The sequence below is a fragment of the Fundulus heteroclitus genome, chromosome 9 (genome assembly GCF_011125445.2).
Source record: "Fundulus heteroclitus isolate FHET01 chromosome 9, MU-UCD_Fhet_4.1, whole genome shotgun sequence".
NCBI classification, from domain to species: domain Eukaryota; kingdom Metazoa; phylum Chordata; class Actinopteri; order Cyprinodontiformes; family Fundulidae; genus Fundulus; species Fundulus heteroclitus.
In genome coordinates, this window is record NC_046369.1 from 19,056,236 (window position 1) to 19,157,960 (window position 101,725).

The 101,725-nt window shown below is 39.9% G+C and overlaps 5 protein-coding genes across 7 annotated transcripts in view; 4 read left to right on the top strand and 1 right to left on the bottom strand.

The window, feature by feature from the left end:
* Window positions 1-2,145, top strand: part of LOC105936893 (claudin-19) — a 3,745-nt gene extending 1,600 nt beyond the window's left edge. Inside the window, exons 3-4 of the mRNA XM_036141172.1 lie at window positions 771-849; window positions 1,534-2,145. Coding sequence (XP_035997065.1) covers window positions 771-849; window positions 1,534-1,702 — 248 coding nt within the window. The 3' untranslated portion in view covers window positions 1,703-2,145. The remainder of the gene's footprint in view (window positions 1-770; window positions 850-1,533) is intronic.
* LOC110366385 (claudin-7) overlaps window positions 1-3,269 on the top strand; it is a 13,450-nt gene extending 10,181 nt beyond the window's left edge. The window contains exon 5 of the transcript XR_004931678.1: window positions 3,023-3,269. The gene's annotated coding sequence lies outside the window, so the exon portion shown is untranslated. The remainder of the gene's footprint in view (window positions 1-3,022) is intronic.
* A 5,533-nt stretch (window positions 3,270-8,802) lies between these two features.
* p3h2 (prolyl 3-hydroxylase 2) lies at window positions 8,803-74,906 on the top strand. Its single transcript, XM_012877884.3, has 15 exons — window positions 8,803-9,465; window positions 58,941-59,093; window positions 60,816-61,005; window positions 63,602-63,733; window positions 64,870-64,997; window positions 69,219-69,308; window positions 69,652-69,692; window positions 69,825-69,916; window positions 70,007-70,134; window positions 70,257-70,352; window positions 70,499-70,649; window positions 71,292-71,409; window positions 71,503-71,578; window positions 72,023-72,163; window positions 73,901-74,906. The coding sequence occupies exons 1-15, from the start codon at window positions 9,028-9,030 to the stop codon at window positions 73,991-73,993; spliced, it is 2,067 nt and encodes a 688-aa protein (XP_012733338.2). The 5' UTR covers window positions 8,803-9,027; the 3' UTR covers window positions 73,994-74,906.
* Window positions 74,907-76,694: 1,788 nt separating this feature from the next.
* Window positions 76,695-85,413, bottom strand: ccdc181 (coiled-coil domain containing 181). 3 transcript variants are annotated; one of them, XM_021324176.2, is made up of 6 exons: window positions 85,254-85,413; window positions 84,250-84,357; window positions 81,326-82,291; window positions 81,016-81,198; window positions 78,627-78,784; window positions 76,695-77,964 (listed from the first exon to the last, which is right to left on the bottom strand). In XM_021324176.2, exons 2-6 carry the CDS (start codon window positions 84,352-84,354, stop codon window positions 77,793-77,795), a joined length of 1,584 nt encoding a protein of 527 aa, XP_021179851.2. In that variant the 5' UTR covers window positions 84,355-84,357; window positions 85,254-85,413; the 3' UTR covers window positions 76,695-77,792. The 3 variants fall into 3 exon arrangements, with proteins under 3 accessions (XP_021179851.2, XP_012733393.2, XP_012733394.2); XM_012877939.3 differs by having other exon boundaries at window positions 76,696-77,964; window positions 84,250-84,354; XM_012877940.3 differs by having other exon boundaries at window positions 76,699-77,964; window positions 81,052-81,198; window positions 84,250-84,354; window positions 85,254-85,412.
* A 1,391-nt stretch (window positions 85,414-86,804) lies between these two features.
* cpox (coproporphyrinogen oxidase) lies at window positions 86,805-95,210 on the top strand. Its single transcript, XM_012877919.3, has 7 exons — window positions 86,805-87,505; window positions 88,340-88,483; window positions 88,576-88,686; window positions 88,812-88,953; window positions 89,335-89,553; window positions 94,441-94,545; window positions 94,631-95,210. Exons 1-7 carry the CDS (start codon window positions 86,956-86,958, stop codon window positions 94,713-94,715), a joined length of 1,356 nt encoding a protein of 451 aa, XP_012733373.2. The 5' UTR covers window positions 86,805-86,955; the 3' UTR covers window positions 94,716-95,210.
* The last annotated feature ends 6,515 nt before the right edge of the window (window positions 95,211-101,725 follow it).

A 101,725-nucleotide genomic window follows, 5' to 3' on the forward strand; every position in this document is an offset into this window, starting at 1 on the left:
AGGAGCTTTGAAAATGCTCGACCAAGTCGTGTTCATTACAAATACATATTTCTTACAAAGGCTGGAACTTTAAAGGTCACGTGTTTAGACCATAAAAGGAAAACACAAAAAAAAAACATGTATTCATCTTCAAATAAAACAGTATGTGCCAAGCTTTCATCCTGATAGTGTTTACTTGGTTCTTTTTGAGCCTGAAAGGAACAGCAGAGATGAACATTGTTCTGCCGTCTGCCGGCAGTACCACAGAGCTGTCTGAAAGCAAGATGGCGACGCTGCTAAGAGCCACTGGACCGTCCACAGAAGCACTTTATTTACTAACAAATACAGCAAAAAGTGTAAAACACAGAGTGCGCTACAGGTGTAGAAATTCGTAAAGTCATAGTACATAACTATGCCCCTTTAACGTGCTTGCAATGAATTAATTAACTAGAAATTTATGTAAAAAAATTCTCACATTTTATTGTAACAGGTTGAGACCAGTGTGGTGGCTTTGACGGATGGTTCGCACGCCAACCTTAATAAAGCATTATAAAACTTTAATATTGGGTTTTTTTAAGTGCGTAATCACAAAAAAATAAATCAAAAAGCATCTAATTAATTAGAATTCCTTTCAAACGCATTCCACCAATAATGCTACATATATATACCTGCAAAAGATTCATCTTCTTTATTTTTGTTTTGTTTGTTTTAAACATAAACAAATTCAGCACAGGTATTTTTTTTTTTTTGGTGAATATAATTGTATCGCTATCTTGTATTCCTTAACGCAGGTCTTTTAACCATCATGATCACTTCCTGGTACGTCAGTAGGATAGTTCAGCTCCTCAAGACAGCGCATCATCTGCAAAGGTAAGCACATGGCGAGCAGAGCGGTGGAGCCGCACAGAACGCACGCTCAGATACGCTAACCTACGGTGCCCAGGAGAGCTCACTTTAAGTGATATTTTTTTTTCAGGTCGTGATAATTTGTGAGCACGTTTTCATTTAATTGAGCCCTCGAATTAATAAAACGTGAGCACGTTTTCTTTTAATTGAGTCCTCGAATTAAACTTATTCGAGCACACGTTTTAATTATTCGTCGGTGCGTTTTGGTAGATCGAGATCTCGAATATACTATAATGTGCTCATGTTTACATGTGTCAAGACAATATTGAGTGCACATTTTACATATTGTGGCCACGTTTAAGTAGATCGTGCACACAATGTTCTATGACCATGTTCATTAAATTGTGCTCTCGTTTTAGTAAATCGTGCGCTCGTTTGAGTAAATAGTGCACTCGTTTAATAAATTGCACCCTCGTTTTACTATGCTTGAAATGAGAGCTCAATTTAGTAAAATAAGCTCACACTATAGTAAAACGAGAGCACAATATAGTAAATTGTGCACACGATTTAGTAAAACGAGCGCACAATGTAGTAAAACGAGCGCACATTCTCTCAACATGCAAAACATTTTGCTATGACCCCTCTAGGGCTCCGTACTAACCTGATTGACACTTGCATGCATCTAACTCTGTGTGTGTGTCTTTGCAGCAAGGAATTTGGTCACGCTGTGTTCGTCAGCTGGGCGGGGGGATTGTTTACTGCTCTCGGTGGAGTGCTCCTGAGTCTTCAGGGGTGTTGGGGCTCCAAGAGTTCAACAGAGTCCATAGGCACCAGCCACCTTCTCTCTACTACAAACTCCAAGTCTAATTACGTCTAACAGAGGAGCTTGGATCCCCAAGTCCCACCGTGGGATAACTACCTATGCACAGTGTATTTGTCTCTCATCTTCTGATGTACAAATGTGAAAAATCCGACATTCAATATTTTTCTACAAGTTGATGTATTGATGGTGAACATTTCTAAAACCATATAGATCCTCTTCAGCCTTCTGTTGTGATCTTGCGGCTTTGCAAAGTTAGTTACACGTACTGTTAAGCGTCACACAAGCGTCGTTAAACTGTACATTTCTTAATCGTCTCTTGGTTATAAGCTCCTTTTGTACATAGACTTGTTTCTAATTCTTGCACAGCACATGCCAGTTAATATCAGTCTGAGAGATCGGATTTTTATGTGATTTTTCTTTTTATCTTGCTTTCAGCACAGTGATATCAGTGCTAGGGTATAAATGTTTGTATAATAAAATATACACCAAACTGATAACTAATGTGCTTCTGTATTTTACTCTTATTACCTTGTAATTTTAGATTTTATAGCGAAACAAACATGGTCATGACACTCATGGTTACTTTAGCATTTCATTAAAAAGAAAATGTTTTATTGAGAACATTTTGCATGAATTTAAGGAGGCACATTTTCAAAACTGGTAAATTTCTATGTGACATATCTCATCTCTTTCAGTGAGTGTACTTTAGACCTCAGTTATGTGACGGGAATTGACAGATTCTTAATGGTTTTGTTTCCTTTTGCTTCAGTGTAATTTCTAGTAAATAAGTGACTATCTTGTATTCCATCTTTTTTTTAAAGGGAAAGAAAACTCCTTTATTAAAAGGTATTTTTTTTAAGTTGACTGTGACATTGTGCTGCGGAGGGGCTAATGTAACACGTTTTGGTTGACTAAAATGCAGCAACGATCCAGCAAAAAAAAGAAAAAAATTTACCAGCAATCAGAGCTTTTCCCACACTGTAACGGTTTCCTTCCTGTAATTTGTATTGTTATTTCAACATCTTTATACTTAATGTTATCAACAACCAAATGAGAGTAAGAGCAAGACAGCCTGCATGACCGAGTTTCGCTTCGCCCTCCTAGGAGACTAAACTCTAAAAAGAAAAAAGAAAGTCTAAAAGAGGCAAAATAAACTCTGAAATGTATGATTCTTAGAGAGATGCTGCAAAAGATAAAAGCACCATTGCAATTATCACATTGTTTTAAGATTAGGTAAAGAAAGACACAAAGAGTGAAAACAAAACTTCGATTCAATTCTATTTTATTTATATGGCACCGATTCACAACACATGTCTTCTCAAGGCACTTTACAAGGTCAATTCAACCAAATCATACAGACAGATTGGTCAAAAGGTTTTCTAAGTTTTCAAACACTAGTTGTACTGGAAAGTTAAAAACTACTTAATATGCTCAAACATCAGCTCACTCAACGTGTGATGAGAGGTTCCTGTCTGACTATCTTTGTTTATGTCCTTGTGTTTTTCTGTTTACTTACATTTGTTTTTTTTTTATTAAGAGCCTGAGAGGTGGGCGAAGGGGGTACATATATATTTTTATTTTCCTGTTTTTGTGTTTTTGTTGTATGACTGTTAATGAAAAACTGCACAATAAAGTCTTTAAAAACGTTTTCTAAGGAAACCCAGCAGATTGCATTGAGTCAATGTCTAGTGACATAGCCACAGTGAATAATCGTGTGCATTGTCAATGGCTTTGCAGCAATCCCTCATACCGAGTCTGCATGTGGCGACAGTGGAGAGGAAAACTCCTATTTAACAAGAATAAATCTCCACCAGAACAAGGCTCAGTGTGAACGGCCATCTGACATGACCAACAGGGGGGCTGAAAAGACAGAGCAAAGACGCAAAAAGGACACTGCAGCATTGATCCAGGAATCCTTTCTATGTTATAGGGTAATGGCTGATGATCTGCCCCCTGGATGGTGTCACAGCTAACAGAACGCCAGACCAGGTGTACTTACTATGAAGAGAAGAAGGACAGAAAGCACATGAGAGTGAAGTGCTCTGTTAGGAACATACAGGGTAATCAGAGCTCTGATATATGATGGAGCTTGATTATTAAGGGCTTTATACGTGAGACGGAGAATTTTAAATTATATTCTTGATTTAACAGGAAGCCACTGCAGGGAAGCTAAAATTGAAGAAATATGATCCCTCTTGGTGATTTTCATCAGAACTCTTGCTGCAGCATTTTGGATCAGCTGAAGGCTTAGAACTGTATTTTGTGGACTTCCTGATAGTAAAGAATTATAATAGTCTAGTCTTAGTTGCAAATGGATGGACTAGTCTTACAGTGTCACTTCTGGACAGAATATTTTAAATCTTGACCATGTTCTGGAGATGAAAAGGTGGAACCCTAGAAACGTGTTTAATATGGGATTTAAATTACATGTAAATAACACCAAGGTTTTTTTTTTTTCCTTATAAGAATTTAAGCAACATTGTAAAAACAGTTTTCAGCTTGCAATGAATACTGAGTAGTGTGTGGGATGGATTCCAACACGTGGAAGCTTTCAGTTCAGGGTTTTTAAACTGGCTTCAAAACGCGTTTGCAAGTTACAATCTCTTAGTTGAAAGAAATTATCAAACATCTCTGCCAAAACAGCAGAACTCAGTGCCTTTGTTTAGTGTACTCTCTTTTTCAGGACTGAAACTCTCCTAGACAGAGTGTGATTATGGTCAGCCCTTCCTGATTTCTAAGAACTAGAGGGCACAACAGGAAGAAAATAATGAGCCAAAATGTTGCTTTGCGTGCTATACATGTCATTTCCACTTGGCTGTGTTCTCTTTTTGTTGTTGTTGTTTTAACAAAGTACAATTCCCCAAAAGACAGCTTTCATTTTTTACAATGCTAAAAGTGACAAATTTTAATAAAAACGATCAAAGCCTCTAATACATAAAAAACAAAGCTGTTTAAAAACAACAGTACCTTAATAGATATACAACTCATTATGTTTTGTTTATCTTAGCATTCCAGGCTAACTACTGTTAGCCTGGAATGCTAAGATAACTGCAAATAGTTTGAACAGAAACAAGCAGAACATCTTTAAAGTACAGAACATGCCGGCTCACGGGGGGGAAATTATTTTCTTTCTGTAAACTAGGGGAAACAACAATCATGCCGGAAACCTGTGCGTGAGGACACGCATATGACTTATAATGGCAGCTTTTTTTTTCTAAAATATTTGATTCAGAGTACTCCATCTGCTTGTTGATTGCATTGTGAAAAGTGAATATATGTGCAGGGAATGACATTTTAAAGTGATGTGAGCCATTGCGGTTGCTCCCATTTCCGGGGTCGCCACAGCAAGTCATCATGACTTGCACACAGACGCTTAGCAGAGTTGGGGGGGGCAATTAATCAGCAATTAATCTGATTAAATTAGTGGAATGTACTTATTTATATATTTAATACATTTTAATTTGACAAACATACTGGCAGACAGGCACAAAAAGCAGCATGTGATGTAATTAAAGAATAAGTGATCATTTTTAAGAAGTGCAAAGTTTCGTCAGTAAATCTATGGCCTGTCCTATGGTTTTAATTCAGTTTTATTTATATAGCGCCAATTCATGAAGCATGTCATCTCAAGGCATTTTCCAATGTCAAATTCAATCAGATTATACAGATTGGGTCAGATTATACAGATTGGTCAAAGTATTTCCTATCAAAGGGAACCCAGTTGATTGCATCAATTTCCGTTCCAAGTTTTAATGGCTTTCCTTTTGGGGGGCAGGTCCCCCAGGTTGGGAAACACTGGCCTGGGGTGATGATGGCAAAAAGGCCTTTTACAGACAGGCAGGCAGATGGAACAACTATGTTTTCATTTACAACGAATGAAGGCATTTAGATTTGCATTAAGTTATTGAAAAGGCTATGAAGAACAGCACACCTCACAGGGTTGTGCACCCATTACAGATTGAAGGCCAGTCTTTTCAAAAACTTGTCAGCGTTCCTCCCCTGATTTATGGTAAGTTCTTCCACAATCTGAAATGCTTACCATAAAATAAAATAAAAACATTCTGGGACTCAACTTTAAAATCTGCATTGCTTTACTGCCACCCAGTGGTTAGGTCAAAATCCATGGTAGATTTAAACATCTGCTTCCCATTTATATAATAAAAAAATCTGATTAAGCCCATGTCTCTCATGTAAAATAAAAGAAAATTGTAGTTTCTTTTATTTTATTTTTTGGTTCTGATGCAACATTTTAATCCTAAATATTGTGTTTTGATTATGTAGTGCCAAATCTTCATGATTAACAGAAATAAATCCTGTGTGTAATTAATTTTTCGAGTTACTGAAATAAATAAACAACTGTTGATTTTCCAGTTTATTGAATATAACTGTTTGTCTACTTCAAACAGTCAGTAATTTCACAACACTATACAAACTGTAGGTATTTATGATACAAAAACAGCTAGATTTAAGAATAATATTTCTTGGGCCCTAATGTGTTATTTAGCTGAAAAAAATATTTAATTTATACAGGCTTTATTTTAATTGTTTTTTTTTTTTTGATAATACCAGAATTTGCACATAATTCAATGTTTTTTTTTCTTTCTGGTTGATCATGAAGTCTGAGTCCATATTTGTCTTTAGAAATTACACAATTAGGTATTCATTTGACCAAACACATTTTACTCTTGTTCTACTTTACGTAAAAAGAGAGAGAGAGAATGAAAAATTTTCTGATTCTCATTCTTTTTTGTCTCCCGGATCCATTGTATTTCTGATTCTTCTCTCTCGGTTCATCTCCTCCTTCATCCCTAACTTTGACCTGAGATGTCTCGCCGGCATGGCAGGTCCACCGGGACCCGTGAAGCTGACCAGAGTACTGTAGTTTGTTGCTGATTAATTCAACCAGGACCGCAAGATCACAGTACCTTTACGACAAGAAAGTCCCCTCGCCCTGAGTATTCTTTTCAAATGTCTCTCACTTATGTCTAAACCATGTCTGCAGCCAAGTACAGATTTAATGTATTTACATGTCAGGCCAATACCAAAACAGAAATCAATAAATTTCCAATAAACTGTCTGTTTTACTTCCGGTTTGCTGACATAGGAAAACCTTTTGTGGGATCCACTAATCTCTATTTATTCACTGGATTGCTGATTTACTCGAAAACTGAAGTCACTGGCCGCCATCTTGCTACTCCCTACTCTCACAGAACCCCATAGGATTTGGTTGCAACAACAAGCAGTTTTCTGGCTGTGTAAAAATGTTTCACAGGTAATTTTAAAGTCAGTGGATGTACTAACAGTATCAAGTACTAGGAAATTATGTGCTGAAATATTTTACATGTTATATATATATATATATATATATATAAAACACGCAAAATATTTCAGCACATGACTTTCTGAGCACTTAAAAGTTTTAGTACATAGCATAAAAGTATATAGCATTTGACATTTTAAAATAAGCCACCCCTGAACATGAGAAAATAATCGTGGCGGCTGTTGGCTTCACAGCGATATGTATTATATACGGCCAATGCGCAATCCAGTGAATAAATAGAGATCAGTGGCGGGATCCTGTAAAAAAAATTTGCGAGACCTTGCAAAAGTTTTTTTCTTCTCCATGTAACTTTAGGGGCTCCGTAGAAATCATTTTACTCAAGGTAACAAGACCAAGTAAGAAGTTCTTTCTGGACGTCTGGGCATTTCATGCTTCACAAGAGCTTAAGAGCACAACCAGTGGCGGTTCTAGACAGGGGCCAAGAGGGACCAGTGCCCCTGTAGAAATGGTCCTGGCCCCTGTTATGGCCCCTGTACTGAAGACATGATATTAAATACATTTCTTATGATGATATATGCTGACAAAGAAACCAAAGCTGATAGGTCACTTGGACCAGTTGTATTATTTACCTTTACAGTTTTACTCTAACAATAATTTAAAAATGAAGCTGTTTCACGTTTAGCTCCAACCCTATCGAGATAGGATCAGGGGTCTGCAACCTGCAACTCCAGAGCCACAGTTGGCTCTTTGGCTCACTTAATATATTAAACGATGAAATATTGACCTGTCCACCCCCATAGCTTTTGTTCTGTTCCCCCATGAAAAAAACACTGGCCCCACCGCTAAATTTGATGTAGAACCGGCACTCTTGGGAAGTCTTATAGGACCCTCCCAATGCAGCATGGCCCGCCACGCAGGAAAAAGGGTCTAATCAGATGAGGTGTTCAGAACAAGCTGCAGGAACTGAGTCATATTGTTCTGACAACAAAGGGAGAGAGAATGATCTTCTTTTATTTATTTATATATATTTTTTTAGCAAATATATTCTGACCCACTGCCAGTCTTATCTGAATATACTGCAGTTTCTGACTATTCTGACCACATTTCAACCCAAGTGCATTATTAAACAGGCACTGTTTCATTTGAGTTTTTATATTTTTTTGTGTACAATCTAAATACATTTTGTTGTCATTGAAAGTAACTTCGGAGATTCTGGTGTATTATAATTTAAGACCCAATATCTATACAGGAAGGGGCGTGCTTTCAAATATTGTGACAGAACTGCAGATACTTCTAATTACCGCTAGAGGGAGACATTGTCCTATTATCAGACGTGTCTAAAGCAGGAAAACATGGGCACGCAGTGCAAATGTCCTGGACTTATGTCCAGTGATAAACGTCATACAGCGGAACCATTTGAATGAATTAGATAAAACAGACAAATGAAGAACAGAAAATGTGCTTTCTACTGCAGACATTTATGATAAAAACATTAACATTTTAGAGTTCATTTTCCTTTGGAACGTAGTCTTTCTTGTACCTCTGTGTCTTGTAAATTGTCAAGTGGTGGGTTTTATCATCGTTAAGCATTTTTTTTAAAACATTGGCAGAAATGAGTCTGAGGGGCCTCATTACAGTTCCTTGCGAAACTAAACAATTTCAACATTTTTGCATTGTATCACGCCCCTTAACCACAAACTTCAGTCTAATTTATTGGGATTTAATGACCAAAATAAAAAAAAAGTAGAGCACAGTCGTGGAGCGGAAAGAAAACGATCTGCGGCTTTGACCATTTTTAACAAACAAAGCATGCACATGAAAGACTGATGTGTGCCAGAAAGGCTTGGCATCCATCCCTGCAGAATGCCCCTCTGCCTCCCACCGTCTGGCCTGTTCGTTGGTCAGCAGTCCTGATTATGTGCGGACCATTCATCTCGGAGGGGTGGAGTTTACGGAGCCAATGAGGGGTCTTAACATGTGTGTCCCCCGGTCGAGTGCCAATATTTCCGCCCCTGCTCCTGCGCTGAGCGGCTCTACGAGGAAGCCTGTAAATGGGCTGTGAAACGAGGCTGCGCTGACTTCCTTTGAATGACCCTCCATGGAACCGAAGCGGAGGATGGACGGAAACCTGTGTCCGCTTGTGATCCTGTCTGTGGCCCTGCTGTCCGCCGACCTGTTGCTCTCCTCAGCTGCCTTCCTGGAGCCGTTCGACCTGCTGTATGACAACGCCGTGCGGGCTTTCTACGGCAGCGACTACGAGAGCGTGGTGCGCAACTTGGAAGGAGCGCTCAGCAGCCACAGGGAAGCCCAGCGCACCAGGGTCCGGTGCCGGCTGAGGTGCCAGGACCAGCAGCCGTTTGATGAAACCTTCTCGGACCTGCGCTTCTTCGACGTGGTGCTGCGCAGGGCTGCGTGCATGAAGGCGTGCATTGAGGCGAAACTCGGCACCCAGTCTCTCCATAAGGTCAGCGATGAGGTCATACAGGACTTCAACAGGAGGATCCCCTACAACTACCTCCAGCTGGCTTACCAGAAGGTAAGGGGGAGACGTGAGAGCGGGCTCTGAATGGGACCTTTTGTTGGCCAACCTGCTGGCCGGGTTGTTTTTTGCTCGTCATCAGCTGTGCCTTCAGCTCAGCAAGGTAATAGAGAGATAAGAGCAGAGCATCACTCATCAGTGACTGTCTGTTTCCTAACAGTGATTACATAGAACAACTCTAACATACATACATTAGATTTCTTCCAGTTGTACCTATTTTTTGCCACATATAAATGTTTCAGATCATTGAAAAAAACAAATCAATTTAATAAACAAAATGATAACCCGGGTACTTTTAAATGATCTTATTCATCAAGGGGGACAAAAGCAGGATTTCCCTAAAAATGCTGTTGCCAGAGCGAGGGATTTCTATGGTATCCATCTTGGACCTGTTACCCCATGATCAGATCTTGGAAAAAGCAGAAATGGATGGTTGGACGGATGGGGGAAAAATGATGAACCAATTGATGATCCATCTGTTTTAAATGTGGCCTGTCCAGATTGCTGCAACATCTGTTCCAGTCAAAAATTCACCTTCACAGAACCCGTCTAACAACACGAAGTAGGCTGAAAGCTCTGAAAACGTAACATACCATGCCCTGGTATGAACAAATTTACGAATACATCAGAAACTAAAGTCACTGACAGCTCCAGCATCCCATAATGACAGCCATCATTCTCAAATTAAGAAACTATGCAACAGTGAACTCACCCGCACTGTCCAGAATAGAATATATGCATTTGTATTTATTTATAAAGGGACAATGGATATTATTCAACACAAGGTGAATATGCAAGATTATAGCCCGCGCTAATTTCAATCCCTGGTCCCTTAGGAGGCAGAGCCACTTTCAACAAAACAACACATTGCAATAACAAACAAAACAGTTCAGTACAATACCAGAAATTACTCCAAGAGTGCATCAGCGTCTCAACCAAGAACCCAATGCAACATCTAAAGCACTGCTTTCAGCACCTCAATTTTTCAGTAAGGGTTAGTGTTAATGACAACAATAAGAGGCTGGGCAAAAATTGCAGCTAACAGTAACCTGAGGAGATATCAGTTTTACTCAGACCATTAGGCATAATTTCAAGGTAAAGAGACATGAATGATATACTGGCATTGAAACACAGGAACTTTTAAAAATAATTTTTTGCCACGTCCCTCCAGAAGATCTGGAAGATGAGGCAAGACCAAAAGACACGGGCATGATCAGCAGAAACCTCTCGACATTTTCTCCGGTCACCAAACGAGACATCTTGATGATTACCAGGCTTTATTCATAAATATTCCTGGGACTGATGAAATAAAGGTAAAATTATTTCTGACATAAAACGTAATGTTTCAGAAGAAATAAACAACCCAAATCAGATGAACAGTCAAACACGGTGGTGGTAGCGTGACGGTCAGGGGCTGGTTCGCTGCTTCACGATCCGGACGACTTGCTGTCGTTGATGGAACCGTGAATACTGCTCTCTGTCCAAAAAACCTGAAGAAAACTGTTTAGTAATCAGTTTATGACTTGAGCTCCGTGGTGTGCAGTAATCCCCCTTGTGGCTAAAACCAAAAAACTATAATATATTTTTGGAGTGGCCTGGTCAAAGTCTGGACTTAAATCAGACAAAGGCCCCGGTGCCCCCGACTTTAACCAGGCTGCTCATGTTTCTAAGACTTCCAGTGTGACTGAAATTAAATAATTCAGCAAGTAAGAGTGGGCCGCAATCTCTCCACCGTGATGTAAGACACTCGTTACGAGTTATCAGAGACACCTGAGCGTTGATGCCAAGAGGGGCTCATGCAGTTATGAGGTTTAAATCCTTTTTTTCCACATTGGTTGATTTGGATAGCTTTCTCCCTTCATAAGTTAAATCATTGGGAAACTGTATTTTATTTACTCAGCCTATCTTTGTCTGATACTCTCTTTTAGTTTTTCGAGGAATTAAAACATTTAATTGTGAAGAAAAGCATTTTTTTCTTTTAGAACGCTGCAGCTTCAATTTGTTTTTAACAGCCTGAATACAGTTTTTAATCACAAACAGAACTTTCTTAATTTAGCTCCGTGGATGAATCACAGCGGCTCGACTCGCTATGTTTCCCCCGTTTGGCTCATTTGCTTCGTTACTGTTCCTTCAGTTATTCAGCGCTGTTTTCAAACGCATGTTTGTGGGTGTCTTCCTCTGTTTTCCGTCCGCTCAGTCAGCTGATTGTTCCCGTCTCACACACATGTCCAAAACAAAACTTACCATGAGCCTTTGCTTGGGTTTCTTTTGCGTTTGAGACGTGGGAACGACTCGGGAGAGATGAGACAGGAGCACTGCGATTCAAATACTGCGTTCCCTGCTGTGGGAATATTCTGTGCCCTGTTTGTCCCCTGAGAGTTTGCTGAGAACATGCATAGTTTCACACAAACACCGGCGTCTCTCTTTGTGAATGTGGTATATTTGGATTTTTATTTATTTTAGTTAATTCCAGTTTTAGTTTACACACTTTGTGGGTTAGGGGAAAAAATGTACCTGTAGCATTTCTGTCTTTAAACCAACCTATGACTATGGAGGAGAGCCAAAATATCTGCTTCAGACTTGAGGTCAGCTCCCTCAGAGTTAGACAGTGGAACATTAACACAGCATGTAAGGGATTAACTCAAGCCATTCAAGTGGCATTTTAACCCACTTGGAGCTTGGCCGGACGGCTGGCATTTTCCTCCTCGCATGTGTCTGAGACCCAGACAAGTTCCCCTTCGTACTGGCTGGGGATCATTTTCACACGCCGGGTCGATGACACACAGCTTCCCCCTCTCAGAAAGTGCAACAGGCTCTATCAGTCATGTTGTTGTTTATAGGCAAACCGATTCTGCCCTTTTTGTCTGAAAAGTAACAGAAAGATTAAAAGCAGAGCTGACATAGTCATAAAAGTCCCCTCTCATCATGTCTAGACTTGAGGACAGCCATGTCCAGAGGCCTACTCAGCTGTAACCAAATGACTAATCCTTTGTGAAGGGGATATTATTCCTTTAACATCTGTCTCTTTAATGTTGGGAGAAGATAGTCTTGAGTCCCCCTGTGGGCTGACGTCTTTATAGGCCGTTGGGATGCAAGTATGTTGATGGTTAGGGCACGTGGGTCCCATTAGGGCGACATTCTCCTCCCTTCTGGCTGATCCAAGCGAATAAGCCCAAAAACTAGCCCTGATGCAGATTTTTACTGCATTCCACAGCACACATTTGCGACTAGAACCATCAGTGCTGTTTATGTGGATTTTGTAAGATAGACGAACAACACAAAACGGTAACTCTGGAGGAGCTGCAGAGATCCACAGCTGGTGGGAGAATCTGTCCACAGGATGACTATTAGTCACATTCTCCACAAATGTGTGTGTGTGGGTGTGTGTGTGTGTGTGTGTGTGTGTGGGTGTGTGTGTGTGTGTGTGGTTGTGTGTGTGTGTGGTTGTGTGTGTGTGTGTGTGTGTGTGTGTGGTGAGAGCTGATGGGAATGTGGGTGCAGCTAAAAAAATAAGGGCAGTTATTGAAGAAAACCTGTTAAAAACACTAGATTTAAAATGGGAAAAGTTTAGGGGTGCAAATACTTCTGCAAGGCGCTGTATATATGTTTGTTAGAGGGTAGCTTGGTGTTATTTGTGAAAACAAATAGCCTCCATGGCGTGTTTAACATTCCAGCATCGTACAGCCCCCGCCGGCCGGTTACCATAACGCTGCTATTGGGCTTGTTAGAAGTTGCTACACAGTCATCAACTGTTCTTCCCACTAGTGCTGTCCCACTTGCGTATGTCTCAAAATTGCCCATCATCTGGTTTGGCAGATATGTTATTTCCTAAATGTGGACTGTGTTTGTTTTAGTTATATAAAAAAAAAAAAAAAGGTGCGGGTGCCAGCCGGCACCTTTCACGGGTATTAAAGAGAGATTTCTGTGACTGCTTCCAGATCTGCAGTGGTCCCTGCTGTAGCTGTTCTTGCTGCAGTTCAGCCGCTGAAGGATCAAAGAAGCTGAAGTGCCTTCAGGGGCGAGAGGGCATTGCATAACCAGTGTTTTTATTCCTAATCTGATCGACCTGAGTGGTGCTGTTCCAAGAAGCTGCAAGGTCAATTAATGTTGGTTTTATGTTTACAGCATCTCTGTTTTATTGTGCTGGTGATCGCAGCAGATCTTTCCATAAACCATATTTTTACTTTGCCCAAAAGTACTGCAGACTGTAAAAGTTTGGCCAGCTCAATTTAAAAAAGTCCCCTATGGAACGGCTCTTATGGAATGCTGTTATGTAAACACGCAGAAGTTGAAATACATACACATTTGTTGTAGTAATACACAGAAATGTATTACAAAACAACTAAACATATATATACATCCGCACAGAAACCACTTTTTATGAGCTCCACATTGATATTTTTTAAACTTATTTAAACTGTTTTTAAAACAGTGATGTTATAGTCCAACTTCAGGCTGTCCGGTTTGCATCTGTGTGCAAGCTTCAATATGCACGCACCAAGACCTCTTATGAGCTTTTTGGTGTATTTTCATGGCAGGCACATTTTCCTGCCACACAAATCTCTGCCATGAATACTGTTCCCTTTTGTTAAACATTTTTGGGCTTTTGAGTGATTGAAGACACTCAAAGAACTTAGATTTTAGAGAAAATACTCATCTGGACAAAGCCTCAAAGGAGATGCCTGTGTGTGTTTTTTTTCCAGCTTCCTTCCACAAACAAGAGAGATGCCTTTAATGTTAACTTTTGATGTTAAATTGACCCAAGGAGTGAGTGTGGGCAGCCATAGTTGTTTGTTTGTCGTGATCGGTGGCTTTTGTGTTTAGGTTTGGACTTTTGGTTTTCATGGTTTCTCACGTTCTATTTTGTACCCATTTTGTTCTACTTCTGCTCTCCAACTTCTGACCTGAAACTTTCCAGTTTCCTCAATGCGTGACCACTTGCGTTGTGTTGTCATCCATCAATATAAATACCCCCCCTCGTTTTTCCCATATATTTTGGCTGTGTTCAGTTCTGGCTGCACACAGTTTTTTATCCTCCAGTTTGCCACCTTTCATGTTTGTCTCTGGGTAAAACAACTTTGACCGTGCTGACCCTGTGATGAATCTGCAACCTGTCTACAAGGCATTAGTCTATATGATTGGGCTAAATACATATTTCTGTATATAAATAATACATTATTGTCTTGTAAAGTGTCTGGACATGACAGTAGTTGTTTTCTGACACTATATAAAAATAATAAGTTGAAATTAAACTTCTTGGCTGTTTTTGAGCCTTTCTCATTAAGTTGTGGAGTAATGAGACCGTCCAAGGCTTCCGATGTCTCTTCTATAAAGGTAATGTTTGCACAGCTGTTGCAACAGTAGAGTAGAGCTCCACCACAGCAGAGTATGTGCTATAAAATCCTCTTGTCTTCTTCTTGAGCTTGGTAAATGACCGTACATACCTGTCCATTATAAGCCACTGGAGAAATCTGCTCTTACAAATCACGGTGAAGTAAACTGAGATTTGCACAATGTCACATATTGCTATGCAGCATTTGAATATGAATTTGTGTCTTAATACATTTTGTGTCATATATTCCTCCTATAAGAGTATTTGTCTCAGAGTTCAGTTCACTAGACAATTTTTTCCCCCCCTGTACGTCAGTATGCTCTGAGTCTTGATTAGATCTTTTCAGGCTTTTGTTAAGTAACCCCTTAAAAGTATTTTTCTAGATTTCTTTCTGCACATTGAACATTATTATTGTATTACTGCACAGCAGCAGGCATTATACAGCTATTCTCAACGCAGAGGTTCATGTGGTTAAATAAATTTGGCTGCCTTGGTTGTAGGGGTTCGGTATGCTGCAGATTTCGGGGAGTCATCATTTTCATGTGCAGCTCATAAGGAGAACATGCACAAAAGGTTTTCTCTGACTTTAAAGTGGTTAAAGAGTGAAAAACAAACCCTACTGTTTGGGTAAAGCCATGCAGATCAGCAACTGCCAAGTCAGGTCTATGTGTTACAGAGGGAACCACACAGTTGTTTTGTGGTTATCCTGTTTGGAGCTTGGAGCAATATGCAGCGTGGTAAAGGAGCATATGACTGCTGAGAAGGATGTATTTATTTCAGGCTTGGTGTTTGCAGCACCAAAGCTGTGTTGGAGTTTAAAAGTTTTTTTTGGTTTATTTGTATTTCTTTATCCACAATTCTGAGTTACAGACTTAAATCTGAGATCATTTTATAAATTACCTACTATTTAATGTGCAATCTGACTATAGCAGCCAGAATCAAATAGTGAACCTCAGGTAGATAAGATTAGTTATTTTAAACAGATGTTCATAACACAAGACCCCAGAATGGTTTGTGCAAGTGATCTGATCAGATTTGTGTGATTCACATGCAGGGCTTTGTTCAGTCAATAAGGTTCACTGCGGCGTTCTGGACGTTGTTCCTCAGCAGCAGCTACGTACGTTCTGGGCTATTGTCATGTTGGACGACAAGCCGATGACACTGACCTTACTTTGCTACTGACATTTTTTTGATTTTTTTTTTTTTTCTTCATGATTTATGAAAAGAATTCCCAGTTCCAAATGCACTGGAAGCACCACCATGTTTTACTGTGAGTATGGTTCTTTGTGTTACAGGAACTTCCCTTCTTTCTCCAAACATAAGCTTTTTCTCTGTAGCCATTAAGCTTTAGTTTTGTCTCATATGACCAAAGGACGTGTATTTCTAGCAAGTAGAATCTTTCTCCTGGCTGACCCTAGCACGCTTTAGTTTGAATTGAAGGTCTAACTTCTGCAGAAGGAGAGTGTTTCTTGGTCTGTCACCTCACAGCCCATTTCTGTGCAGAGCTTTTGTGAGTGTCGTCTCAAAAGACTACATTCCTGACTCGGCTCAGTCACTCATTAATATCTTGGCAGTTTGCATCCTTTAGAGACATCTCTCACTAGTTCTCTTTCCAGCATCTTCTAAATCCAGAGGTGGGAAGAGTTGCCAAAAAATTGTATGTAAGTAAGAGTAGGACTACTTCAACATATTTTTACTCAAGTAAAAGTAAAAAGTAGTCAGTAAGAATGCTACTCAAGTACTGTGTAACTAATCATAACAGCTGTTGATTTAATGTTTAAAATTGACGTAATCGGACAGACAGAAATATAAGGTTATGTGCAAATTCATGTATTTTAGAGACAAAAATTAAAAAAATATACAAATAACATAATTGCAAAAATAAATCCAGGTAGAAGAATCACTTTTCTAAAAAAAATGTTAAACATTAAACTTAAAAACAATACTTACAGCATATAATGTGTATATACAGTGTGTTTAGAACAGTGCAAAGTATTTCCAAAGACAATATCTACTGTTTACTGTACGTTCACTTGACCTCCAAGGCGAACGTCCATTTTTGGTTAAAACAAGTTTGTCCTTTATTCGTGAAGTTACTCACAGTAGGTAGAGTAGCCAGAAATCTGACACAAGAGTGAGTAATAATATTTACTCAAGTAAAAATCAAAGTACAGTGCTGTAAAAATATTCCAAAAAGCACATTTTGTTCAAAAAGTTACTAAAGTAAATATAACTGAGTAAATGTAACTAGTTACTACACACATCTGCCTAAATCTTATGCTTGCCCACTTCTGCCAGGCTTTTTCTGCTCACTGTGGCTCTTTTCAACTCCCTGATGAGATTTTTCACTCGTGTGTTTCACACTTGAAAAAGCTGGGATTAATTTATTTCTCCTTCTACCCCTTTTGTGAGTATCAACAAATCTTTGTCTCTAGTCTAAACTGAATTCTTTTCTTTCTTGTTTTGGTACAATGCTTTCTAAGGTCATGTGCTGCATGTAGACTGTGAGAAAACTATCGGTTTTAGCTTGATTTCACAAGATTTAAATGTTAGTAAGTTATCAAAGCGCAACGTAACACTGGTTTGTGCTATTGCTCATTAGAAAGAGGCAGTTCTTAAAGGATGTAAATAGTTTTAACCTTTTTTTGTCGAGTCATTTTACTTCTGTGTGCAAAAGTAAATAACCTAAGCATCTAAAATGGAGCTAGGGTGCTTGAAAATGGTGTGTCAGAAAATCATGTGCGCGATTTGTTAACACTTGGGAAATACTCTTAAAGGAATATCAAGTAATTAGTTACATTTGAAATAAAATTTCAAATATTTTTTTTTTTACATTTTCAAAAGGGGGATTATGATTTTGTACTCAGTTGTATCTCTATAGGTAAAGTTCTTCCAGTGATTCTGCCCACAGACTACTATTCATCATATAAGGATCTCAACTAATAGTGACACAGATCATTGTGTTGTTAGCAGGGAGACAAATATAAGTTTGCTAAATGACTAAATGCAATTCGCTGAGTTTCCTTGGATAGAAACAATTTAACCAATCTGTCTGTATGATTTGATAGAATTGACTTTTTAAGGTGATGACACATGTGAACTGGTGCCATATAAATAAAATGTAATTGAATTTAATTGAAAAATAACACCTGTTTGTTTGGATTTACAGAACAAACTACATAATTAATTTGCCTCTTCAACTGAATCTATATTTTCCAATAAACAAATGACCTTGGAGTCAATTATAATTAATGTACATTTTTTAACATTTGGGTGGTGCAATAATACACAATCAATATGGCTGAAATGGCCCATAGACTTTGCTCCAGTCCCAGTTTAGCGTTTAGCCTTTCACTCGCTGCACTGTCAATAGTTTACTGTCTGGACTTCTCTGAGCAGCGTTTGCCCAAACAATCAGACTTTGTGGCAAGTGGCTTTTACAAAGATCTTCTGCATGACTGGATTTGATTGGATAACGCATCGTAGGAATGCTGGGACATGCTGTGGCACCTTCAGCCGTCTTGCCTAATTAAAAAAGTTGAAACTGCTTCTGGTTAAGCAATGCCTTTAAAAAGAAGAAGAGTGGTTTATGTGCTGGGATATAGGCAACTTTGTCCTGGCATCCTACAAAAAAAGTAATTTGAGTCCAAGTAGAAAATGCCAGAAGAACCTGGGAGTAATCAAAACAGCAGTGATTGAATTATCTTTTTGTTTTGTTTTAAATGTGTACATTTTAAATTAATTTATGTTTATCACAAGACTGCTATGACCAATGTAACCCAGTTTGCTATGACGGCTCAAAAAAGCTCTTATAAAAAAATATAATAGATTTTAATTAAGATTGATATTCATATAACAATGAAAGTGGAGTACACTAATGACTTATAATTTTTTTGCCTATGAATGGGTTTAAAACACTTTATCTCTAATAATGTATTATTTTCGTGTACCTTACAGCGTGGTTGAAAAATCTGGGTTATTTGAGCTTTTTCATAATCATCCCAGCTTCAGTCTCCCAAGCATCTGCGTTGAGAAACCAGGGAGAGGGTGGAAAAAAAATCTCTGATTGCCAGGCATCTGTTCAGCTTCACCAGTGACTTGAACTGTGGTTTGACCGCTGTGGGGCACGAGCAGAGGAAACGCCTCCATCTGCTTGCTATCATTTTATTTAAACACAAGAAAAAAGTTCTTCTCTGTTGGTTGTATGACATCAACAGGGCCAAACTGAGAGCATTTGCCTGACATTTTTGTTGCGCCTAATAAAAAACCTCAAGACAAGATGGCAACAAAAGAGCTGTATCCTTTGTTTAGCAGTGAATATATCTACGATCAGGGACGTGCAGAGGGGGGGGCGGAGGGGGCTTGAGCACCTGCCCCTTTGCTCCTTGGTGCCCAAAGTGCCCTTTTGTCAGTTTTTTTTTTTTATGTGTGCGTGTTTGTTGGTGTGTGTGTGTGCATGGTGCATGTCCAAAAGAATAATAATAATAATAAAAATACATGATCCACATAACGTACCCTCACTCTGGCCTACTTTTTCTCTCGCAGCTCCCAGCTCCGCTGCCTCACGCTGGCCAGTCTGTCCTGCCCTCAGTGGACCTGCCCCTTTAAATCTGCAGCACACTTGACTGTGCTCTGTGCTGTTTAACTCCACTGTCATTGGTTATACTGCTTTAAATCCCGCCTTCCCTCTTTCTGATTGGCTGTTTTCTAGTCTGTCCGTCTGCGTGCTTGCTTGGAGCGGAGATTTCAGTTTTACAGTTATCATACAGGAATACTGTGGTTACCACAATTAATACTAGGCTACAGAACTAGTCCCAGTTAAGAAACTAATTATCTGCAGTAAAATAGGTGAAAGCTGCTGAGTGCAGTTCTGTAAAGAAGCAGGCGAGAGAGTTTTGATTTATGGAACTTGAGAAATGTAAGTAACCAACGTTAGCATCTCAAAATAGCATCTAATTCTGAAGTATAATGCATTTATCAACAGAAACCTAATCTGTTTTATAAAACTAAATATTTTGTGCCAGGCTGGAGTTCTGAAGCCGGCTGGAAAGATGGAAAAGCAAAGACTGTAGACTATTAAAAATTCTGATTCTTAGCCACAGCTGCCTGAAAAAGAAAAGGTGAGGGTTTCCCTTTTACCAATATTTCGTTGCTATTATTGTTTAATTTTTTTGTTGACCCTCTGATGCAGTTCAGGTATAAATAGCAGGTGATATTTCTTTTATATGATATACAACACAACAACACTATATGCTGCCTAAACAACTGCTATATTTTATAGCAAGGAGAAGGTAAGGAGAAGCTGTTATCTACTCTTCAGATATATGATGTAAGAAATGTGTTTGGAATGTTGCAGATGGTAAAAATTGATAGGTCTCTGTTGCTGGTAAGTTCAAATGCAAACTTTTTCAAAGTGGGAAAAAAGTCTCAATTCAACGTTCATCAGATCGGGCGCTGCTTTATAATTTATAATAATAATAGAACTTTATTGATCTCACAATGGAGAAATTCACTTCTGCATCTTTACCCATCCCCTTGGTGAGCAGTGGGCTGCCACTGTGCGGCGCCTGGGGAGCAATCGGGGTTAAGTGTCTTGCTCAGGGACCCAGAATGGTAGTCTGTGGGAGTTGAACTCAGAATCTCTGGGACCCAAGATCAATGCTCTAACCACTAGGCCACCAGATTAACAAAAAGCATCTAGTGTGTGTCGTGCTTATAAAATCTGTATAAATGTAGTAAGAAATACTGCTTTTCTCTTTAGACAGAAGAAACGCGCCCTGACGCTCAAGTCAAGCATAAAGAAATAGGAGCATGCATACTGCGTAGGACCAATGATGTCAGAGCAATGAAGTGTCCCTAGGGTTAAAGTTCAAATCAAAGTTCAAATCAAACCTACGCCCTTGATTCCATGTTACATTCTTTATAGTATGGGTTGGTACATTTCAGCCGGATGTATAGCAAGGTATGTTTCTGTATCGCGTTTTAAATCCGTGCCCCATGTGCCCTCTTTTAACTTTGAGCACCTGCCCCTCCAACGGTCTCTGCACGTCCCTGTCTACGATTTAGACCCTACTTTCAGTCGCTAATTTAAGCTGTGCGAAGGAAACATGCTAAAACTAGCTGTTTGGACTTGTGGCATTTAATATAAACCAGAAATAATGTTTACATCACATTTCAGGCTACTGAATAGACTTTTGTCCTCAAAATAAACACTTCTGGTTTTGACAGACCTTCTGGAATAAATTTAAGCCATTTTTCTCAGTCCAAACTATATATGAAATGTTCCATAAGTGATTTTTTTTTCTCCCCACACTTACCAGCTTCCAAATTAGCCTCATGCTGCCTCTGTCCTCTGCAGAATATGTCTAAAGCTAAATGAAAGATGTTGCAATAACAGATCTGTTGGTCAGATCTGTTATTTCGTCAATAGGTTGTTACATTTGCGCTGACTGAATATTCTCCTAGACGTCTTATTGGCGCTGTGCAGCCATGTGTTGACATGATTGCTCATTTTTACAATTTACAAGAGTACAGGGAACACTTATTGGCTGATCCCGCATAGCTTGTGTTTTTGTCGTGTTTGCTCCCTGAATTCTTTGGTATGATGAATGCTGGTCTTGGTCACGCAGCATTATGCGAAAGATATCTATACATCTTCAACTTGACCATTTTATCACATATTCACAAATGATGTTTGACTTTCATGTGGAAAGAAAATGATCCATTTTACATTCTTACTAACATTCTTGTTTGTAACTGGGCGAGCGGGTGTGTTTGCGACAATAGATTCTCAGTTTGAACGAGGTCTGAATTATAAGCGGTTCATTCTAATACGTCACTGTACTTTAAACCAAACTGTATGCACAGAGTCATTGTTCTGCTGCGAGGTGAACCTGTCTTTTGCAACCTCTAACAGGTTGTCTTCCAGGACTGACCTGTATTTAGTGCCACCCATTTTCCTATAAACTCCGACTGACTTTGAGTTCCATGCTTTAAAAAAAACACCTATCCCCCCTGCATAATGCTGCAACCTCCAGGTTTTAGGATGGGGATTATTTGTTCAGGGTTATCTGCAGGTTCAATCTGCTGCTGGCTGTTCTGCTCCCCAAAATTCAAGTATCATCTTATCTGACCAGAGCACCTTTTTCTTTTTTACATACCTTTGTTGTGTCCCCTACAAGGCTTATAGCAAACTGTAAACCTGACTTTACAAAAAGCCCCACAGGTTGATTGCAGCTGTGCCGTGCAGTTTCTTTTCTTTGAATGATGGTTTGATTAGGTCTCTGTAGATGTCACACAGCTGAGTAGTGCTGCACAATATATCATAAATCGATCATTATTACAGTTTCACTGTACGCGACATCAATAGCGTAAACAACTGCTTGGACTACATTAAATACTAGCTAAGTAACATGTATTTTGGTTCTCTGTGCTAGTAATATATCTGGTGATGCTTGGTATTTAATGCACCATAGAAATGTCTTAGAAGGTAAAGTGGCATAACCTGTCTGTTAAAAAGTTATATGGTTCGCAACAAACCAAAAGCAGAAAAACATTGCTAGTCATAGCGTTACTATGATATTTACTAGTATTGCATGTTTTCATTAGGTTCATTGAGGTGCAGTCAATTTACTAGGTAAATATGTGACTTTTGAAAGCGCTGGAGTTTATTTAAGGATATCAGCGTAAAGGAGACTGAATGCTCAGCTGTGTACTACTTTGTTGATTTATCATATAAGATCACAATAAAATGTATAAATGTATTATTAAATCTTTTAATAATATTTCTTATTACTTTTGTGCAGATGACATTCAACTGTATATGTCTTTTGAGCCTAATCAGCTGGACAGTCTGTCTACCCTTGTCCACTGATTATCCATGATCGGTGATTGGCTTTCCAGCTATTGCCTCGTTTTGAACACCAAAAAAACTGATACAGTGATTGTAGTGCCTCCTGCGCTTAATTCTAATACCAGTCAGGCTCTTGTTTCATTTTGTCCAGCATTTCAAATTTTGGTGAAATTTTAAATTCTTTACTGTCCCTTGACTCACATGTGAAATCTCTGTCTTGCTCCTGTTTCTTTCATTCAAAGAACATTTCTAAACTGCGACGTGGTCTCCTCGGCTGAACTGGAAAAATGAATTCATGCATTTGTGTCAATGCGCTTAGATTATTTTAACACTCTATTTACTGGGTTGGATAAATCTTTACTCCTACGCCTCTAAACCATACAGACTTTTGCGGCCAGACTTTTGACTCGTTCCAGAAAGCAAGATCACATCACCCCAATTTCATATTCCTTACACTTACCACCAATAGCGTTCTAAACATATAGCATACTAAATAACCAGGCCCCAAATTACTAATATCATCTTATTGCAAAGTATACTGCTGCCTTTCCCTTAATTTAGAAGCTCTGATTCTATTAGAAGTTTTGCGCACCAGATTAAAACAAAGAGCATCCATGGAACCAAGGCTCTGGAACAGTCTACAGCCTGGTTTATGCGTGATGCACGTATTTCATGCGTGGCAATGAGACGTCCGGACAAAATGTCTGCAGCATTAACTCGGGGTTCACACTGACTACGGTGCAGGATATGGTCCTGATCCAGTTCCGGTTTGGACGCAAACTCCCCCTTAGCTCCAGCCCTGTGGTCCTTTCTGTTGCTGTCCCTCATAAACGATTAAACCACAGCTATGGTTTTCATTTTCAGGGGCAAAACTCGTTATCCCTGCGCATAGATATCTAATATTTAATAACCTGAATCTAAATCTAATAACCTATTTCATCCTCCAAATGTCCCTCTTTTTCCTCGTGTTTATGTGTTGCCGTTTTAGTTTAGTGTAAGTTGATGGGGTGATTTTATGCTGAAATTCACCTGAACTTTCTCCTGTCTGGCGCCCGACATTTCCTGTTTGGCTTGTGAAATTCGGGAGCTTGACCCGAGGGCCGTTGCAGAATGTTTTTTGTGGAATTTCTTGCATGGCCTCCGTAACCAGACGTGCAACCACATATGGCTAATGTGAGTGGACACATTCATTTTTATTGATCTGGGTTCCTTGCGGCGCCAAAACTGTATCTGCGGCGTATTCAGTGTTAGTCCGGCATTATGCCCCGTGTGGCTTTTCCTCCGAAGTAGCACTATCCTCCTAGACTCTAGAGGGCAGCATTGTGCCAAGTGAAGTACACTACACATAGAATTAGACAACACAGCTGTTGTCAACATTTCAAAGCCTCCTCACTTTTTCCAAGAGTGACAGTGATTTCTCTCCAGGAATTGTTAACAGGTCACGGTGATCTTTATGGGTGGAATCATAAAGATACCGATATTTACGAACCCCCGCCAGAAGGAGCACTTGCTCGTCCACCATGTTTTTCCACTTGGGACTGTTAGCAGCGTGGGGGAAGTTCTCCAGATGTCCACTATCATTCTTCAATTGATCCAGTTTAGCCCGGTTTTCTTTGGCATCACACGTGTCTTATTTCTCAGTAATTCGTGATGTGTTTTCTCTGTAAAGAACAAGCCTACAGCAGATGGATTTTTTTAATTGTTTTGTGGTGTTTGGAATTTGTATTTGGGGGGCTTTCGGTGTTTGGGCAGAGGGTGTTTACTGTACCAGCCAATGGCCTCATGCAGCTTTTACAAACTATAATAATGTGGTTTTCGATTAAAATTGAAAGTGGGAAAAATGCATTATATTTTAAGGATTTACTGCTTTGTTATGAGACTGAAGGCATGTTGTCTCCGTCTCTGAATTCCTCAGATATTGCTATTGTTACTCAGCTATGTTTGGCAGCAATTGGCTCCCAGGGCAGTTTGTTTGCTTCTGTCCTGAAAATGGAAGATAAAATGCCTAGTTACTAACGTAAAGTATTTAGTAACTTATTTAAGATGTCCAAACAATGTAAATGAAAAATAAACATGCTTTTCACACAAAGCATGCATTAAGTAAAGCAATCATTTAGGTTTTTTTTCTATTTTTCAGACGATATGGGGTTGCTTTCAGTGCCGACTCACTCATGTACTGAGGACTGCTTTTTGTTTTTGCCTTTTTGACCCTACAGCTGTTTTCTGAAAAATTTTAATTAGAAGTGTTGATTGTTTATCCAGCCTCACTCTGCTATCATCAGCCTGCAGGCCAATGGCTCTCTCGGGGGTTCGTTAGTAAATCAGTTCCTCTGTGTGATTTCCGACATGCATTGCATTCATCTGGTCTGTTATGCTGGTACCGCAGAGTTAAAGGGACTCGGATTGTTTTAGATATTTCCTGCATGGAAAACCCTGCAAGGCCTTGTTTTTCGCCTGTTTGGCTCTATAAAGATACCCTGCAGATGTTTTTTTTTTCCTTCTGTACATAAAGAATGAACATTGCTACCCTGTAAATCTGAAGTTTAACAGCTGGCATGGACACCCTTTTCTTGCTCCAATTTGTACACCCCCTCCCCCTGTTTCCTCCCTCTGATGTACGCCTGCCAAAGAATAATTCATCATAACAAAGGTGTGTTATGCCAGGATCCCCGGCTATTTTCCTCTACACCGCTCTGAAACCTCCTTATCTCCATCTTTAGACATCCGCATCTCTCTGAAAGGGTTTCCCCTTCATGTATTCTAACGCCTCTTTTAAAGGACAAGATTGAGTAGCTTTCATGAGCTCATGTTGACCTGACCCCTGGCTGACTCTGACCCCACGCTCTCTCTCCACATCTGGATCAGATCTATGAATAACAGCTAATAGCTGTGAGCTAGGCAGAAGGAGCCCTGGGCAGGGTTCCCCACTCTGTCAAAGCCATTTGACCAGAAAAGGGGAAGATGAGGTTGATTTTGGTCACATTTCATATTATGATGTTGTGCTGTTTATCATTTAGTTTAATTATATATCTTAAATGTGTGCTTTATAAGATTAAGCTTTTAATTTAGATATAAAACCTCAATTTGCAACAACATTTGCAATCTTGCTTCCTGAGACGTACCTCAGTTTCCTTTGGTGTTGGACTCCTAACATGTGACTGGGTTTCTCAAGCCAATAAGATTTGATTTTTAAACAGTTTCCATGTCCCTTTATGCAATTATCCTGAGCCAGCTGTCCTTAAAGAACATTTGTCCTGATTTTACAACCTCCCTGTAGAAGCAAGGACGTAACATCTGCCAAACATTAAAAATGAGTTAAAGTCAGCATCATGTCCTTTTGGCTTGGCGCTTGTCTGTAAAATGAGCAATGCGGTGATTATTGGAGCAAAAACAGAAACAAAATGAGTTACTCATCGCTGAAAACTGGAAGATCATTGACTTAGAAAATTAGGAATCTAAACATTATTATTATTACTATTTAATTTAATTTAAACGTTTATATATAACTATTGATTCGATTGAACATTTGGATGTTCTGCTCTCAATCTCAACGGCACACACGGCTATCTATGAACTGATTAGGCCGCAGGATTAAAACCCAAATCAGTTCGAAATCTTTTATTTCAGATGTAGACTTGCTAATACGTTTTGGATAAAAGATAAGTGTGACAACATTCCTCCACAGTGATGTTTAAAAACTTCCTAGTTATCAAAAAAACGCTTCATAGCTGTTGTTCCACAACCAAGTGTTCAGTTTTAGGAGGCAGTTACTTTTTCACATAAGCCAGGTTGGTTTGGAAAGCTTTTTTTCCCCTTTTGATAAATTAAATCATGATTTCGAACTGCATTTGTATTGTTTTACATTATCTTTCTGTGGTAATTAAATTCATTTGAGCTGACAAACTTTTGTTTGCTTTGTTTTTACAATGACAGAAACCTAATAAAATATGTAGCGAGTACAAAGATTTTCTCAGGACTAAATGTATGTCAGACATTATAAAACTCAGAGGATGGAGTAACTGCATTTCTACACAGATCTGTTTCGTAAAGTATGGCATTTAGGTTGTGAGACTGTACACCATGAGATACTTAACCAGCAGTTTTATTGGATGCTATAAAGTTGCAACATCTCATACTGGGTAAGCTCCTCCGAAGGGCAGACACTTATTATGGTAGTTGTTTAGGTTTTGTTTTATATACAGAAGATATAAGCATGAAGATTATGCAACGGCCAGATGTTGAGCGGTAAACAATTTAGAAACGCATCATAAATCCTCTGTAAACTATTGTCCCTAACCACAAACATCCCTCCTCCATTTTGTTTTTTCGTCCATAATAGTTTATAAGGGTTTCATGTTTATAATGTAGGATATTTGTGGGTTCTTTTAATGCGAAAGATTGTACCATCTAGATGTGGACTGCTTAAAATCTATCTTACTAAACAGTTTGAACCCTTATTAAAAACGTAGAAACGGCCAGATGCGACATATCAGACACATAGTTTTCTTTTCCAGCAGTGTTTTACTGCTGTCTTTCGCTTTGTTGAGCTCTGTCACCCTGTTTAGTGTCGTTATTAAAGGGAACATTCGCAGGTCTGAAACATCCGTATCTCAGTGACGTAAACCAGTGGGAGACTCCCCTCCCCCCCTCTAGAAGAATGTAAAACCTTTGGCTCCAGTTGCAGTTTAGAGAGAAAACAGCTCAGAGGCTGTAACTTATATTGTTGGTAATCTGTGAAGGAGAATGCACCACTGTTGGGTTTTCATGAATCTCTACATGCGGATGTAATCAGCTGTTCAGACGGAGAGATGCAGGGAAATAAATGTTTCCTCTCGCTGTAATCATAAAGAACTTGACAAAACTGAGGGTACGGGGGTACTTCTCCCCGCAGTAAATAAACTTTACAGCCTGTTTGGCATTGATGCTGAGGGCAACACTGAGTTTGTCTGTTTTCTATAATGTGATGGGATGTTTGCAGGCCTTGATGGGTTTTCATTTCATTTGACATTATTGCAGATGGTTTGGCTTATCTAAAACAAAAATATGTTTTATTCCTATAATAGAATGGAAATCAAACCTGTTTAGGCAAAAAGTACCTTAAGGGTTGTGTTCTTCTAGACAGCCTGAGACCCTATCCTCTTCTAAAAATCAGAGCTTGAAAATAAAGTCCTTATTTTTTTAGCTAAATAATGTTGCCTTATGTGCTCACTCTATTTTGTTAAAATAAGTCACATCGTAATTATATAGGGTGAGCCCCACACAACTAATATATTTTTTTTCTGTAATCCACAAGTGCATGAGCGATGACAATTCCCTCTGGCCAGTCATTGATGGGTAAAATACAAAAGATAAAAAAAATGTTTTTAAATAACACGTGCAATCTAAAAACCCTTGAAATTTCACTCTGTAAATACTTCAACCAACAGAATGCACTTCAATGCACTTTTTGAGTTAAATAAACTTTAAAAACGTTAAAAACAGCAGTTATTAAACCACTGATAAAAAAGAGCAATCTGGACAAATCTGCAGATTTACAGGCCAATCCCCAAACTTTCATTTATTAGTAAAGTTATTGATAAAGCTGCTTTTCAACACTTAAATAGATTCTTTACAATGACCAACCGTTTGATGTTTTTTAGCCGTACTTAATGAGACCACCCTCATCAAAGTGTTCAGTGACATCCACATAAATAGAGACTCTGGAAGAACCACAGTGCCGGTTCTGTTGGACCTCAGCGCAGCATTTGTCCGGCCCTGAAGAAGGAAATAGTCCTAGGTACCCTCTGTATGATTACCCATCCGTTTCCCCAAGCTGCTGCAGCAAAACACTCAAAGCAAAACTTCCACTTTGGCGTTAATATATGGCCCAGCCAATAATAAAAAAAAAACTTTAACAAGTCTCATTTTTTTATTGATGCTGTTACTATGCTGTTACTACTAAACTCTTATAATAGCTATATACTTAAATCTGTCAGTCAGTCATTTGATGTGATGTTAAATATTATATATTGTTTTGTTAGTTTCAGGTATAGCTGCACACGTTTAAAATGTGTCATAACAAGTCATTTTTACAGCTACAACTTGACTTTACAACGCAGGGGCTCAGTTAAAAAAACAAAACCTGTTTGGACAGATCAAGCCAATGTTGCCTCATGTTAACACTACCAGCGCTACATTCCTGAATGCTGAGCGATGTGATTGATTGTTTTTTTTTGTTTTTTTTTCTGGGATTGTTTTTTATGTTTTCAGTATTGTTTAATAGAGCTTGAAATTTATTGCAGGGAGGATAAAAAAAAAAAACAAGCCAAAAGGGGTTGGTACTCTGAAACAGCCATACATCATTTAAGTACAGTTTTCATGACTGACTCATACTAACAACGTTTTTTTAAACCACTTCAGTTCATCTGTGTTTGACTCCCTGTCGCGTCTCCATCAGTCGAAGGAGCTCTCTTGGTTGCTGAGTCAAAGCAAGCTGAACAGACCCTCATTTAGCTTTGGCTTCCTCCGAATCCTGGAGACTTTTTTTCCGTGGAGCATTTATGTGCTGACGTATAGAAATCCAAAGATGTTTCCTTTCATGTCGCTTCATCAGCCAGCCTCAAGTCCTTGTAAAGTAAGGTCCCAATTTTGCTTTTAGGGACCTATATAAAGCTGTGCATGGTAGGCAACGTGGTCTTAGTTAATTATAAGCCTCAGGAAAATCCCACATGCTCATGCCGTGGCAAATGTTTGATGTTCCTTGAATCGGCTGAAAGGAATAATATACTGTAACTATCAAAAATAGGTCATTTAATTGTGGTTTGAACAAAGTGCTTCTGGTGCTGTTTAAATGCTGACTGGTTGTTGAGGAACATGCCCTTTTTGTGTTACCGTCCCCATCCAAAAAAAGCCTTTAAATTAATGGAGCTCAGCACAGGAGCTCACCTTGTGGCCTCTGTTTCCAAGCAGCGGGGATACAAACAGAAGCAATGACTGGGTGGCTTCCCTGTGGCTTATTGGTTTATTGAGCCTCTCTTCATCAAAAAGGAATTTATTTACATACTTTGGGCTGAAAACTACATCTCTGAAACTGTGCCATTCGTCGGAAATGAGCTGTTAATCCCCCCGGAGGGTTTGTAATGTGGATGAGAGAGTGGAACAGGACTTTTTTGTACAGTAGAGCTATTGTAACGCCTCACAGAAAAGGGTTTATGAGATGATGTAGACGTTAGAAGGTATACAATTTGTCTTTTGTTGTAGTTATTTCGAGTGGGAACATTCAGATGATGTCTGAGGGGAAGTTTCACTGGCTTTGTGCTAGCAGGTTGTAGATTCCCCTCACTGATCATCTTTTATCTTTTTTTTAGTGGTGTTCTAATTAAATTCGCATTAGAACTTCTCAGCTCTAATAAGCAGTTTATTCTCCCTGTCTTCTTAGACTTTTACTCCTGTGTAGGTTCGCAGCCAATAAAAACAAAGCCCTTTTGTGTGCTTCTGCTTACCGGCTGCCGCGTGGTTCTCACTGACATGTCGTATTCGGAGGGAAGTCTTGGCCATTCATACATTCCTTACCTCTGCAGTACAGTCTGGCTGTGGTTAATTGAGGAGGCAGCGAGGTTCTGGTGCTCCAGTAGGAAGCTTCGGCTTATGCTGCAAATGCGGTGTGACGAACCCGCAGAGCGAACATGGCCAGGAGCTTCAGTAATGGGATGCACGAGCACTTTCCTGACCTCAAGACGTCACATGGCTGACAATGCGCAATGAGCTCATCTAAGCTAGTCCTGTCCTTACAATTTGATTCAGTTTCTTCTTTAAGCTGGTCATAAAGAAAAAAAGATCAAATTTTATCACATATGCTCCAGTTTATTTCTAGTTGTGAAATACATTGCTGTCAAATTTAGTTTATGATGCTAATTGGTAAACAGCTGTCTATCTTCTGTAGAGAAGCCCAATAAGTCCATGTCAGCGCTATGTGTTGATTGCTGGTGAACAATACAGATGCTCTAAATGCTGTTTGCTGGGAACATGTTGCAGATCTGAATTTGTTAAGCTACCTTAATTAAAAGCCTTATAATGCTACCATAGATACGGTAGCTGCTGTGTAACTATGTAGGGTGTTTTGCAACCTGTTTGGTTTAACAAGTAGTGTGTCTGCTGTAGCTGCATGTTCTGCTTGGACTGTACAGCAACGGGTAAATGTGATCTAATGTACTGGGACTTTTTTTGCTACATCTGTTTGAACGAGGTTGCTGTGCCTTCAACCTTTCCTAAACCTCCATAAAGACAGAAAAAAAAAATGTGAACTGTGACATTGAAATGGATTCTAATTTTCTTTTTAATACAGTTGATCTTCTCCAAGGGACTCCATTTTAGATCACCACCTGCATTTATCAATAAAAACTGTTTCCCAGCCTTCTATTGTTGTGTAATGAAACATGTCATATGGTAAACTCAGCTCACACAGACTGCAGCCATCAATATTTAGTTTGAATTTTCAATGTAACATATTATAGTTGGAATAGCTTGTCTGCGTAGTTACACCTTTAATTCATACAACTGCTGGTGTCCATGGTTTGGCTACTAATCCCTTCGAACCCCAGTTGTACACGTCCCTCAACATCAGCGTCATTATGTTAGCTGTGACATCATCCAGGGAAGACAGATCATCCGCTACTACCATATAACATAGAAAGGATTCCTGGCTCAATGTGTGCTTCTGTGCTTTTTCGTCCCTCTTGTTGTGTCTCTGCTCTGTCTTCTCTAACCCCCAGTCGGTCGAGGCAGATGACCGTTCACACTGAGCCTGGTTCTGGTGGGGGATTTTGCTTCTGTTAAAGGGGAGTATTCATCCCCACTGTCGCTTCATGCTTGCTCAGTATGAGGGATTGCTGCAAAGCCATGGACAATGCAAACGACAATCCACTGAGGAGTGAATGCTGCTTGTCGAGGCTTGATGCAATCTTCTGGGTTTCCTTAGATAGAAACGTTTTGACCAATCTGTCTGATTTGATTGAATTTGGCTTTGTAGAATGCCTTGAGATGACATGTATCATGAATTGGCGGCATATAAAAAAATTTATTGAAAAAAATCAGAGGATTGACTACTTTTTAAAGTAGAGTAGAACAACCTTGGGGATGATTATTTATCCCCCTTATCGACATGGTTTCTTAATTGATCCTCGGTGAAACGTTTGGAAACACCCCTGTCAGGTATTTATTCCTCCATCCTTTAACTGCTCTCACTGAGTGCTCATCATCACCCCAACACACACAAACCCACGGAGGAGCTACAGCTGTGAAGGCTAAACTGTGCCGTTATTAAGTGCTCTGTTCAAACTCTGTGTGGAAAACAATTGGAGCATTTGAAAACATGTAGTTATCTTCCAAACCCCCACTTTTCAAAGGCAAAAATACATGCTTGGACTGTCCTTGAGGGTGTTATGGGGCTGCGTTTCCTCACTCGGTGCCAGCACTCACAGCTGTGATGGTTTAGTCGCTGAAATTTACACTCCAAACACCCCTTCATCCTAGGTTATCATGAAGATTTCTGGAAGACAGCAGGGGTTGTTATTAACTGCCTCACAAGCAGCTTAATCCAACACTTGTGGCATGTAAGTAGGGGCACATTCCTCCGTGAACTGCAGTGAAAGTTAGAACAAATACCAGCCACCTCTGCTCTGTAATTTAGGCATTTTGTTCTGCTTTTTGTAAATTCGATGTTTTTTATGCTGCGAGGACATGAATGCCGTTCCTTCTTTACACCCTCAGGCTAAAATTACCGTCATTCCAGTCAATTTTTCCACTGATGTAATTGTGGAAAAAAAAAAAAAAACAAGCGTGGAGTTCAGGGGTTATGGCTTATTGCTTTATTTCCTGCTGCTGCTCCTTCTTTCAGTATCACAGATAATATAAATCACAGCTCTTCCCAGCATTGGGGTGAACAATATAAGTGAATAAAAAGACCTGGCGTGTTTTCAGTGAGCAGATAATAACGATAGCTGGAACAGCAGTTGTGGCTCAGGGCTGCACAGTCAGATTAAGTTTCACGTCTTTGTCCTGAGTTCACAGCGACAGGAAGACGACATGAAAAAAAAAAAGCTGATTTCTTTCTCAGGGACTTGGAGTGAGTCAGCTGCGATCAGGGAGGAAAAGAGGTCAGCCGCCACTTGTGGACACATGTTTGGATCCACCCCCCCCCCCCCCCCCCCCCCCCCACACACACACACACACACACGTTTCTAGTAATGATCCAACATGGCTTTTTGCACAAATTCCCATGTATCTTAAATTCCCACATAAACGAGTTCCGCCTCGCCATGCGTACAAAGACAAATATTGCTAATAATTGTATTGGTCAAGCCATTCGTAAGGCTTTGTTTAGGCAGGTCTGGTAGTGTTTTTCCACTTCCAGATTGTCGGGGATTTCCTTTCCTCCCCCGGGGGCATCCTGTTATCTGAGCTGTGACTCCATGAAAGGACCTAATTTCAATGACAGCACCCTTTTCTTCCCTCTAGATTGCTGAAAAGAATTAATGCAGGCAACATTTCTGATCTCAAACTCCATGTTCAGTTACAGTTCGCAGCACTGACCTTGTAAGTATGTGGTTTTAGAAACTGTTAAATTGATTATAGGAAACACATCAGTTTGTCTGGTCTATGAGTCTAGCAGCTGTGTGTGGGATGACTTGAACCTAAACAAGAGGAAACTTTTTTTTTTTTGCCAGTAAATCAATATATGAAAGCCTTTGAAACCTTTTCCCTGGGAATAAAAAGTTATACCCAGGAATCTGAAAGGGATAATAGTTTACCACTTTAAATCACATAGGTTTAGCATTTTTTGGCGTACAGGTGTAACTAAAATAGGGTCTAATGTCATGTTGAGAGTATCGAAAGGTTAGATGACCCCAGTTGAAGTCAATGCTATTTCTAAAATAAAAGTACAGTATTTTTCGGACCATAAGGCACACCGACTTATAGGGCACACAGTGAATTAATGTTCTTGTGTAATGTGTGTTTTTGTCCACATATAAGGCATACTAAATATTCTTCCGCAAATTACGCTCGAGTATGTGGGGGGCATTTACATGAATGCACTTCTAGTTTCGACATTACAGTCAGGCAGGCTTGTAGACTGCTCAGGGGTCCGGTCAGCCGTCCCATACCTTTAATTACTAATCCATGACTTCCCTGTTCTTTCTTCCTCAGGTGTGAATATAATAATGTGACACAAAGGTCCATTTCTATTAGCCCTTGTTCAGGATTGTCATTCAATTGTGTCAGGTGTGAGTATTTTTTTCCATAAATCTAAAAATGGCTACTTACCAAAATTTACCCATATGTCCAGTCTGAGCAAGAAAGAAACAAAATCAACAACCTACACTGCATCCCTTAAAAAATGTCCCCATGCCTTACAAACGGGCACTTTGGAGGATGATTAGTATTGTAAGTCTGATTGTAGCTTAGTGTGTATCTCTCTCTGCCCTGAAGCTGCAACCTTATCTCTGTCTAATTAAACACCCTGACAACCGATTGCTCGAGTCTGAAATATGTCATCAAAGGTTCCTTCAAGCAGTACTTAATGCTAATGCCTGCTAGGAGGAGGTAAATAGATGGACTCTGGTGAAATATGGGTCAGCTGTGCCCCCTGGCCTTTTGTTAAACAGGTGGGTGGAGTGAACTCTGACCTCTGTGAAGAACACATAAAAGTTTAATTACCTCTCCTCCCCAGAGATATCTTTTGTAATGACCTTTCTATAAAGCGCCATCCAAAATATACTACCATAGGAGACTCTGTGATCGTTCACAAAGCCTGTGATTTATCTGTTGGTGTCAGGTTTATTTCCATTAATTCCTGTGATAGTTATGTCATTTTCAGTCTACAGTTGAAGCATAAAAACAGAATCAGCTGCTTTCTTTGTAAGAAATATGTCAGATAGGAGTTTATTATGGTGGTCTTTGCCAAAACTTAATGTGACACAAATTTTTATTCCATTTATAAATCTGCAAACACAAGTTGAAGACAATTTTTTTTTCAAGCAGCTCAGCCCTTTTGTTTTTTGTTTTCTATGACAACATTTCTGGATGTTTTGTTGAATTTTATTTAGATTTGTTTTATATATCTTTTGATTTCAAACTAAGGATGCCTGGATTAAATCCCAGGTGTCAGATTTTGGTCATGGTCATTTTTTTTTTATTATTTGTTAAATGATTGGTATCAGTTTTGGTAACCATTGCTGGTCTACTGCATATGCCTTCGTAAGTTGAACTCCCTGCAACAAAATGCAGCTGTTGTTGCATTTTGCAAAGCAAATTTTCAAAACTTTTACCATAATATGCAGGACTTGCAAAACTGTATTATTCGCCACATACATGCTTTAGAATCAGTTATTCACAACGATTATGTTGGTCATGATAGAGTGTTAGTTATTATATAAGATTACAGATGCTGGTGCTGCTGAAAGCAGTTACTGGGAATTAACAGAAAACTTAGACACTGAGGAAGTCACAGATGTGGCAAAGATAAACAACTGGACACTTATCTTGGGGCAGGAGTGGCGTTAATCTTAACTAGAGATACTGTAATGGCTGCTGCAGCTCCCCCTTTTCCATGTGACCTGTTCTGTGAGCTGAACTCAGAGCGCTGTCGGTGTGCAAAGAAAGCAGCTGAAACAACCGTCAATACAATTTGCAACATTCAAAACAGAGTATTACGTTCGTAAAGTACGAGTACAACTTTTTTTGCAAGTTTTGTACTCTGAATTATGTTACAAGCCAAATTATGAATGAGTCATAACAAAAACACGAGTTAAAGATTGTTCTGGCATCAAGCCAGATATTAATTACTTAACAACTAATAAAGCTTTGCATGTTTTAGATGACGGATTTTCAAGGCAAGGCAAGTTTGTTCGTATACCACAGTGACAAGACAGTTCAAAGTGCTGTACATGAACAGAACATAGGAAAAGAAACCACAGAGAAAAATACATTACAGAGGCAGGTAAAGACAAGTTGGACTAAAAACCTTAAAGAGGTTTTTAGTCCAACTTTTAGGCCTTTAATTTTTTATAAATGGTTCTCTGATGGCCAGTTGTGTGAACTTCTGCTTTTTATGAGTCCATCACTACACCCAGATTTTGGGCCTGATCCCTGGTTTCTAGCTGTAGTAAATGAAGATGCATGTTAACTCTAGATCACTCCTCTTTTGATCCAAAAATTATTACTTCAGTTTTGTTTTTCATTTAGCTAAAGAAGACTGTGGCACATCCATGGACTGATTTCTTCCAAGCATTTACCTGGTGCTTCAACGTGTTCATAGTCACCTGGTGACATTGTCATGTAGAGCTGTGTGTCGTCTGCATAGTTACGGTAACTTATCTTGTTTGTTATAATCTGAGCTATGTGGAGCGTGTGGTCTCAGATTTAAAGTTTTCTACTGACACAAAAAAGTGTCCTGTCCTTCAAGTAGGATTTAAACCAGTCAAGTGCTGTACTATCTTTAAAGCTTTCCTGCAGTGCAACATAACAACTCTATTTTGGATGAACCCATAAAACAGCACTGAGATGATTTCACTTGTGGCAGCATTCAAGAGATTTAGAAGTTTTACGATATTTTTTTTAAATGGTTTTCTGGAAACATAAAATGAGCTGAAGCTAGTGTAATGATAACCCACGAAAGACATGAATGCCCAACATGCACAATTTAATGACAAAAGTTCAAAAGATAGAACCCAGTTGATTCAACAAAACTCAAGTTTGTACCTGTGAAAACCAATAATAATAGCCCGTAGGTTGTGAGCTACCTAATCAGATGTTTTCAGAGACTGGGCGTGTTTTTTGCTGTAGTATTTATTGTAAATCTGTATTTAATGTTAGGGTGTTCTGTTTGCCCAAGATTTTACTACGGAAGCAACAACATATTTTTTTTATAATGAGCAGGTGTCTTATTCCAGTCGTCATGAGTACCACAACACTTCTTTACTGTTTATGCTCATGGCAGAATCCGGACCTGAAATTAACACGTTTCAGCCTTCTGTTTGTAGTTCTACAGGTCACTGCCATCCAAATAGTGTTTCAAAATTACTCTCCTTAAGTCTAATCTTCTTTGAGACCCAGAAGGAGCCATATAAAATGTTTTATGTGGCAGCTGGCATTGTTTCCTGCCAGAGTAACAACTCTGGAAATAGGTTTTTAACTAGAGTTTAGAGCAGGAACTACTAGAAACCAACTGTGTGAGATTATTTAGGGATATTGTAGGGCATGTGCAGTTACTTTCTGGGATTTTGAGCTCTTTTCTAACAGCGCGTCATTACAGCTTTTAACTCCTGCTCTGGTGTTGGGGGTTAGCACAGATGAGTGACCGACTAGATGCACACGCTCATTTCTGATTACACAGATGCCATTGCAGGTGGTATATGTTAGAAAGCTGTAACCTAACCCAAGCTCCCTTCTCTTGCCCCCACATATCTCTTCCTCCTCTCTGGGAGTAAAACTCTGCTTTAGTTTAAACAGGAGATCTCGTGTTTGTATTTGCTACGGTGCTCTGTGCAGGGAGTGGCTATAGTTTAATCATATTGTAGACAGCGTGTTGATTTTAAAGCCTGACTCGTTGCGGCTCCTGGGGGAACCCTTCTGCATGAGGGCTGCGCTATCACTAGAACTGAGGAGGGCTGATGGTTATCTGGCTAAGTGTTTCAGGGTGGCTGCTGCTGAGCCATCAGCTCCTGTCAGTCATTCAGTCGCAAGAAGAAATCAGTGAAATATTAAAAGCAGACGTTTCTTATTATTTTCATTCTTACAAGCATTTTGTAGCAAATAGTTTAGTGTGTTTCTTTCCTCTAAAACTGGGAACTTGGATCTGCGGGTACAGCTCGATAAATTTATTGAAAAAGTTATTTCAGCTACTTAACAACTACTCTACTTATTTGGGTAAACTGTATTTATCATGAAACAATTTTAAACTTGGTGGGCAGTGGGTGAGAGTTGGCCTAGGCAGGGTTTTTTTCTAAACTCCTGCGTCCTTTCTAGAGAATGTGTGGGATGCTCATTCCAGCAGAGTCTGTCTGCTGGGTTTATCAGCTTGGCACCCATATGCCCTCTGACATGAACCCAGTACAGCCGCTTACTTCTAGCTCCGTCAAAGAATGGGGTCAAGCACAGAATGCCTGTCTGTGCTGAAGATTTAAGCGCTGAAAGCGAAACATACACACGTCTGGACTCGCTTGCATATGCAAGCTCCTACTTCTTTGTACAGATTGTTGTTTATCCCAGAGTCACGTAATTTTAGAGCAAGCAGCATTTTACCCACAGCAAATGTAGCAGAAACTGAACGCGCGAGTGAAAGCATCTACTGGACACTAAGTGGACCAGTGGGGCACTATCAGTATCATGTGCTTTTGCTGTTTTTGTGGGTACGGGTGGTTTTAAGACCTTTTTTTTTTTCCTAAATTCCAGTTAGCATGCTGTGCATCAAGAACAATGGGTTTGTGTTATGTGACAGCATCAAGAGTGTCTCCCATGTCCATTAAGAGAGGACAGATTACTTTTAAGACATCTAAAGAAAGGCTTGTCAAATGCAAGACACATAGTTCAAAGACATGAAAGACTTTATGTTTTGCAAAAAAAAAACTTTATTTCATCACCCTTTACCCGTAACTTGCCGTTTTCAAGTAGCCACTGTTTATTTCAAGTTTGGACACAGCGTTAAAAACAGTTTGCTAGTTTTTAAAGCCATAAACATCAAAATGCACCTTTTTTCTGAAATGCTGATTCAATCTGTGGCAGCAGGTCTTTCTGTGGATGCAGGTGATATAATTACAGACAGGTCTGTAGCAACACGTATCAGGAGTTTAGTCAGTCGCCCCAATACGGATCATGTAAAAATAGCTAGGCCAGGATAACTAGCTGATACTTGAGACCAAATTGAGACGTCCCTATGTGTTAAACTGAGATTTATTCCTCACATGGGAAACAGGTAGCGGATTTGTCCCTTTGCAGTAAAACACTAGTGACCGTATTCACAAAGATTCTCAGAGTCCTCTCAGAGAGCTCCTGTCTTAACCTAAAAATCCTTACCCGCGAGTTTTAGCTTCAGAGTAATTCAGATGGCTGTGAGAGCGAATCTGTGTAAGGAGATGCTAAAAAAGTGTTATCTTAGGGTGACCTTGTTGCTAGGTATGACTCTGTCTTTTAAGAGCTGTGATTGGTAGATAATACAAGAAAATAAAACACTCAAATGCGTTCCTAGTAATTAAAGGAGAGAAATTAACCAATTAGATTGGATAAAAGAAATATGTGGCAAGAAAATGAAACTTAGCAAAAGTAAATTATTGTTACATGGCATCAAAAGGTTTGAACGCACTTTATTTACATGTTCATCATCATTTTGATTTGTTACATTTACTAGCCATACTTGTCATTTTACTACTTAATCTATTTCATATGAATGTACACTCAAAATAAAGCAATACAAACTCCAGACAAGATAAAAGATGTGAGGAGGTGTTTGCTGTATTGTACATAATAATGTCGATAGCCTACATGGTCATATGAATTTTGATTGCTGCATGGAGAACTTCTCACTTTCCAGGCTGGTGCATAAAGCACCAAGACAAGCAGAGAAAAAGATGCATTTATCTGTGCTTCAAAATCCACCTACTTGTGCCGTGATCCACAGACCAATTTACCTTCCAACACTCGTTTTTTTTTCCACCTTTTTTGTGTTTTTTGTCAAATGACACTCCCAACTCGTCAGATTTGACACTTGGTTTGAGCCCCTTGTGCTGTGTGTAATATTTTGCTGTTATGTAATATTTTGACGCACAGGGTGCATGACAGGTTCCTCACATTGTGTCATGTGACATGCACATGACCTGCGACCAAAATTTAAGCTTACAAAGTTGCTATTGGTAACTTTAGTATTGTGTGGTAACATGTATACTAGTGTTTGTTTAGGGTTAGGGTGGGGGAAAGGGAAAGGGAAAGGGATGGGTTAGTGTTAGTTTTGCAGTTTGCTGTTCATGTAAAATTCTCACGAGTTCATCCCACAACTTCTCATGCACTCTGTGTGTCAATAAATGAGGAGAGGGGTACCCCAGTCACGTCAGTATCTGACGCTCAGAGGGTCTTGAACAAGTGTCCACTTTTGACAAGTGGAGTGTGACACTGAGTTTGTATTTATGTAAATATTTTTGTGTGACTTTTTCCATTTCTTCTAAAATGTTTATTATTGAGAGCATTTCTGTAAATAATATAGAAATCCCTCTGTACTATGTTCTTTCTCCATTTTTTTATTCATGATTATTCAAGATTTTTCCTATTATTTATTTATCCTCAATAAAATGATGTTACTAGAGCCACGCCGTTATCCCGTCGGGCCACTGAAACTAATTAATTTTCCTCTATGGGGATGATAAAGTTTATCTTGTCTACATATTAATAATTGTATCACTGTTAAAGCAGTTCATGTGCTCATTTCCTCCACTGGTTAGGTGGTGGATCGGCCAATCAGCTCTCTCTGTTTCCACCATCTTCCTTTCTTAAGACCCTCACTAAACGTTCTCTTCACTACCTCTAACATTTTTTTTTTCACTTTTGGAGCTCTCTTAAGGCTTAAGATGCTTTGTGAATAACTTTTATCTTACCGAGTTAAAATTCTAAGAAAAATCCTAGAATTTGGGAAATTCTTTGATTTTTCCTAAATTTACGTCACTAAGAGCTACGTTTAGTTTTAGGATTCTTTGTAAATATGGGCACTGATTTTCTCCTCTCAAACCCCTTTGCACGTTGAAATTGTTTGCATGTTTGAGCCCCAGACTCTGACCAGTGAACATGTGTAAAATGAGTCTGATGAAATCTGGCAGTGTGCGGGACCCCCTGACGAAGCTGCGGGGGCTGGATATATGAAACGGCCCTTGGGAGACAAGAGGTGAAAATATCTGAAAGCTTTGCTCCCAACACTTCCTCCGAGGTTTCTTTTTTTTCTCTGATGTCATCTCATTATGCACTTCGACTTTTCATAGTCTGGTCAGTAAATCTGAAATGTTACTGCTGTCATATGGAAGCAGTCTTTGCTGAAATCTCCCGTTAGATAAAGGTGAAAGTGTGAGTGTTTGCACTTGTAGTGATACATATCTCCCTATATTATGACCCTAAAGCATTTCAGATCCGTCGGTGTACTTTCCAGCTGTGCTGAGAATTTTGAGTGAAATTCCAGAAATTAGTTTAAAATTCCTGAAAACTTCAGAGAACAGATCTATCTTGCAACAGCCTGTTTGGATTAATTTGATCTCCATACTGTTTACTTTGCTTGTTAAATAAACCTTGATCATGGTTGAAATAAAGATCATAACTGTGATAAAAGCAGCTAGAAAACAAGCAACAACTTTCTTTAATTTGTAGTAGGAAGGAAATGATGGATCAGATAAAGAAGAGTAGGCAACACATCAAAGGAAATATCTTGGTTATCTCTCATCCAAACATACGTCACACTTTTATATTTTCTGACCCAGAGTTTTAAGTTAATCTCTGCCTGAAAGCGAAACCTTTTTCTTTTCATCCTTGCACTATGAGTCTTTCTCCTCCTTCTTAGGCAGTAAACTTTGACTTTTTGACCCCAAAGGGAACATTTTGTGTGTCCAGTTACATCCTCTCTGGCGATGGTCTCAGCAGGGGAGCCAAACTGTGTAACTACAGGGGAGGCTGTGAAAATGTAAAATAATCCTCCAGGTTGAGTCACAGCACGTAAATTGGCCTACAGCAAGACTCAGTTTGTCTCAAAAATGCTTGAGATGGGTTCCCTATGATGTGCTGCGGTGTTTTAGTCTCACCTTCTGCATCACCTGGAGCTTCAGAAAGAGCCAAACAGAAACACATAGTAAACTCCAACCTGGTTGTAATATATTTTTTATTGCCTTTCTTATCATTAGTTAAGCCTTTTACATGCGATTGGCTGAAGTATTTCAAACCCTTCATTTTTCAAAGGCTGCTTTTTTTGATTGAGGAGTTGATGTCGTAGAAATTCATTACCTCATCGTGCAATGAGGATGAATCCTACATTTTAACAGGAAATACTCCTTAAGGATGCTTGGACCGTTTCTAATAAGGAGCAGATAATAAAGAGCAGATATATATATATTTTAAGATGACATATCTGTTGTGTCTGCCAACTCTGTCATCATCAATACAGAGACACATTTTCCACTGACGTGAGAACTTCAGCTTACGTCAATCTGTCTGTGAGAACGGAGCATTTTGTGGACAATTGTGTCTGAGCTTTGATATAATTCAGTCTCTTTCTCCCACCGTTGACCTTTTGCCGAAGATCAAGGCACTAGTCCTCGTCGTTGCACATCGATGGAACTCTAAATGGATTTCAGAACGGACTAAATGCATTTTAATTTGTCTGTGATGTCTCCTTAAAAGGCAGGTAAAGCAAACTGGCTGGATGAATGCTGCCATTGTCGCCCAGAGCCCTGAAAGTCATTGTGTCATTCACACAGGCTCTGTTTCGTCTGCTGTAGATCCGGCTTTGGAGGGGTTCACAGTAGTTTGCTTAGGATTTAACACTTAGACTTCACATCATGCAAATCCTATCTTAGATTTCAAGGCTGGCAGGTTTAGAGGCGAAGTGGAAAAGCTGAGCGTGTCCACACCCCTGTGAGAGGCTCACCTTTGGCCCCTGTGTCAACCAGGAATGGCTGTAAATGTGTTCTTTAAATGTGTTGCTTCTCATCATTCATTTCGCTCCTCTTAAAGCGATGGTAAAAAAAAACAAATTAGAAAAGTCAACAGTGTTGTTTTTTTCTTGTTTGTTTCTTTTTCTTCTGGGATAGTTGTAACATTTTAACTGATTTCTTATGAGTGTTCAAAAGCTATAGGATTTCCTGTTGTATTGGTTCTGCTCTATGTGGGATGGGGATTTGGGATTTATGTGCCTTTTTGCACCCTTCATTATGTGATTTTGCAATGACTTTTGACAGCGCTTTAGGTCCATGAAACAATGAGCAACAGGCACATCAACACCCACTAACATCTGGCTCATGTTTACATTTGGAAATGGTACAATCCTAACTTGTTCCTCCGTCAAATGTTTCTCCCCATCATCGTAATATGTTTGCTGCTGCAATAACGGGCTACAGTGCATTCGTAAACATCCGCTAACTTGTGGCATCACACCGGTTTTGAATTAGTTCGATGATTAACTTCTGCAATTCATCTAGACCACAGTTTTAGCACCCTCCACATTTCATCATACTGGGTAAAGATATGTAAAAAGCTTGACGAGAAATTCATCTTTTACTGCTGCTCCAAGAAAATGAATGCATCCATTTTTTATGTATGCCTCCTTAGGTTAATCTAGTAATTCATGACTTCCTGTTTGAATAGAATATAAATTTAGTTGTGTTTCCAGTACTGGAACTTTTTCAGTTTTCTGGAGCCATTGTTTTACCTCCAATGTTTCTAAAGCAGGAACCTGAGCCAAATCGTAAAACCCAGGTATAAAAAAAACCCTCAGCCGAAAACGTCCCCATTGATGGCTAGTTAAATGACATTTTTGGAATTTGTTCTAGCTAGCCCCTTATATGAAATAATACTTATCCTCGTCTTTTCAATATGAGGTGCTAGGCTGAAAATTGGATTTCCTTTAGTTTTCATGGAGTATCTGCCTGCTACTGTTTGCTCAATTATTGCATATACATGAAATATTTTATTTCATCCAAATTATGAAAAAAAGGCTACATGTTTTACAAACAAATTTCAAAAATTTGAAAAATATATATACCGTATTTTTCGAACCATAAGGCGCCCTGGATTATGAGGCACATCAAATATTCTTCCCAAGTGTGTAGTATCACTCCGCTCCTCTGTGTACACCGCTCTCTCCTGAGAGGGAGAGCTATCTGTCTCTGTTGGGAGGACAGAGTAGTTGGACTACACTGCCCTGTTTCTAACACAAGGCCAAAATAAACGTAACTTTCATATTAAATTAACTTACTTGGCTTATTGTTGCTAGAACATACTCTGGGTGCAGGATGCCTTAAATGAACGCGCCTCTAGTTTCAACATTACAGTCAGGCAGTCTTGTAGACAGATAAGGGGTCTGATCAGGTAGTGAGACAGTGTACCGTAATGCTCTGAATATCCATTGAGCGAAGCGTCTTTTTTGCTTACCAAAGTCATACTTACACATTTTAACAGATTTTTGAGCGCATTGTACCACATAAAATCGGTCTGTAAGCACAACGGTAATCATATATAAGGCGCACCATCAATTTTTGAGAAAATTTAAAGATTTTAGATGCACCTTATAGTCTGAAAAAACGTTGATGGTATTAGGGTTGAAGTTGATCAAAATGTAAAATACCAAAATAACCCTAATAATAATTTAAAACGTTTTTATGGCACCTTTTCTTCAGGGAGTTGTTTACATTCCCAGTTTAAAAGTGTGAGCTTTTAAATCCTATAGCAGATGTAACTGTTAGTTTTTGTTTCCAGACATATTTACACGCAGATTACTGACTCTGAAGCAGCAACAGGAGTCACTTAGCGTCAGTGGACGTAATTCATGTAAACGTCCTGCTTTGGACCCTGCAGTGGAAAAGCACACAGTGGCTGCCAGTGTGAAATAAAAGATTGCAGCAAATTAAGTAATTGATGGAAAAACCTTCTAGGCCATATAGTCTAAAGGCACCTTATGACGAAAGACTGGGGCCAAATTCTCTAGACACTTTTAGAAACGGGTAAGACCAGAGAATGTTAAGTAAGAACATTTAAGTAAGACAGATCTGTGATTAACTCCATGATAAAGGACTGAGGGACCAGAATAGTGCATATAAATGTGATGGATTCTGTATGTAGGTCTTTGAAAAACTGCTTATAGTTGCTCATTTAGCTGTAAAAATTATTTAAACATAAGCCTCCAGCTGGGTCTACTCTTTTGTTTTTTTTCAGTGAAAGCTTGTCCTCAACGTCATCATTTCTAATCATCTCAGAATATCCGTGTCTAAAAGATACAACACAAAGACAGCTTTTAAAAAGCCTACACCTCACATGTAGACGAGGGGTGCAAAACCCAGCAGAAATACCAAATTATGCGAATAACCATGTTAGTGTGTACAGGGTGGGCGCATAAAAGACACAGCTGAGTAAAAGGTAAAAAAGCCTAAAGTTGCTGCTTCTGAATTTAGGCACATAGTTACAGTACGTGTGTATCTTCACATCACATCATCTTCTTGTGTTTTTATTGCTACACAAGTGGTTTCCCATATGTTCCTGTTGAAATCCAGGCGACAAAAAAAAAAAAAAAAAACGTGCTGCCAGTCTCCGTGGCATCCCCCACGTTGGCTCCGATTCCCCTCTGTGTACACCTCTGGTACTCACTCCACAACCTCAACCAAAGAGGAAAGTGACAGAGACAAAACACCGCTGTTTTCCAAATCTCTTGGATCCCTAAAGAGTTTTCCCCGGTTAAGAAAAAGGCACCTTTATGTGAATGGAAGCAGATGTGGTGTGAGATCAGAAGATTGTATCTTAAAAAAAAAAAAAAAGGTTGGCTTAAGCTGGTCTGTTTTTAGAAGTCCCGGGGAATGAGATGTGAGCGTGTCGTTGTATTTGCGGCAGGAGGAAACGTGAGAAATGTGTTTAAAGAGGGCATGAGGGCAATGGAAGAGGAAGACATTATGAGTGATTTTCCACCCTGTCTGCACTGCTAAAACCATACACACCTTGTGCTTTTTCCAGGTTGGCAGACAAAGATGGCCCTGTGTGTACTGACACTGTTGGCTACGGTTGCCTCTGTGGTGTCAGGTTGTCTCAGAATAGCTTTGGGGAAGAGGGTTGTATAGTCTCTCATCAAAACCCACTGTGCTTAACTGGGAACTCAGACGATGTGCTGAGATCAACGGGAGCACTCGCTGCCCCGTACAGCCAGATGATGTCAACCACAGGGCAGACATAGCCACAGTTGTAAAAACAGCAGTTCAACTTGGCTTGATCCACATTTGCTCATAATAAAGACAAACTGTGTTTTGGTAGCTAATAGCTTCTCAATCGCGAGGGCCTGTTTCACATTCTGGGCTTTCAGGCTATTGTGGTCAGGTCTGTTGTGTTCGTTATACCTCCTAATTAAAGCCAGCAGCTTTTTAAACACAGAGCGAAGGTTTGCCCCTGGAAACGGTGGCTTTATTATTCTACTGCTGTTTCCCTTTAAGTGTGCTCCCATCCTTCAGGATGCCCGCCATGTCCTTACGTGTCTAATGAAGAGGCCGGCTATTTTGCAGCAACATTAGTGAGCCCCCACCACCCACCCACCCACAGAAATTCCTAAGAAACAACCTTATAGGAGCAGGAGAAAGAGGTCAGTGTCCAGAGCTGTCAGCGAGAACAGACAGGGGAATAGCGGAGAGGTGGTGTGATGGACAGAAAATTAAAGGAGGGGGAGAACGCACATCAAAGCTGGCTACTTTAACCAATGACATCACTTTTTTTCCCTTTCATAGCATGTGCTTAAAATGTTAGCCATGCAATCTTTAAAGCACCCCTTGTCTGGTCGGCTGGTTTCCTGACTAGCTCTGGAAAACGTATTTTGTTACAGGTGAGATTGTGTGTTAGACTGGTATTGAATTAGTCGGTATAATACAAAAGCAAACCCCTGTCTAGTTTGGTCAGCTGCGACTATAAAGATAAACACCACACGTGCCCACACCTTTCGACAAATGGACTAAAATTGGCAATTTGAAAGTAAAAGTAGCTGGACGCAAGGCAAACGTTTTACTGAATCATCATTTGTTTAGAGTGCAGATTTAAAATTATTTACCTGCATTCAAAACACTGGACAGACTGATTCAGTCATGTTGAATTTGTAGGAGATTGAGATATCTCTTCTTGTAATTGAGGACTGATCATGTCTGAGCACTAAAAACAGTCCTACAGAGAAAATCCAGACTACCAGGAATGTCTCTTCATTAATCAAAGGTCCGACTGTGTGCCTTCCAGATGATTCAGAGTGAAAGTGAGGGGGCTGGCTGGCCTCACGGGAAGGTAATCAGCCACTTACACGAACCAAAATGAGCTTCTAGTGCCAGACAGTGATACCAATATCCTGACTCAGCATAGCTGCTAAAACCATCAGCGGCAAAAAAAAAAAACTCTGTTTCACAGTCAGGAGTTGTATACAATAATAAAATCAATAGATCTCCTTAAATTCTGTGTAGTTCTTCTTCAGTAAAGTGACCAATATTGGTGTGTTTAAAAAAAAAGACATTTTAAAAAGACGTTACACTGTCTCTGAGCACTACTTAATCCCAGGATAACAGCAAAACTCTAAAATAAAACTGATTGTTTAAAAATTACAACTGTTTTGAGAGATGATAAATTCAGTCATTTATATATCGCCTGATAGTTTATGTGTTTAGCCTCTAAAATGTCAGAAAATAGATTTGTTTCTTTTTCTTTCTTTTTTTTGAACACATGATTCTAGTGGTCTAAAGGCGTATTCGTTCATTTTTCTACAGTAACCATAATAATATATATATTTAAGAAGGGTTTTCTGAGGCCCAAATATTGGGATAAGCCATAACAGACTGTATGGTGCAAATAAAAATTTTTTTTTTAAAGGAGACATATAATGCTTTTTAATACCTTCCTTTTCACATTGGAATCATTCAGTTGTAGTCTATATAAAACAGAACTGCAATACTTTACTCTGAATTCCTCATTATTGTCTTTTGACCCTGTTCTGAGGTTCGTCTGAGACCAACTTGTTTTGGTGCTGTCTCTTTAAATGCAAATGAGGGACTTGACACCCCGCCCCCTCCAGGTCGCAGAGCATTCCACTCCACCCCATTCGGCCATTTTTGTAGTATGCCGTGGGGTTAGTATGGGTTAATACACCCAACAACTAGGCCTGTCACGATAACAAATTTTGCTGGACAATATTTTTTTCTAAAACTTATTCTTATAAATCATTTATTGTCATTAGAAGACCTTTTTCAACTAATATGATAACGGCATAATAACACAAGTAATATATCCTCTCGACCTACCAGCTCAGACAAATTAAGCAGGTGGCGTCATTTGGTTTAAATCCAAAAAACTCTCCCCCTGCAGCGGTCTTGTTCAGTTTTGACACCGATTCTTTTCAAACCAGCTTTTCTCTGGGTCTCCCTCACGAGGCTCTTATGTTAACTTTGAGTATGAGCCTACCTGATACAAGCTGTGTTTCCTCCACCGTATTATAAGCCTGGCTGGCCATTATCACGCCATTATCATGCCACTATCATGTCACTATCACACTTATTTTAATTAATCATGTGATTAAAATCGATCATGTGATTAATTGATTTATTGATTATGGTGACAGGCCTACCATCAACTGAACATTTTCACTTATCCACTTGTTGCTTCGGCGTTCTTGAGCTCGGACAACAAAATTGTGGAGGAAAAACATTTAGATGGTGGATATGCGAAATTGATAAACTGGAAGTCCGGGACTTTGTTTAGCAGCTCTGCAGCAAATACTGTGACATAATTGTTTAAAAAAAAATGTAACAGAGCACACAGAAAACTGAACAGCTTGAAAAGTATGACCCAAACAGATTATGAAGATATCTAAGCAATTTTTGGGGCTACATTCAAATTTTCTGCACTCCTAGAGACTCAAAATATAAAACAAAGTGTATTTGAGGGCTAAAAAAGTGGGTTTTGCATGATAGGTCCCCTTTAATAATAAACAAGAAACAAAATTCACAAAAACTACAAGCCAACAGGCTGAGCTGCAATGACACCACAAATCCTTAACCCAAAGCGCAACCGGGACCCAACAGGGCACAAACAGAATGCTCTTACAGAAAATGAAAGAAAACCAGGATGAATGACAACTCTCCATACAGTAGAGAGTGGCTAATGAATGGAGAACAGGTGAGCCGATTAATGAATTAATAACAGCTGGAAACTGAGAGCGTGTAAAACCTCAGCAATAAAAAGGAGGCTTTTTTTCTGCCTCTCAGGGCCACAGTTCTGTAGTTCTCGCTGCATTTTCTTAACACATAATTTTGCCCCTACAGCTGTTGTGTGATTGAGCAGAAATTTAAAGCGGGCATGGTTAATAGAAGATCTTAAAAGTGCTCTGGCCTGCCTGCCTCAGGAACTTTCTTGCACCTTCCTCCTCCTGCCCTGCTCCGTCTCCCTCCACTAATCATCTACACCTGTTCAGCCTTCAATCAACCCGGACTCATTCCACCTGCCAGCCTCTCTATAAAAGTCTCCCCCAGTCAGCTCCTCACCGCCGGTCCGTCTTCAATCATCTGATGCCCCTCAGTCAGAGATTGTCCCACGTCTGTCTGAGCATCAACCTTACCACCTCTGCAGTCTGAGATTCTTCCACGTCAGCCTGTCAGAGTTCCTGTGCCTGTCTGCACCTCCAAAGGTTCCTGCTGTGCTGCCGATTCTCCTGCTGCTCCAGCGTTCCAGTGCTACAAGTGATCTCTCAGCTGTGCTTCTGGTTCTACTGCAGTCCCTGCTTCCCAAGAACTGTCTCATCTGTTCTGAAGGCTTCCTGTCTGAGCAGTGCCGCACCCGCAGCCCTCCGGCTCCTGCACTCATCACTCACCTGCTCCATCCTGGTATAGACTCTGGTTCTCTTCCTCCACAACCACCAAAACCCTTCAATAAACTCTCTTAAACGAAGCTCCGTGTGTGGTGTGTGTGTTCGGGTTCATCAGGACAGATACTGACAATGAGGACTTGAGGGTTTCTGATTAAGTAAATCCTCTGGCCAGAATGAACGCTTGTTCTTGCCACATCAGGTAAACAAATGCGAGTCTTGGGTATTTTGGAGTGATTACAGGCTGTAGCTGAAAGAAATGACTAAACAAAGAAAACACATAAACACAGAGAAAGTAACTGACCCCTAAACAGAGCACATGAAGGATATGACAGAATAAGGAAAATGACACAAATAAACAACGAGACCAGGAAATCAAAGGTCAATCACATGAGAACAGAAAACAGTCCATCCACACAAGATGTTTTTTTTTCCATTAGGAGGTTAAATCATAATTTGATTAATCGAATTTCCCTGTTTACTTTTTGCGTGGGTATATTTTATTTATTTTCCCCATCAGTGACTCCGCTGTCTGACTGCTTGTCAGGCTTTAATGAGGCCTTTACTCGTTCCTGGCAGTGCTCAAGTTCAGAAAGCAAGCCTGAGTGAATGAAGCAACATTCTTTTCTTACTTTCTGCAGAAAACGATACTTCCTAAATCCGTTTGAACTTGTTTGAGCATTTATTTGCCCTCCTATGATAAATAAGTAGCAGTTAATATTTCCATCATAGTTTCTGACTTTGGCCACAAGATGCAAGTCAAGTTGTATTTTTGTGCATTTCTTTTCTGACATTGTCATTTTAAAATATAACGCAAATATAATGGAAAAACTTAATAAGCCATGGTTCTTACATTCTGAATCATCTTCAACTAAATTCAACCAAAAGGAAAGGAACATTGAACTGCTCTTAAATTCAATATGATTAAAATAATATTTCTCAGTTTGAAAGGCAACTAATAAACCTGAAACAGCAAGTCAAACCCTTTACCCCCATAATCCAATAAACTCAGAGTTGTTTTCTGTTATATGAGCTGCTTTAGGCAAGGCAAGGCAAGGCAAATTTATTTATATAGCACAATTCAGTACAAGACAATACAAAGTGCTTTACATTATTAAGATATAGCAAAATAATAAAATGTAGATAGAAAATAGAATAAAAGCAAGTAGGGATAGAATGTAGTAACAAAAAAGAACATTAAAAACAGTAAAACTGTTTAACTAGAACAGTCAAAGGCAATTTTAAACAAATGTGTTTTTAATCTTGATTTAAAAGAACTCAGGCTTTCCGCACTTTTACAGTTTTCTGGAAGTTTGTTCCAGATAAGCGGAGCATAGGAACTAAATGCTGCTTCTCCGTGTTTGGTTCGTGTTCCAGGTATGCAGAGTAGGCTGGAGCCAGACAACCTTAGTGGTCTGGAAAGTTGATACACCGATAACAAGTCTGTGATGTATTTAGATACTAAGCCATTTAGGGATTTATAGACTAACAGAAGTATTTTAAAGTTTATTCTCTGAGATACAGGGAGCCAGTGTAAGGACTTTAGAACTGGGGTGATGTGCTCTACTTTCTTAGTCTTAGTGAGGACGCGGGCAGCAGCGTTCTGGATCAGCTGCAGCTGTCTGATCCACTTTTTAGGAAGACCTGTGAAAACACCGTTGCAGTAATCAATTCGACTAAACATAAACGCATGGATTAGTTTTTCCAGATCCTTCTGAGACATTAGTCCTTTAATCCTAGAAATGTTCTTCAGGTGATAGAAAGCTGACCTTGTAACTGTCTTTAGATGCTTTTGGAGATTCAGGTCTGAGTCCATCACTACTCCCAGGTTTCGGGCCAGATCAGTGATTTTTAGCTGAAGCAGCTGGAGCTGTGTGCTAACTTTTGATCTTTCCTCTATTGGTCCAAATATTATTACTTCAGTTTTGTTTTTATTCAGTTGAAGAAAATTTTGGCACATCCACGTATTGATTTCTTCTAGGCATTTACTCAGTGCTTGAACTGGTCCATAGTCACCTGGTGACATGGTGATGTAGAGCTGTGTGTCGTCTGCATAGTTATGGTAGCTGATGTTGTTATTTTTTATTATCTGAGCTAGAGGGAGCATGTAGGTATTGAATAGGAGGGGACCCAGGATGGACCCTTTAGACATTGTCAGAATAAAACAGAATAGAAATAACCTTTATTGTCCCTCGTTGGGTGAATCCAGCTGTTTGAGCAGCAAATAGACTAAGGGGAAGCTGCTGAAACTGGTTGCCTGCTTGTGCTTCCCGGAAATATTTGCCTCGAACATCTTTGCTTGTTTAAAGGATAAATGTGGAGTAAAGAACCTCCTCTTCACACCCAAACAACAACTGGGTAAAAGCAAACTTTCCATACGAGCCCAGCTTGCAAAGAAGTAAATATTGCTTTTATGTAAATATGTTCAGGAATAGCGTGAAAACACAAACCAACACTATGTTTGGGTACCATTTTTGGAGAAAACGGCTGTTTGCTTGCTTGTGTTACGGCAATCTCACAAGATCGATCCGAAATGTATTAAGCTGAAACTGTTTGTTTTTTTTTTTAGTGCTGGATGAATGTTATTTAAAAAGAAACTTTAGTTTTCTAATCATGAGAGGATATCTTAACACCCGTTTCCTCAATAGTAGTTCTAAAAATGATAGTTGTTTATTTGTCAGATTTGTAAAAAATATTTATATATATTATTGGTTGTTTTAGCATCATGAACGTCATGCAGGTTTATTCAGTTTCTCTATATTTATAGATAGAAAATGCACACAGTGTCAGTGTTTTACCTCAGGCAGTCCAGTCTGCAAGGAAATGTAAAGTAATGTCTACCATTTCAACATTTCTCAGCCATTGTTGCATGACAGTTTCATAGTAAAAACAATAAGCTATTTATTATCATAACATGTATAGTAATCTGATCTGATCTGATCAAGTAGGCTTACATTAACAGTATGTTTATGTGAACTTGAAACCTGAATGCTATATAAAACTTAGTGAAAAGAAGGTCTGAAAACTAGATTTAAAAAGATTAACATATAAAGCCAAAATAGGGATCTATTTCTGACATTAATGTGGAGCGTGTTTGCAAAGTAAGCTCTTTTTTTTTTTTTTTACAACTCAGTCCAATCAAGAAGCAGGAAGTTTAAACTGAGTAAGCAAATTCCCATTATGTTTTCTTATATTATTTAAAGCCCTGTTTTTGTTTTTCTTCACTCTATTCCCCGTGGTCTGAAAATGATTCATATTGTATTCCCACTTTCACTCTTCCACTTTCATTTTTATTTAACTGACCTGTTTTCTGCTCAGCGATAAGTGCTGTGTTTGCCACAACGTCGTTATTGTTTTTAAAGTGCCAGCCCAGACCTGTTTACATACCTGTGCATCAAGGCGGAGGCCTGGTGGAGCATGGTAATGTGCATTTAGCTTGGCACGACATCATGCCCACATCAAAAGCATATTTATTCCAAATTGGCAGAACAGTCCCAAGGCTGAGAGGCAAAGTGAGGGCCCAGACTGAGAGGCATTTATTCGCCTCTACAGGTGCTGCTTTGAAATGGTGTGGGAGGGTAAATGTAGTCATGGGGTACAAGACGCACACTAACTCAGAGTGTTGGGAGATTCGCTATAAATGACAGAGGTGTAGTGATTTAAATCTTGTCGATTAAAGTTAAAATTAGCAGCAGCTAAAATATCCCTGCTGTCCCGCCAGCAACAGTTATTGGTGACTGCTTGAAACAGGGACTTCTCGTCTGGAAGCAGGAAAGCTACGGCAGTTCCAGGTCTTACTCTAACCATTAGTGTTAGAAAACATGGTATAAATTAGGGGTGGGTATGGCCAAAGAAGTCCCGATTCGATTCGAATCACGATGCATCACGATACATCGCAATTATTCAAGTATCGTGAATATAACCTGAAACGAAAAAATTGCAATATTTTCACTGAACACTGTTAGAAACAGATAGTGTCTTCAATTGATACATAACTAAAAGAAACTGAATTCATACATAGCTGTATTTATTGAAATGACTTTTGGAGGTATTGCCATGAAAACAAATATCACTGTTACTGGAGTGGACACACTGACAAAAAGTGCTTAGGATTTATAAAACTTAAAATAACTAAATAAGGATAATCAGTGCCGTTTACATGGCCTCAGTGGTCCTTTAAACCAATGAAGTTGTATTCCACTTGTTTTTGGCTGCTGTTCGCCAACCATTCATGCAGTTTTATTTATTAATTTTTTAAAAATTAATAATCGATACTTGGCGTCAAGAATCGATGCAGTATATCGCGAAAATTAGAATTGCGATGCATCGTCATGATGAATATTTTGCACACCCCTAGTATAAATACAACGATATGATCTATAAATTAGCTACATCATGCACAAGGTGAACAAAATTTACAAATGTGCTTTAGGAATCCTTTAAACATAACATGCTTGTGCTGTATTTATCACATTTGGATTGTTTTTGGTGATGTACAGCTCCAGTCTGTTAGTTTATTTTTCGATATTTCCATTTTCTCCTCCGCGTTTTGACTCTAAATCTACAGCAGCTGTGCTTGTTTGAAACCCCGATGATCAGCACTCTGTCATCCTGAGTGCTTTAATTGTGCTCAGTTTGATAGATAAACACGAGTTCCTAATTTAAAATCATTACACTCTCACCTGTTCTGCTCTTTCACAGCTGGATACAGTCAACCCATCCTGATTTATTCTGTGTCAAAGACAAAGAAGTCATCTAACTTGTTGAAATTTGTGTAAATGGGACCTAGTTTGTAAATCCTTTGTTTAAATGATACTTCAACACTTTTATGATTTTAAATTTCTCCTTAAACTTTCTTTATAGTATGTTTCCACTGATAAACCCTATAAAAATATGTCTAAAAAAAGCACTGGAAAAGACATTGGAGGAGAGGTCACGGCCTCATCCAGCTGTCCCAAATCAGATGGGCTCCAAAAGACTGTTGGCAGCTGCTTTACTGCAGATAAGTGACTTTAAACGTTTTTTTGCACGGCTTTTTCTTCGCTTGTTTATCATACATTCTCTGGTTCTGGCTGGTTATTCTCTGGTCTGTCTTGAGGAGATTGTTTTGAAGCAACGTGACAGAAATGTCCTTCAAACGTTGTAAAGCTTTAAACCTGGCCTGGAGCGTTTCAGTCGTATTTTGGATTAACTCCGCTTGCAGCCGGCACAAATCCAAAACACAGCCTGGTGTTTTAAGAACTGTGAAGTTATCTGCAAACAAAATGGTTTTAGCTCAGTTCAGATGAACAGAGGAACTTCATGGATGAACCACTAAGACACTGAGAAAATTAAGTGATACATAGAAGCGAGGGCTAGGACTGTAATATTAAAAAAAAAAGAAACTTGTTGAGGAGACATCTGTTGGAATAATAACATCTTCAGTTCTCTTTAAATAAGTCAAGACTATCAAGACAACATAAAAACAAAAGAAGCTCGTTACACGGCTTGGGAAGAGGAATCCCATCGAGTTTTATACCTAGTCCTTGGAAGGAGTAGAGTAGAGTAGAGTAGATTTTCTTTTAAGAACCTGAGCTCTCGAGTTGGAGTATGTCGTTGTGAAAAGTAAAGTAGTCCTGGAAGGAGCATAACAATCCAGGGCATCTTATATCAGGACTTTTACATGAATTTTTAAAAGAACAATTAACCATTTAGGCACTTTGTTATGTAATTATGCACGATTTAGGAAAGTAATTAAAAAAATTCACAAAACAAACAGAACAGAACAGCACTGAAAATATCAACTCTGTGACTCTTGGAATATGCTCATCAGTTGTCACATACTTTATAAAACCTATGAAAAAAGACACAGTGAGGTCCCTCTCGATGCCTTGGTTGCTCTCATTGTTCCCTGTTTTTGGGTCAGTAATGTTGGGTGCCTTCCAGTGGCTCCGAGCAGGTGATCCGGCCAGGAATGCACTCGACGCGGCCTCTCCCTTTGGCCTTTCAGGGCTAATCGAGCATGTCCTGCTGGGTTTTCTCTGTACCTCTGCATGAGGCATAGCCAACATTGTCAGACAGCGATATTATTCTTCAAAGTGGAGTGGGATGTTTGTGGGAAGACAATTTTCTGCCGTTTCCACGAGGGCAGCGTATCAAGTTTGCCTCCCTGGTGAAATCGCTTCTGCTTTTGCCTACGCTTGCGTACTTTCGGGCATCTGTAGAGAAAGATGTTTTCTACTTTTCCATGACAGGGATTTCCCTAATTCTCAACGAATGTGAGAATCACAAGACAAGAACTGCCAATTTTTCAAGTGAAATGAATGAAAAGACAGATTTCTGTCAAAACAGATCTCTTTACAGCCAGAAATCAGTCGGTGCTGGTTGGAGAAAACGCCTAGAGGTTTGGGATCTGTGGGGGCAGTTTTAGCTGTCGGTTATGTATTTTGGATAAACATACCTTCTCTGTTGTCATTGGAAGTTGAGAAACACTTTAATCTTTGATGTTTGGAGCTGCTGGTAACGTGAGGCGTTTAATGAATTGCCAGCAGATGTCCCTGCAAAAGATGTTATACAGAAAACAGTCTCTGTCTCCTTTTCACCTCTTACTGTTTGACTTTCATTCCTTCACAATTCCCTGTGTCCTCTTCCTCTGCTGTCTGCTCACCAACTGAGCACCCATTACCCAGATCAGTCATTATTAATCACAACATAACGCTCGTCTTTGGAAATTATTTTCTTAGTGTTTCGAGCAGTTTAGTGAACGATGGATGCCATCAGAGGAAAATCAAACAACAGAGATCACACAGTGTTCAGCTTTAAGGTATGAAGGCATGGATTCAGTGTTTGGAGCTGGTTTGCTTGAGTTCATGTTCAGGCCTGAGTACGATGGTCACATCTGATAAGAGTCAGACATAATAGCGTTGTTTTTAGTTTTAACAGACAAAAGGGGAGCAGAAACATAAGGAAGTCCTTGGGACTTGTTTGTTCATTTTGGCTGCACGTGTGCTTTGGTTACCACTGATGGAAGCTCAAATACAACCATGGATGACACTCGCTTGAAGAACATAAGCCCTCAGAGCATACTTCCAGAAATGTACACGTGTTTTTTGCCACATCAATGGTTATTGTGTGCAATCTTGTGACTTTTTAATGTTTTCTTTGTCATAAATTTGCCGTGAAAATCACAGATGTTATCTTTATTTATTCAAAAGCCTTACACAACGCTGTATTTTAGCAAAATATTGGTTGTACTTGTTTAGATTTAATTATTCGTATATTGTGAAAACATATGCCTGTGGTCCACTTGTGTCAAACTCAAGGCCCGAGGGCCCGAATCCGACCCTTCAAGGCAAATTATCTGGTCTTCAAGAGCCAAAAATCACAGGCATATATCCTTTTAAATTTAAGTGGCTAAAACTGTTCCTCCTGTAGCAAATGTTGATTTTTTTTTTTAACTGTGTAGTAACAGCCTCCTGCCACTAGATGTCAGTTTTCTCACAACACATTAAAAACACAGAAATGTCCAAAAAGAGAGAAAGTGATTCAGAATGATGAGTTTAAAGTGTAAGTCGCCCCATTTTTTTGCAGATAAGGTGCTACTTTTATGTTACTGTGCATTTTTTATACTTCTATGTAAACTGAACTGAACTGAAATGAAAAGTATCATCTATACCCGTGCAACCGGCCCCTTTTAATGACTTCATGATGCCAAAGTGGCCCAACATAGAAATGAGTTTGACACCCCTGCTGCGGTCTGTCCCAAACTCAAGCTTCAGCCAAATAATCCGAAGGACAACCACAGGATCCTAAAACAACTCACATTGTGCCCCAGAGTCAATATTTGACATTTCTGTGCTAGTTTGGGAAAAAAAACCTACTGCAGCACGTCCTCATAGCCACCAGCTGCACTCTTGATCTCCATCGGGTTGGCAAAAAGACTCCATTGATTCAGAGCAACTCATAGGATATATGATAAGCTAACAAACAGATGCTGACATGTCTACAGGGATAAACCTGGTATGGGTCCACAAGATTTATTAAGAGGTAAAGCTTTAGCCTTTGTATATTTCTGAAAGAACAAATGTAAAAAACTATGCTGGTAAAATGATGTGATTTAGATATGACCCGCATCCGTGCCTGAGCCTTCAGATCATGATCCCGTGTGCTTTCTGTTTTAAACCACAGGCACATAAACACTTGTTTATTTTTATAAATCAAATAATTATAGTGTTAATTCAATGGGTACGCGCTGCACATCATCAGAAGCCATTTATGGGATATTGTTGTGTGGTGATCTGGAGCTCAGTGAGCCTATCAGCAGTCATGCAGTGTGTTTGCTGGTATACGCATAAAATGTGTGTTGATGGTTGAATAGCATATAAAAGTATCCGCTTAGCTCATCATCATTTCAGTGCTGTCTGATTTTGGGATTATTGCCATAATTATTAGTTGTGTTAGTTATAGCTATATGTGTCCTATGTAGCTTTGGCTAAGTGAAACTATGTGGTTTATATATTTCTTTGTTGCCACTGTTAATGGATTTTATGGCAATGCCCATTTCTCATCAACAGTTAAAACGATCATCTGCAAATTACTCTGCAGTCTAACCATCCCAGCTTTATGGCTGTGGTTGCAGTTCTTCTTGACGAGGCGAATGTGATGTGCTAGAAACCTCCTGAGATTGTTTTTCCCGAACAAGTCCTCTGATGCCGCAACATATAATATATTTCGTACATTGCCCTGGTAAAAGTAATTAAAATGTCCGCATCTAGAGCCATAGGCCTTTAGGTACTCTCGTGCACAACGTCCCGGGTAGTTAAGTAATGAAATGCCTGGATGAAAAATAAAAAACCTTTGTCCAGTCTCTGACGCCATGATCCAAGCACTTACTTATGATTAAGCATTAAGTTTGTTTGTCCCAGAATCTTTGAGAACAACATGCAACACTTGTTTAAGGTCCTTTATGCTTGTTTCTGCCAACCAGTCCGGCACGGGCATCTGGAAAATAAACATAAACAAGCGACGGTTCTCATTGCGAAGAACCAAAACTGCACTAAACTAAATTCCAGAGCAAAACTGTTACATTTTATCTTAGATGTAAAGAAACAACCAGCTAGTTCTTATGTGTTTACCTTCTACAACCTAGACCTCCATGTGAAATGAAATTCTCAGTAAGTAGACTGAGACCCCCCCCCCCCCAAACTAATACGCTTTGACTGGAAATACATCATTTATTACATTGGCTATAACAATGACGGCTGTCTTATCATAACAGGATGTGGATGGGAACAGGATGGCCTCCTAAATCTGCTCAGACTTTCTCTGTTCAGATGGGACATCGCTTGAAGTGGAGTCCAACTAACTCGCCAAAACTTCGATTATAGGAACAGCCTGAGTTTGTGCATATTTTTATCCAGTGGTCTGCCTCCTTCTGTGGATGTAACTTCTGAGAAATGGTAGCTTTTTTTTTTGTCAGGCTAATCCATGTTTTTGTCCCTTCTGCAATATTTTACTGTTCCCAGTAAAACATAAAAAAAGAAGTTCAAACAGAAGAAGAAAATGTGCTGTGTCGTGTCTTCTCTTAATGCAATTCTGTTCTCTTTTGAACCTCTGACCTACTTGAATGATGAGTTTGGGAGAAATTTGTGCCGTTCATCCAGAACTAAAGTCCAATGTTATTAGGATTTAATGACATTTTTCTTTTCTCTGCTTCTGTTTTTCTTCTTCAGCTGAAGCAGCCCGAAAAGGCGGCAGCAGCGGCTCATACCTATTTCCAGGCCAATCCGGAACATGTGGAGATGGGCCAACACCTCGAACAGTACAAAAACCTGCAGGGTGTAGAGGAAAACCACTTTGTGGACCGAGAAGCCCGGCCTCACCAGGTAAAACATGCAGTCGTTATTTCTAAGGCTTTCTTCAGATCTCTAGCCTGTCATTTGTAACATGTGGTATCTGATTTTAAAAGTGCAGCTGGTGTTGTTCTGTTAATGAGCCTCTGTGAGCTTTAATAACCAGAAACTCATTTAAGCCCTTTAGAAACTCTGAATGCTAAAGTTTTTCCCTCTTTTACCCGTTGCTGCTGCCATTATTCCCATAGATATAACAAAAGCTTTGTGTGCATTGGAATTTAGCATTCTTCACTTTAATATGTCCGTCCGTCCGTTGTCTTCCGCTTATCCGGGGTCGGGTCGCGGGGGTAGCAGCTTCAGTAGGGAGGCCCAGACGTCCCTCTCCCCAGCCACTTGGGCCAGCTCCTCAGGAGGAACCCCAAGGCGTTCCCAGGCCAGCCGGGAGACATAGTCCCTCCAGCGTGTCCTGGGTCTTCCCCTGGGTCTCCTCCCGGTGGGACGTGCCCGGAACACCTCTCCAGGGAGGCGTCCAGGAGGCATCCTGACCAGATGCCCGAGCCACCTCAACTGGCTCCTCTCGACGTGGAGGAGCAGCGGCTCTACTCTGAGTCCTCCCCGGATGACTGAGCTCCTCACCCTATCTCTAAGGGAGAGCCCAGACACACTACGGAGAAAACTCATTTCAGCCGCTTGTATCCGGGATCTCGTTCTTTCGGTCACGACCCAAAGCTCGTGACCATAGATGAGGGTAGGAACGTAGATCGACCGGTAAATCGAGAGCTTCGCCTTTTGGCTCAGCTCTCTCTTCACCACAACGGATCGGTACAGCGCCCGCTTCACAGCAGACGCTGCACCAATCCGCCTGTCGATCTCCCGCTCCATCTTCCCCTCATTCGTGAACAAGACCCCAAGATACTTGAACTCCTCCACTAGGGGCAGCACATCCTCCCCAACCCGGAGAAGGCACTCTACCCTTTTCCGGTTCAAGACCATGGTCTCGGATTTGGAGGCACTGATTTTCATCCCGGCCGCTTCGCACTCGGCTGCGAACCGCTCCAGTGAGAGCTGTAGATCACGCCCTGATGAAGCCAATAGGACCACGTCATCCGCGAATAGCAGAGACGCAATCCCAAGGCCACCAAAGCGGATCCCCTCAACACCTTGGCTGCGCCTAGAAATTCTGTCCATAAAAGTTATGAACAGAATCGGTGACAAAGGGCAGCCTTGGCGGAGTCCAACTCTCACCGGAAACGAGTCCGACTTACTGCCGGCAATGCGGACCAGACTCTGACACCGGTCGTACAGAGACCTGACAGCCCTTATTAAAGGGTCCGGTACTCCATACTCCCGGAGTACCCCCCACAGGATCCCCCGGGGGACACGGTCGAATGCCTTCTCCAGATCCACAATACACAGATACACACTTTAATATGTGTAATTGTTTAAAACATCAGTTGTGCTGAAAGCTTGCAAAAAAAAAATGTATACATTCCTTTGAATTTGGCATCTTCTTGTGCTTAAACGATTGATTCGTTATTGAGTGCTCGAACCAAGAAAATGTAAATCATTGCAGAAACAGAGAAGCTAATGTGGAAGGAAAATAATTTAAAAGACCCTTAGAAATCCTGCTGAAGTTTTACTTAAGACGGCCTGATCACAGGAAAACATAGATCCTTTAAAGCGGAATATAAAGACATGACAGATGCCTCAAGACGTGGTCTCTATTTCTCCTTTCCGGTGACTTCTCCTTCACAGCAATCGTTCACCGCGGCAGTGAAGTTATACGACCAGGGCGACTATGAAGGAGCTGTAACGCTGTTCGAGGAGGCTTTGGTGGGATACTACAGAGCCGACGTGGAGTGCCGGGCCCTGTGCCAGGGTCCGCAGAAGTTTGAGGGCCACGATCACGTACGCTACCGTTACAGCCTGCATGAGGTTGTGTCGGGTAAGACAGAAAAACTCACAGAGAAATGTTTATACATGGGTCTGAAGCAGTAAAGAAGGAAGGTTTTGGTGTTCCTCTTTTGAAATGTTGAAGTGCTGAAGTCTCAGCACAAACATGAAGATGATTCATTCATGTTAACCTATAAAACATAAACATACTAATTTTACATCCTGACCTCTCAATAGATTATACCCTGTTAGCGGCTTTGACCTACAGCAGTGGGTCAACTCTGACAAATCCAGATATAAAATTTCAAACTTTTAAAAAATGTATTATGTTGCAAAAGCTTCCTGTGACGGTTCCCCGCTTTTATGAACCGACATCAAACCTCCCAAACTTGGCATGCTGCACTACATTAAAAGTTGTTGTGATTATCTATTAGTTGTCATCATCGCTGATGTATAGCAGCTGTTTGATAGTTTTTTTTTTTTATTCCTCAGACTGTTGTTCCACAAACTCTGATGAGATGCAGGATGGTTTGAGAGAGTGGCTACACTGTTTCTCTCTTGAGTTGCTTGCTTGACTGTTTTACCAGCTTTGGTTCTCAGCTCACATTTACATCAGCGTTTCTGGGAGTCCTGCATTGCTCACCTGAAAGGTGCTTTGATCACACAAGGAATAATAGCCGTATTTAAATGAAGAATGGAAGTGAAAAAATAATCAGACATCAGGTCATAATAAGTTCATTGACATAAAGTTAAAAGCCAGTGTATAATTCCCCACCCGTTTTGGCATTTTATCTAAAAAAAAAAGACCAAAAATGTATTTTTTTTTTCACGATAAATATTTGTCACTGTGTATGTACAGTTAAAGTATCAAGACTTTTTATACATGCTGCAATTAGGACTTCTTGGTCATTTTGGATGAGAGTTTTTTGGAGGAAATATCTTTTAAGATGTATATATTTTTAGTTTTTTTTATATATATAATTTAGCCTCAGGCATCTATGTTCAGATCCTGAGTTTTGGGACAATGTTGAAAAGCCATAGGTAACGATGGAGGTAACGAAGGATCAAAGAAACGAACGGAAATGCTTTGCCATTTGTATCTTTTCTGCTCGCCAGCTCTCCCTTTTGGTTTTGCTCTAATTCACTTGGAAACGTTTTCCAAACTTTAGATGGTATCTGGCCGAGTTGTGTTTTCACTTTCACTTCGGCTTCCAGCTTCACTCTAGCCTGTCCCTATAGCTCCGCTTTGTGCTGTCAGAACTGGGCGGCTGACAAGAGTCAGGCCGTTTTCTTTGGACACTGGGGCAGGTTTCTGTGCTGGCTAATTGCTGACAAGTGTTGTCTGCCTCTCTTATATGCGCGGTCGGGATGAATAAACATTAAAAGACAGCTAATCAGTTTTGGCCAGGCTGTTGTTTTCCTTAGAAGGGATTATTTTCCGTAGCACAGTGATAGAGGATTCTGTGAAGATTGTGTAATCGAGTATGGATCTGGAAATGCGATGTGCTGCGTGACTTGGGTTAAAAAAAATAATAGGGAAAGGATTTAAACAGAACCGCTTCTGTCGGTATGAGTTAAACTTTCTATTTGACCTGAATCCTGTTACAGTTCTGAATGATTCGGGTTTGACCTCTGTCCCTCGGAGGCTCTTAAAGAAGTTGAAACACATCACTGCCTTTCTGTCTGAAAGGAAAACCTTGTTGCAGCTGCTTAGGAGTGACCTCACTGCACATACATGCTAACAACACATTCACACACGCATACTGTCACGGCTGGCTGTCTTCTAGACACCCGGCATAAGGAAATGATAAGCAGCCTGCCAAATCCTGGTTCTGCGAAGGATGACCTAATATCAGCTTGTTTTAACTCCTGCGGTGTTCAAACGCTGTTGCTGATTTAATCTCACATAAATGCCTTTATTCTAGAGGCACTTAGGTTTAAAAATGAACATTACAGTTAACTATGTAGAAGGTAGTTCTAATTAGGTGTAGCCCCAATATACAGTTGAAACCAGGTATTTAGAGACTGTTTAAAAATATGCAACTGTTTTAGCATAGTATCTAACACTGAATTTAAGTTAGTTATGATTAGCAAACATACATTAACATACATTTTCTTAGTATGTGGCAGTATTGCCATTTCAAACGTCTGACTCCAGTCAAATGGTATTGACTCAACTAATTTGGAGTCATTGCCTATACGTAACACCCATCAATGCCCAAGATTTGGCTTCCCTGCTCATGTCTTGATATGTTGCTTCAACATTAAACTTATTTTTCTTGTCTTATAAAGCCATCCACTTACTGTTCGTCCTGCAGCAAAACTAGCCACGACATGATGCTGCCAACCCCATATTTCACATTTGGGACGGTATTCTTAGGCTTACAAGCTCCCCTACTGTTTTTCTCCATAGGCAAAGATGGCCATTATGGCCAAACACTTCATTCTTAATTTCAGCAGATGTCTCCAGATATTAAGGTCTTTGTAACTGAGTCCAAACTGTTGTATCTGGTTCTTTGTGTTGCTTTGTGACTAATGGCTTCTTCTTCTCTGAGCGGCCTTTCAGCCCACGTTGGTGCACATCTAGTGGGTAGCGACGCTCTGTTAAATCTGACCGTGTGAACTTTTCTCTGTTGATTTTGTTGCAGATCATTTCACTCAGGTGCTGCACTGTGAGCACGAGTGCGTCCGAGACCTGGCAACCCGCCCAAGCCGCCTGTCTCCCATGGAGAACTACCTGCCTCTTCACTATGACTACCTCCAGTTTGCCTACTTTAAAGGTAGGATGTTTGTGTCCTTTAACAGTTTTATGACCGTCTCTTACGAGTATATACAAGACCTGACAGAGGTGATTAAATGTTGTATTTAAGGAGGAATGAACACACCAACAGTTCCTGCATGCAGATGCAACCACAAAGAGATGCGTACAGCTTAAGTCAACATGCTGAGGACTCCACCCTGCTTGGAAAACCCTTGCTCAATATTTACATTGTTAGATTTCTGCCTCCTTGAATAGTTGACTTTCTTTAGGCAGTCTAACAATGAGGCTCCACATGTAGATCTGGTAGTTTTCAGCTTGTAATATTGTTTAGAAAAAAAAAAGCTCTGGAAAGGATGTGACCTCAAAAGGTAAAAGAGCATTAGATTATATCTGAAGAGATTTACAGGTGCACTTTGAAAAGTCTATACTATTCAAAGTCCAACTGTTTTTTGTGATGGAATAAATTATTTAGCTATTGTTCTTCAAAAATTGTGCTTTCCGAGTAAACGTTTTGAGATGCCTTAATGGAAATAACAGTATTCAGGTTGTCAAAATCTGTAAATTCAAAGCAGTTATTGCGTAAAAGCCAGAATTGTTTGCCATGTCGAGCACTTCTCTGCGCTGCAACCTCAGCCCGTTTCCTTCTGCACAGCAGTGGAAGTTTTAAATCACTCAGCAGTTGTTCTGTGTGCTTTATCTGCCAAGGTTGCCAAAAGAAACCTCAAAAAAAAAAAATGTTTCTGTTTGAGCTCAAATCTCCAGACTCTGACTAACCTGCAAGCTGCAGCTGACGGCAACAAATCGACTCCTTTAGCTACAGCAGGAAGTCCTGTATTGACCTTTACAGCAGGGTAAAGGATGTTTTGACCTAGCAGACATGTGGACCACAAGCTGCCCCAGTGTGGATTTGTGTTTGACAAAAAGCGTTTAACTGTGAACGCAGCATAAAAGGGGAAAAAATGGGTTTGCAGAAGCCATTTTCTTTTTATAAGAACCAGTCAATCAGTCCTCAGCTTTAATTCCCCTGAAATATTTATTTTGAATGTTAGCTGTGTTATATTCTAGCATGTCAGTAATCAAGTCAATCTGCAGTGATGTAAACCAGTCAGAGAAACATTTTAATGCTGCTTCCTGTGTCTCTCCCTGTGCGTTCAGTCAACAGGCTAGAGGAGGCGCTGCAGTGCGCCCTGACCTACCTTCTGTTCCACGAGAACGACGAGTTCATGATGGACAACGTGGATTACTACAGAGAAATCCTGGGACTTGACGGCAACCCACGAGAGGTCAGGAATCTGCTGTGAAAGCTGCCGGTTTCATAGCCATTCGCCGAGTTGGTGAAATAGACGGTCTGGCGGCGTATAGCAGAGGCTCGTAGGTTTGGATTTGAGGCAAGATGTGCTGCAGATGAAATTTATTTCATCATTGGGATGTTAGCAAAAATACACGGATCGGAGTACGTGGAGAGAACCCACTCATGCTATAGGGAGAATATGCAAACTCTATGCAGAAAGACACCAGGCCGGGATTCAAATCAAAGACCTATAATATCAGCAAACGTTAATCTAGTTTAGTAGTTAAATTTAGGACATAAAAGTCATTTATTGATGCAAACAGCCTGGTATATTTTAAGTGTTCATCTTTTAAGAATTATGGCTCACAGCTTTTGAATCCACAAAAAATTAGTTTCTCACAAAATCAGAAAATGAAATCAGCATCTTGATAAAACTTGGCAGCAGAGGGAAGCTTGGCGTTCTCTATTTCCTGGTCGACTGCTGCGCTGACCTTAAACTTGATTGTGAAGCTCAGCGGACCAACAGTAGGGGACGACATGGCTCCACAGATCATCTGTGACTGTGGAGGCTTCACACTGGACCTCAAGCAGCTTGGGCTCTGTGCCTCTCCACTGTGGATCCAGACTACAGGACCATGTGAAAGGAGGACTTTGGACCACTGAGCAGCAGTCTAGTCTAGAGCTGCACCATATATTTTCATTGTGACAATGGTTCTGGATCAGCAGTGGATTAACAAAAGGATTGCAGCAGAGCAAGCTCACGTCCTGGAAATGGCCTTGTGAATTTTGCCCAAATTCTTTAATTAGCTTTGCTTCACAGGTAATCCCTGTCATTGACGGTGATTTTTCCTTCGACTCAACTTTACATTAATATTTTTTACAGCCACTGTCTTCAGCAGTGACCTTTAGTGGATCACCGTCCTTGTGCAGCAGTCTTCTCATCTTTTTGTATATGCCATAGCATTATATTTCAGTGTAATTATTTAAAATAAAGAGAAACAAATATTTGAAATGTATCACTGCGTGCAAAGAATCTTGGTAATATGAGTTTATAATTCTTTAGGACATTACTGAAGCAAATACACTTTCTAATGATATTCTAATTACTTGAGAAGCACTTGTATATTTAGTGAGGCTTTCTTGCTTCATGTTCAAATATGATGACAGATAGACGCAGTGGCTGAAATGATTAAAGAGACGGTTGAAAAAGACACGTTGGTTTTAGAAAGATGGGTACGACTTTACAATAAGGCTCATCTTATAGATGGTTAATAAATAGTTTATTGATATGTTATTAATTAATCTGGAAACACTTTGTAACTTATTCAGAAGTGTTTATTATGTGTTAATTAAGGGCGAGCAAGAGACAAAACTGACTTATTTCTTGCCAAATAGAGAGTCTAATCTGTTCAACTATCTATTTCATCTTGGGTTACTTATATTAAACATCTCAGACTAAGGCTACCATGTAAGCACAAACCGGTCGGTTTTGTCTCTTGCTTGTCCTTAATTAATGCATGATAAACACTTGTGAATGAGTTATAAAGTGTTTATAGATTAATTAATAACATATAAACTATTTATAAGCCAGCTATGAGGGGAGGTTTATTGTAAAGTGGTACCGAAATATGTTTTCTGGTTCAAGATCACCATTCATGAGCTGGTAATTTAATTCATGTTAAGAAAGTTGTATTGACACACTCATGAAGAGGGTTAATGATATGCACAGGTACTTTTTCACACTTAATCCCGTGGGAACCATTAGATTCAGACAGACCTTGAATTTTGAGGACTGAAGTACAGCAGATCTGGATGTAAGGGAACAAATAGTTCCCACGCAGACCACCTCAGACTCCAACCTCAAGGCAACCTCAAAGGCACGTTTCTTGACCACAAATCTGATTTAATTCAAAAGAGAAAAGTAATCCGAAATAACAAAACAAAACCAAAAGGCTAAAGATGGAATATATCTGGCTGTAAAAAAAACAAAACACTTTTTGAAATAATTTTATGGAATTTTGATTCTAATGCCTCAAGTTCCCTGGATTAAGTTTCAAAGAGAGTCCCAAGACAGCCGAATCAATCACAGAGGAGTTAACTCTTCTGGGAAGAAGGGTCTGGTTAGACTAATCAACTTAATAACAAACAACAACGGGACTAATCGTATAACTAATATATGGAGGTATATTACATGATCTTCAGTTTCAAATGAATGGGATTTTGTTTTTGATGTCCCCTCTGAACACTACAGAGACCAAAGATAAATCATTGCTGCAGACACAAATCATCCACACGATCCAGAAATCTGCTCTCTTCTCACTGAAGATGGACTGGAAAAAGGCCCTGGGTGTGCTCCAAACCAGGAAGATGAAAAGCAGATAAAGACATTATGCGGGAAGTGAGGAAAGACTTGAGAAAAAAAACGACAACCTTTTGTTTAAAAAATAAATAAAAAAGGCCACTTCTTGGCAGGAGTGGAAGCTCACTTTCCAAAAATCTCTCAAGTTTGTCATCAGCAGCTTTAACTGAAAAAAAAAATCCTCAACCTCTGCCTTGTTTTTCACCCAAATATTTAGCCTCCCCTCACCAGAAAAGACCTGTTGCTCATTTAGAGCGAGCAAAGCCTTCAGCAGTATGTGTGACTGCCTGGCTAATGCTATCGCTAGTTGAGATAAGGAGACTGAAAGGGAATGTGCTGTTCTGAGACATTTTTCTAGCTTTCCCATTTTTCACGTCTTGTCAGTTTCCTGTAGAGTAATCGGCCCCCAGCTTGCCTCCTCCGTGCCTGCTCTCTCCTTTCTGCCTCTGGGAGCTCATTTGTAGGATGTCAGTGCCTGGCTCAACATGCCTCCCTGTCCAAAGGTCCTGCCTTCACGAGGAAGCAGGAGCGGGACTGGAGAGAACGCAGAACGCCTCTGACACAATCTCTAAGCTGTTTTTCATAGCATGATGGATGATGCTCACGATTTTGTAAGAGTCCTCTGAGCGAAGCTCTAAGGGATGTACAATTTTTAAATCTCTAAAAATATTTTTCATGTTCAGACATCAAAAAACATGATCATGTTAGTGTCTTTTCTTAACGGGGATGAAAATGTGTTTTCTAAACGTGATTTTTATCCCATTTGTTGTTTTTGAAACACATTTAGACATCAAGAAACATCTTTGTGTCGCCGTCTGTTCTAAGCTATGAATGTTTAAGCTTTTCTAGAACATGAAGAAGTTAGATTTTTATTCTTTAGCCACACTGAGCCAAGAGTCCTATTTGTGTAGACTGTTGGTGTAAACCAACATTTTACTTTTCAACCTCATTTAGACCCTAAGAAATGTCTTCATGCAGTTGCCTTTTCTCTGTTGTTGATAAAAGGACATTTTAACATTATGAACAACTTGGGGGATTTTTAGCGATATGACTTAAAAGTGTATTGCATTAACACAAAACGTGATGATAAAAGGTGTTTAATTTAGTGTTTGGCAAGATATTGTATGGCTGGGTCAGAGTGCAGTTTATAGCTAAACAGCACATGATATCTGCATTTACCTGATATTTAAGGAAAAAATACATTTGCTGCTGCTCTCTTGGAACCAGTAGTTGGAAATAATCGTAAAAGTCACAATCTCAACAATACTTTTAGTTTTGGGGGTTTGTAAACGTCATTGCTTAGACGTTTCAATTCTTTCAGCACTAAAAAAAAAACATAAATAATATGATCATTGCCCATCCATAATGTCTTTTCTATGTTGTGACCAAGACACTGTTAGCTTTTTAGCAACATTTACATGTATTTAGACAGAAAACTTTGACTTTTTTCGGGAGTTTTTTTTTTTTTGTATGGAAGTTACGTTTTATGCAAATGTTGCCAAATAGATCATGAACAAACATGAACATTTAGAGGACCTGTGGACAAAATTGTTATTTTCTGTTGTCCCGAAAAGCGTTTTACGCCTTGTCCTTTTGTATTAACCTTTATTAACTTTGAAAACATGTGGGCTTCTTCCACACTGTATATTATATATATATTTTTTTTATATTTAACATCACACTTAACCAGTTTTCTTTCTTTGTTTAGCTTTGGTAGCTGTTTAGCAGTTTAGTTACGTTTTAATATTTGTATAATAAATAATGCATATATATTGATGAATAACAAGTGGTATGTTTGCAAGGTTATTATAACATTTAAGAAGGAGATTATTGCTAATCTGTGCTTGTCTTTAGGAAGCTGAACGGTACCTGAGGAGGCACCATCTGGAACTGGAGCTCCTTGTAATGGGCAGCAGAATAATGGGGGTTGATTTCTCTGATGGGGTGAGTTATTTTGAAGACAACAGCATGTTCATTTGTGTTTTCTTTAAATGTCGTTCTTAATCTTTAAAAGACCCCCCACCCCCCCCCATGCACCAAAAATAAATAAATATAAAAAGTGGTTTTACCAGAAAATGACAAAAACTCACTCTCGGCATGCCTTGGTGCAACAGGTGTCTGGCAGAGCCATAATGCGCCTCTGTTTCTGCAGACAACACCGCCACCTGCTGGTCATACTAAGACATTTCATTAGCGTTTTTGTCTGTATTCTAACTATATTTGTGAAGCGGTGCTTCTTGAAGCACAAACCAAGCTAACAGCAGGTTTCAATTTGGCTCTGACGCAGAATTACTGGAGAAGCACAGGAGGCAGGGATGATTCGAACAGGTAGGCTGCAACGACGAAAGCTAAAAAAAACAGTATTTTTTAATATATTAATTGAGCTGTTTAAGGTGCTTGTGTGCTGCCTGCATGAACTCACTCTCTTGGGTTGAAGAGTCACAGCTTGCGTCTCCTCAGGATCCCCTCCGGCACAGATGGCTGGATGGAGTACGTTCCCATCTCAGAGAAGAAAAACATCACTGTGATTGTTTCACAGCAGCTTAAAGAGGGTGAGAGGCTGTTACTGTGGACAAATTGATAAGTCAGGTATAAAATAAAATGCTATGAGAGTTCATTCAAGTGCTTCTGTGTGTGTGTAGGCGGGCCCCTGCTGTACGACAATGTGCAGCTGGTGCAGACCTCTGTGGCTCTGAACGGGACCCAGCGGGTGCTGCTGGATAATGTCATATCTGAGGAGGAGTGTGCAGAGCTCAGAAAGCTGGCACATGTGGGTACATTACAGAAGCATCAAACAAGGGCTGGTCTTAAATATAAACCCAACTATTTGTTGGTTCGGTTTAGAAAAATCTATCTAAAGCCTATTTTGGGTCTTTTTTTTTTTTTTCTCAGGCTGTGACCATGGCAGGAGACGGTTATAGAGGGAGGATGTCTCCGCACACGCCCAACGAGAAGTTTGAGGGAGCCACTGTACTGAAAACGCTGCAGGTATGCTGACCACTAACGCCTTCCTTAGTTCAAGTGCACATTTCGCCTAAAGGACGCAGGGTTCTCAGTTTGGACTTAGGCAAGTGGTATAATTTCACCTACAATACACACGTCCTGATTCTCGTCTGATTCCCCCTCCCATGCAGTATGGCTACGAGGGCAGAGTGCCCATGAGCAGCGCTCGACTCTTCTACGACACCAGCGAGCGAGTGAGACGGATCGTGGAGTCCTACTTCATGCTGAACACCACGCTCTACTTCTCCTACACTCACCTGGTGTGCCGGACGGCCATCACAGGTCACGCTCGCTTGTCATAAATCGCCCCCAAAACCCCGCAGTCATTCATTTTGGTTTCTTTAGGCGACGCTTTCTAATTAGCGGGCAACATTTAGGTCCGTTTGTGGGCCAAAATGTAAGACAGTCTTTGGATTTCCGTAAAATTGTGGGGTGATCAGAAGTTGCACTGCAAAATCACAACTTAAAATAAGTAAAATGTTCTTAAAATGTGTGTATTTGTCCTTAGTTTGAGCAGGTAAATAAGATGATTTGCCAATGGAACAAGATTTTTGCACTTAAAATAGGAACAACTCATCTCCATCATCTTATTTCAAGTGCAGGATGTCTAATTATCTTATATTAGGGGTCAAAATACTCATTCCATTGGCAAATAATCTTATTTACCTGCTCAAATCAAGGACAAATACACTCATTTTAAGAACATTTTACTTATTTTAAGTTGTGATTTTGCAGTGCAACTTCTGATCACCCCACAATTTTACGGAAATCCAAATTTTACGGAAATCCAAAACATTTTACTTATTTTTAGATCCATTTTTGCAGTGTGCTTTCATCCTTGTCCAACAAATACTTGTAAGTTATATCCAAATACTCCCCACGTGTCAATGTATGTTTGTTTCTTTATCGTTTTTCGTTCCTCAGGCCAACAAGATCACAGGAACGACCTGAGCCATCCGATCCACGCCGACAACTGTCTGCTGGATCCGGACGCCAACGAGTGTTGGAAAGAACCGCCGGCGTACACGTACAGGGACTACAGGTAGGAAATCTGATAAGCGTCTTTAAAGCAGGATGTTCATCTAATGAATTACAGAATCTCTCACCGACGAGCTGTTGTTCTTTAATTTTTCAGCGCACTGCTATATCTGAATGGAGATTTTGAAGGAGGGGAGTTTATATTCACAGAAATGGATGCCAAAACCGTCACGGTGAGATGCTTTTCCTGAAAAAAAAAGTTGACTTCAAAAAATTTGTCCTATGGGAATGAGATAACATCAGAAGTTAATCTATAAATTAAGTGTGCACGGTTGATTTAGGAATTACTTATTTAAAAAAAATGTTATTTCTCACCTAGCTTACCGACGCATCAGAGAGGAGAAGAGAAGCATTTGTCCCTATTGACTCTCACTGTGCCTCTTTTCATTTTGCATTCTTAAACAAACATTTCAAACCCTGAGCTTTATATGTTTCTTGAAATTAATATACTTTTAAAATCTAGATTTACCATCACTTTAAGTAATTTGCGGGGTCGTCCAGCAGAAACTAAATGCGGAGGATAGTTTTAACGAAGTGATGCTGTGTAGAAACATCGTTCAGGTCTTGTTTCTGTCCTTTTCTGTTTTATTTTTTATTTTTGCTGACATCTTTTGCAGGCATCTATAAAACCAAAGTGTGGTCGGCTGGTGGGCTTCTCATCAGGGGGAGAGAACCCACACGGCGTGAAAGCCGTCACCAGTGGGCAGAGGTGTGCTGTGGCTCTATGGTTCACCTTGGATCCGCTCTACAGAGAACTGGTAAACAGCCTTTAAGGTCACATCATGTCTTTGTTTAGTTTTACCTACAGCGCCTTGGAAAACTATTCACACACCAGGAATTATTTACACCCAAAACATTGAAGCTGTTTTATTAAAACTATATGGAAACGATCTACAATGGTAATTACTGCATATTTGTGGAGTACACAGATAAGAGTACATTTTTTTTTTAACAAACATAATCTTAAATGAATCGTTGCTTTTGTCTTTAACCCAGAGACCATTACTTTTTCCACCCTCTTAATAGGTTTGCCCTTGCCCTTTGTTTAGCTCCATCCGTCTTCCCATCAGTGCGGACCCTCCAGAAGAACAGCATCCCCGGAGCGTGATGCTGCCACCATCATGCTTCACTATGGGATTGCTGTTCTCATGGGGATGTGTAATGTCATTAACAAGCAGCATGTTGCACACAGGACAGAAAGTTACATTTCAGTCTCATCTTATCATATCACCTTCTTCCAAATGTTTACCCTACATGGCTTGTGGTAAAATGCAAACAGGGATATTATGGGTTTATTGTTGGCATAAAGCCCAGATATGGGAAGGGAACAGCTCATCATCAAGAATTTATCCCACCTTAGCGGTAAATCTGTGCTGCTCCTCCAGAGTTGCTACGGCCCTTTGGCTCTTTGAATTTATTCTCTGTGCGAATAGTTATGTTGTTTTTTTTTTTTTAAACTTGTAGTGTTATTTTGTAAGCTAACCCTGATTTAAACCAATATTTACTCTCTAATAAAGCTTTCACTCTGTTTACTAATTTAGGCGACTTCTCATGACATGGCTGCACTTAATTATATTAGACTAAAATGGTCTGATTATGAAACGTTTGCTATACATTCAGATTTGTCTTTGTAAAGAATTTTCAATGTCATCTATTCTTTGCTCTGTCACATAAAATCCCAACAAAACACAGTGAAGCTTGAAAAGTGACAAAAAAGAAACAGTCCAAGGGGGTAATCCCATTTTCACGAGGCACTGTTTGGATTGCAAAAAAAAGTTGTTTAGAAAAGTTACTCGCTTTTCTTTTTTTCTTTTTTTCATTTCTTGGTTAAATGACAGCTTATGTTTCTGTCATTTCAAATGAAAATGTGTAATTATGGGAGGATTATTTTCTTAGAAGGCTTCATGTGAAGGAGTGTTTTACCAGCCTGAGTCTGAATGTGCATACCAAAATATAAACTGGGCGTGGCAATGAATAAACTTTATGTATGAACTTGTTCCCATTTTTAATCACTTACTAATCTTTAGGGATCCGTTGCGATTTCTCAATGAAGCAGAAATGATTCAGATAAATTATTCAGATTTAAAAAGAAAAAACATGCATTGCTATGAATCCTCTTATAAGATTGCTCATCATGTGCTAGAATCTGACTTCTCTTACTTCCTCATCCCAGTCATAATCTTAAAATTTCCCCACACACTTACAGTGAAGCTATTCTCTGTGCACAATGTTTTCTGCCATGATGCAACTTTTACATATAATAATATTAATAATCCACATCACTCCTTCTGGTTGGGGAAGTCTTAAAGTACAATAACCAAATTAACTAACCCAACTGGGAATCTGAGACTAAAAATGACATGATGCATGTGAATATTCTACGATCTTTAATGGCAATGCTTGTTTATAGCTGTAAAATGTGAATTAAGTTGTTGTTGTTGATGTTTTTCATTACGCTGTGTCTCATCTGCATGTTTTTGTCCCTCTGTGTCCAGGAGAGGCTGCAGGCTGATGAGGTGATCCAGGCTTTGGACACACAGTCTGTTTGGAGTCAAGGCCTCAACATCAACCCTAGAGATGAACTGTAGAAGCAGTCTGAAAAATGAAAAAACAACTCATCACTTCTTCCCTGTCCTCTTCGGTGAAATTTTGCGGTATATTTTACTATTTATTGAATGACGTTCGCATCAGAACATTTCTATTTTTGTACTGTGTTATACTGAAGTGCAAAGTTAATGACAGTGTTGTTTTGTGTTGTCGGTTTTATGTTTTTTTTTTATTCCTTACATTTTTGTTTAGCCTTTGTTTTTCCAGTAACATCCTATTGTTTAGTGTATTTTCTGCTGTGAACTGTGACATTGATGGTTCACTGTTTTGGGCTGGGATTGTTTAGCATCTTAGCAATAGTTTTAAGGCCTGATTCAATATTTTGTTTTACTGGTCAGTTACAAAATAAATCTGATCCACTTATACCAATTAGTACTGCAATACGTATATTATTACTAACACTAAGATGTTACCCGGTCTTTCAAATTGCCAGTAGTAATTATTTTCAAAGTAGGTTGTACACTGTTTCTATATAGCAATAATCGGAACCTGTTCCAGGCTGAATTCATTATTTCTAACAGGGCATAGTAAAGTTTTGCACATTCACAGACATGAGGATGGTGAGCATGTGTGTGTTTCAGACTTATTTATGTGTCTTAGACAGCTGATGTCTGCATTTGACATGAAAAACTGTTTTTTTTTCATTAGAGATGCCAGCTGTTCCTGTTTCAAGGAATATATGTTTTTATGAGAATTTCATCTTTCATGTGTGTATGGATGATAATGATGATGATGATGCACTGTAAATCCAAACATAAAGGAGTAGCTTTGTTTTCTTATGTGCTCAACCAGGATTCTATTAGTGCCTAAAAAGGCTGGCCACTTTTAAGTTAATTACGAAATGCGGATGAAATGGATGTGCACATGCATACAAATAAAAAAATATACTTAAAATGGTTTGCAATCTGTTTATATATTTATTGTTTAGACTTTAAAATTAAATCATTACAAGTTGAAAACATGTTTAAATACATATTGTGTTGGAGGAAAACTACTCCATCACTCAGATCAGTGTAATGTAGTGTTTTGGTATAAGGAAACTGGACCTCCTTGTAAAGATTGAACGTGTTCAGAAAGTCTCCCCATCTCTTAATAAGGGTTGTAGCCTCTTCTAGTCTGCTGCCAGACCACAACTTGCTCTGACACTATAAAGCAACCGTGTCCACCATACTCTCTGCCTAAACTGCCAAGACACTTAAAAAAAAAGTCTTTCAGAAATATCTGGTAGCTCAATGCTAACATTTGCCAGAGAAGAGCGACAAGACAAGATGTGTTTGTTGCATCAGCTTATAGCCTTGTACGCACTGGCTCTGTGGACACAGCTGTGTTTTCCCTTGTGAAGCTTTAAAGCACGTGCCATTTGTCTAAGGTTCAGACAGCTAAAGTTTCAGGTGTTTAAAACAGGTGCTGCATATATGAGATTTAAAGGGAAAGTTAAAAATGCGTTAAGTTCTGGATTGTTGGGTAGCTAAGCAGAAAACTCTCCACCTTGGAGCAAAAGACTCGTTACGAGATACTTCTACAATTAAGCTGTGTCACTGTCACGTGGCTGGCCTTAAGCGGTTGGAGTACGTGGGGTGTGGAAGGATTGATGCAGAGGCAGATGTCGTGGTCCACAATTTTTAATTATTTGTTTTTATCATACCTATTTACAAAGTGCAAAGGCAGTTGACGGAGCAATGTGTCTTCTCCAGCAGCAGCACAGTAAGTGATGAAACAGGCGCCTTTAAATACTGTCTGACTAACTGGTTAAAACCATAAAACTCTCCCAGGGGTGTACATTTAAAGATGACTTCCTAAAACTATCTAAAACCCTCTATAAACCATAACAACAACCATAAACCATGTAAAACCCCAAGCTATCTACATAAAATCCTAAACCAAACACCAAAGATAAATAGAAACCTCATAACCATATAAAAAGCTAAACTTGGCTCCCCTATACATTTCCCTGCCTTGGTCCAGTCCGGAACCCTCTTAAGGCAGTCGTTTCAGCCCCGGCCTCTTTTAGGGGACGGACCTGGACACAAGGACAAGGTGAGTACAAACCAAACATTTCACTTACACACTTCCAAATACAACACTAAGGATAAAATAGATATTGCACACATATTGACATTCTAATTTTGTCACCCTTCTTCTCCAGGGCCCAACCACTCTACTATAAAGTGCTGCAGTGCCACTGGATCTAAAACTAGGAAAAAGGAAATGCATTCAATAAACACTTATACAAGTAACTGTGCAATTATTTCTTAAATGTGCAAATATGCATCCTTAAAGTGCTGTTTGCTATCTAAAGTGCTAAATAAAGTGCTTAAATACAAAGTTAAGTGTTCATTCTTAGATGTAACAAACGGCTGTTTGTTACAGTCACAATTAATTGTTGCGGGGTGTGGATGGTTACGGTGGTTATGAAGTGTCCCCTTTAGGCTGCCTCAGCCTTTTAAAAGTGAACCACTAGTGCTAACCACATCCCACAACAATGTGCACTTGTATAATAAAGCCAGCTTTGCAGACCCATCCAGTGGCAAAAATATTAGTTTTAAGGAAGCGCTAACGATACTGGCCCCACTTCACACTCACTCCACTTTGTAATTACATCCCCTGCAACTAGTAAACTTTAATAAGCATTATGTGCTTATTTACATAGAAATCAACTGCTGGTCCTGCATAAGCATGCCTGCATTTGAATCAAGAATCTTTATTGTCACCACGTTAACACCTCATGTAATGAGTGCATCAGGTCAGAGTAAGTAGCCGTTAGAAAAGTAATACAGCATAAAAACGAATAACGTTTCAAGTTGTTGCATTTTTATTGATAAAGGTTCACGACTGACCAACACAGTCTTCAGCGTAAACAAACTTAGGGTTCTTTAGTAATAACCGTCTAACACAAACATGACGCCATTTAAAACAAGTTCGCCTGAATGTCTACGGACATTTCAAGGGTGGAGTAGTTTTAACGATGCAGACGTCATCGGTAAATCAGTCCCACGGTGGTCGGCCATTAGCCATAAACTGTGTGGTTTGTTACATTATAAGTCTACATAGAAAATTCAACAATTGTAAAGGTACATTTATTTGTTACAAGCCTTGTTATTAGTTTTTTTTGACGAATTCACAGAGGTTTAATCCTTTACTCTTGATTTAGTAGAAGTCTTCTTGGGAATGAGCCATGGGACGTAGCAATGATCAGCCTGAAATGTCTACTAAGAATTATTACTGTATTGTTATTTAAGACACTTGTCCGGTAACTGACTATAAAAGCTTATTACACGGTTTAAAAAGTTCTGAAAACCTTTCAGTGTCCAGCAACATCCAGGTTTGCTTAAACACAACATAAACATATTTGAGATTTTCTGCAACACGATAAACCAACAAAAACAAAATTGCATCTTTGGAAATAAACCAGTAGGTAAGGTTTTTGACCCCGTGTCCTCGGCCTACATGATACGAATCAAACACTGTGATCAAAGGCATACAGTGAGAAACAATGAAGCTGTATTGTATAAAGATCCTCACAGAAATGAATGTGCAGCTGTTAATATGAATCATAGTAAAAAACAAGTTCACTCAACACGGGTCTGTTTATATGAGAGGAGGTCACTGTGGTTTGCTTTTTTTTCAAGACATATTTTGACATAGCACAGAAAAAGAGATAACACGACAAAACCCAGAATAGACGCAGGAAATATATTTCATACATACTTTAGGAACAAATCATAACATTAGTTAAAGGTTGAACTGGAGCTATATTGGAGTGTGTCGGGCTGGTTCGGCTCAGAAGTGGTAGGGGACCTGCTCTGTGAACCGGAAGGGCTTGGTTTCATTGACGGTGTACATCAGGTCCCTCATACGGCGCGCACGCCGCTCCTCCAGCACCAACCTGCGTGAGTGCTCTCGGGCTGCCAGCTGCTCTGCTCGCTTCTCAGCCCGTTTCCGCTTTAGCCACCTGACAAAAGAGAAGAAAATGTGGCCAAAAGGAGAGATTTCAACACATGATTAATTAGTCTAGTGATAAATATTTCTGGGTATGTTATTGCTCATCGGCCAGATCCCTATACCTCCCCTAATAGGAGTGCTTGTTTCACTGGCTTGATCAAAATTGTAATAACTATCTATATTTCTCTTAGCTTCAAACTGAAAATTAAAAAAAATTACAAATATTAAATATTTCACACAAAAAAAAAACACAACAGTGCATTTACTATGTAAATTCACATGGTTACTGATTTTACTGTCTCATAGCACTGGATCCTGGTAGGTGTTTTTACCAACATCCTTAAACTTAACCCCATCCACTGGGTTTTAGACAGACTAAACACCTCCGTCAGTCTGCGATACCCTAAACAAAATGAGAAACCGCACGGAGGGGTAACTAATTCTTTGGTTTACTTGTCTGTCTCCGCATTAAATACTTGAGTACATTACAGGCTCCAGCGGAGTGAAAACCGAGCCCTTTACAAGGGCATCACCTTTAACTACACTGCCATGGCAACGATACGTGGAAAACGTCGGCTGTTGAGATGGGAGATTATCGGACAGCAAAACGTGGGTTTCTTACTACTGCTGCTGACTTTGAATGAAACAGTTACAGTAAAGGACCAAACTCACAGTTTGAAGGCACGTTCACACTCCTCGCGGCTGTGCAGCAGGTAACTAGTGTCCTCCTCGAGTTTCCTGAGCTCCACCAGCTGCCTCTCTCTCTGCTGCTGCTCCTGTTTCCTCTGAAGCCACGACCTGAAGGCCTCCCCCGGGTCACAGGAGTCTCTCTGTGACAGAGAGCAGACACAGAGACAATTCAAAAAAATATTTGCGTCTTTCTTACTTGGAAAGTTTGTATCAGCATTATACTTTTGAAAATCATTTTTTAGGATCCTCATTTGACAATGGCAGCAGGGACACCAACCTATCCAAAAAAAAAAAAAAACATTTTGAACTTGGGTTTATACGGAGCCCGGGAGAGCTCACTTTAAGATATTTTTTTTTTTCAGGTCGTGATAATTTGTGAGCACGTTTCCTTTAATTGAGTCCTCGAATTAATAAAACTTATTCGAGCACACGTTTTAATTATTCGTGGGTGCGTTTTAGTAGATCGAGATCTCGAATATACTATAACGTGCTCAAGTTTACATGTGTTAAGAAAATATTGAGTGCATGTTTTACATATTGTGGTCACGTTTAAGTAGATCGTGCACACAATGTTCTATAACCATATTCATTAAATTGTGCTCTCGTTTTAGTAAATAGTGCACTCGTTTAATAAATTGTGCCCTTGTTTTACTATGCTTAAAATGAGAGCTCAATTTAGTAAAATGAGCTCACACTATAGTAAAGCGAGAGCACAATATAGTAAATTGTGCACACGATTTAGTAAAACGAGTGCAAAATATAGTTAAACGAGTGCACAATTTAGTAAAACGAGCGCACATTCTCTCAACATGCAAAACTTTTTGCAATGACCCCTCTAGGGCTCCGTAGGTTTACTATCTGAATAAAACAAATTTTTACTCATACTGCTTCAACTTTCAGCACATACAGACGGAAATTGATCAGGATGCACAGGAGGAAGAAAAGACCCAACCCACCTTTAGCCAATCTTAAACAAGTAGATGCCAAAAACAGTGCTACTGTTGACGGTGAAGTAGGTTTTAATGCGGACAGAGAGAGTGCCAGCCAAGAAAAAAAAACACCTAATCCTAAATCAGCACCTTCAACCTCGACTGAAATATGCACGCCCAATGCCTGCTGGAGAAAACGTTTATCGCCAGATGGTGACAAAATAAGGATTGAGCTTTTAAAAAAAAAATAATGGTGAAAGGTGTGTTCAGAGGAATCAAAAGGAGGTTTTCAAGCACAAGAACACAGCCAAAGCCAAGCATGCTGATGGCAGACTCATGCTGAGGGTCTGCTTCAGTGCCAGTGCTGCCGGGATGTTGCACAGTGAAGTGGAAAATGAAGTAGAACTACGTCCAACTGTTTTCAACTTGACTCCAAATCAGCCCTTAAATAGTTGAAACACTGAGAATTAATGCTCAACCCTGCAAAAAATCCTTAAAAAACACATCTAAGCAAAGAAGGCAAATGATTTAAATAAGCTTTTCTTACTAGAAGAGTTCTCAAATGTCCCTTCATCTTCCCAATAGCTAGAAAAAACATGGTGTTCCTCTGCAAATTATTACAGGATGTTTATCCAAACAGTAGCGAGGGTATGTAGATTTTTGGACCGGTATTTATATTTGAAATTACACCTAAACACTTAATAATGAATTAATGAAAGAAATAATGAATTGAAATGATTTATAATGACATTTATGCTAAAAAGGTTTGCATGGAAACTTCTAAGTGGCTCTGTAACTTGTGTAAAAATGTTATTCTAGCCTCGGCTTATGACCCTAAATAATTAGATAATTGTATTAATCTATTTCCCCCAGCAGCTGCCAGTCATGTTGGACTTTGTTTAGTCTAGGACTTAGAGAGAAGCTCCAAGAAGCCGAGCCGTGAAGGCCATTGCTGGCGAGCAAGATGGTTAAAAAGCCAATATCTTCTTGTTTTTGTTAGAACGGACCGACCCCTGCTCTGGAACACATTTCCCATTCTGTAATCTGTTCTCATTCTTATAAGAATTTAATAAATGCTGACTTGGATGAAGAAAAAAAACAATCTTCTTCTTGGCAATTTACTAAATTAATTAAAAACAATTCTCCACAACAATCTATAACCATCTGTTCTTGCACTTCAGGAAAATGTACGTTGCTAGTGTTCCACCTTGACAGTTGTGTTGGTTATTTTTACACCTAAGAACAATTGTTTGAACAGTTTGCCCTTAAAAAGCTAATTCAAGCTCCAGTCATGCATCGTTCATCTAAATGAAATCTATTTAGATATTTTTTAATGACTGCATCCTGAACAAACGCAGGCTTGGGAAAACGTTTCCTCTGAAGAAATCAGTGAGAGACTTCATGCTCATAGAGAGGAGGAGATTGGATAATTCTTATTTTACCAGTGGATTAGTGTTTGGCAGATTGGTGCTGCCTACTTTAGTATTCATCCTCTCTATCTCCTGGGCACGTTGGATCCTTCTCTCCTCATGAAGCTGCTCCCTTTTCTTCATCAACCACGCCTTGAAGGCCTGCTCGTTCTCCTGTCTCTTAAGCTCCTCTTCCTCGTGTTTCCTCTGCTCTGCCTGATGAGCAGGAAAAAAACAAAAACACTATGTGAATAAAAGGTTACTAATGCCCACTATAATGCTTTAATGCTAACATCTAAGGATTTATCTTTTCTATTCATCACCACCTTCGTCCGTTCCATACCTCTCTGGCGAGCCTCTCCTTCCTCTCCTGCATCCTCTGCAGCAGCTCTTTCTGCTGCGGGGAGAGGCTGTAGGTGGCCTGGCAGGGCGCGCCTGCTGCGGACTGCGCCCGCCTCTTGCTGTTCCTGCTCTGGCCCGCTCTCTGGCTGTGGCTGGCTGAACTGGGCCTGACCCTGGGCTGAGCCGGAGGTCGCGGCGCTTGAAGTTGACCGACACCCATGTGGAAGGAGGCTGAGCCGACGCGGAGCTGAGGCCAAGAGGACGATGAGCCGGAGGTCTTCCTGACCCGCTGATGGACACGCGGCGAAGACTGCGCACTGTTGCCTAAATGGTTTGCTATAGGCGGGAGGACGCTCTGGCTCTCCACATCCTTCATGCTGACGAGGTCAAACTTCCCATCCTTTTCCACGAGAACTTTGCTCTCCTTAGCTTCCTGAGGCCCCTCGCTGCTGGGCCCTCTGAGTCCCTTGCTTTCGTTGCGCGGAGAAAGTTTTAGCTGGGACATCTTCCCCGATACCTCGGTGTCTGCATCCGCAGCCTTGGCTCCGTCCCGGCCGCTTTCTCCTCCATCAGCCTCGGTGTTATGTGCCTGAAAATCGAGCGGGGGCACCACGAGGTCCACCAGTGTCTCTTTAAAATGAAGCCGCCTCTGTCTGGTGGTATCTGGCGGTTCCTGCTCCTGTAGCTCCTTGTTAGCCTGCTGGATCTTCTCCAAGATGTACTTCTTTTCCTCGTCTGTCTGCTCGTCGGTCTCAGGAGGAGGTGGTACTGCAGGTGATGATTTACTCGGGCTCTCCTGGTCAATGTCGCACTCTAATGGCTCCATGGGAGGGGGCCACCTCTCTTCCTCCTCTTCCACATGCTCTGGTTTTTGGCCCCTGTGTTTGTTTCTGTCCCCTTCTTCCCATTTCTTTTCTTCCCCCAGCTCTTTTTCTATTTCCGCGTCTATGTCCTCATAGTCAGAGCCCTGTCAGGTAGGTAAGGTAGACATATTGCTTTTGTTACTCAGGCTGTAATGCAGACGAAAGACCAAGATCAACACCCAGCGGTTGATAACCTGCTGGCGCGATAACAGATATGTCTGTTTGCTCATCAATATTGCATCGGGAGCAGAAGAGTGAAAGTATGCCGCTGTATGTGGAAAGCATTGGTTTCACATGCCAGCACTGAGATGGGCCAGGTCCTGTAACTCAACGCCATTGCCTATCACACTTTGAGGGAGCTCTGTGCAAAGTCGAGAGGAGCACCAAACCTACGGTGCCTCTCAATAGTATTTATAACTTTGAACCATTTTAGATTTAGCAACAATACAGCCACAAAATTCATGGTATTTTACTGAGGTTTTACGTGATAGACCAACACAAAGAGGAAGATCATTTTAAAGTGGAACAAAAAAAGGTGGACTGCTTTAATTTTTTCTTTTTGAAAAGTAGTGCATGGATAACAAGGATTTTATTTGTATAAGATCTGTTATTTATCATGATCTTCACTATAAACAGAGCAGAAAGTAATAAAAATAAGGATAAACAATGCCATAGGTGTGCCCAATCTTTTCACTGGCAGTGTCTTAATTGTTGTGGAGTCGTGAAATATCACTATTAAATGTAAATAATGATGTGGCATATTTGATTAAGGGTACATTTTATTTTGAAGAGCAGTATTTGTACTTGTGGGGCTGTGCTTGTACACGGAGGCCTCCAGACATAGTACAGCAACAATTGCCAAAAAAGACTGCAGTGAATTTTAAATACTTTTAAATGTCCCCTTTATCATCATTGTATTAAACACCACAAAATATCACAATTAAATCATCCATTGCTAATGAATATTCAATAGTTATCTAATAAATACATGCAAACCCCATGTGTGTTATTTAATCTCAGGATAAATAAATTTGCTCTGTGAAGGCCTCAGAGGTTTATTGGAGAACATTAGTGGACAAAAAGCTACATGGAGACCCAGAAACATAGCAAACAGGTCCAGGATACAGCTGGGGGGGGAAATTGAAGCAGGGTTAGGTTATAATAACATCCAGTTGTCCCCAAGTCAAGATCATCACCAAGAGCAGTGTCCAATTCCTCATCTGAAAATGGAAGAACGGGACTATGGCAAAGCAACCGAGACATGGCCGTCCACCAGGCCGGTCAACAAGGCTATTAATCAGAGAGGCAGCCAAGAGATCCAGGTTTACTCTGGAGGAGCTGCAGATATAGATAGCTCAGGTGGGAGAATCTGTAAACAGGGAAATAGTTTGCCACACAATCTACAAATTTGGCCATTATTGAAGAGTGGTAAGTAATAAATAAAGCACGGTGGAGGTAGTAGTATACTGTGAAAGTGATTTTTTTTTTGGCAGCGTAAGAGAAACTGGTCATAATTTAAATGGATTAAGGTAAATAAAGAGCAATCCTGGTAGAAAACATCTAAAGTTATACGTAAAAGAAAAACAAATCTAAACACAATGGAGGAGCTGCAGTGCAATTTTAACATTTAAACTATATTCAGCAACAGAACCTCTTAAGCTCGAGCTATTCTGCAAAGAGAAATTGGATAACATTTGAGCCTCCAGATGTACAAAGCCAGGAGAGACATGCCCCAAAAGTATTGCAGCTTAATTGCAGTTAATGGAATAAACTGGCAAAAGCTGAACACAAATAAATGCCACCCTTTAATTGGATTTTTATTTGTTTAAAAAAAACAAAAGGAAAACCGTGTATTTATTTCCTTCATCTTCAAAATGATGTACTACTTTGGGTTGGTCAATCACATAGACAGATAGTGCTGCAGTGTGACATGTTGAAACCTTAGGAGGTACAAAGACTTTTGCAAGACATTGGAAGTTCATCCCATAAAACAAAACATGCGGTTATCAAAAGAAAAAACGAAAAAAAGTAGAAGAAATAAAACGGTGATGCAGCTTGTTACCTGCTCTTCACTGTGGCCCTCCTCACCGATCAGCCAGTCAAGATCCTTCTCAAAGTCGTCTTCATACTCCTCCTGAGATTTGGTCGAAACAACCTCAGTCATCATCTACTGGTGAGGGATAAAAGGAGCACAAAATGTTGAAGCGATTTGGCAATATTTCTAAGCTAGTTTTATATACCTGTTTGTGGCCATACCAATTTGCTGGTCGACCTTGTTTTATACTAATATGGATATTCCCTTCATAGGTTTTCATTTTGTTCCATGATTTGGTCCGTCTTCATAGTTAATCTGTATTTTGGCTCTATTATGCTGTTATTGTTGCTTTATTTAAACCAAGTCCATGTGTTTTCTTTGTTCTTGTTTATTTGTCAGCAACGCATAAAAGAAATATCAAATAAATACAAACCTAGGAAAACTATTTTATCTACTGATACTCTTCTACATTTAAGCCCAATGAATATAACCTATTAACATCTTTAAAGTGGAAGTGCTATTAAATTCATTGACGCAGGCAAATTAATGTTAGCATAAGTCGTAAAAAATATTATCTGAAGTAGGGACCAGGGTCCAACAATTGTATGTTGTTTGAATAAGCAAGGCAACGAAATTAATCATGATATTTTCTTTGAAAAGTAATGCATATATGATGAAAAAAATAAAAAAAACTCCAAACATGTCGTCCGTAATATGTCGCCATCTGGTGCATAATAGGTGGTACTGCATAATTAGCTGAACTGCTTATTTTTAAAACCATGAATCTGAACTCCGTAGTTAAAACAACGGTTATATGTTTATTTTTATTTGGACACAGTTGCAATTCGTAAGAATTTTCACTGGACCCATAACAAGCTGAGACGAAAATACCCCCCAGTAGTAATCCGTTTTTATAGCACTAAATAAGAGGGGAAACGGAAAGCTGCACATTTATCCTTTATTCTCTCAGTCTGAACACACAGCGGTGATAAAAGACTCTGACCAAATGAGTGTTTAGCTACTCAACTCACCATCAGCTAGTAATGCTGCCGTCGACGAGTTAGTGAAATAACTTCCTTGTTATCTCTCCATCGTGTTGTCTCACATACTGCGCGGCAGTCTGGGCTGCAACACCTGCGCTCATAATCTGGCCCGAGTCTCCTCAGCCTTAAAAGCTTTATTAGACCCGTCGTCATGGTAACCTACAACACGCTTACTGCGAGCATGCGCACCAACGCGGTCAGAGCTCATCCAGTGAGGTCCGAGGCTTACACGCCTCTATAAACTCATTCAGTCAATGAGAACAGCTATTATTGAAAAGCAAATTTTTCACGCAGTAAAGCGTTCTATGAACTAATTACAAAACTGATGGTTTCTAGTCTTTGTTTCTGTTAATTATGAGCGGTTGAAAACGTGACATTTAAGATTAGAATATATCAGACCAAAAAAAAAAAAAAAAAAAAAAAAAAAAAAAAAACATTTGAATTCTGAAGTGTGGGCTTAATGGAAACTATGTTTAAAATATTGGTTGTTATCTAATAAAAGGTACTTTTAATCTGACAAACGACCCTCATATTAATGCATACCGTAGTATGTTGAATATGAACTCCTTCAACAATAAACTTTAGCTACATCAGTACATACATGTCTCATATAGTTGGTTGTATGGTTATAGTTTAGTGATTGTTAATGAACTAAAATTATATATTTGTGTCCTATATTTTTAATTAGTTTATTTTCAAATAATCCAGCAAACCACTGACAGGCAAAAAAATAGAAAACTTTACTTATCAACTAAAGATTAATCTCTAAGTCATTATATATGATGAGTTGCTAACGTGTTGAGACTTAATCAGTAAATTGTTGATCCACAAGAAGACACCCTCATAAATGAGATCTGGGTGATTATTTTCAATATATACGTATACCCAAGAAGTGCAAAAGAAATAAATAGGTAAGTATGATGGCACAAGTAAAACATATAACTAAAACTCGTTTGTAAACTCAAATAAACCACCAAACTTGCTCTTGCTGAAAGAGGGTGTGTTTTCTTCGGGATTACAAATAACGTGATTTAATGATAACGCATCAACGTGTCAGCAGCAAATCATCATTATGTGAGCAGGAAATGTATTTTTAGTTAAATGACGTTTTTCTGTCAGTGGTTTGATGGATTATACCATAATATAATATAATATATATATATATATATATATATATATATATATATATATATATATATATATATATATATATATATATATATATATATATAATTTTATTTTATTTTTTTACATTTTTTTTTGTATATCATCAATTGCAAAAAAAATAAAATAAAATAATCACCATGGAATAATATTCTTGCCAAAATATCTTTACGATACTTGAGAAAACGGGAACACTTGATGCAATCATATGGTAAAACTACCAACAAATGACAAGTTCATGAACGCGACATCAGCGTCGAGCCGTGTGGCATTCTGGGTCTTGAAGTTGTCCATCTAAGGTTCTACTCTTTGTTCTCCCTGCCTTGGATAGACAAGAACTACATTTCCCACGTGACGCTCATTGTTACCCAGAAACCACCCGCCCCCTTTCTGGACAATTTTTAAAACACGACTAATAGCACGTAGGCACACAACTCCTGATCATGTAAGGAGTTGTTCTCATTCATTGATCAGTTACTGCTGTCATTTCACTGAAGACTCAAGAACTTAGTGGTTACTTTTGCAAATGGCGTCCATCGTTCTCTTAACGGCAAAGCAAACGGCTCAGACCAGAGCAAAGCGGTGTTTGGGTCCACGCTTAAAGGGTCTCGCGGGTGCAGGTGGCCCGTCGGGGACTTTTCTTCCGGGGAAGGAATGGCTTTCCAGCGGCTTTAGCTTACGGTTCATGTCCCATGGGGCCTCTGGCCGGTCAGCTGCCGGGGCGACCAGCAGGGGAGCCCTGGCGTTCAGTGGCGCCGCGGCGGTCACAGCAGCAGCGGCGGCGGTGGTGGGCTTTCTGGCCAACTCTAACCACTTCCAGCGGGCGGAGATGGCCACCAAGATCCCCGGGCACGCGAAGAAAAACCCGGAGAAGGAAGACGAGGGGAGCATTGCGGAAAGATGCCGCGGCTTCATGTCTGTCCCGGTGACCGACATCAGCGTGCTGGAGAGGAGGAAGGATGAGATGAGCACCAGGATGGAGATGCTGATCATGGAGACGCAGGCTGACTTCTGTAAAGCCCTGGAGAAAGTGGACGGGGGGACGTTCAAGGTGGACAAATGGGAGAGGAAGGAAGGTAATGTAGGGAACTGCGGTTTAGCTTTATCACTGCAAACACAGCTCCTAAAAATAAAAACGTGCCCATCATCATTATTGTGGATCTCAACAATGTATTTTCAGATTTCTCCGTATTATTTGTTTATATGGAGCGCCTCAGGGTTCTGGTTTAGGACTAATCTTGTTTCTGCTGCACATCATCTCACGTTGTAAATAAATAAACCAGCATCTCTTAGAAGATTTCTGTGGATGACATCCAAGCTGCAACTCTTCCTTTAAGGAACTGCACACACGATCAGACCTACTAGATTATGTCCCTATATCTAAACTAAGAAGTTAGGAAATAGCCTTCCATAATGTTGATTTAATGAACCTTTACCATGTCGTAACACAAAGAAAAGAACACGCACTAATGTCTCTCTCCGCTTCGACTACATCTCTGACCCGTTAAAGCCTTAAACGTGAACTCGGACCCTCAGGTTTATAAGCTAAGAATGCAGGCTGTGTTTTAAAGCCCATTGCGCCTCCACTGTGACCTAAGCTTTTCCTTGTTTTTAGGCTGTAATTACAATTCAGAGTTGTTTAGATAAACCTTTAGTTGGTTTGTTGTGATATAATGTTGTTTTTAGTCTCTTGTTTTACTGTGAAGCTCTTTGGAAATCTCCGTAAACCGCATTTGCTTAGATGCAACTTTGGCTTATCCAGTACAGCATTTCTCAAACACTCTGGGATCGCTGGATCTTCCACTATAGAGACATGCATGTGGGAACAAAGTCAACAAATATAAGTGCTTATAATGACTTTCTTTTTTTTTTCTCTCTTTTCACCCTTTTTGATTGCTTTCTCTCTTTAGGCGGAGGAGGGATCAGCTGCGTGATGCAGGACGGGAAAGTGTTCGAGAAGGCGGGGGTCAACGTGTCGGTGGTGTCCGGGTACCTGACCGAGGAGGCGGCCAAACAGATGAGGAGCAGAGGAAAAGTCCTGAAGGGAAAAGACGGTGAGCTCCCCCGCAAAGTCCGACCTTCTGCCCACGAAAGTGTCTGAAACGCGTCGCCTTTCCCCATATAACGCGCTGCGCTTTCTCTTCAGGTAAGCTGCCGTTTTGTGCCATGGGCGTGAGCTCCGTCATCCACCCCAAGAACCCCCACATACCCACGGTGCACTTCAACTACAGATACTTTGAAATCGAGGAGGAGGACGGTGAGTGGCGGTCCTCCGTGGCGGCAGCTGCGTCTTGGTGTCAGTGGCGCTATTGAGTGTGCGGATGAATAATGAGCCTTGTTTGCTTCTTCTTGTTCCTCGTGTGTCTGTGTGTGTGCGTTCAGGCTCCAAGCAGTGGTGGTTCGGCGGAGGGACCGACCTCACCCCAGTGTATATCGATAAAGAAGATGCCTTTCACTTCCACAACACCCTGAAGGAGGCCTGTGACAAACACCACCCCAAGTACTACGCAGACTTCAAGAAATGGTACGGCTGCAGCTCTCACACTCTTGACGCGTGCGTGTGCGTCGGCACGTAGGCGTTTTTTTTTAGGGCCGATTCGAGTGAATTCGTGTGCGTGTGTGTGTGGAAATTACAATGGGTGTATCCTCCCTGTTGGAGGGTGATAAGAGGAAGTCTCTCCCTAAAGCCTGCAGATGCAGAAGAAAGCCGTTGAGCAATGCTAAGGGCATCACCGTGACCGGTGTGGAGGCGGACAGGATGGGCGGGGTTCATCTGATGCGGCTCTGACGCATATTTGTGGTTTTCTGTTGTATAGATGACGCCGTAAAAAAGCCGATATCTGACGCAGAAGTTGTAAAGTTACCAGCTTTCCCGTTTCCCCCTCCTCCTCCTTCCTGCCGCCAGGTGTGACAGGTACTTCTACGTGCGGCACAGGGGAGAGACTCGGGGTATAGGGGGCATCTTCTTCGACGACCTGGACGCCCCCGATCGGGAGGAGGTGTTCGACTTCGTCAAGAGCTGCGCCCGAACCGTGGTGCCCTGTTACCTTCCCATCGTGAAGAAGCATCTCAACGACTCCTTCACTCAGGAGGAGAAGGACTGGCAGCAGGTGCGACGCGGGAGGTGAGTGGGAAGCGCGGCGGGAGAAAGGACGCATGTTGCTGAGCTCTTTATTTCTCTGGCTGAAGAGTCTAGATTTAGAGCTTCCTGTTAACACAATAGAAGCAAGCAACATTTGTTTGTTTTTTTTTAACGCTTTTTCAACACATTTGTCAAAGGATGTCCCACTGTGATCCTCAGACCTCGTCATTGACATGAATTTTGCACCATTGTGGGGATTTTAAGGATTTTTAACAGGATTTTAAAGCTTTTTTTTTTTTTTTTTTTTTTATTTATATTGTATGTGTTCTGCTGCTGCAATAAATTACTTCAGTTCATTTTTGCTGAGAGAATTGACTGCAGTTTCATCTCTCGCTCACACTGGGTTAAAATTATAAATACAGGTCCCAAAAATACGTAAACCCCGACTAATATTTGGATTAACATCCCATAGCGGGTTGGAAGAAATATTTAGGTTCTCGTAATCTTTAACTAAATGATGGCAAAATTCTTAGAGTATTTTCTCGCTCATCTCATCAGACTTGGTGGAGCGTCTTTCCAAAGCCAGTTTTGATGGTTTTTGAAATTCTAAAGTTTACAGGTAATCTTTTTTTTTTTTTTCCTCATCGTCCCAACCTCTTTGTGAAATGCACCGTTGACACGGTCAGCCAAGGAGACCCGCAGCATGACGCTTGCACCACCGTGCTTGACAGTTAGGTAAGCTTAGTAAGGATCAGAGGTTTAAAAGTCTCCGTCAAAACATTCTGCTTGTCCTCATGACCACACAGCTCGGTCTGTTTCTCGGCTCTGATCATAACTACTCCAGGAGACCTTTGGCTTGTCTGCGAGTGTCATTCAAGGACTACGATTCTCTGTGAGACACCGTCTGTCAAATGACGGCGTCTTTCCTCTGCAGGGACACTAAAGTTAAGCTTAGTTCAGTGCTTGAAGCATTGGTTTGGCTGCAGGTGCGAGCCGCACTAGGACTGAGAAAGAGTGAGTTTAGAGATGGGGGGCAGAGAACCAGGTATTGTCCTCTGAGGGGTGAAGGGTCTGGAAGCAGGTTCTGGGTTCACAGCGGCCGTCTGGTGGCCCAAAGCTCCTCTGAAGCATCGTACGGGTTGACGGCCTCAAGATGTCCCAGAGTACGGGGTTATATGCTGACAGCACGTCCCATCAGACCGTGGTAAAAGGCTTTTCTACAGAGCACCTTACTGCCATGATATATGATGAGGAATATATCATCGTAGTTTTTACTGCATTGTGATGTATTGCTGTAAATATTATTATATTTCTGTAATCTGCTAAAACCCCATTACCCTGAGTAAAGTTGTTTTAGCCACATTAACGTGAGTGAGGTGATATGAGGGCGTATGGTGCCGCTGATCTGATCTTTTATATTTATCAACTTTTCTCTGTTGTTCCTGGACGCATTTAAATTAGGGCAGAACAATTAATCACATTTTCAATATAATCACGATTTTAAAAAACGCAATTTCCAAATCGCAGAGATCTGCAATTTTTGGCTATGTCACAATTAGGGAATTAGACACGTCCATTAGGTGTCAGTAAAATGTTTAAAGTGGGTTTGCCTCCACATGGAAGGGAAGACAGTTGCAGCAGTGAGATAATCTAACTTTATTACTTGTTTTAGAGTTTATATAATCATACATAGCATTAAGTACAGGTCAATCAGTTTAATACATAGACTTGCTTGTTGGTTGGACTTTATGTTCATCAAAAGGATTGACGTCCAAATCAATTAAAAGCTGTTCTCTTGAATAATATTCTGATTAATAGAACATTAAAAGTTATTGTTTTGAATAGTCTTTGTTTACAAACATCTTTATTTAGATGCCATTTTTGTTGCTTGTGGTTAATGCAGAGAAAAGTCAAAATTGCACTTTTGGTTGAAATATATTGTAGGCAGAACGCAATCATTTCTGCTCCGAGTTTAGACGCTGTGGGTCTTTTAGGACCTAATACGCACAGCGAGGAAACAAACTGATTTGTTGTTTGTATATGTTTAAAAAGACATGATAAATTAAACTGGGGGGGGGTCGCATTTAATTGCAATATTAAGATAAAAAATTGCAATTAGATTGTTTTCCAAAATCGTTCAGCCCTAATTTAAAAAGTGACAGAGAGTAAAATAACATTTCTGTCGGCTGATTCCACATTCTGTCTCTGGACTGTCTTCCTCTGTCGGCGTTTACCTGCAGGGCAGCCGCCCTGAGCAACATTAGATCATAGCCTGAATAAAGATGAAGATCAGACTAAATAAATGTGCAAGAAAAAACAAAAATCTTCTCCCTCCGTCAGGATTTTTCTTTTCTGTCGGGTAATTGTGACGAGTGAACGGAGGTTTACAACCGCATTTCATCTTTCTGTCTTTGGGTGAACCTGGTGGTGAACTGTAATCTGGTTTTTCCTGCCTCCTTTTAAAGGTAGAGAAAATGAAGAATAAACCGATTGCGCAGCTTAGTCTTTTTGAAGAAACAAAACTTGAGACGAATCATTAAAGGCCTAAAACTAAACCATTGTGTTAAATGTGGACGTCTGACCTGAACTGTACCGGCTCAGTAAGGTAGCAGCAGTTCTGGCTGTCGGGGCCTTTTTTAGTTTTGACCATGATTATCTCCATCTGTTCTGGGTCCAGTCAGCACTTTAGTGCAACGTTGGTGTGTTAAGATGTGTATAATCTACACAGTCATAAAAAATAACACCAAACAGAGCTCTGTTCAGATGTGAAATTCCCTTTAAGTGTCGGGTTACTTTCTCCAGTAGCACTTACGTTGTGTGTTCAGCTCTATTTGTTTTTTTCTTTCTTTTTAAAAACTGAATCCAGTCAGACCTGAACTTGACAGCTGGCTGCGCGGTTAGCAGTCAGCAGCGGTCCTGGCAGAGCCGGCCACCGCGGGGGGGGAGTAGTCTGAGAATGAGCTGAAGAGCTGTGCAGCAGCGAGTTGGAAACTTGAGCGTTAATTAGATGGAGGAGGGTCGGCAGGAGGAGGGATTAGACTGAACGTGTGCAAAATGAAAGAAGCCTCTCTTAATCTCATTTCTGGGTTTCTGTAAACTTCTCAGGTCTCTCATTGTGCATCTAAAGATGAAATCTGACCGTTTACATCTCTCTTAGACCTGTCCATGTTTCTCATCTTAAAAGGAGACACCAAAATTGTTTCATTTATTTAGGTTTCCAAATTTGAATGATGTATTAAATATAGTTTGTTAGGGCTATATTGATATTTATATTGATTTTATTCAATTTTACTTTATTTTATTGTGCTGGTGAAGATTCTCAGTCATCCAGGTCATGGTCATCCAAAAAAAAGTAAAAAACAAAGCAACTGGACTTGTTATCCGTAGTTCAAGAACAAGTCCAGTTGCTTTGTTTTTTACTTTTTTTGGAATTTATTTTATTGTATTCTTATTTCTGTCTGCACCATCATCACCAAGTCAAATTCCTTGTATGTGCAAACCTACTTGGTGATTAAACTTGATTCTGATTCTAATTCTAATATACCTAATTAAATAAAAAAAATAAAATTGATTTTAAGCGTGAAATCCTCGCAGAGGATCATATTCCTTGTTGCTGCCATACTTCAGAAGTTGAATTAGAGGTTTGAAGTATAAACAATACACCCTGTCGTACTTTCATTCTGCTCTATGTTGTTTTGATCATAGACATGATATACGTAGACGCCTCGTCGGGCGGGTTCTTCCTCTGCTGCGATGCGTCAGAGTGTCCGCCATGTTGAATGTGGCAAATCTGCTGTTACTCGGTCACTTAAACAGTATCAGAGGGACTTTAATCTCAGAATATACTTTATATTCATAATATTATTATTTTTGTAATATTACGAGTTTATTTTCATATCCCATTGGCTTAATTCTCCTGACTTTATTCTCGTAAAGAATAAAAATATTTAAAAGAATCTAACCTGGCCCTATTACTCCAGGACTAAGATAGTTCTGCAAACTGTGACTATTCTGGAAATGTTCCCCCTTAAAACTCATAATATTACCACTTATGTCTTTATGACTTTTTTTTTTTTTTTTTTTTACTTTATTCTCCTATGACTTTTTTCTCATATTAGTAATTTTATTTCTTTAATACTCCTCCAAAAAGTCTGTTCCTAATCTGTGTGTATAGCAGATCCTAAAAGGTTCACTTCAAAATTTTGAATACTTAAAAATCTATATATGTACATCTATATCTCAAAAAAATCGATCAAAAGCTCTCTGTTCTGCCCTCTTTATCAATTAATCTATATAGATTCATTTACAAGTGTAAAGCAAATACTTAAAACATATATACACAGGGAACATAGACGTTCACTACTCTCTGCCACATGCAACATGGCGGTGACGTCGACGTGCAAACCTGCGCCCACTGAGGCGTCTACGTACATATGTCTGTGGTTTCTGACCTATTTATTAGTTTTCCTCTAATTTCATGTCCCTCCTTATCCTTCCTTTACTCTATTCTTCTTTTCTACATTGTCCTTCATCAATATATCTCCCTCTTTATATCTTTCTTGCTGTTCTGATTTCCTATGTTTGTGCCCTTCCTTCATTCCTTCCCTTGTGCCCTTCCTTCCTCTTCCTAATTTCCATCATTTGTTTCCTTGTCTTTGCTTTTCTTCCTCTTCCTGACCTCCTTTTTTATGTAGTCTCCTTTCTTTCTTTCTTTCCTTCCTGCCTTTATTATGCTCCAATGTATCCCTCCTTTTCTTGTGTTCTACTTTCCTATGACCTTCCTTCCTTTCTTCCCCTCCTTGTGTCCTTCTTTTGCTCCTTTTCTTCTGTGTCTCCTTCCTTCCTCCTGTAGACCTCCAGGTTAACCCCTGCCTGCTGTGGAGACCCTGTAGCGTGACGCGTCTGTTCATAGTTGCGGTTTTGTTGTAGATACGTGGAGTTTAACCTGGTGTACGACAGGGGAGTGAAGTTCGGCCTCGCCACGCCTGGCTCCAGAATCGAGAGCATCCTCATGTCCCTGCCCCTCACGGCCAGGTAAGACCATAACCCTCCCGCTCTCTGCGGCGGTAATAAGCCGTCTGCGTTGCTCGGTGACAGACTCCTCCTCCTCCATCTCCAGGTGGGAGTACATGCACGAGCCTGCCAAAGGTTCCCGGGAGGCCGAGATGCTGGAGGCGCTCCGAAACCCAAAGGAGTGGGTGTGACCACCGCGGTTTCACACCACCAACCACCTTCATAGTGTTTTTCTAAAGCTGTGACCTGTTTTACAAGAGCTGCGTTGACGAGGAAATATCAGGTTTCGTCAGTTGTCTGGGGACTTTTTAATTTGCACTGCTAATTTTCCTTTCGTCCAGATTTGTCCAAATCAACCTTGTTGAAAGCTTTAAAAAAAAAAACCAGGTTTGTAATAACTGAGCGTTGTGCCATTTGTCTCTTCCTGGTAGAATCAAGATCATATAAATTACCTTCACAGATCACCTTCTTTTAATCATCTCACTCTGTTTACTCACTATAATGAGCAAAATTGCATTTCCATTCATGTAATAAATATCGCTTTCTGTATTTTTATGTTGCAAATGACCTGAATTGTTCTTTTTTTTTTTAATGAAGCACTGAAAAGGATACAGACAAACTGAATGTATTTGATTTTAACACTGATGACCCAGTAACAATAAATCTGAGTTTGATAATCATTTTAATGCTCTAAACATTTGTGTGCCTTGGGTTTGACCAATCAAAGGTAAAAATCAAGAGTCTTTCCAGTCATAAAAACTACAAGAAAACAACGTGCAGTACACATTGTGGCTGGAAAAGTTGGAACTAGCTAAACAGTCGTCAGATTTTGAGTCAACATGGCTGCTCCTTCTCTGCACTGCTGTGAAAGTTGTCTTTACCGGCTGTTTACCTCGTTAAACCAGGAGCACAGATGTCGTAAAATATGTTTAACTTTGCTTTAGAGTATGATCTGCATACATTTTAGATTAGCGTGCTGGATTTGGCTCACTTTGCACCAAAAAGAAATTTCAAATCTCACAATTTTACTGACTTGGAACAAGAATGTCCTTAACTCGGTTGAAAGGTTCAAGTTTCTGGACAAATCAAAACATGCTTTCTCTCTACCCCGACACCTTCCTGTCACTGCTGAAAAGGACTTATGCAGAAGCTTGGCTGTTTTTTTTTTTTGGCTAAAAATGTTTACCTTTTTCGTCATCTGACCAGATCACCTGCTGTATGTTAGCTGTGACCCCTACAGGGCTTGTGTTAAAACTGCAGTGTAGACTTTTTATGTCTTCTTGCATACATACGATTCAGCAGTTTTTTTTCCACCTGAGCTGTAGATCCTTGCAGTTCCTCCAGAGTTACCATGTGTTCTTGGCTTTGAGTCTGACTAATGCTCAGTCGGTCATGCCGTGCTAGATTAGCAGCTGAGCCAACAGTGGCATACTTCTTCCATGGTCAAATGGTGGGTTGGACATTGCTCTACACCATTTTGTTTTACAATACAGTCCTGCATTCAGTTCCTTCATGACGTCTGCAGTGTTTCCTGACCTCCGTGATGCCGTTTGTTTTCTCACCAATCCTGGGACGTTCACAGAACAGCTGGATTTATACAGAAATTAAAGTACACACCAGTGGACTAATTGAGTGACTTCTGAAGGTAATTTGGTACTGTGTACTCGGTTTAACTTTGGGCAACAAGAAGTAAAGGTCCCCACATTCCACTTTTTAGATATTTAGCGTACTTCTTTGAAACGCATCATTTTCCTTCCACTTCATATTTATATTCTTGTTTGTGTTGTTTTCTCACATTAAATCCTAATAAAGTACATAAAGTTTGAAGTTGTAATCTGACTAAATATTTAAAAAGCTTAGGCATCAGAACACCTTTGCAATCAATCGGCCATCGCCCAACTTCTTTTTGTTCCAGTCTTTACCTATAAAAGTTCTCAATAATTAATAGTTAATTTATTGCAGAAACTCGCCTCTAGGTGTATTTGCAGGAACAGGAGACCAGGGACTACACTAAAAATGTTCTTCCAAAAAAACTATTGCTGGTCCCAGATTGCCGAACTGTAAATATTAGTACTGGACCTTACAACTAACTGTATCAAAATTAGAAATGAAGAAAAGGTGCGGGCGCAGGGAGGACGAAGCTAAAGCAAAGGTTTATGGTTATCAGCTCAAATGGATAAGAGACGAATTAGTGGACAGCAACTTAAACACTGTTGGGAGGGCAATTATTTATCTTAAGGGCCATATCAATCACAGGGAAAGTAGATCCACACCCTCGCCAGCAGGTTTAGAAAGTGGTCTAAGAAAGCATGAAACAATCATTTAATGGCTTCGGGACCACTTAATGCTTCCATCACAGGACTTAAAAGAGTATCTAACAGTAAGACATTACCTTACTATTCACAGAGATGGTTCCCCAAACCCCAATTAATACAGGATTGTTCATCTGCGCCGAGCAGAAGCGTTCACAAAGATAAAAACACGTTTCACACATGTACCACAGACGTTTGTACCCCGTCATAAAAATACAGGCTATGTAAACAAAAGGTGGCAACTGGAATCAAATGTCATATGAAAGATGATATGAGGGAGCCGTCTTAAAGGAATAAATAGTTAACTATGGAAGTGGTTAGACTGGAAGAGGCAAATCAGGTACTTTAAAACACTTTTTACCATTTTCTCATCTGTGAATGAACCTTATTTAGTTATACTGGAGAACATGGGCCTAAGTAAGCACACCTTCCATACATTTCCTGCAGTTGCCCACGTATTAAAATCTATTTAATTCAAAAATACTTTGTTTTTCCCAAAGAGTAATTAAATGGTAGGTAAGTTTATGATCTTATTTTTGCTTTGAGCCGTACCAAAGCAAATATACAACCCAAATCAAACCATATATTTTTCTGATGTTTGTGAAAAGATTTGGAGCTACTAATGATATGCTTTCTCTTGAATTAAATGAAAAGTTTTCTTTTATCCATCTAAAGTCCTTACACTGGCTCCCTGTATCTCAGAGAATAGACTTTAAAATCCTTCTGTTAGTCTATAAATCCCTATATGGCTCCTAAATACATCACAGCCTTGTTATCAGTGTATCAACCATCCAGACCACTAAGGTCTTCTGGCTCCAGCCTACTCTGCATACCTAGAACCAGAACCAAACAAGGAGAAGCAGCTTTTAGTTCCTATGCTCCACTTATCTGGAACAAACTTCCAGAAAATTGTAAAGGTGCGGAAAGCCTGAGTTCCTTTAAATCAAGATTAAAAACACATCTGTTTAAAATTGCCTTTGACTGTTCTAGTTAAACTGTTTTACTAAAACATCATTAGTTCAACTTTTTTAGTCCAACTGTTTTTAATGTTCTATTTTGTTTCTACATTTTATTCCTACTTGCTTTTATTCTGTTTTATTTTCCTAGATTTTAATCATGTAAAGCACTTTGCATTGTCTCTGTACTGAATTGTGCTATATAAATAAACTTGCCTTGCCTTGTGTATTTTCTATTTCCCGGGCTCCATAATTACAGAATGAAACAGAGAAATGTCGGAATCCAAACATTTCCTCCTTCCACGAATCTTTGCGCAGCCTCTAAACAACACCTGGTACAGATCGGCCACAAGAAGACGTTCCACATTTTCAATATTGTTTTTAATTAAAAATTAATATCAAGCTTTTCACAAGACAAGGTTTTCAACAAGTCCCCGTGTTTAATTGTATATAACATTTTGTTTAATAAGGCATTGTAAAAAAAAAAACAAAAAAAAAACAAAGCAGGGCTCCGTGGAAGCATTGGTACAATAACTCATGTAACCAAAGTGACTAGCAGCACAGTTCAGTGTCGGAGCAGATGCTGGCGATCAACACGTCAACTCACGAGCGACAATATTCAGTGCTTAAGGTTTGTGCCGTGTGGAAAGGTCAGCGACGGTTATCTGTGCCGAGGGGGGCTGACGGGTACGTCTGGCTCTTGGAGTGCTTTTTTCGTTTACATTGCATATCGATCAGAAGCACCAAAGAGTTGGCTGGTTTAAACGCTGAGAGAGAAGCACGAGATCTTCAGCCGGACTTTTCCCCGCTCTTCGTCGAGCGACGCACGGGTTCGCCTTTTCCCTCGCAGCCTAACTGTAGCGTAAATCACATTGGTATCGACACACGGGATTCCTACGCAGCAAAATTCAATCTTAAATAACTTTCAGACATACTCTTTACACATTTACAGTTATGTAGAGGTGTTCTACGCCATGCCTAACGAGGAGTGACATTTAATACAAATTAATTTCTTATATTTAATTTCCCTACAGCTCCAGAATCTCCTTTTCTTTACGCCATATTCCGAACTCTGAGCAGAAAAAACCTCACAGGTTCGTGTGGGCGGCCCAACAAACATCGCAGGGATAGTTCTGACCCGAAAAAGGCCAAACTTCATGCATCACCAAGACAATAAGTAATGTGATTCCCACCTTCCTCCTTCACTTTATAAAACTGATACCCCAGTCTTCAGACTATTAAGTATGTAACAAGTTGGAATAATGCATTTGCTGGGAAAATAAACGATTTAAACCTGCATTAGGGGTGTTTTTACAGCAGTAATTTGGCTGCTGGTATTAGTGTAGCAGAGCGATGGGGGATTTTATCTCTAGGTTCACACAGCATTCACTGTTTCGAGCGTTCTGAGGTCTGAGCGTCTTCGGTGCGGCGGGGTCCATAACCGTCTGATACAAAAATGTGACGGGCTACGTTTCATTTGCCGTCCGTAGAGGCAGAAAAGCCACCTTTCTGCCACCAGAAGAGCTTCGGTAGTTAATGTGTAGAAAAACGTTCTGACTTTTTACGTCATAGCTTTTCCATCCCTTTGAAAAATGGCTACACATCTTCAAAAGCCTGGAAACTGAATGAAGAAAAACTTAAAACACATACAGACACAGACATTTGTTGGCACCCCTAGCAAAGCTGTGAAAAAAATAAAAAATAAAACACCCACAAAATACTGCAGTAGCATAACACTGCAAAAACAGAACTAAAAATAAGTGAAACTTTCTTGAAATTAGTGTATTTGTCCTTGATTTGAGCAGGTAAATAATCTTATCTGCCAATGGAATGAGTAATTTTACCCCTAGAATAAGATGGTTAAATATAATGCACTTGAAATAAGATGATGGAGATGAGTGGTTCCTGTTTTAAGTGCATAAATCTTATTCCATTGGCAGATAATCCTATTTACCTGCTCAAATCAAGGGCAAATACACACATTTCAAGAAATTTTCACTTATTTTTAGTTCTGTTTTTGCAGTGAACCTCACCTGAAAATCTATTAGTTTAAATATATTTATGCAGCTCTGAAAGTCCCACGAAACATTTACTTAAATGAATACGATGAAAGAAATGTGAGTTAAGTATTTATCAAATTTTTAGTTACTAAAAGATCACTTGCTATGGGCTTCTGATTGGTAACGCATGACTTTATGTCTCTGGAGCATTAACAGGGTTTGACACAGAGGCATGTTTGTTTTTGCGACTGACAACTAAGCTTGATGGGGACCCATATTTATCTTCCCTTGAAAGTTTACTTTTAGAGAACGGCAGCAAAGAGGAACAGCTTAAGGTCATCTGTTCCCTTACAACAATTTCTAGAAACTATCTGCAAGTAAGCTGGTTTTTGGGAAGTGATGCCTAACGACAGCCTCTCCTGTCCTACACGCCGAGCTCGATTCAGAGAGGAGACTTCTCTCCAAGGACCAGGAGAAGTCCAGTTACCTTCTGCTTAGGCACTGAGGGATTTCCTGTCCTACCATCACAAACGTAAATGTGTAAATATTGCTACTTGCTATAAAGGACTTTACCTTGAGCTTTGACTTCAGATCAGATTTTTTTTTCAGCAACAAACACTCAGGGCAGGTTTCGTGTGAAGCAAAAAATTAATGCGTGGAAAACCACCTCAGGTCCACTGTGAAGAACGGTGGATGATGTCTTAACCTTTGGGGCGTCTCTGTGTGTTTCTGTGTGCTCCAACCTTGTAAAATGTGATAATTATTACCCTTTTTACTAAATACACACTACGCTTAAGAGTTTTTATTGTTACACGGACTCAATATCCATTTCAGCCCTTTTCACTTTTAGAGCATTACATGGAAAAGCACTGGCTTACATCTTCGTATCCCTAGCATGTTCTAAGCGCTGTAATGAGGGCCTGCTGGCTGTCCAACATACGAGAGAGGCAACGTTCACACAACAGGCAAACGCGACCCAAATCCGACCTCTTTGCCTATAAGCGACCCAAATCCGACTTTTTCATCGCAGTGTGAACGGCCCCATTCCGATCTTTTCACTCATAGAAAAAAAATATCCAATTTGTGCCACTTCCATATGTGGTTCTAAATCGGATATGTATGCATATGCAGTCTGAAGGCTTGTGTCACATTTTGCATCACTGTCCCGGCTCTCGCTTTCACATCCACAAACTTCTCTACAGCAGCAGCAGTCACGGCTCCACAAACGGCCATTGTTAATCGCTGTGCTGTTTTTTTTTTTTTCTCAGCCTTCTTCTTCTTGTCATGATACGGTCTTAATATTGTCGGCTCCAATTGCCCAACAACTTCATAACAACAGCGACACTGCTATCTGATATTAGGTTGATGTTGTTTTTCCTGCGCGAGGCTTTATTGAACACTTCTAGTAACAACAGCATCTATTTACTTCTGTAGACAGGGTGACGTCTGCTTTCCCCTTCTGCGCCTGCGGGTCGTATTGGGGTCGCAAACTGTTCAGACTGAAGTCTGACGGGGTTTTACATTTAATTAGTAGTATGAACAACCACGCAAAAAAGAAAAAAAATAGTATTTCAGCAACAACAACAAAAATCAGAATTGAGCATCAAGACCTACAGTGTGAACGTTGCCAGAGTGTTTGCCATCGTTTCAGCCAGACTCTCTAACCCCCAACCCTAGGATCTTTAGACCTGCTCATCTGTTTTAAAAAAATAGCTTACAAACTATCTTTTCAAACTTGAACTTATATAATCTCTTTGTGTTTTCTATTTTATGTCTTACATGTGTTATTCCTTGTTTTTGATTTGGTACCAAAGTATCAATACCGGCGCCATTAGTGGCTTTAGTAAAAACAATCATCTTTTACCAGGTACCCCCCCTGGTATTTGAAATTAAACAATTAACTTTTCGCCTATTTTCATTGTGAGATTATGGT

Coding starts and splice junctions, on each gene's coding strand:
- p3h2 (XM_012877884.3), top strand. CDS start 9,028: ATGGAACCGAAGCGGAGGATGGACGGAAACCTGTGTCCGCTTGTGATC. Junction 63,734..64,869: donor CCAGTTTGCCTACTTTAAAG/GTAGGATGTTTG, acceptor CTGTGCGTTCAG/TCAACAGGCTAGAGGAGGCG. Junction 69,309..69,651: donor GGGTTGATTTCTCTGATGGG/GTGAGTTATTTT, acceptor GCTCTGACGCAG/AATTACTGGAGAAGCACAGG.
- ccdc181 (XM_012877939.3), bottom strand. Junction 82,292..84,249: donor AGGGCCACAGTGAAGAGCAG/GTAACAAGCTGC, acceptor CCTACCTGACAG/GGCTCTGACTATGAGGACAT. Junction 77,965..78,626: donor TGTGAACGTGCCTTCAAACT/GTGAGTTTGGTC, acceptor CTCTTTTGTCAG/GTGGCTAAAGCGGAAACGGG.
- cpox (XM_012877919.3), top strand. CDS start 86,956: ATGGCGTCCATCGTTCTCTTAACGGCAAAGCAAACGGCTCAGACCAGA. Junction 88,484..88,575: donor AGTCCTGAAGGGAAAAGACG/GTGAGCTCCCCC, acceptor CTTTCTCTTCAG/GTAAGCTGCCGTTTTGTGCC. Junction 88,687..88,811: donor TGAAATCGAGGAGGAGGACG/GTGAGTGGCGGT, acceptor GTGTGCGTTCAG/GCTCCAAGCAGTGGTGGTTC.